This window comes from Patagioenas fasciata, chromosome 16 (assembly GCF_037038585.1).
Source record: "Patagioenas fasciata isolate bPatFas1 chromosome 16, bPatFas1.hap1, whole genome shotgun sequence".
NCBI classification, from domain to species: Eukaryota; Metazoa; Chordata; class Aves; order Columbiformes; family Columbidae; genus Patagioenas; species Patagioenas fasciata.
The window spans coordinates 2,952,492-3,094,882 of NC_092535.1; the positions used below are offsets into that span (position 1 = coordinate 2,952,492).

Here is a 142,391-nt window from a genome sequence, read left to right on the forward strand (position 1 = left end):
TGGCACCAGCTGCCAGCCTGGATGCCAGGGCCAGGAGCTATTAGTGCACAGACCATTAGCTTTAAAAGGCATTTGGAACTTCTGAACGTATTAGGGTTTGTGTGACTGACGTACACTACAGCCATATGTGGCTTGCTGTCCTTTCTGTCAATCGTTTTTTCTCCAAAATTGTGTTGGTTTATTGGAGCTATCTTGTGGAGCATCCCATGAAAGCATCTTACCAAGAGGTTTCAGTAACTTTGTTTGGTTAAATAGTTGTTACCTGCTTTAACTAACTTCCTTGGTATCTTTCCTCTCAGTTTGGAGTGGCAATGGGTTGCATGAAAAGTTGGATATCTGGACTCTATTTTTAGCCCTGTCATTTGCCCAGTTAATGGTTCCAGGGAAGTCATTTCATTTCTTTATGCTTCAGCAACCCCATCTGTAAGATGGTAATGATGAGTCTGTACCACAGGGCTTTGGGATCTATGCTTGTAAAAAATATAATAAAACTTAGAACTACCACTACTGCCTAAAGCAAGGGTGGAAAGGAAACCTTAGGGGCCTTCGCATATTTTTCAGCTGTACCTGCATGGGGTTTTTTGTTGCAAAATCCTGTCCTGATGTGGCATCAGACCTGGATACCCCCTGCTGACCTTGGCAGTCACTGTTCCATGCTTGGAGGGGACGAGACTCACTGGGGGCTGCTGTTGTCACAGAGTCCCCAGGAGTGGTGGTACCAAGCAAGCCATACAGGTCACTTCCCAAGAAGATGATAGGAGATGATGACAGAGAGTGCTTCCATGATGCACTTGTGGGTGATCATCAACACAACAAGAGGGATCAAACCATTGACTTCTTTTCCCCTCACACTGCCTTCATTTCCCCAGTCACAATCACAGCTCAGTGCAGGGTAACTCATGAGTTACTCACCGCTCTTTCCATCGATACTTGGTCAGCCGGCACATCTCAACTCCCCCACTTCTCTGCCTTGTCTCAGCCAGCATCCAGGAGGTATTCCGACATGCAGGACCTGCTTTTTGTGAAAATTAAGAGAGTTGGACTGGAGTTTATCTGAGCATACTGGTAGCACACCAGTTACAAGTTATTTTAAGCCAGTGTGAGTGCCAGGAAGCAGAGCCAGAACACCGGGCTGTTTGCTACTCATCTTGTGGCAGTGGGTCCCAGACAAACATAGACGGAAAATTGTCCATTAGGAGACCACCTGGCTACCCAACCACTAACCCTGACCTGCAGGGACAAGCCAGGTGGCAAACCAGAGCCTTGACTCTTAAAAATGAGTTAAAAGCCAGGTTGTCTCACCAGCCTGTCTGAGCCCATTGCAATCTGACCGCAGGGAGATTTCCTATTTCTTTCCCAGCTTTTTGTTTAAAGCAGGGCCGTCATGGAATTTGGAGTTCACATACAAGATTTCTTCAAAAGTCTCTAAAAGGGACTTTATAACGTGAAGTTCTGATGAAATTTCCAGCCTTCCTCCTTCATATAGCTGGCAAATACCAGCAAACTCTTTTATCACTTTGAAAAATATTTTAATATTATGCCCCTTAGCTCAATTCCTGACATGCAAACATTAAATCAGTGTCATTCCAATCTGGTCTTTTTATCTCAGGCTCAGGACAGTTCTTCTGTCATTTGAAAGGACTCTTCCCTCAGTAAGATACACACACACATCCAGATGGTCTCCTCCTCCAAGCTAGAATAATGTGTTTAAATTTATCCAATGGCTTTCGTGACTCAGATTTCCCATAACTAAATGGTTTCTAACCGTCCTCTGCTTCACCTGTTCAGACACTAATGCAACCATCTCATGGGCTCACAACCTGCAACACTGCAGTTCATTGGTGCAGTTCATTGCTATTGGGCCAGGGAGAGGGATTTAGGTGGTTTTAGTGTATCCTACAGCAGTTCTAGAGCAGCTTCACATTCACATAACCCATGGTCTACAGCTTGGTTCAGGGCAGTCCTAGAAAGAAACCATGGCTTTCAGAAACCGCTTCAAAGGGTTTTTTCTTCCCGGGAGGGAGAGTTTTTCCTACAAGCAGCCATTTCGATCTCCTGATCAGACACATGGAAAACCACACTTTCACTCCACCCCAAATCTATATCCCATGAATATTTCTCATCAAACTGCATATCCAATCCAACAGAAAACTCATTCAGCAGCTGCCAAAACAGCAACTTCACTGTCTACATAAACAGGTAATTTTCTGGTTTGATCTACAAGACAGAAGTGCAAATCCTTGCATACCAATGTTTCATCATCTGCCTGGATTGCTTCAAGACAACAGGCAGTGATTTTAAATGGCATATAAGTGATCATGAGAGCCCTGATTACTGGTATTCATTGAGGCCCGAGATCCTACACTACACAAGCTCCTTTGAAAATGCCACTGTTGCCTTCCAACTCACGGGAGTCCTTCTGGAGCAAACACATTTTTCAAGAAAAGTATGCTAAACAACACTGACATTCAAGAAATCCTTTGAAATTGCTGGCAAGCAGAAGTGGTTGCTCGTCATTGCCTGGAGCAGCTGAAAGTCAGATGCAGGAAAAGCAGGTGAGGAAGGATGATCAAGCGAGATGAACAAGCTCAGGGAGGAGGTGGGGTAAGAAACAGGGGCAAGAGACTGGATATTGGGGTCGAAGAGGTTTCAAAGCTGCTCGGGTAAGCTATTAGATTGGTTTTAAAATGTAGGCTGGAAGGAGCTGAACTACAGGATTTGTCCTGCCATCATCTTCCATAGCCTATTCCCAGCTACCATGGAAATCGTCATTTGAAGCCCTTACTCTGCCCCAATCTAGATCCCATAGGGCATCAAATGCACAAAATTCAGGCAAGAACTTGACTCCAGAGAAGAACAAGTGATGACCAACAAAGTCTTGCTTCAGTAGCCCAGTAATACTGGTGATATGGGACAGTTTACTGCAGCCAGGGTGGGTTGTATCAGTAACCTTCCTAAACGCAGACAAGACATTAATGTCCAGAAACAGAAACCCAAAAGTATGAGAGATGCTGCGTATTAGAAAACTAGCCCTTTGCCGTAAAAGACGAAATAGGTAGGGAAGATTAGTAAGGGCAAACAGGCAAGCAAGTAATTACAAAGCATATTAACTCTCCACCCATGTACACAATCAGACAAGAAACATTATAAGCATAACCCAGCAGTTTCAAGTAGCAAAATATTGATGAAATTCGCATATCCCCTGACACAAGTAGCAGAGTTCTGCTTGAATATGTCAAAACGGAGCTGTCAGTGAGCACCATTGTCACCAAACCCCTCGTGTCAGGGCTCTGACGGGAAGACAACGCCACCCATAGAACCCTGGTGTCTAACCCTGGAGCTTCTGTCCTCACTTCATAGGATCATAGAATAGTTTGGGTTGGAAGGACCTTCAAAGCTCATCTAGTGCAACCCCCCCTGCAATGAGTAGGGACATCTTCAACCAGATAAGGTTGCTCAGAGCCCCGTCCAGCCTGACCTGGGATGTCTCCAGGTCTTGAACCAAGTCAGGTGCCAGGGGATGACAACCTACCTGATGAGTAAAGGACAATAAACACATTGCACTAGCACCAAAACCACAACGAAGGTGAAGTGAGGTAGGATGCACCCAGGAAAGCCCCTGAGGATATAATGAGATGATGGGAACCATGCCCTGCAGCCCGCTGATGCACTCTGGGAGGATGGGTTGTTTTTCCACAGCAGCAGTAGTGGCAAAAGAAAACAAAACCAAAACAGCTAAAATCAGGTTTTATTAGCTGAGAGCAAATGCTCTCTCCCCTGTTGCTTCAGCAGCCTAAGGAAAAGCACACAGCTTTTGTCAATATGCCCGAGGAACATTTAAGGCTTTCAACAACAATGTGTCATTTCCCAGAACAGCCCATCACCAGGGCAAGTCCTACAAACAAGCCTTCACGACCATAATAGATGTTTCAGCGCATTTTGCTGTCTCCGACACAGCTCCCCAGGCTGCCTGCTCAGGCTCCAGGCTGCTGTCTGGAGACTGTGAACGAGCAGTGGCTGGAACCATCTCAGCAATGGCAATCCCAAGGCTGCTGCTAATAAGACAAGTCCATGCACGTCACCATCAGCGCTACATTCCCCAGGCTGCCACGTTCACTTAAATCACTTTAAACCAAAGGGTGGTGGGTCAGGGTGGTCCACACTGCCATGCAGGTGACCTGGCCAGAGGGTGCTGCGAGCAGCTGGACCTGCTTTGTGGACACCAGGGGACAAGGACCTGCATGCTTATGGGTAAGGAGTTAAGGGGCACTGACGAATATGAAGCCCTGGGGCTTAAAAACTTAGCATTTGGCACTGCCAACTGTTCCTTTTTAGCAGGTCTTTATGTCAGTTTTATAAAGTATTTTTTTACCTGAATTCTGCCTTAAGCCACAGTCACACACCTTCCTGAGAAACTGTAACTGGACTTTGACCAAGCCACCACAGAGAAAATAGTATCTGGTGTCTGAAATACAGGCAGTTCCCCAAATAATCCAAATATTGCTGTATTTTTGCATTGGACCGAAAGGTTTTTATCATTCTGTGGATTTTGCTGGGTTTAATGCTGACATTGTAAGGTCAGATTTGGTTCAGGCTCCCACACCAGTACTTTGCGGTTTCTTTGAGAATCAGCACGGTTTGAATTATGAGACAAGTGCACAGGGGTGACGATGCTACCACAGTGTGTTGCTCTAACTGATTTTGGGAGCAGCAGAGCAAGGGTCACTGCAGTCTCGTGGAACTTGGTGGTCCTGAGTGACCTTGGGGATGAAGCCACCATGTGACAGACCAAATCCTGGTCTCAGCCGGGCCAAGCAAACCAACTTCGTCAAACCTACACCTGCTCCAGCCCTACCTGAATTTGGCCTGGAATGTTTCATTATCCAGCTGACAGCTTTGCTTTGAAACCAGGGGCAGCATACTGGAAATATGTGACTTCTCTATAATGAGTTTGGCAAACAAGGTAATTGCATGCCGGTCCTGCAGGTTCCATCGGTCTGTCTCTGTCCAGAGCAGGCTGATCCTGCTCTGTCCTCTGAGGTGGCTGCACGCCAGCACCATTCATCTCCCGCCGTCCTCTTGGCTGCAGAGTCCAGTTTTTAATGGCCATGGCCAGAGCAGATTCACTGGGTGCCCGGTGGTGGGAGCAGATCTGCATCTCTGAGCACCCTGAAGGATGCCTGAGCATTAGGCAATGCCATTAATTATTGTCTTTCTAAGATCAAAGAATGGAGAGGCATGATATCACTATGACAGTTTGAGAGATATCATTAATATGGATGCATTTAATTCCAAAATATTCTCCACATCTTAAGATAAGCGGCATGGAAGGAAGTCCCTGCTACCCTGAAAGAAGATATTGGGAGGGTTTGGGCATCTTCAGGGTGACAGCGTGTCTGTTCAGGCCAGAGTGGCAGAGTGACGGAGGTGGCCATAACGCACAATTCTTCATTAAATTGTGAGGAGTTACTGAGTTACTGGGGCTGTCCCTGCAGATCAGGCTGGAAATGCTATTTGGACAGGCAAGGACAAAGTTCTTGCATTTATATTTCTTTTTTGTTTGCATCTGGGATTTGTGATCCAAGTATTATTCTCATAAAAAGTTTCTATAGCTTTAAAACGCTTTCCCATCTATTCTCCCTAATTTCGACTCATATAATGAAGACTCAGTATACACGCTAAACAAAGCTTTGGTGAACATCAAGATTTCAGAAACTTCCTGTGGGGAAAAAAAAAACAAACAAACAAACAAAAGAAAATGACAGAAAAAAAAAAATAAATAAAGGGCAAGAAATCGACTTTAAAGAAAATAAAAACAAAAACAAAGCCAGAAGATGAAAGAAGAAGAATACAGGTGGTAGGGATCAATGTGATTTCATCTGAACCTTCCCCAAACGGAGAATATCCTTCAAAAGTCAAACGCAGAGCCCTATTGCATATTCTCTGCGGTAACCTTTACAGTTCAAAATGCTCATCTGTTCATCCCTCCACGTCCCCTCGCAGTGGCGTTTGCAAATGACACAAACATCTGACTGCGATCTGTGCTCTCCCTAATGCAGCCCAGCCTGCCTGTGCCTTGTAACAATTTTCTCTGGAGCAAGTTCAAGCACAATTTGCTCCTGCTGGTGTCTATCTGTCATCGGATGTGTCAGCCGAACCGCTCTCAGCTCGGGTGGGGAGGAAGGAGACAAAAGGTCACCTTCTACACACGGTATGTTCTCCAGGAGAAAAGAAGGAAGAACACTAAGTTTTTACCTACCTGACGAGAATCGAATGCTTTATTCCCCTTTCACATTTCACTCCCCACACTTGTAGCGTGGCTCAGCACCTCTGGTAGCAGGTGGATGCGCTCAGGACAGATGGAAATGAACCAGATTCATCTGAAAGCTGGGAGACCTGGTGCTGCAGAACACTATCTCTGAAGGTTTCGATGCCTTTCCTTTGAATGCTGATGGTGCCTTAACTCCTCAAGGCTGCAGCTGAGGTGCTTTCAGGAGCCAGCAGGCTTCTGACAGTACCCCAGGTGAAGTCACATCTCATTGCTTGGGAGTTCATCTTCCCATGGGAGATATAAGCAAGAAAGGTGGCTCTAAGTGCAGTTCTGCACTGAAAAGGGGTTAATGAAGAACCAACACCTTCTTACTCCTTGTGTGTACTCATAACAACATCCAATTACTGACTGCACACAAGAACATGGAGCATCATGACCCTGGCTGATCACCATCATGACCACCACAAGCTGGCATGGCTCCTACAGAGTGTACCAGCAGGAGACCTGCTCATGGGGAAGAAGGAGGACTTGACAACCTGAGCTTTAATCTGCATTAGACTCTTAGCTTAGGTACAGGCAGTCACCTTCAGCAACTCAACAATTAGGAACATAGGCTCTATGAAACAGCAAACTTGAGTACATCGATTGGGTGAATAAAGCAGATCACGTTAGTATGCTTAGGCCATGGGATGTCTGGATGCTGCTGCAGGGGAGATGTGATTTAGAAACCACTGCAAAACTCCAACCCCACCAAGGACCAATGCTTCTCCTGATATTGGACAAGGGCTTGCCGTGCTCCAAGAAAACCATGGTCCAAGGCATAGCCTGGAACACGAAACAGAAGTTAGTCAAATCCACTTGATACGCATAGAATCACAGAATAGTTTGGGTTGGAAGGACCTTCAAAGCTCATCCAGTGCCCCCCCTGCCATGAGCAGGGACATCTTCACCAGCTCAGGTTGCTCAGAGCCCTGTCCAGCCTGGCCTGGGATGTCTCCAGGGATGGTTCATCCGCCACCTCTCTGGCCAACCTGGGCCAGGCTCTCACCACCCTCAGTGTAGAAAATTCCTTCCTCATGTCCAGCCTGAGAGGTTTGAAGTAGAAAACACAGCAGAAGGAAACACAGCATGTGATGAGATGTGACCAGTGCCCACAAGAGCACAGCTGCTCTGTCTCAGGAGGGGGACAGAAAAGCAGCTGGAGCGGGGAGAGAAGTCAGAGTGTCCATCTCTGTTGAAAGTGGATCTTATCTTTACTGCAAATAGAACCACAAGGATTCTTTCTTATCCTTTAGGTTTATTTTGTTAGTGTTTCTCTATCTGACACCAGTCAAAAGGGATTCTGGGAAAGAAATATAAATGGTACTTTTAGTGTTTTATAAAAGGAGACGTACGATCTCAGTCATTCAGTGAGAGCAGAAGACTTAAGGGATGGTAAGGAATAGAAAAGAGCTTGGAGATTTATTTCCCATTACGGTGTGGCAGCTGGGGAGGAAGGGGGCACAGACAAAACCGAATGATTTGATGTGAAACCAGAGCCAAAAATGTAGAAAAGGCAAAAATCCAGTCAAGACAGGCTGGAAGTTTTCCAGTGAAATGTTTCCCTCCCCCCAAGAAAAGAGGTATTTTCTACACAAGGACATGTTCAGGGACAACCCTCCGTTTTCATGAGATTGTTATTATTTTTCAGTTTGCATTGAGTAACCAACCCAAAAAGGATTAGCACCACCAGAAAAAGAAGTTAGGTTGCAGCAGACTTATTTCCATTGAAAATGTAGGTGAAAGCAAAGGCTTATGTGCAATTCTTCCATCAATAAAATCTAATTTTCCAACCATTTTTAAGGCTGAAGTGAAAAAAAGACTTAAGGAAAAACATTCTCAGGGAAAACAAGCTAGATACTATTGACATTAAACCTACAGAAACTTTTACCAATCTGGTGGCTGTTGTCACCCGTCCGTCTCCCAGAGCTGCCACGTGAAGATGTCCTGGAGGACAGCCTGCTGCTTACAGCATGGATGGGCTTCTACACCCCCTGGCCGTATCTCTCAATGTAATAAAAGGTTTTACCTCCCTCCACAAACCTTTTTCACTACAACACTTAACCCTCACTTAGCTACACACATCCCAAATAACCAAACCTATTTCAGAGAACGGGAGAAGACTGTGACATATTGAGGCAGGGCAGTCAGTCTTGCAGAGAAATGCATCTTAGCTGGGTCAGAAAAGAGACATTTCTGCCCTGCCTGCCAGGAGGACAGGCCAGCAGGGACCCAGCCCTCAATCCCACTCCACATCCAGGTTTATTTTGCTGTGCCCCTAATCATGCTTCCCAAGCATCTCATCTCTATTGCATCCCTGATGCTTCCTGTTGCCCTGTGAAATGTTTTCAAAGTCACCAAAACAGGAAAACACAGACAAACACCCACACAATACAAATTTAGCAACGTGAATTGGAGAAGAAATACTATTTTTAATGTGCCGGCTGTTACCAGCACACAGCATCTATTGGTGCAAACTGTACATTTTGTGGTGTATGTCAGCGTGCAGAGACCCAGACACACATTGTTAGCAGCAGCAGTCGCTGTGATGAAGCTGGTTTGTGACCACCAGCACCAAGTAATGAAGCAATGACAACACCAAACCATTTTACTATGCAGCCAAACTAAATGCCTTCTGATTCTTCATGCATGAGTCTTATAAGTGTAAACTTTTCACACTAAAAGAAATAAAATCATCCTTGGACTTTAGCAATAAGAATGATTCAGATAGCCCCAGGCAGCAATGATCTCAGTTGATAAAAAACAACAACGTTTGGCTGCCTTTGGAAAAGTACTTGCTAATTTTTTTCTCATGTGCAACATTGCTTTAAGCTACAAAAGACACAGAGGTTAATGGCAGGTCACTGGGAAGTTTTTATTGTGTTATTTATTTTCAACATGCCTTCCTCCCCTTTTCCAGAGGTGTAGGGCTAAATAGGAGATGGACAAGCAGTGAAAGCCTTGATCCCCACTCTCTACGCAGAGTTCAGCCCAGCTCTGGGTCTGAGCTTTGGGACTAGAACCTTCTTTATTATTCTGAGAATGAAACGCAGCATCACTTTTGTAGAGACAGTTCCAATGCAGTTTTCATAGGCAGATGCACACAGAAATAAAAGCCAAACATCTGTCAGCTCCACGTGACTAACTCAGAAAAGCAGCACATATGTTGAAATCTAGTAAAGAAAGGGCAGGGGAACAAATACCTGAATAGTGGGAACTCTCAAGGTATCTCAGCACTTCCCATCTCTGAACTAAACCTCTCTGATGGGCAGAGTACATTGGAGGAGTCCCTACCTGCTCTGCACCTGAGAGCAGCAAACCTAAGGGGAAAATAGTGCATGGAGGAAACAGTCAGCAAAAACAGGTGGAACAGACAGTGAACACCAGAAAAGTAAGTGAGGAGCCATAGGGTGAAATCCTGGCTTTTTTAAGTCAATGGCAAAAAAACTCCCACTGGCTTCCATAGGTTCACATAAATTCTCCTCTCATCAGTAAAACATCTAAACAAGCCCAGAAAGTTTTATCAGGAAGGGTTATGTTCACACTGCCCATCGTTCCTTCTGCAGTTCCAACACCAGGGTAAGAGATCAGGTAAGGTCCCTCACCCTGCCAACAGCGCTGCTCTGAGGTGGAAGAGGCTATGGCCTTTTGACCGCCCCTACTGGCTATAAGGTAAGCTGTAGGGCCTCTTCATCTCTTTACTTAAACAGGATTTCTAGCATTTCTTTCAGAACGAGAGTAGCATAAAAACCTCTTGTCTCATCAACATGGTGTTTTTTAATGAATGTTTCCTGACTAACTGATGAGAAGGGATGGAGAGAATGATCTAGGGAGCAAACCTCATCCACAACCATCACCCAGCAGTTGGAGGGTGAAATGAGATAAACTGACCTTCCGCTTAGCAATGGCAGACGACTTCCCCAGAGCTTTCTTCCAGCTCTGTAAATCACTCATCCAAGCAGAGATTGGCTGGTGGTGCCTCAGCCCTTCCAGGACTCACAGACCTGCCCTCCTCTTCCAAAGTCATTTATTTGGAAAGGGCAAAGAGAGGTCCCAGCAAAGCTGTGACTAATGCCGAGCTAATTCCCAGAGGAGAAGGCAAACCAGCCCCCAAGGAAACCAAGTCTTATGTTTTCCTGACCCAGGCTGTGACAGTTTAAGAGAGAACTTGCTCTTACCAGTGAAAATAAATGCGTTCCTCATCAGAGATTACAGAGGGCAGCTCTCCCATCCATGTCACATCTGCAGGGCTGCGGTGCGAGGGCAGATGTCAAGATACTGATTACACCGCAGACTTGCAGCACTGCAGCGCAGGGATCAACCTAGGTGCAGTTCAGAGGAAAAAATGAGCCTGACTTCGGTCTTAAACCTTTTTAGGTGTTAAACACTGAAGTCACTGGTTGGTTTTCATTGTCACCACCAGGTAAAACTTAACCTTCACTTTCCCTGAGCGGTGGTTTCCTACTTTGGGTGTGAACACCCAAACCTGTGGAGTCCTTACTGCCACGTTCACAGGTGTGAAAAAGCCCTTCAATGGAAACTCCTCTTCAGCTTAGAAAGCAAGTTCAGAGAGTAGCAAACAAGCAGCAGAGAAGACATTGCTTAAAAAATGCAAAATACAGTACGCAACCTATTTGCAACACAAAGCAATGCTCAATGAAGGTGAGGAAATGGCTATTAAAATGAAAAATACTTCACATTACAACTTTTTTCCTCCTCAAATATGTGTGTTTTAATTAAATATTTTTAGTGCTTTCTGCTTCCTACATTACCAGCTAATTTGTAAATTCCAGCATCTTTACATGCTTTTTAAGCTACATTTGTTCTTCTACTGACAATTAACACTTGATTCGATTAATATTTTTACATTCACCAAAGAGGTATAAAACCTTTAATCTCTGTAAAAAAAATATGATTTTAATGATTTCCAATGTTCTGCTGCAGGCAATATTTTGTGGGTATACATGGGAAATGGGAAACCGTTACCCAGAGCTGGAACTACCAACGCTCCTTCTCCCTTTGGAGGAAAGGAGGATTCCAGCACTTAACCTGCAGTAACTCATCTTTACGATGGAAAATGCTGCACTGAAATAACCACGGTTAGTGAGTATTGTGTATTTTGGCCATATGAGCTTAGATAAATTGTCTCTTTGTAAGGAAATACCAAATCTCTTGTTCCACCAGGTCACTCTGCCAGTGTGCAGGAAGGAACACTGAAGGACCTGCCTCCAGCACCTTGTCCTAGAGAAGCTGATGCATCCAAATAACTTGCTGTGACAGGCAGTGCTGCTGCAAAAAAGGAATATGGAATCCAACGTGAACCTCGCTCTTTCCATGCATGTTTCACCCTTCTGCAAGGGTTGATTTTCAAGGAGTTCCACACTTGAGGGTGTGAGCAGTGTGTTTTGTGGCGTAGCTTTGCAAAGCAGAACTGCAAAAGCTCACTGGGTCTGAGCTGCAGAAGGAATTCAGGTTTGAGCACGTCAGCAAGGAGCAGGAGTATCCGAGAGCATGAACTAGGCAATAAACAACTCATGCCTTTCTGTACACCAAAGGGGAACGTCATGGGGTAAAACGTCACAAGGAAAGAAATCATTTTGACCATATAAATGGCAAGCATATTTTACAGAAAATGATTTCTAGTTTAGCAGAAGTAGTTTTGACCTAGGCATACTTTGCCATTATAGAGGGAACACAGTGTCCAACTTTGCTTTCATGGTGATATGCCAACACAGCCCAGTATGCAAGAGAGGGCTTTGAATTCTTATTTAAGAGATCAAGGAGTTTCATGTTGAAATGCAGATTTAATGTGGCTTTGACTGTCATGGCTCAGTGCCAATCAGCAGCTTTCACAGAGGTTTCTGAGCAAGGTTCTTCAACCTTCCTTTGCTTCAATCTCATTCAGGGAAGGAGGGTAAAGCAATGAGCCTGAGGGGTTTTCATAAAGGAAAACATTACAGGGTCTCGCCGTGGAATGGCTGTAACTAGCAAATCAAGATACCCATGGCAGACAGTGTCGCTGCTGCTTTTTGCGGCAAAATCTTTCGTTCATCTTAATTTCATGGCTAGATCCGTGTAAGAATGAGGACAATGATTTTGATAAGCACCATCACCACAAATGTGTTTCTTTATTTTGTTGCATTTTTTTCTTAAGGCTTAAAACTTGACATATTCAATCAATTCTACTGCTCCCTTTACATTGCAGATTGGTTAATTGCAGAAGCAAAAAAAAAAAGAGTGCATGATTTATTATGTATGGAGCTTTGGAAAACTACAAAAAGCAGAAACGTAGACAAGTCATCCAACCTCTCACTAATGGCCTTCAGCAGTGAGGAAATGAGAGTAAGTGTAGTAAAAATGCAAATAAAAATCAACTTATGAATTCAAGCGTCTGTCTCCATTACAGAATCAATAAGAAATACATTAATTCAGGAAGCCAAAAGTTTAAAGCCAAAAAAAGGGGAGTGAACTCCAATCTTTCACATCTGTAGCCCTGGCAGAAAGGAAGTCTTGTCAAATTCCAATCCACTTCTTTGGAAATTTATACATCCCATCACCCCACATGGGCTGTAGTAATGTCAACTGTTCAGAGAACAAGTCTCCAGAAGAGAAAGGCCAATCTGGGGACAGGAGGAGCCTCTCTCAAATTCTCTTCCATGATAGTGAAATTGTCAAGAAACTGAACTTGCACAAAATTTAAACTGGAATTTCTGGCCAGTCCAAAAATTCTCCCCACTCCTTCTTCCCAGATGTTCCTCCCGCAGGCACGATGCCCGTCCTGCGGTGGGAAGGACTCAAGCTCGTGGCAACACCTGCTCTAAGGGCTTTTCAGTCACACAAAGGAGCAAGACTGATCAGCAGCTGCACGAGAAATCCTCTTCAAGGATAAGTTTCAGACACCCAATCTATTCCGGATAAAACACAAGAACTTGAAAAATTCAACTGTGATACCAGCTGCTTCTGAGAAATCCATTACACAGCCATCAGCTCATGACAGCTCTTGGCTTTTAAAGACTGAACTACCGACATGGAGGAGAGAGATCTACATGCAGCTACATAACCTCAAAGCCCCTTCGTGGCGAAGCATCTGATAAAGCAGTAAGCCCATGCAAACTGAATTTAGTGCTGAGAAAATGGAGCTCGAGCGTGTTCAGGGCTTTCACTTGCTGCGTGCATGTGTAGGAATCAAATTTCTACACTGCTCTTTGCCAATTAATATCTCCAGATAAAACACACCAGGGAGAGACTTACAATTTCAAAGATTTTGTGTGCTCTCCTGCCCTGATAGACATCGCAGCACTTTACTACTGTTTTACATGTCCAAATATTTGCCTGGATAAATAGATTTAGAATGGTTTGAATAAGCTGCACTTTCGCTTAGGAAGCTGGATGAGTCACATAGAAAAAAAAGATTCTGGAAAAGATCTACAGCACAACTGCAGACAGGAAAATGAAAGGAGAAGTTGGCACTAAAAGGTGCATCAAGGACAGAAACATCCAGACTATGTGAAATGTGCGCGGCCTATAGATTTAAACAAAATTTGCCAAAGGAGGTATTTCCCAAGCTCAATCTATATGAAAACTGTTTCATAAAACAATCAATTGGATATATACCTTTTTACAAACACTATATGTATTTTTTTTTCTTTTTTTAACATGAAATTCACAGACAATTAAGCTCGTCAGGAGCAGAACTCCTCAAGGTTGTTGTATACACAGCTGGACTAACTGCACTGTTTTAGGACTGGACACAGCCTGTGAGCTCAATGGGAAAGACTTGCCAAACCATGGTTAGAACTAGAGGTTTTATTCCCAGCAAGAGTCTCAGAAACCCCAAGGAGTCACTTGTTAAAGCTGTTTGCTTGGCTGGATCGCCCTGGTGCTCCAGGTCCTGGGTCCCTGCTATGAAAGTCCATGCAGCAAGGTGGCCTTGGCCCTGCACCCAGAACTTGTCACGCATAGGAAAGTAAATTGAAAGGGGTTTGAGGGACAACCTGCCCTGCATGCTGGAAATATCCCTGGAAATAGGACACAAACATCTGAGATGCAACAAAACCTTTGTTAATCTGCTTGTACCACAAGGAAGCAAAGGACCAAAATAAGACCTGCGCTGTAAGACAAGGGCTCGAGTTATACTTTTGTGTCTCTCAGGACTCAGCAGGAACCCTCACACGCTCCAGAAATCCAAGTGGAGATCTAACAGGTAATGTAGATCAATTGCAGGCATAAAATCAGGGAAGCAAAAAGTGATATTCCCACCATTAAATATAGATGGGAGCCTTAATAAGGCACAAAGTGAGGGAAATGAGTGGCTTTTAAATTGAAGTTATTATGCACTGCAACAACTGCCAGAAATTATATGCTAATGTCATTCTCTTGCTTTTATTCCTCTCCAGTTCAGCAACAACCTGCTCCCCTCAGTCTCTTCTGGCATCTGCAACTCTTCCCGTCTCACAGCTTTGATCCCCCTCTCTTTTTAGCCAGTGAACCCTCCCCCGTCGAAATGAAACCTCTTCCCCTAAAACACCCCAAATCCCACAACTTCACCATGGATCCAGCAACTTCTTTCCCCAAAGCCCCCGTGCAGCGTTAGGTGCCCCAGGACTCCTCCATGACTGTGCCACAGGCTGGACCGTAATCTGAGATCCTACTCATTTCTGTCCTACCAGCAGTAAATCTGCTGCTAGGAGGATCCACCTTAGGCATTCAAGCTTTCTCAGCCTTGCCTTTTACTTCTGTGTACAGGAAATACTAGGAAGAAAACCAAATCAATTAGGACTACTGCGTTTTCCCTCCTTCCTGATTTGCTTCATTTAAAAGTAAGAAACAGTCCAAGGTTGGCCACCTGGAAACTTGCACCGTGGCAACTTCCACCGCTTTCCTGCCTCCAGGAACACAGAGGAATAAACCCAAACCTTCCTTCTTCCTCATCTGCAGCTCCTGGCTCTGCATTACATGCGTATTGTGCAGTCAACCTACTTTGTGTTCTGTGCACTCATACCCCTAATCAAACAGAAGATAATTTCAGCCTGTAGCTGGCTCCTTCTACATGGGGACTCCAAGCCTACGTTATTCCTCCTGCTCCATCCCACCTGCAGTTTGACACATCACCAAGGGCTGGAGGATGGTGTGGGCAGCACATGATCCTCCAGCAACACTGGTCCTGTCTGGCAGCCCCTGTGTCACCCCCAGACAACTCAGTAGCATCTCAGAGATGTTGCTTACCGTACAACAGAGGGTGTCCAGGTATCACACAACAGAAACTGGAACTGCAACCAAAGTGAAGGGTTGTCTGGGGAGATGGCGTAGAAACCAGCCCTGTGGGGCTGTTAGCACCTAGAAGCTGTTCAGAACTAGAAATGAATCCTATAAAGGTGTCCTGCAGCACACGTATGAGTGCACTGTGCTCTCCTCAGCCACAGGTAATGGTCCTGAATCTCCTCTGCAACCACAGGTGACTTTGCTCTTCTTACTTATGGCTGATGTTCCTCGGTCACCACTGGCACCCAACATCAGACCATGGCAGAGGTTCAATCACATCAGTAGCTAAAAGCATGAAAATGGTGTTTATATGAAGCCTGTGGAGAGAAAAGAGATGAAGAAAAAAAAACCCCAAAACAACACACACCAAACAAACCAAACAGAACACACACACACAAAACAAACCAAGCAAATGGAAACCTACAAAATCCATTTAGAGGGGGACAAAAGACAAAGGTGAAAAATCAGAAAGCCACACGATCGCAGGCAATTATGGGTGACTTTCTTGGCAATCACTACTTGCAAATCAAGTCCACCTCCTGCCCTGGTGGCTGATTGCCAGGAACAAGTTAATTAACCATCGCTAACAAATGCACATCTAGTCTAGACTTTAACAACTCTACTAATGCTGGGTCCACCTCCTCTTGGCAGCTTCTCCCGACTGACCTCCTGTGATTGCCCACGGGCCAAATTCATCCTTGGGGAAAGTCTCTTTCAGTTCAGCTTGCACCAGGTATTAATTTAGCCCAGAAAGTACGCCCTGGCATTTTCCCCATCACCTTCCCTCAACATTGCTGATCTTCCCTGTCTTCTTCCAATCACCTTCATGCCAAAGGCTTACAGCCAGCTGCTCTTCTCTTTTAGCTGCTATTTGCAAGAATTTATTTCATTTTACATGTTGCTCATTGAACTTTTTTCCAGTTCATGTGTCTTATTTTAAAACTACAATTCGCAAAATAGCCTAATTCTCCAAACGGTGCTGAACTGAGTGGAATAATTACCTTACTTGTTTTAGGCCCCTGCTGGAGTCCAGAATTATACACTTGGAAAATTATGATTGTTTTAGGTTCCTTTTTTTTAAATTTCACAAGACATGTGAAAGACAGGTTTTTATAAAAGACATGAAACCAGCCCAAACTAGAATTACCACAGACGGAAAAGAATTCAGAGAAAAAATGATTTTATGATTAAGGCATTGGAGTAGAAACTCAGAAATTTTGATTCTTTTTGTGGATCTGCCAAAACCTTTTTCTATAACCTTTGCTGAGTGAGTTTATCCCTCAGTGCCTCAAATAAAATACTCTGGCGCTTCCTTGTTTTACGATAGCTGCTGCAAAAGCACATCCATTCACATTTGTGAGATGTTCAAATACACCAATAATCAGAGAACCACAACGACTGGGACGGTTACAGTCATCTGGCTGTATTTAATCATCTGTTGTCAAAAGCGCATGCATCTTTAATCACAAGCACATGGGATACAGCAGCATCGCTCTTGAGAAACAAGCACTGTACTGAAAAAAAGGCACAAAATTCCATATTCCTAACAGAAAATGTTTGGCAGAGCAGGGCAGCAAATGTCTAAGTGTACACCTGAAGCTCAGCATCTCCCCATTCCTGTTCCCCCAAAACAGGGACAGGCTCAGGTCTCTTGTTAAAAAAACCTTGACCAAAACGTCAATTCATATTCCACTGGAAATGTGTGAAGCCAAGAGCAATTACAGCGACTCCCAGACTTCCATCTTGATTCCAAGGAAAAGTACACAGAAGAAATGCTACTAGAGGAATACACATAGCTTTTAAAATAACCTTAGAAACAGGATGCCAGAGTAGTCAGGGGGATCAGTTGTATACGCTTCCAGGACATGATGAGGACACTGAACTTTCAGAGTGAATTCCGTTTAAAAAACTCTGAGATTGAGCAACAACTGAAATGAGAAAGCAGGAAAGTCAAGTCTCTGCAAGCTAAAGCAACCCAGCAAGTGAGGGTCACCCAGCACTTGGGGTTTTTGCTGGCAGCTTTGAGCACAAAATAAGGCAGATCCAGAAGGTCTTTTAGCTGGTGCTGCCGCTATGAACGGCGTTTGCATCACGTGCTTGTACAGAAACTGCTGCCACCACGCTTTTTAGCAGGGCATGTTGCGATGGGACGAGGAGTGATGGTTTTAAAGTAAAGGAGAGGAGATTCAGGCTGGACATGAGGAAGGAATATTTGCCCCTGAGGGTGGTGAGAGCCTGGCCCAGGTTGGGCAGAGAGGTGGTGGATGAACCATCCCTGGAGACATCCCAGGCCAGGCTGGACAGGGCTCTGAGCAACCTGAGCTGGTGAAGATGTCCCTGTCATGGCAGGGGGGAACTGGGGGAGCTGGGAAGGTCCCTGCAACACAAACTGTTCTATGGTTCTGTGCTCTGCCCACCCCAGCACCCTGAGGAAGAGGAAAGCTCACAGGTGTCCCCTTCCTCCTCCCTTCCGAAACACACAGGACTATGTCAACCGATCCCCCCCCTTCCTTTTTCATTGCTTTAATAAATTAAGCTGAGCAACAATAGAGATGAGAGAAAGCAGGACAATGTGGCAAATGTAGCAGAAAGAAATTTGAATTGTAATGAGGAGAGCTAATCAGGAAAAGAATGGACTATAGAAAAAGCGCTAATGAGTTTCTAAATAAATTCGAAAGGTTAATATTGTTCTATCTAACAAATATGAGAAGAATCATAATGTGAAATTAAAGGCCTCACTCCAATGCCCTTGTGGCCATATGTTACAGCCATAGCCACCCACCTGCTCTATTTACCTGTCCGGCCACTGCTGCCTGTTAAACGGGATCAGATCCTCAGATCAGCCGCTGGTCGCAATCTCGTTTGTTTCCCTACATCAAATGTCTGAGCCAAAGTCCAGTAAGGGAACAGAAAGACCCTCTTCGACTTACAGATTTTGTTTGCAGCAAGATTTTTGTGCTTGCATTAACAACCAATAATCAAAATGTTGTTTTAAGACCGTGAGGGATGACCGTGAAGTGCTGGACAATGCGGTTTTCCAGCACACTTATAGTCACTGTTACGACCCTGCACATTGCCAAGGTGAGTAAAATCCAATGCAGGTTCACCGAGGAAAGAGCAAGCGAACAATTGAAGTTCTACAAAAATAAAAAGCTGGAGGGTTTTTGTTTGTTTGTTTTAATTTGTGTGATGCCACTAGTTCCAAATATAAAGTTAAGACTTTCTATATACAATCAAAAGGAAAGTATTCAGAGACCTAGTACTAAACATTGTAAAAATTGTATTACAGCCAAAAAATGTTTTGGTTTTTGCCTTTTTTTTTTTTTTTTAGGTAAGAAAAGCAGCCCCTTTCAAGAGAAAAAAAATTAAAAATATCCAATTTTCAGCAAAGTAATAAACTCACAGGCTTTTCATACGAATAGAAGATCTGCTCAACTATTTTCTTGCTTGAAGGAAGGAAATGGTGCCATTATAATATTTTACCCTGAACATAAAAAAAACCCTAGAATGACATCATTCTTTGGGGAGAAGTCTGAGTGTATTTGTGTACATGGCTGCCCATCTGTCTTCTGAACCACAAACAAAATCCAGAGGGAAGAGACAAGGGCAGCCGCGCATTTATCTCCCCCCGGGTCCCATGATGCCAGAGATGAGTTAGGCGCAGTCCCAGAGCTGTGTAACCTCATTACGATCCAGCTTTACCCACACTAATAAATCTCTTTGCATACACCACCGTGGGCGCAGTCACACGCTGCCGGCACAGCCGGGGGACACACGGTGACTCAGATGCCACCAGATCTGGACCGGGCAGAGCTGGGGTGTCTGTGTGCTGATGCCCGAGGCCGCAGCCGGGGTTAAACCCAACGATGGGCAGAGCTGCAACCATTCAAGCTCAACCACCAAATGAACCTTTCACTCCTATCGCTAATGGAAAATGAACAAAATTAAGATGTGCACCTTTTTTCTTCCAGGCATACGAATTATTCTACAGCTGGAGTAATACTCCCGTGCCAAGACTGACCATCCTATATATTATTCACGGAAACCTTGCAAAATGCTGCTCAGCCACTCACCTGACAGGAATAATTTTGTTTGACAGGCAGGTTAAAGACTTTAGCTTTCTAATCCTCCTTCTCGCAGGGAGGGCGGGCGTTCGTGCACTGCACTGAGAGGCGTCACGGTGAGGATGTTTAATAGCGGCTTCGGTGGAGATCGACCCTGGGAGGCAAAGACTGGGGAAAAAAGAAAAAGCCATGAACCTAAGAGAGAGGAGGAGTGTGAAATGCAGGGAGACAGAGACTTGATGGTCAGGACATGTAAACTCTTTGCGATTAACCCTTTGAATGCCAGTGGGAGACAAGCGCTTACCCTCCCGTCACTGATGGAGAGCTCAGCAGAGCTCCGCAATGTTTCCAGCCCAACGTACCGGGGAAACAGGATGGAAACCAGTGGAGCAGCTTGTGCTCCTGGGCCCAAGGTGGAAATCTCACCGGCTGAACGTTTCTGACAATACGTTGTCTGCGAAAGCTGAAATGCAAACATCTTTCTGAGACAAAGGGCACTGCGATGAAATTGCTAACTGTGAATAAACAAGACAGTTGCAGAGCTCATCATAACCCTAATGATCCTCGCTAAATCATGCAGGCCCATCACCTCGATCTATTGCCCGCATTAGCAGACTGCTGAGTGCAGGAAATACGGGAGGATCATTTTTCAAGGGTTTTGCATGCCACACTCATTGGGAACCCTTTGAGATGGAGTCTAAAGCAGATGGTAAAATGGGAAAATTGTTCTCATTAATTCTTTAGCAGCCCAAAATAGATTAAAAAATAATAATAAATGCCTCATTCAGTCACACTTCTGCTTTTGCAACCGTTACAAAAGCACCAACAGGAAGAACTCAACGCTGCTGCATTCTGCAGCACGGACCTGCTGCTCATTAATCAGTTCAAAGACACAGAACAGTCCTATCCTGTAAAAAAAATACAAGGTCTTCCCCCTTCATTAGCTATTGTTCAATGGCCCGATAAAAGAACAAACAAGCTGAAACAGCAGATAAACTTCACTGTACGTAGTGTTGAATGCTGAAACCGTTTCAATTTTCCTTCATACGTGTTTTCTGCATAACAGCATTTTTTGCTTCAAGCTTGTCATCCACTCTGCAGACTCTTACAATAAGATATATCAGTACTAGTCCCTCATTCTATAGACAGTGAAACTGAGGCACTGATTTCATTCAGAAGTGGAACAACAAAGTCAGGACTAGACCCTACGTCTAATCCAATACCAAGACTGAGCTTTTCTGCTCATTTTGCAGGAGGACCAGCTCAAGTGACCTGTCTATCAAAGCATCAGGGTCTCCTAAGCTGAACAAACTGTGGCCCCACCACAGCAGCTCCAGCACTTGTAACCTCTGAAGTTTTCCCTCACCCAGAGGACCTGAGGAATGTGCCACAGAGGAACCCCCTCCACAGCAGCGGGGTGTATGGAACTTTACCTACTATCCTAGATACAAGAAACAACTAAAAAGCATTACAGAATTCATAAGACATTTCTGTGTGAGAGCAGTGAAAAGCTCTGTGGAACTGCCGAAAGCAAACGAGGGAGAATGTAAATGCTTCATAATAAAAATGCTGAAGTTCACTTTTAAAACCACTAACACCAAACTGACCTAATATTAAAGTATAATATTTGCTAAATGGAAATCTCTGACTTCTTCACAGCCCTGTTGCTTTCTGGCTATCTTATTTCTTATTAATTTTTGGATGATGAGTAAAACCTACCAAGGCTTACAACTGCTTGTAGCTCTAATCTGCGTTCCTCTAAGCCTCTGACCGTTACCCTGATGCTATTTTAATTTTATCCTCTTCTCTCTAATGCACTAAGGTGTGCAAAATGAGTTCGGCTCACACAGTGAGAGATGCCATCAGCACAGAGCTGTTTCATTAGCGTTTTTCCCACCAGGTTAGTGCTGGGATAAGCAGCCAGCTGCTTCAGTGAATAAACACGGGTGGACCTACGTCACCTGGACAGGCTGCCCGGCCTCATTTCCCAGCATCCAGCAACTGCGAGACAAAAACTGACACAACTCCAGCACCGTCCACTGCCTGCATGGATAAACCTCTAAACCCCAGGCTTTGGGACAAGCCCCTGCTGCTTCTGCAGTTTAGAAAATCCTTTTCAGTTTGGAACATCCCCTAGGCTGAGGTTTTCCTGCCCTGCTCCCTAAATGAAGACTGCTACTGGATCAAAGGAGATGGGAGAAAAGCTTCTCTGTGCTCCTCTTGTCTCTTCCCCAGCATCAGCTGAAAGCTCTGAGCTCTGGAAAAAGCACGGCTTGGTAAAGGTCATGATCTGAATGCAGATTATTCACGGACATGAATTTATTTGATGAATTAATCTAAACATAATTCAGCTGGTTCTACTGAGCATGTATAGGATGCACCTCCACAGCTACTTTAAATACAAAGCGGGGCATTAAATAAGGACAGCCACTTGCTTGAAAGCATAATATTTTATTTGCCACAAATATGCTAATTCTTTAATTTTACCCCTCTGTGGTAACTAGAAATACAACCTGAGCAAGATATGTTTTCTTGTAGCTGATTATTGGGTAGCATATCACAGCTGATATCCTACATTTTAGACCCTGATTCAGTGCTTCCTTAGACTTTTACCTAATTTTGATCACACCGTGATGGATTTTGAGTTGCTTACAAACATGTAGGGCTATAATCTGTCAGCTCATTATTGGTGCCTACCAAGTAAACCTATTGACAGGTTTGCTGGAAAACTAAGCATGTTTTCTAAATAAATACTAAGAGACAATGAAGAACCAGCTATTTCAGTATCTCCCCCAACCTCCTGATGATCCTCCTGGTTTCTAGACTCCAGTAAACAGACAATAAAAGCAAAACCAGAGGCCCCTTATCATTTAACACTTTTAAGCTTCACTACTCCTGCTGTTAATACTATTATATACAACTCTTCATTTTAGAAAGGCGATTTTCTGTCCCTGCGATCTCTGCTGAGCACGAGCTCCCATGCGGAGGGACCACAGGCATCATATTTTCAACAGGATCTGTGGAGGTTAGAAACAATTTATTCTGCCTGATGTAGGTAGGTCTAGTTAGAGCTCATCTAATTACCCAGGAATTACAGGAATTGTCTCCAAGGAGGAAGACACCAGGCCTCAGTCCAAGACGAATAAACTACAATTCACCAAAGAAAGAAGGCTCAGAGATACCAACCTGGGCCTGCAGTGTGTAATTCCTGTTTGCACATGGTTAATTACACTGACTTTAGGTGCTTTGCCCGATCTAGTAAACGGAAGCACGCGTTTTAAGCTGAGCTTTAGTGCTTTTAGGAGCTGGGACAATATGAATATTTCAGCTTGGGCCCATCTCTGAAATCAGCAGCTCGGTGGAGTCATCGCTTTCTTGGCAAACTGGAAAACCATCTCCCAAGGCTTTGAGTCACGTGTGATGTTTCTAACTCCTGTGGCATTTTGCTGTGACAAAAGAAGGACAAGAACATTTGCCATCATGAAATTTTAAAGAGAAATGTACTATCACCCCATGGCATTTGGGACTATTCATTGTTTTAGTGCTTGAGTCCAACATCAGCATAGAGAATTTTAAGAGATGAAGAAAACAAAGATTATTTTAAAAACAAGCACAACTCTTTGAACCTCCTGAACAGCTCAGGTGCATTGTTGGTTCAAGGCAAATATTCCATTTAATTCTTATCTTATCCAAACTCCAAATCTCTTTTGTCATCAGCTATCCAAGGCACCAAACAAGAGAGCTATGAACTTGCATTTAAGACACAGAAACACCACCAAGTGTTTCTGCTTCATCCCCCAGAGCTTAGCCCAGCCAAGCTCCCGACAACATCTGGACCTCGGGGAAATTCAAATCTAGAACAAGCCAGAATGAAATCCCAAAACTATGGAAATAATGGCAGTATACAAACATTACAAGTAATTTCGCAGGGTACATCAGGGAAGATCAAACTCCAGGAGCAGTCACACTAATGGGATGTAATTCTGTTGGACAAGGTTGAAAGCTTTCTTTAAATCTTCGTCAAAAAAAAGAAAATCAGGCAAAAGGGACTGTTTTTCTGACATGTTCTCTTCACCATCTCATCCTGTCACCTATAAAATTACTTCTCTACCTATTTCATAAATGGGAGAAACCAAAACAAGTGGGAGCTAAGCCAAGTGTTTTTCTCGGCCATGTCCAATCCACATTGCTCATTAGAAAACTTTGATGTAATCACCCCTTTGAAAAATACCCATCTATTAAATGGAAGATGATCAGAAGAGTCACTTTCATATATTTTATTGATTTTTTTAAAAAAAAAGATCAGAAAGATATTTTTAAATTGCAGGAGAACATTAATTCTGTTAAAGTAAACAAAATTCTGGTTAGCAAAAATGCCCAGATTCTATTGAAGTCTCACACACTCTTCTAGGAAAAGAAAACGATTTCTCATACTATGTTATCATACCAGATAATGCCATCATACTTCCAGTTCTTTTCTTTGTAGTTACTTCTTGAGAGCAATTTTCCCGTTCTTAGGTAAATAATTTGGGGGGGTTTTCCCCCCACAAAAGTACCTGGCACAGACATAGGTCACTAACGTGAGGTCAGTGTTGGCTGAGTGTCATTTCCACACCAGCAAGCAAAAAGTCCTGCAAGGTCTCACCTTCTCCTGGGCGATGCTGGCAAATCCCGTCCCAGCAGCGTTGTCCCTTGGGACAGCAGGAACAGATGGGACACGTTCCCTTTCCACTCACACTCGGGTGGTGACCACAAGTGGACCTTGGTACGACTGACAGGGCTTTGCGGATCCTCAGGATGTTCTCCACCTGATCTGTGCTTTCTGTAAGAAAGGATCATAGAACCTTACAATTGTATTGGTTGGAAAAGACCTTTAAGATCATTGAGTCCAGCCGTTATACCTAGCACTGTCGGTCCGCCTCTAGACCATGTCACTAAGAACCTCATCTATAAGTCTTTTAAACCCCTCCAGGGATGGTGACTCCACCACTGCCCTGGGCAGCCTGTTCCAATGCCCGACAACCCTTTCCAGGAAGAAATTTTTTCCCTATATCCAATCTAAACCTCCCGTGGCACAACTTAAGGCCATTTTCTTTTGTCTTGTTACTTGGGAGCTGAGACCAACCCCCTCCATGCTCCAAGCTCCTTTCAGGCAGTTCAGAGATCAGAAGGTCTCCCCTCAGCTCCTGTTCTCCAGCTGAACCCCCCAGGTCCCTCAGCCGCTCCCATCACACTTGTGCTCCAGCCCCTCACCAACTCCGTCCCCTTCTCTCAACTCGCTCCAGCACCTCAAGGGCTTTCTTGCAGTGAGGAGCCCAAAACTGACCCCAGGATTCAAGGTGCAGCCTCACTAGCACTCTACGCTTGTCTCGACAGTGAGCAAGATGCGCTTTTACACTGAGAAAAGTAGCCTGGGCTGAGTTGAAGTACCCACACAAAGTCAAAAATCACCTGGGTCTTGTTGCCACAAGGTGAGATTTAGACATGCAATCATCACACTTACAAGACAGGCATTCCCTGTGGTCAAAGCTCCAGCAGCTACAGTAGCATTCAGTGCAAGATAGGCAGAGCATCCCCAAACCTCTTGGGATACTGTGGAAAGCTTCAGCGCAATCAAGTTGCTTCCCCTGTACGAAATACAATGGCCTGGGGCTTCCTACTCTAGATCTTAATTTTAAACTTATCTCCTCCATAGCCCAAAGATAAAATGGGTCTAGTAGACTTCAAGAAGGAAAACAAGAGAAAGAAAAGCATAACCCCTTCCACCTTTATTGCCCCCAGACCTACTCAACGCAATCATTTCCACAGTGGGTCCTTCAAAATGCAGGAGACATTGTGCTTACACACATGCCAAGAACAAATAAGGCCCCTTTGACACTCCAGAAGCCACCTGGGTCTTTGTGAGCACAAATTTAACCCTCCAGCTTTCCACATGGGCCTTCGAGGGGCTGTGCAGAGGAAGGACAAGCCCAACAGATAATGATTATATATGGGACTTGGACTAAAATATCAGCTATTGAAGTGAAGGTAAGTCCAAAAGCATTGACAGGTTTAATTCTCAGCAGAACACTTTATACTACAGAGTATATGTGTGGTAAATAAAAGATCAACTGAAAAGATGAAACTGCTTCGGACAGCATCTTTATCCAAGCAGCAGAAATTCCGCTGCGCAGCAATAGGTTTTGTTGGCTACTTTATCTGTGAGAGCCGGCCAGTCTGAACCTGGGAGTTCTATTAAAAATACTCTGAGCAGGACACAAGCACAGGTGCCTTCAGCACAAGCACTGTCGGCTTTGCTGTCTCATGGGGAAAGGGAAGCAGGAAGGAAACCAATGCAATAGGAAGGAGCAGAGCAGCCGAATGAGACAACAGCATGGGTGACAGTAAACACTTTATAACTTACTTGAAAGCCTTTTCCAAGTCATCTGTTCTGCAGCTCAAACAGCAGCGGAGGTTTGTTCAACTATATTACACACAGACACATAGCCCACATACATTCAAAGTTGTTTGTAACCATCTCTTTCATCCTGAGCTGTGGGATTGTTTCGACAAGCTACATCTGCGCTGATTTGTTTTCACGCTCGGTGCTGAACAGACAAGGCGCTGAGACAATTCAGATTATCATGACCAGCCAAAAGGGGAAGATTTTCTAATTCCATGGAAACTTCTCTTACAATAAATAAATTAGTATGAGCTGAACTTCATGATTTTTTGTGCAATATGCTAAATAAAAGCACAAAATAGTGTCCCTAAGATACATTTGCACCACTGTTCTGTGCTAACTTGAGGAAGAGAGACTGGTGCTTCAGCTCAGTAAGCTCTGGAGCAGTGATACCTAATGCTCTCCTCCCTCAGGATCCCTGTATAAAGCCTACCATTTAAACATGGGATTTGTCAGCTTGAGCATCCCCTTGGATCTCATCAGCCATCATGGTTTGGGTGGGGACAAGGCTCTCAGAAGCCTTGTGAGACCCACCAACTGCACTTAGCATCCCTTAGCCTGTGTTTGGGGCTGGGTCACAATCTGCACCTGCAGACGCACGTGGTGCTTCTTCCTGCATCATCTGCAAAATTGTTTTACCTCATGGCAGTCCCTGCTACCGATCAGCGTTAAGAGCTATTTCCCACCCAGGTGACTGTTCACCAGCGGTGCTGAACCCATGGAGTAAATGAAAGCTGGGAGTTAAGGAGAAAAACTCAAAGAAAAAGTCTTCTCTCACAGTGTAGCTGCATGGGAACAACATGTTAAATTTACACCCACAAGACCTCATAATAATTACCCAGGCCTTCTGTTTGCACAGTAATTACAATGAAACCATTTAAGGAGGAGGATGAGAGCTTTGCATATGAGCACGGTTGGTTTTCTAGTCACCTCCTCCATCTTAAATTCCTCTTTGCGGCAAACAGACGCTCCGGCTCGTGACTTCGCCCCGTTGGGACCCTGGGGACCTGCTCCAGGTGTGGGGGATGTCACTGCTCCGGAGGAGCTGTGGGGAGCCCCACTGGTGCACGCCACCCCTGACACTGGGACCACACCAGTGGGTGCCACCATGCCAGCAAAGGTGCCACCAGCCATCCATAGAGCGCCAGGGGCAACAGTTCATGGCTGTCTCAAGAAAATTTAATGCATTCTTCAGATCCACCAGAGTAGACCCTCATTAGCTTTCCAGTCCCTTCTGTCTGCACAAGAGAAAACTCCTTGATTCCCTAAATTAATGGACATCTGCTGCGTCGGTTCAGCTGGGACCGAGCACGTAACTGCACCTACAGAGGTGGGACTGTCCCCTGCTGTCCTCAGTGACAGACAAGGAGCTTCAGAGCCTGGGGGTGACCACACCAGGGCTGCTAACATGCTCCACTTCAAACACCAATACAAACTCCCAGCTTGAGGCATTAAAATTTAATTACCAGGGACAGCTGGGTCTGGGCAATGGTCTGACACCGAGGATCCGGAGAAAGAACAACCCGACCCCATTCAGCAGCAAGCTGTCCAGGACTGAGGAAATGGGCTCAAACCAAATATTATTTGTGTCTTAAGGTCTCACAGATTTTGCTCCATCAGGCTCAGGCAGCCAAGCAGCCAAATGCAGGCTTGCAGCCTGCAACACAGACCCTCAGGGACAGCCCAGGATCTCAGTTCAAGGGACCTATTTTCCCATCTCCATGCTTTTTGGGGAAGGAAACGAGTCATCCCACATGGTGACCTGCATTTTAGGGGTCACCCGTGGCAGTGGGACAGGAGGACACAGACACCTGCACACCCAGACTGACCCAGGGCTGGCTGCTATTGCTGGTACCCACCAGCAGGGCTGCTGGAGCATCTCCAGCCCATGACCAGCTGACAGCAAGAGTGCAGGTGACAGATTTCATATTTTCTGTTGGAAATGAAATTCAATCTCACACAAATAATTGTGTTTGTTTTCCCTACAGGTTCCAATCAGGCATAGCTAGTTATTGAAAACGCCAGATACTCATCAAATTTGCTTCTTGTTTTATTTTCAATGCTACAGGTTGCAAATTTTTCTCCTGGAGGGAGAAACTTTACTTAAATACTTGGGTATGAGCAATGTTCCAGTTTTCAGCCGATCAGATCAAAAGTGGGGGGAGCAGGTACCTTTATACAAACAAACAGTAATTTTTAAACAGCATTTTTGTTGCAATGAAAGACAAGAAGAACTGAGCCATTCCGAAACCCAGTTTGTGATACGAGCTCAATCTTCTACATTATCCCCAGCAAATCTACAGCTGTTTTAAGGGCTGGAGTTGAATAATTGTTATTATTTTTTTTAAAGCACACGCATCTTTTCCAGACTAAAGGGATATTGGTGAAATGCAATAGCAAAGGGAGACTGGGCTGGTGCCTGCGGCACTGCGGCTTGGGGCACCCAGGGGTGCAACTGGGGACCCACCACCCCAAAACTCACCTCCCCAGCCTGACTAGCTCTTGGAGGGAGTTTTGCCATGGTGGAAGGATTGTGACCCCACGCTTGTCGTGTGTGGGGCTCTGTCCCCCTCTGGTGACAACTCCGGGAAGTACAGAGCAGAACGAGCAGCCTGAAAGCCGCGGCTCGGGCTCGAACTGGGGCCACGGTCTGCCTGGGCTGGGCTTAGTCTGCAAGAGCAAGACAGGGAGAGACGTGATCACAGCAGGGTTAAAAGGAAAACAACTCAAATACGCTCGGTTAAGGCATTCATAGGCAGGTATATTTGTGCATATGGGATTTTCTTTTTCAAAACCAAATTCCAAACCGTTTTAAAAAGTGTTTTAGAGATAAGTTGAGCATTTTCCGAGATGCCTTTCCATTCCTTGAAATCCCTGGCATTTGGGGATTTAGCTACATCAATATAGAGAATAATGCAGGGAATTCAAAGGCCAAACAGAAAACCCTGTTACAACTGAAGCCATCAATGGAGCCTTGCCACCGCCTTCAGCAGAGCTGAGATTTCATGTGATTTACATCATTTTTGTGGGATTAAGAGGCCTTTAAGTGAGCCTCAGCACTCCCTGCTCCTCTGACACCTGCAGCACTGGACCAAGGTGAAAAACACATGGAAGAGGAAACCTTTTCACTTGGGTTTCATGGGGTTTTGCATTTAGGATTGCAGAGCCTTGTGAAACAAAGAACTTGCTGCTCTGAAGACTTGATTTACAGTCAAGAGCCCAAGTACAAAGCCTTATAGTCTAATTCTTCTGCAGGACGCTTCTCTATGTTCTAATACTGTCACCTCCCAGCCCTAATTGTTGACGTAATTATCCTGACTTTAAACCTGCAATCTGAAATTTCTCTAAACCTTTCATAGCTATTGAAACCACTTCTTTTAAGGGGAACATACAAGAGAGAGGTCCACTTTCTACTTCCATCATCTTTCTCATTAGTTTCAGAAGATCAAGAGCTTTTTTTCCTGCATCCTGTCCCTGGTAAGCTCTCTGAGGAACAGGGGACTGGTGCAACCTTCATTTATGAACTTAAAGGTTATAGCAAAATTCAGTCCATCCTAACATTAAGTAAATTTTATGAAAGGTAACAAACAGTAGCATGATGCAATATTTTTGAAGTGATAGCTTTCTATAAATATAGAAAAAAAAAATCAGGAATAGCCAGTAGAACTATTAATTAAAATGTGAAAGAAGATAAATAATGAATAGCAGTGTCATGTATTCATTAAGATTCTACAAATGAAAAATAACTCTCCCGGTTATTCCTTTGATGAATCTAGCCCAAATATACTTGAACTGCAACATAAAAAATTCAGATGCTCGTATTTCATTCTGTATCAGCCATTCTCAGATCCCCAGATCTCAAAGCCAAGAATTGCAAATGTCTAATCACATCAATACCGACCTCTGTCTCTAGCCTTAAACAAGTCATTTAACCTGCCATGCTGCTAAAACAAGAATGTCTCTAATAAACCCTTATGAAGTTGTGCCATAATCTTGTGAGGCTGAGAGACCCTTGCAAGGAGAGCAGTTACCTACTGTGGGGTCCAGGGCTGTGGATGAAAATATCAGCGTTTGGTTCAAGGACCCCTGAGAGCTGAGGCTGTGTCTTGTTTATGCATCTTAGAAGGCCAAGAAGGTCCCACATCTGCTGCTTGCTCTGGATATTTGCTTTGTGGATATCCCAAGGACTCGTAACTGAAAACTGGCAGAAAGAATGGGTCTACCTGCTGTATTATTTAAATATATTTAAAATAAATCTGCAGAGGTGAACATGTATAGAAGACTAACGTGGCTTCTTTGTTAAAATGTTTTCTAAAAGAACCTGAGCCCGTTTTGAAGAACCAGAACTCAACGTGGCACTGAAATCCAAGGGCAGCCATTGACCCTAGGTCACCTCAACATAAATGGTTCTTCTCTCAGCCCATCAGTGGGTTCAAGGAGCTGTGAAGCTCCTGCCACAGCCAGTGGATGTCTCAGCCCAGCAATTCTTTTTGCTCACACAGAAAACGTTTTCACTAAACATTAAAATAAGGTTCCTGAAGTGTACCGGCAGTTGTTAATAAAAGACATGCTTTCCCCTGGGGTTTGTCAGCTCTGCACTTCAAAGCTCATTTTACACACAGGCCGACACTGTATTTTAAAAAGTGAATGTTAACATGAGCTCTTTAGTCAGTTAAATAAGAGTATCATGAGCCCCTTTCTTTTTTCCCCCTCCCATCAAATTTAAAAAAAAATCCAACCCCTTAGCAGCCTCTGATGAATTTAACATTACAATCGTTTTTCTGATACATCTCCACTCCTCTGGTTTGTCCCCTGGACTTGTGGTGCCCCACAAACATCCCCCCCGTGCTCTCTCAGCTGCAAATTCCCTCGTGAAGGCTCATCCCTCGGCTCCCAGTTGGGTTTGTGTTGGAGGTGTCCCAGGTAGGACCCACCTGCAGCTCTTATCACTATCCAAGTACTCTTCTTTCCAATTCAAAGGCAAGTTAAAGGAACTTTAAATGGAGGTTCTACTAGCATTCTGGCTCCTAAATAAAGTCATGGGCAGAAGTTGGGAGGGGGAGGCAGGAACACACCCATTGCAGGGTGAACAAAAATCCTGAACTCTATGAATGGGATTTTCTTCCAAAACAAGACCAGGTGACATAAAGCAAGGAGTGATAGTTAATAACCAGTGGGCTCAAAGGGTGTTTGACTACCTGACTTCTTTTCCTATTAAACAAAAGTTGATACTGATACAGCCCAGACAGGTGAAGGGCTGGAGATGGGGCTCATGTGCATTTATCTCGTACCTCTGGTCCATGTTGTTCTGCAGAGGCCATCGTCTCACTCTCTTCTTCATCACCAGTCTCTCAAGTTACTCCTGTTCATAGTGGGTACAGAAGGCAACATGGACCCACCACCCCAGAACCATCTCAAACCCACCGCTGTGGGGTTTCACATCTATGGGAGCTCCCAGGCAGCCTACATCCAGCAGCACCTCCTAGAAAGGAACTGCCTTCTCCTCTCATTTTCACCTTCTCTTTTTAACAACACTTGTCTTCAGACAAAGCCCAAGACCCACAAACATTGGCTTTCAGCCAAAACCTGACATTAGCACTATGCTGTGCTATCCAGCACAGGTAACATCAGCTTAAGGCTTACTTACCAGGCCCTTTTGAAGGCTGTCTCACACACTCCCACCAAGATCATCAGCACCTTCATGGAGGTTGTCGCCTGCAAGAAGGTGCTGGCCCCATTATTTATGAAGAGGACTCAGCTCTCAACTTCCACATCACTGATGCTTCAGTCTCCATGAGCCACAGCTGGGGTGAAGGTGCCTGATTTAAGGGCTGCAGTACTGCCGGCAGCAGGACAATTCCAGCCAAACCGGCTCACTATGCACATGGAGAGAGCCAGGATGCTTTTACGACCAGAGGAGAAACCTCTCCCACCATTAATTCAGAGCAGATAAATTAGGTGCTGTCTACGGGCAGGGATAAACTGCGGGAGAGATGTAGGGTCCCAAGCAAAGGACAGTTCTTGAATCTATGAAATCAAAAGGGAATTAAAAGAAAAATATATTATTTCTAGTTATTTGGACAGTTAATTACAATGATATATATGTATATTAAACTTATATTTATTGTAATTACTGAATAATTTATATCACCATGCAGTTGACAGAAATTGGATGAAGAACTGAGAATGATTTTAAATTATTTTAAGTGCTCTGAATGTGTGAGAAACATTTTTTAAGATATATTGAAATATTCTAAATATAATTATACCAGTAAGTTACGGAAAGCTCTGTTTGGGCTAATGTTTTTTCCTAGCAATTAAAGAGTGGTTGATGATACAATTACACTCTCATGTATAGAGTCTTTGCAACCAAGATAATTTTTTATTGAAAAATAATTAGAAAACATTATATGTTGACAAGTAGTTATATGCAATTTTTTGTATCATTTTCTCCAGACGTATTTTATAGCTCCACTGCAGGTCTGTGCACAACAGAAAAGGCAGGGTGAAGTGGGAAAAAGAGAAGGAAAAGAGTCAAGGCAAGCAATTAATGCACGTAACTCTCCTCGGAAAGGATTATCCCACCCTCCATCAGAGGAGCGCTCAGTTAAGGTTAATTTCAAATGGAAGAATAATCTCACACATAAGAGTAAGAAGATTAAAAGGCAAAAGGCAGAATAAAAATTCTTCATGACATTTTGTTTGTTTTCTAAATCTCATGATCTAAAGATTATGATTCAATGGGTTGGGGGGGTTTTATTATATTTTTCTCTTTTTTTCCCTTCGACTTCCCGAGCTGGTAGCACTGCAGCTTTGGAGCAGCAACCAAAACCACTTTGGAAAAACAGTCTTTAGACAAAGGCCAGGGCCAAGTTCCCTCACTCAAATCTCCAAGAACCTGTCCTGGTTCAACCTTGCGTCTTGTGGGAATCGAGGTGTCCCCAGCCAGGGCAGGTAACCCCAGCAGATCAGAACAAGGAAAGCAAAGGCAGCATTTGTGTCAAGGTCCAAAGCAAGCCGGTATATTCCTTCCAAGAGCTGACAGGCTGCATCCCTCCTGCCTTCCCCTCTTATTTTTTTTGCCTTTCTGCTTGGATCAGACTTGCAGCAGATCTGGTGGGCCAGGCTGACAGCCTGCCCAAATGCCAGTCATCTTTGAAAAGGATCATTTAGATAATTAAGAACAGCTAGAATTTGAATAGTTTCGATTTATCAGTGGATTAGGAAGTGGCAGATGAAAAATCAAAGACCACGCTATCACTCACCAATAATAAATGTTTTTCTCTAGAAAATGAAATTCCTATGCAAAGAAGCGTTCATTACCATCCATCACAGGAGCTTCTGCAGAGTCAGTCTTTACTGTTTCCTGGAATGGCATGATCCCAGAGACGAAGCATTCTATCACTTGGTTTGAAATGGGCAAATTCTCCTTAAATCTCTATCCCACACTGACTTCCCTTGTTGATTTATAGCGCCTGCATCTCCACTGCATTCCGTAACATTACCACTGTTGAATTCCACCAGTGGGAAAGAGCTTCAGGGCTGCATAGCCAAAGGCTGGGATCTGCAAGGGACTCTGAAGGTCTCACGTCTATTTTACTAAAAGATGCAGAGAAGTACAATAAAATACCTGAGCAGCCATTTAAAGACTGAAGCTTGGGGGATGCCATCAGCTTCAGTGATGAAGACTGGAAACCATCAGGCTCCTCTTCAGAACTGCCTTTGGGTTTGTAACCACGAGGATCTCTTGGGCATTACCACACTGCAGGTGCAGGCAGCACCTCCTTGAACAACCAGCACCGGAGGGCTGCAGATCCTCTCTGGCAGGTCTGGTCATGCAGATATCACACGATACCTGCATGATCCATCAGAGCATCCTGGGCAGGTCCAGACTGCGAAATAATAGGACTGCTCATCCAGGCAGATGTGATGCTGGGCAGATCTTGCATCTGCTGACACAGGTATTCCTGCTCTACTGCTCATGTGGAAGCAGTAGCAGTGGCTACCAATTCTGTTCACTTTTGTTTTCCTGTCACTCACAGGTTTAAATATTTATTTTATTGATGGGTTATTGTGGTTCCAGAATAGTAGTGCTCAAGGACAAAACATATTGATCCACCAGAATAAAAACCTCAACTTTTAAATATCTAGTTCTTAATCAGTATATCAGACTCCCGTGTCTTCCCATGATACACTCCGCTTTAGAAACAGGCAGATATTATTACCATGGTCAATGGCCAATATTCAGGTTGTTAAAGCTGGGTAGAAGACGACCAGCTAAGCACACTGACCCCTGTGCCTTGCAGCAACCATCTCTTTTCCCTTCATGCTCAGAGGTATGACCAGCTAAGAGAAGACACACGAAATTCATGTGTTGAGTAAATCAACGGGGTAACTAGATGGAAGCATCGACAAAATTTTCAGAAATTGTGCTGGCAGAAGTGCCTGGAGGCATAAGGCAGGTACAGACCAGCTGGGGCAGATTGACAAGGAAACCTTGAACTGTGAGAAAAATACGGCAGAGGACAGCTAGCATGGGCATGGGGCCAAGGGGAAGGGTAACACAGGGCTTCAGGGGACAGCCTGCAAGCAAAGAGAGGAAGAAAAGTGGAGAGAATCAGAAGGAAGTGAGATGTGTGGAGCAAAATGTTCAGTGCAACGAAATTAAACAACCCAGCTGTGTTTTGGTACTGGGGTAAACAGAAAGCAGCTGTGCTGACACCAGTTCAGTTTGAAAGCGTGGAGCTGCTGTTGCTGAGATCAAACTCGGGATTTGTTTAGAGGAGGCACCAGAACCCTTGGATATATGGCCTCTATGTCAATGTAATGCAACTTAAATAATACCACCGATTAAATGCCAACAGTTTCACTTACTGACCCGGTGCATACCCAGAAACAGGCTGGACCAGAGGTTCAAGCTGCATCTTCCCTGATGGAACACGGGCTCACGAGTCTGCTCGGCACAGGGGGATGTTTGAAATTCTGGGATTTATATGGTGTGGCCTCCAAAAGCAACTGTGTTATTTACAGGTAGAAAATCAAAATCACAAGCAACGTTTCTGCTATTCATCTGCAAGGTACGTCAAGGGTTACCTGGCATCTTTCTACCTTCAGACACTTGCTGACATGTCCTGTTTCCTTATGCACATTTTTTTAGGGAATCCAATCAAAGACTTTTTCATTTTTCAAATACTACAAAACCCCAGAGGCTGTATAGAGAATGAGATGTTCCAATGAACTCTTGAAATTAAGTACGCGAGTGACCTAAACAGCAGCTGGAAGCGCTGGCAACCAGAAAGCGTGTGCAGGCAAAGGAGTGATGAGTCAGGCAGTTTAAATGACTCCAACCTTATCTGAATGAAGGTCTGAAGAAGAGTTAGAAGGACTTATTTTAACAAATTGGAACAGATTGCCAAGTGATGTAGTTGCTTTTCTATCACTTCATACCTTTCAAAGACGACTGAATTTTATATACACATACACACACTTTTATACCAGGTCAACCAGCAGTTATTGTGATGGGTACATCACTGAGTATGACTTGTTTCATACAATAAGTTAGCGTGGGTTAGAACATTAATCTCTCTGCTTCTCCTAAAAACCTACGGCTGAACTAATAACTTCACTTGGAATAGAAAAACAAAAATGCCTTCTTTTTAATTATAACATCCATTCAGCCTATGAACCTACGGAGATCCATAATGAAAGCAATAGTTTTATATAAATTAAAAATTACAACCACCGAAGTTTAAACAGTATTTGATCGCAACTGTAAATAAATTATAGTATGGAATATCATTTTTAAAGCCACACTATCTGATAAAGAACATGAGCCAAACAAGAATCTGAAAATTGCCAGATTCCTGAGACAATACAGAGATTTTTACAATTAGTTCCTGTGAAAAATAACATCTATTTTAAGTAGAGAAAAAAAATTAAGATTTTTCTGTAATGTTTGAGAGCATTTTCCTAACACAAACCTAGATAACAGTTCTAGAGACTCGAGAATTTCTGGAACACTTTTCGTATTTGCCCACTTTGAGGTTTTCACACAGGGATTTTGAAGTTTCCTGATCTTTTTCTATAAGTGTCTAGCAACCTTGGATGGCTCTGGTTTTGTTACTCAGCTCTACAGCTGTGCACAGCAGCTGGAGTTACACAGGGGTCACCACGAATCGTAAACAGTTTTACAGAGCATAAAATTTAACAGACCCAAGGAATATGTCAGCAGGAGCCATAAATATAAAAATTAACAACGGGAGCACTCCATCATTAAACAGGGATCAGGGAACAAGCTGAAAAGCTGGTGTTGGATCAGGAGGCTGTCACATTAATTGAGGTAATTAGTGAACTGTGGTGCTGATCGGTTCACTGGCTTATGTGAACATCCCTTATATGAGTTGGTGGGCCACGTTGCTTTTGGGTTGCACAGTCATTCTCTGCCTCGTGTCAACACTCATGTTTCTGTGAGCGCACAGCACTCAGGGGTCACAATTTATCTTTGCAGAAAAGCTCAGGCTGCCATGAAGATACCAGAGTACATCATCACATTTTAAACATCTGCACATATAAGCTTCCCCTATGCTCCCCATATGTGAAAACCCGTCTCTGAAGTCTGTCATCGGGGAGTTAATAGCTACGGCATGTTCAAGAAACTGGCGTTTCTTTTACTGCCTTATCAGCTGAAAATTCAAATTATTTGGAAAAATCTAGCCCCGTATTTAGTCAGTTATTATATTTAGTTAATAGATAACAAACACTCAGCTCTCAAGAACAACCACTCATCCCACAACACTGAGTGGGTTACAAAGAGCCAAAACCTTCATTGTCTGCAGCACTGGAAATGACCCATCTTGACCTGACCAGGAGCTGCACACAGCAACAGGACTGAGAATGAAAACATTAGGCTGGAGACAAAAGCCATAAAGTGGCTGATATGATACAAAAAATTGTGACTTGCCTGAAAACAGAGGGGTACCCGGGCTGAGATCCACAGGGCAGCAAATAATAGGAAACCATAAGGCAATAATGGGCGAACAGTATGACGCAGTGGTAAACAGGTGGATTTTAGCTTCTGTCTTGGGCAGATGAAGGATGTTTAGATGAGAACCCAGTCCTCTGATAGCGGGGAAATTTATGTATATCTCCTAGGAAAGCACAGTGGTTGTTTCCCACATGTTCAGCAAGTTGTGCAGCAGCCATGAGAAGCATTTTTGCCCTGCACTCTATTGGATTTCTCTTCTGCAGCAAACCTAAGAAAATAACACTCTTCCATAGTAAAGAAAAAAAAAGAAAATTAAATAGTAAATCAGGATCTTCGGTCAAAAAATTAAGTTTGGGAGTTCAAATGCTGAAGCTACAAACATCTTTTCATAGGAAATCAGGGGATCAAAAGTCTCAGAAAATCACAGCTGGCCCAAGAGACTCCTGTATCAAGAGCCAGTTTCCCAGGCTCCTGGCAAGGAGGTATTGCTAAGACTTTCTAACTCCTAGAACACGTAACAACAACAACTCCTACAACACATTCTTACCATCTACCATGCTAAAAATTGGCCTCTGAAGACAGCACGCTCTCTTGATGCATTAGCTTTTGTTCCTGAGATAACAATTCAACGTGCCATGCTTTTCATATAGTTTTGTTCTGTGAGCCGTATCTTTAAGGTGGAAATGGAGAGTCATCCTATGAAAAGCAACATCATATCAGTGGGATGCAGATGAAAGCAGAGGAGAAATCCTCACACTGCTGTCGTCTTCTGAAACCAAATAGTTTATCAGGATGAAGAAAAGCAATAACATCCCTAATAACATAAGGCATCTCTAACTCACAGTAAGACCTGACCGCCTCACAGCACCAAGATGAACGGTGCTGTTACCATACTCAGTTTGACAGGGGCCAAAATGACCAGGCTCACCCAGAAATCCCTGGGAGGAACACGAAAATCAACCCTGGCTCTTCCTACAAGGAACGGCGCTCCCATTCTCATTGGTACCACATGCTGCTCTCCACGCTGTAACAATATTCCCTCTGCCTCATGCTGCCTTCCCAACTGTATATGTATAAAACACTGCGCATACGATTTATAATACGTTCACTTTTTATATACTATATGCTGCACATCAGCACCTCGGACAGTGCCCAGGACAAGACACCGCAGGACCCTTCAGGGAAAGGCGTTTTCCCAAAGGCACGTTGAAATGGCAGCTGTCAATCCAACCAGAGATGCCAGCGAACTCACACCGGGCACGGGGTGATTACAGGACAAGTCACAGTGATGCTGCACTCGCCAGTGCTATAAACCTGCGGACAGAATTCACTCCAAAATAAATAAAAAAACAAGCACAAAACAAACACACACACACAAAAGAAAGCTGAATCTGTGGTGTGTTTTACAACACTCGGGGAAAAAGAAGAGAGATCATAAATCTGGAAGCTAGTAGCCACAGCAACAAATTGCATTTCTCCTCTGGACAGCTTTTCCCCCCCAATCAACAGCAATTACCAGCCACCTTGGGGTAATATAGCAAAGTTTGCTTTGCTTCTATGGCAAAGTTCTTTTCACAATACTAATTTATTCCACATCTGCAAGGTGCTGATTCATTACAGTGCATTACTGGGGGTCTGATCCCGGCAGACGGTGAAAACACAAAGAGAAAAGCCCTGGACAGAGCTCATTCTGCTTGGTTTTTGTTGTTGTTGTTTTCTGATACCAATTAAGAGCCCAGCACACTGAGTCTGGAAGAGAGATGCCTTCCCTGACTCTTAGGAGCAGGGGAAAGGCAGCAAAGATAAAAGCATTTGGGAGAAGCGATTGAGGGTGAAAGAAAACATAGGCTCGTACTTGACAACGTCAGTCTCAATAAAGGTGGTGGTTGAGAAACCACGTACGTGCTGCTTGAAAAAATAATAATGAAGGAATAGCTGTGCTTCCTTCTGCTGTTCAAAGGCTGCCTGCAAACCACTTCAAATTCTCTCTGTGTCACTGCAGCGCTATCAAGTCTAAGAAAGGCCTAGGAATCTGGTTTCCATTATTTTTACTCAAAGGAGCTCTGTGAAGAACCAAGGCTGATTTGCTTTCACCTACCTCCACACATTAAAAGGCGGGTTCGGCAGTGGACAAGCTGTAACACGTCTTGCTCTGTCCTAGGGCACGGTACGACCACTGAAGCATCTTGCCACACACTTTGCAAAGAGCTTGAAAGCAGAAACTCATGTAGAAGGACAGGGTGAGGACTAAACCACACATGGCAGGGTGGACCTTCCCCACACCAATGTGACCCAGCAGGTGCCATTGTCTGATTTTAACCACGTTTGCTTTTGCTGCCTTTTAAGCCCCCAAGGTTTTCTGTTTCCAAGGGAATGACCTTCAGGTGCTGAGCTCCCAGCTAGAACCGACAGCGTGACAGCACGCTGCACGCAGGTGCATTCATCTCGCCGGTGGGAAAAGCAGTGGGAAATCCTGCTGCCCAAAAAGGAGATTTATCGCCCCTGAAACAAAGTCCCTCCGAGACAGCGCAGGTTCCAGCACACTCAGCAGGCAGGGTCAGCTCGGCAGGCTGCAAGTCAGGCACTGCCTGTCCTAATGAGAAGGCAGAGGTGGTGGAAAGAGTCATCTCCACATGGCATTTAATTATTAAAGTTGACAGAAGGGATTTGGCTGGTTTTCTAAGTATTTTGCAGGGAAGCTGAGATCATCTCTGTATGAACCAGAAGATGATTTCCATGCAGGATGAAGAGCTTTGTGCTCACATTCAGCAGCAATTGTGTCCTATCTGTAACTACAGAAAGCACAAGACATGTGGTGGCTGGTTGACACACCAAAAGGATATCTAGCATCACCCATGACAGCTTGACATGCTACTTTACTTTCCTTAAACACACTCTTATCACTGCCTATGAATCCTATATAACAGTTCTCTCATCCTCTCACAATCTCAAAAGGTGTGGACACACCATTCATCCCCATCCAGATATCCCACTTGCTTGTCTAACCATGTGTGACCACATAGGACCAACTACCCGGAGGTACCTTGTCCCCATATTGGTGGTACACACAGGCTTCACCTAGTTTTCAAAAACCTCCTTCTTTAGCCAGCTCTAACAGAATGGACCTCTCATTTCTGCTGCCTTTTATTATAATGGCTTTTTTTCATGCTTTATTTGTCAAACGCTGTGATTACTCCAGAAAAAAAACCATAACACTGGCCTAGAACAGGGTCCTGGAAATATGCCCAACTTGCTATTACAAAGCGTAAGGGCAAGCACAGAATCCTCTTCCCTGTTTGAACAGTCTCTTTGCACTACATGCACCCAAGCAATATTTTTCTGCCAAAGTAGTTCACTACTTCTCTCTTCAAAAATTTTTAGACTCTTTTAATCCAGAGCCAAAGCACACTGCCCTGCTGCCGCTGAAATTAATAGATGCCTTGCCATTGCATTTAGTGAGATGAAAATGAGGCCTTAAGAAAGTCAGGCAATCACACTGTAGTCCATATTCATGTAGGGAATACTGCAAGCAGGATTTAAAAGGACCTTACATTTATCTTTGTACTGCCTGTGCTCCATCTGCATATAATTGCTTATGTCTACAGATGCTGTAACGCTCAAAGGCTGAGTTTTTACCCACACTAGGTCTCTCTTTCAACTGGCAGGAAATTCTCGTTGCTCTACAATCTATACACAGCCATTTAGCATTTAATAATTCAAATTGTAACACAATATTTGATGGAAAATAGTCATTATGGATTTACAACACAATGCAGGTAGCTGAAGTACACAAATTTCAGCATTTCAGGAAATGGGTACTATTTTCAAACAGAGCTAATCCTATAACAAAAAAAGAATCCACAATATTATCCATAATCTTTTCTTGCTGCATACATCTATGGGGTTTGGTTGATTTCTTCCCCCCTCTTTTTAGTGCTCAAACAACTGAGTTATAGCAGAACATTTTTCTACACTATGAAGCTTATTTACATACTGTAAATAACTGTGAATGCAATAAAATCGTGGTACAAATAACATGAAATAATGCCTCAATTTGCAGTTGTTTTACATCAGTGTGGTTTATAGCAGTGTTTACTGTAGACTGAGAAACAAACAAATAAATAAATAAAAAAGAGAAAGAAAGAAAAACAAAACCTCTTCCATCCCCTGCACCGCACAATGTGGCTTCTAACCTCTGACCAGCACTGAGGTTACTCACCGCTTAAATAACATTAAAAATCACAGACCACAAATGATACCAGACCCCAGCCTGGATAGCACAGGACAGGGAGAAGACGATGATGGGGTTTCCATCCCACATCATACACAACCTGAAGACCCAAAAGTCAATTATGAGAAAGGAGGACACTGCCTGGACTTGGATAGCCAGTGGATCCTTCCCCACATCCCAGACTGCATGTCTGATTTGGGACCAGTTCCTCCCTCTCTGTGCACCCTGCTTCCCCAGCCATGCAGGTGTTTCCACCTCTAACTTGTCCATTTGGATGGTCTCATTGAGGTGCCAACTGCAAAGCACAGGGTGCTTCAGATCCTGACCCCAGCTCTGGTTTCCATCTCCTTTTATAACACGCTCCGGGCAAACAATCCTGGTGACTAATTCTTACCCTCCGCTTCCTTAAATTGAGAGATCCTGGTGGTCACTGTCTGAATTACCTTATTTTTGTCATCCACCTCCTTGGAGCAGTGATATCCTGTAAGTCTGGTTGACACCTCATCACGTATACAAACAGGATCTAACATTCCCCTCCAATAACCCCACGCAAATTTGAGTTACTGATGACATCAAGAAAACCATCACTTTCCCGTCTGGAAGCTTAATGTTGGCTCATAATTTAGATTTCTCTGCCTGTTTGGGGTTTTGCTAAGACGACTTTCCACATTACCTACATGATAGTTTGATCCCCCTTTTATTAAAAACAAACGAACAAACCCCACACAACAAACAAAACCCCTTTTAACACAATAGAAGGGCTCATGGTATTATTTTGGGTTGCCAGCAGGTCTCAGCCAAGATAGGCTATGTTCAACAGCAAATCTCATATTCCACGAGCTATCACCCCCAGCAGTCAAACAAACGTGTCAAACTGGAACAACTGAAAAAAATGTGTCCCTGGAACAGATGGGTCAGGAGAAAGATTTCTCTAAATTCTTTTTTCCTCCTGGTATATCAGAGAGCCAGAACAGAGCCTTGAAACCATGGAGTGCAATTTTTTCCTTCCTTTAAGCATGCACTGAGATGTAAATAGTCACTTCCAAGAGCTTAAAACCCCAGGGAAGCAGATAATAAGCAATTACTCTAACCAGATAGCACTGATGTCTAAAAATTAATTTCTGTGCTAACATCCCACCCCTTAAGTTTTAAATTTCAAAGGAGAGCATCTTCTGAAAAAGATACACAGGTGTACAATTATGTTTCCTAGACACCTGTCTCCATCTACCCTGGTGGCACATGTCACCCCGGCTCCTCGGGGCACACGATCGCCATTCCTCCACATTCCCCGGGCACGTGTGCCTTTAGACAGGAGCTGCTGCTGAAGTACAAGGCACTACGCTGATCAAAACAAATTGATCTTCTCACTGCAGCATTCCTGACGTGCTTATCCCACTATAGATTTCCTTTGTTATCTCTGCCAGTATTTACAAATCAATTTCTTTCAGAGAAGGCTGTTGTTTTCCTGGAGATCTGCTCAAGCGCCAAGCCTGGCATCTTCAGAAATCACTGAAATGGGACAATAAAGCCATCAAAGCCAGGAGAAGTGGGAACACAACCCCAGGAACAGCAGGTCCTCTGTTCACAACATTTTGCTCCCAGGCAGCAGCGCTAAAGCTCACACTGGTGCTCTGGGGCTGCTGGTCCACGGGGAGATGTTCTTCATTGCTTCACACCACAGGAACATTCCTCTCCATTTCTCTGGATTCAGAGATGTCATCCTTAAGAATGGCATCAAGTCTTACAGGTAAATGCTACCTTCATCCGTTAATATTTGTCAGAAAACCAAGAGCAGTTACAGGGCTTTGTATACTATGAAATCACAGCATTATTTTTATTTCATCCTATATAACCATGAAGAATAACCAAAAGAAGTGAAGACAAAGAAGTCATCTTTAATGGCACTTCGGGTTTGCGGTACTGCTGGTTGGATGTTATTTATAATAAATGAGTTTATTATGGTCAGTCTATCTTGCATCCAGGGTCCTCTGAGACATCTACGAATGTGCCTAAATAATCATCCTGAGCACCCAGAGACGCTTTTTATCATTTATTTGCTGTCATTCTCTGAAGGCAAAACACTGAAAATAAATATTTGGTATCTACATATGGATGCAGTGCCTACCTTAATAAATGCTTGCATTTGGAAACTCACTGCACAACTACTGTGTTGTACTTAAAACAGAGGAAGGGAAAGCTAGCTTTGTAGGAATTCAGTGAATATTCATTGACAAACATCTATTAATTTACAATATTTTGGGAAAAAAAAACCAACTCAAACCCGGATCCTCTACCAAAGCCCACTCTGTTGTTCTAATCCCTGGTCCTTAACATTCACCACTGAATGGTATCTGGAAACTGTATGAGTAGTAAGTCTGAGCCCTGAGATCTCGTATTTTATATAATTTGTCAAGCATTCCCTTACATTTTTTTGCTGCAGCTCTGAATGTTCTCTGCCCTTCACTTCAATTAATGATGTCATAGATCAGTATATTCTCCCAACAGTCTATCCAATTAACTGCCACACTCTTCCTTCACTTTATTCACAGAAAGGAAGAAAAGATAATCACAGCAAACTGATGCACTTAACTCTTTATGATTTCAAATAAAAGCCAGAGAAATGATTAGAATGTTTTGCCAGTCCCAAGGTTTCGCCAAAAAGCACATTGTACATCTTAGTTATGTCATGTTTTATTCCTCAGCCTATGAAAATGCTGGAGAGCGATGCACTTAGGGTTAAAAAAAATTTAAAAACCTAACAACTTTGTCAGGTTTTTCTGATGCTTGACTCCTCCACAAATAACCTTATTCTTCTCTCTCCTTTCAAAACCAAAGACACAACAAAAGAAAATAAAAAACACCATATGAAGCTTTTATTTCCAAGTCTGTGGAAGTAGCAGTTTTTCATCTTTAGCTTTCCCAGTTGTAACCCCTGTCACGTCCTTTCCCGGCTGGCCGTGGGCAGCTGATTGACAAGGTGCTGTCTGCATTCGTGCCACATCGGAAAGCGGGTCCGAAACTGCCCCAGACAAACAGGTTGGAGGAAATTTCCCCTCAAGACCCTCCGTATGAAATATTTAGAGATACCTTTTTCATTATTAGCCCACCAAGAATAGACAAACGCCCACCAGTTGATTCAAACTTTCCATCACCTCTTTTCCAGCTACTCTTTCTCCTTCTTCCAAGCAATAGTCCCCACCTTTCTCCTTCTGCACCTTTTCCTTGTCCTCACTTTCCCAAGGCTTCCTACAGTATTCTCCCCAGCATCTCCTCCATCAAACATTCCATTCAGCATCATTCTTTCCACCTCCAACTCTGCCACATTTTGTTCATTTGTTTGGAAGGAAACTTTGGGCTTAAGCTAAAGAAAAAAACAAACACAGTAACAAAATATATGTCAACAACTAAACAGTCTCCTTGGAATACACAATGGTGAAGAATTTGTTGCAGTAAGAAATCCAAAGCATATCTACTGCAAATTTCAAGGGCAATCTTTGATGATGAGGAGCTGCATCCATTTGCTCTGCAGCTGGACTCAGCCTAAGGGGTGTCTCTGTTGCCCATGATGACAAACAGAAACCTGCTAAGTTCTTCTCCAAAGTCAGCAACCTCTGCACCCTCCCATGCTTTTCATCACCTTGCTTTGCGCACACAGGATTGTAGCCAAACCTCTCCCATCTACACATGCAATTTATTTAGAGACAAAACATTTTATTCAGTTCTGTCACAAAAGGATTTCAAGACTGTTAAGGAGCCCTCTGACCCATCTGCTTTAACAAGTAATGCACAAGGAGCTGTTAGATGCTCAGAGTTTGGGGCAATCTTTGTACAGTGGCTGTGGATGAAATTCAGAAACACTCCTTTGAGCTCTGCAAACAGACCTTAATAATAAAGTGCATAACCAGGACAATGCTGAGGACGTGAGAGAGAAAAAATGAGACAGATTGGGATTGAAGATAAAGAACAGAAATTATGTGAACTGCAAAATGATGCAGAGTAACATTGCTTCTGTGTATCTTGCATTAACCGCAGAGAGGGAAGAGGGGTTGTTCCTCTCCTGTGCACCTCCCCAGGCATTGCAGCAGCCAGGGCAGAGTCTCCACTCTGCTCCTAGGAGAAGATACATCCACATTCTATCTTTCCTCTGTACCACGTCCCTTTCCTCACGCCATAGTGTCCAGGAGCTATGGCACAATTTGGAAAAGGGAAGGAGAAATGTAGTGAAGGGATTCTCATCATATGTTCTCAGCTGAGTCCACCAACTCCAAGGACAAGCTTAATTCCCCAAGGGCTCCTCATAAACCCACCAGAGGAAAATTTGAGATGCAAGTCACACGTTCTCAGTAGCAGCACACACCTCAGCAATTCAATTTGCAGCACAGGCAAACCTCAAAGCAAAGGCAAGATCTGACCCCTTCTTCAGCACTTGGGCGAAGGGAACGGGATGCATAGGGTTAATTCCCCTAAAAATCTCAAGGAGCTCCAGGATATGGTCTTAGCAACTGCATCCTGGATGGGGAAGCAGACCAGCTGCAACATCACAGCAGTCCGCAAAGATTGCTGGCATAAGAGGGCCTGAATTCCCGAAATCAAATACACAGGGACCCGTGGGAGTTTGATTCTCTTCAGGGATTCAGATCCAGGGGAGAAAACCCAAAAGTTATATGGAGGTTAAGCTGAAGAGTTGAATCCAGGGATTAAAGGAATTTTAGTTTCTAGTACCAGAAGCTGCAGAGATTGGTTTTAACTATCATCCTCAAGGACTCCAAATACAGATGCAAAAATACGAATGCGTATGTCTAGAAGAACCTTACTCGACTTCACGAATGTAACAGGAGCCAATACCATAGGGTGACCACACTGCACACTCCCAGCACTGACCTGGGCTCCACTTTGTCCAAGGAAATTACCCACCATCATTAGGTTCATTTCAACTACAATGGCCTTTTGACTTTTTGTTTTTCTTCAAGGAAAAGCAGGTCCAAAATCTATCACACGTTCTTCATGGCTGTACACTCCTTATTAGTTCTCTTGCTTTTATGGGCCATAACTCACAAGTTGGGTTGTCCTCTGCACACTGAGAAATGGGCACCAAGGACCATGAACCACTCCAGGCACCGTTACCTCTCGCAGTGATTGAGTGATGGGACAGAAGTACAAGGAGACAAACTTCCCCGCAGACTGCACAGAGGAATTTGTTACTGCTTGGGTGTTGCCATCACTTTGGTCACCCACCAAAAAGGAACAGATGTAGCAGCATGGAACACATTCTTCCAATCAACATTTATAAATATCTCCAGGGTGGGTACCAAGAGGATGGGACCAGAGTCCATTCAGTGGTGCCCAACAACAGAATGTGGGGCAATGGGCACAGACTGAAGCACTGAAGCACAGGAGGTTCCATCTTTACTTTGAGGTGCCAGAGCCTGGAACAGGCTGCCCAGAGAGGCTGTGGAGTCTCCTCTGGAAACATTCAAGACCCACCTGGATACCTTCCTGTGTGATCTACTCTGGTGAACCTGCTTTAGCAGGTGGGTTGGGCTGGATGATCTCCAGAGGTCCCTTCCAACTCCAGCCATTCTGTGATTCTGTAATACTCCTGGTCACAACTACTGCAATGCAGAAGACACCTTTGATGCTCTCTCTCTTCTTCATTCCAGATGGTATCCAACCATAAGCACCACCTCCATGAAGTGGTACTGCTCAAGGAAGCTGTCACACCAGCTTCCAGTGAACAGTGGCAAATACTTTTCCCAGAGTTGACAGATTTGTGATGTGTTAAAAGATTTTTAATTACACTCCTTTCACAGTGGCACACAAGCCTCTCTTGCCCTCTCCTGGCTGGTTTGCCTGTTAACAGAAATACCAGGACCAGAAAGACCTCTCAGGTCGCAGAGGACTATCATTTTTTATTGCAGACAAACACTTTATATAAGCCCTTTAATAGATGTTATCAATACCACCTGTAAAACCTCGTTAGGTTAATGTGGTGCTATTTTTATTAAAGCTCAGAGAACTTGCATTTAACAGCAATTACACTGTTCAAACATGAAACAACTGTAAAATGATAGAAGCCAGAGTCTGGTGTCAACTGAAATTCACAGCCCTGAACCTCATCTCTCAGAGTCAGGCTGACTTCATGGTTCTGCAGTTACACCCTCAACTTTCTCAATGGTGACAGGGATGCCATGCTCTCAAAGGATTCAGATCCACTCCTAAGCGAAGGATGTGACTTCCAGTGCTCAGCTTGTTCTGCGTAGACCTCCCTGAAGCCCTACAACATTCAGATGGGAGGTGTTCCCACCACATTTCCATTCCAGCACTCCAAATGGAACAGCATTGTCCCCACGAGGGTCAAGTACTGAGGCATTTGACTCAGAGTAGCATGGTACCCAGCCTACAGCATGAGAAGAATAACAGCCCTACACCTTAAATCTGTCTCTTCGATGGGGTTTACAGACAAGCTGCAACTAAACTAATTTTTAAATAATGGAGCATCCTTCGTGGTAAAGTGTCTTTAGAGGCAGGGAATGTCCTTGCATGCACTTAAAGAATTTCATCTCTGTTTAAATGCTCTAAAAGGGGTCAATGGGGTGGAGATGAGACAGGAGCTTCAACCAGAAAGTCTGAATAAAACAAAGGGAGATCTTTTTTTCTTCCTGTGAGCACTTCATTACATAAACTGGTATGTACAATGAGTCGAACTGCAAGAAGAGAATTCAAAGACTCCATTCTGCTTTCCAACAACATAAAACCTCCAGCCCCTTAACATTTTCTATTATATGGCAGAGAGCGACCAACAATGCATGTATAAAACATCACGTATCTTCACTTCTTTTCTCTCTGGTACAGATATTCCTGTTCCTGCAGGGAGAGGACAGGACTCAAGAGTAAATTCAGGTTACGTATTCCATACTCCTCTTTCAAACATCAAGAGTCATCCTAGAAAGAAGACACCACCAGTCATCTCTCTGAACATCTGATAGGAAACAAAAAGAACCAGCATTATTCTGAACTCCAAAGGGCATTATTTTCTATAAGAATGTATATTTTCATCAGCACGGGTGACTTGTAAGGCTGTTTCCATGTTCTATTAATCCCAGGCTCAGCAGCCTGGCAATTGTCATACACATTGCACAACCAAGAAAACAAAAGGCCATAGTTTAAGTAAAGTTGGTACTGAGTCCTCATTAGTCAGGTGTTGGCAGGACTTTATTAATAGCACTAATTAGTAGAAAAAAAGTTGAGTGGTGGCAGTGGAAAATTCCACCACTTAAATATTCATTATTATCGACTCCTCCAGCTTCGCGGTGCAAACTATCGTATTAGCTTCCTTCGGGCCAGCCTCTCAGGTCAGCTCTGCTAGTATTGCTGGAGGTGAAAGGCTGGAAATGCTAAACTTCTTTCAAAAGGCAGCAGAATTATATGCTAAGAGAAACGACCACCCCTCAGTTCCTTGAGAATCCCCTTTGTTCTCCAGAGCATCAGGGAAATCTGAGTATCCTAACAAGCACTGCTCTTTACTTTGACCTTTTAATTCACAAGCAACAGTAAAGGAGTAAGGAAAAACCAAGAGGGAAATAAAGCACTGACTGTAGCAACAATGAACTACACCTAGAATGATCACAGAACCACGAAGTTCTCTGCAATTATCTAATGAGAATGATAATTAAAGATAAATGAGAAAAATCTGTAAAGTTTTGTAGCAAAGGCCCTCTAAACACCAAGTGGGAAAACTTTAAAAATCTAGGACAAAAGTCTCAGTGAATTCTGTCTCCATTTGTGGATGTTCAACTTTGAGACAGTTAGGTCTAGATTATTAGAGCAATCTAAATGCTTAAACATGCTGAAGTCCATGGGAAGCAGAGGCACAAGCTGGTGAATCAAGAACCTGATGTCTGTTTTCAAAACTATGCTCCCATGGAACTCCCTTTTTCCTTGACTCAGCTGTAGGAGATGAAGGCAGCTCAGAGTCACCACGGTTTGGTAAAATCCTTTGGTTTTCAGTTGACCAAGGGTCAAATGATCTTCAACAAAAGCAACTCTACATGAAATCCTTTGCAGTCAGTATCTCAGTTGGTCCACAGTCCAAGAGATGTCACACACATTAAATCCATGACCTCCAACACATTCGATATACAGGTACACCAGACACGTGCATTGACACTGAAATATCTGCTCTTGCTCCGCACACCTCAGGATTTCTGGCCACGTGCAGCTTCACCTTTGAAACAAACTTCCACTCAACTTCACGCAACCTCCAGAAGGCCAAGGACAAAGTCCACCAACGGCAGCATGAGGATATTTATCTCCTCTGGGTTTTTATTTTGAAAGAAAAGCCTGCAAATGCCTCAGCTGACAGTAATTCTTCTATCAGCATGGATTTAGGTGGATCTATGCCAAATTCTGTCAGCTGGAGGATCCTGGAGTCAAATTCTACTGGCCCATCTCCGAGATCAGACCTGTGATTCTCAAACACCAATCAGGTCCTCAGTGGCTTTGTCTCCTACCTATGAACCCAGAATAGTGCTTTCCTCTAGCCTAGTGGTGCTGTATATCATAATGCAATAGCTGTTAAGTGCTGGAAGAGCTTTAGGCTGGAGGGAGAAAGCATAAACCTTACAGAGAGTTTTATTGCTTAAAGTAAATGGTAGTCTTAGTGCGGCACTTGTAAAAAGAGGCTGAGCAGATCTGACCTTTCTACAGTCCTGTAACTTTTACTGTGAAGACTTTCCCAAACCCAGGCAGCAGTGAAGTAAAGGGAGCTCATGGTTCACCACCGCAGCAAGGCTCGAGAAAGATGGTGTTTATTAAAAAAGGCCAGTCTAGGGCTATTTATAAATAGCTGCGGAAATACAGTTCGTAGAGAAGGCGATGCTGCATTAAGAAGCCTTCATAAAAAACAAGGCAGCATTTGTTGAGATTATTCCAGTCCCGGAGTTGAAATATTTCCACAAATCTAGCTGATTCCACATTTTACCCTTGCAAGTCTCTCTATGTGGGAAATGATTTAAGACAAAACAAGTCCGTTTTCCATTGTATAGGATGTCCTGCGATATTTTTCTATTTGTTTTTCTATTTGCAATAGCTTTTCATCGCCACGGTGCATAATCCATTTCCATTTGTACCTCTGCCTTCATCTCCACTAAACATGGTCTGCCGTAATATTTTGACTTTTTGCTGGAAGGTTGGTTTAAGCAAAATGTAAAAACGGGAAAGCTTGGAAATCCGCATGGTTCTAGCAAATTAAAGAAGGAGCTTTCCTGTCGTCACCCGGGCTGGAACAACAGTGCGCCCTGCCTGGCATTAGGCATGCAGAGCACTGGCAGCAAAGCTCCCGAGACGCCATCTGTGCACATAATCAAGAGCGGTGGGATTTTTGTAACATAAATGATTGAATTTGCTTTCTGCTTCCCTTGCAGTGGGAGTATGCCAGGTATTAAGTGCCATAAGAACTTGCCAGACTGCCTTCGAATATAAAATTTATGTTCCCTGATTCATGCCCTCTCCCACCTCTGCAAGTAAAGCTGGTGCTGCTATAGGAAATATCAGAGTTACTTTGTTTAGGCAAAAGTAAGCCTACCTACCTGTCAAATCCACCTGAATTATGAATGTTGTGAACTACAGAAAGCCTGAACTGCTTTTGGGACTTGCCTTATACTTCACTGCAAGTGGGACCAACTTAGAGCGATCACTGGGTCTTAACACCTCTCACAAACCTCCTTAATTTCAGTACCACACCTGAGCCCAGCGAGAAGGCTGATATCAGAACCATCCAGCTTTGTCATGTTACAAGGTTCCGGCCCTTAGTTTATTCTGGCACTTGTCCATCACTTCTCAAGTAAGACGGGAACCCTGGTTCTCCAACATCGGCCTGTATTTTTCTTCTCTAATTAAATAAATCATATGTGTCAGCCACCATCAGAACCAGAAGCAGTCCCTGGTTAAAGTGCCCCTTATTAGACCTGTTTTCATTGGATTATCACAACAAATTTTCTACAAGGTCAGAATTTTATATCTTGAGTGCCTACATCAGGCTAAAGAGGTTTGAAACAGCTCAGCCAGATCAGTCAGCGACTTCAGAAAACAGGAGAAAAACAAACACACACAAGAATTCCTCTGTTACAAAGATGACCAAAGCAGCTAGAGATGCTTTACTGGGAGCATCAGAGCATCTCATCTTCCTGGCCAAGGACACAAAGCTTTTAAACATGAGCATGCAATTAAAGATGGTCATGACAAATGTGCACAAGGCAACTGTACAAACAAGTTTAACTCTGGCCTCTTCCTAACCCCGTTACACTTAACTTTTTGCTCTCCTAGTATCTCAAATGTGTCACTCCTGGGATTATATAAACAAAATGCCACCCAATTACACCCAGGCAAGTCTTCTAAATTGTATGGGACTGTGGGATGTACATGGTGGGAAAGCTTAGCCTGTGCAAATTGAACAACAAACAGAGGCAGCAGGAGGAGTGGCAGCAGCTCCGGGCAGAGGCAGCGCTCAGCGGTGCCGTATGGGGCAGCTCAGTCTCGCCGATCCCCAGGCTGCACACTTGGCAGCTTTATTCAGTTAAAGAACTCAGTAAGGGACACAGAAGATCAGAGCTTCATCTGGGGCTCAGAGGCAGTGGGACTCACCAAGCCTTGCCCAGCTAAACGCTGCCCTTGTTTCACAGCTCATCTGTCCAGCAAAGAGCTAAGAAATATCTTCTGTGCATGCTTTACCCAAAAACTGCTGCACTGTGGTCATAACTATGTACGCACCAACCAGTGTCCTTGCGGGGCCTTAGGAAAAGACCTTTTTTCTCCTGCTAAAACCAGGAGCTCTCCCCTCCCCTTGCCCACAGCAACCCCCACGCTTGGTAAATCCAGCTCTGCACAGGACCCAGCAGGCAAGCCTGGCTGCGCTGTAAATATTTAGATCCACAGTAAAAGGTTTCTAAAGTGCAAACAAAAAAGGCTGCTTCAGCTCCTGTTAAGCTATGTGAAGAGTATTAGCAGTCCTATACACACTGGCAAGTGCTTTGTTTCCTCGCAGTATCTGCTTGTCTCTCTTCTTCTGCCCTTCTCCTGCCCACTGGCAGCCCTGACTGACACTCTTTGTGTTAACTTCATTACTGCATCTCCAGAGAGACGGGGAGGGGTGAGAGGAAAGGAAGAATGAGAAAAGGGAAAAAATAATTACAAGGCGATTTCATCGACAAGCAGAAAAAAAGGAAGTGTCCCTCTGGGTTTGATCAATAATGCAGCACTTGTTATCTTGATCTTCTTAATAAACCACAAGCAACCCAGATATATTTCTATCTGTGAATCAATTCTTTGCAATGTTTCTATCACAATATAGCCAGTACATGCAACCACACAAAAATAAAATGAAATGGGCTGGTTTATTGATTGTCCAAATAAGAAACCTTGTAGTCTGCATAGATTATCAGCAGAGAAGTGCTGCCTGCTTTGCTTCTGTTTAATTACTTTTGCTCTGCTTCAGACTTTCTCTCTCCCCCACCATGGCCATATGCATTACTAGGCAACCCCCTACACCATATCAATGGCTAAATCCTTCCAGTTTAACCCCAAGGACATTTGCTAAACCTGCAGCAGGAACTGCTTCTGTGTCTATGTTCCCTGTCAGAGAACCACTCTTAGGCACTGCTTTTGCTTCTCTCAAGTCAGAAGTGTTGGAGGTGTTGTTGCATTCACAGGAGGCAGAACTGGCCCAGAGTTGCCTGCCCCACTGAGAGTTTAATTACACAGCTAATTATATAGCTGAGTTCGCCTCCTTTCACCTCTTTATGTTCCAGTCTTGAAGCCTGTCTGCAAAATTCATCCTCTCTGACCCATGGGTGTGCAGGCTAGGACCACCCACCCAAACCCCACCAAGCAGCAGTAACCGCTGAGCTGGGCTCAGGCTGTGAAGTCCTCCCAGCCCAACCTAGAAAGCAGCTCTGTGAAGCTGTGCTGACCCTCACAACAGGTAACCTGTGGATAAAATGCTCAAAGGTATTTTGAGTTTGGGTATTTTCAGCTCCCTGATGTACCCTCCAGGTCACGCCATGGCCATGCCTCCTGCTACAACGCCATGGATGTAGACAATGGCATTTGTAGGACCTGCCCTTGGGGATGGGCTCCCCAAACCCAACTGCCAAGTGATCTGCAGCAGAGCACCGTGTGGTTAACCCCATAGAGATAAGGACACCCACCTCACACATGTGTCCAGTGCCAGATTATACTCAGACATCATCCATATGTAACTGAAGAATCACCCTAGACCGAATTCCAATTGATTGTGTTTTGCTCTTTCAATATTCAGCAACACCTTGAGCCTTCCATGAAGAAAAATTTTCTTCTGTAAAGGGAATTCAAGAATAAACTAAGCCTTCAATATTTGACCAATAAAGCAGTTACTAATTTTCAGATTTTGTGACTGTCTGATGAAAAAAACAAGCACACAAGGAACAAGGTAACAACTCACTATCTATCAGTTTCATGACAGTGTTTCCTGTGGGTTTGGTGGATCCATGCCACATTGACCAAAAGAAGATCCTAAAGAAATTCCCCACATTTGTTAGGCGTTTACCATAGATATTACTAAATTTTGAGAAGACAGCCTTCCCTTCCTGCTGAGACAGCATAACATCCTTCAAGAAAAACATGTAATTAAGTTAGACTTGTGAATGATAATGAGTTTCTATTACACCCCACTGAGAGTAGCAGCAACATCTGAAAATTATTTTTCGCTGTCTACAACCAAGCAACAGCTCCTTTATTAGACACAGGGATGGAGCTGATAGCTTGGACTGTTGCGGTTCCAAACTTTAAGATCAAACACTTGTGAAAGATGATGCTGTGGATTAAAGCTCTATAACAACATACACGGACAGTGGAGCTTCACTCCAGCAGGACAGCGCTGGAAGTCTCAGAGGAGGATTTATCCAAACCCTTTCCTTTCTAGCATGGAACAGCCTTGGCAAGGCTCTGCTGTCTCCTGCAGCCACCACTGACCAGAGCCATGGGGACATGAGTAAGAGGACAAGCAGTGGGACATCCCTGGGACTGTCACTGGGTCTAAAAGAGGCAGTGAACCTCTCTTCCCAAATCAAGCCACTGCTGATTTCCTTGAGCTCTGTCATAATCTTCCCTCCACCTTTTCTTTCCCAGCTTGGACTCCATGGCCCTTTTGCTGTTGGGCCTCAGAGAAGCAGCTGCTCCATGGGACAGTAGTCACACCAAGGATCATCAGAGTGTATATACACACACTATGTATGTTTATATGTATGTAGACATACATAGTTAACATTCCCTCCTCCACGTGCATTCTTTATATTCAACTACGTTGAATGTCATCAGGTATGATATTACCACTCACTTGTATGAGGTCCTTATGCTCAGCCCTTGTTCACTTCAGGAATGTGGTTGGTTTGTTTATTGTTGGTTTTTTTCTGTTTGTTGTTGTTGCAAAGTCTTCTTTGTTTCATTTTAAACAAAGAGGAGAAAACCCAAACAATCTGTTGGTCTTTGCAATGCAGGACAGGAGGTTTGTTTCATACATAGAAGTAACAGTTTATCTAGGACCCCAAACAGACTAGAATGAAAACCTCTCGTGAATTTTATCCAAGAGAGTTCATTGCCTTAATCCTGGATAATCCATGTCTAATCCTTTTTATAATCTTACTCATCTACTTTCCTCAATAGTTTTCCACAGCAGGGAGTTTACATTTCATAAAAAGAATATTTTCCTCTTTTTTTGAAATGAGTTTGTCATCATAGAGGTTTCACTTCTGCAAGGGTTCTTCATCCAGATTGAAAACAAATTACCTCTTTGTGATTCCGTGCTTTATAAAGGACTGAAGGTCATTTTGTTTCCCAACAGGACTTATGCCACAGGTGGCTAGTGACTTCTACCAGGTATATTTTGGACCCAGGAATAGTCTAGACCCCTAAAATCCGCAAGTGTCAAGCACATACTGAGTATATACATATTCAATATTGAACAGAATAGATTTTATCGGAAGAAAAGCAGACCGGAGTATCCTATAATGATGCTAAAACACTATATTTCAGGTCTGGTCGTGGTAGGGAGAAACAAGAAATTTTCTAGATGGCGTCACATGGGATGACAACAGGTTCCAGCTGCCTTTTTCCAAAATGTGGTACAAAACAAGCACCCTGAAGGCTTTCTCCAGAATGCCAAGACTCAGGCTCTGCCAGGCAACCTGGACCGCCTGGTCAGGACCTTCACCAGTGAGATGCCCACAGTCTGGGACACTGCGGGAGGAGCGGGCAGGATGCGGGCAGGGGCAGAGCTGCCCTTCTGCTCACACACTGCGTGGTCCATAGGCAGAAAGCCAAGAGAAGTCACAAACGTGGGACATGAAAGATTTAGTTTTCCGGTCACAGCATTCACTAGTGTGGCAGACGTGTTGATTTCTGGCTTAAGAATCTGCTTGAATTATCTCTATTGTGCTTAAAGAAACAAGACAGATGTGCATTTTCCCTTTTTTTTTTGTATGTATGTGACTGATTAAAAAAAGACTACACAGAAAATGTAGCTGCTACATATCACTGCTTTCTCATCCTGACAGAAACAAATCAGCCAGCCTTCAAAGTTTTGTTAACCACTCAGGATGAAGGGGACATCGCATCTCCTCTGAAGTAAATAACGTGAATCTGGCAACTATTCAAGGCAGGTATAATACACACGATGCAAAACACAGCATTAAACTGAATAATCTATTAGCGATCAAAGACATGGAACCAAATCCACACTCTACAAATAACATGCCAAAAATAAATGCCAAACTGTATGCCAAGATGGATAATAACTAAGAGAAACAGGCTAATTTGTCACCAGGATGCGGGTGGTGCAGCTGTATTTTTTGCTCAGGGAACTTACGAATTGTAACCCTTAGTAATCACTAAAGAAATCCTACCTTTCATTAAGCGGAGCATCCTCACTTGAAATTCAAATGTCTGCTCTCAGCTGCCCAATTCCTCATTTCATCATGAATTTCAGAAAGACCTCCTTTGCCCCCAAGCCCTGCAGGCAATTTCCAAACCACAGGCCAATCACACAGCTAACGAACATGGTTGGCACCAGACTGTACAGTGATGCTGGCTTGTGCTCATGAAGATTCTGGTCTTCACTGTGGGTACTGGGGAGCAAGAAGATGAGTCCCCCCCTTCTCACCCAGTATATATAGTACCACTCTGAAAATCCCTCCAGTTTTTTCACCTTGGTGCAAATAAAAGCAGTTTCCTAGCAGTGCTAGATCTTTAATACAAGCAGATCACTTCCAGCTGCTCCTTATCTAATTTCCATTGTCATCTGACACTGTTCATTTACAGTATATCAATCTAGCTTGGGAATGTTTGAAATATTAATTACGCAACAGCCTCAGCTCGTTACCACAGATGCATTTAGCAGGATGCATGCCTGTTTACAGGTATCCAAACCGCTGGGCAGAACAAATAATCAGTGCTTTCTCCCTTAGGGTATGTCTGTGCACAGCTACTCAAACCCGCTTTAATTGAGCCAGCCTTGGGTGTGTACTGGTTCTACACCTCAGCCACAATAATGAGCTTTGGGTTAGACACAAGATATTTTAGGATCCACTGAGAAACCTGTACAGGCTGCACCACGCTGTGGTTTCTCTTACTTTTATTTGTGTCTGTCTGAACCTGCCCATGCTCAGCACCCACATGCGTAAGCACAGAGATGCTCTTGATAAACCCTCTACCCTGCTACGAGGTGAAGGAGCATCTCTTGTCCCCCCCACCCCACTATCTGAAACACAGCAGATGCTACTGGCACCACTGACAAGTCAGAATGGGTTGACTGGTCGGTCCTTGTCCAGATTTCCAGCAGGTTCTGCAGCCAGGACTGAGCTGCTCCAGCTCTGTGATTCGCAACACGTTTAACTCCAGCTCACCCACCCAGTCTGTGGTCCCTGCATGATGACCCTGCTCTCTTTGCCTTGCTCCTTTACAGTAAGGTTGAAGTATGTAAAATCATAGAATCATAGAAACATTTAGGTTGGAAGAGACCCTTAAGATTGAGTCCAACCATAACAACCTCTAGCACTAAACCATGTCCCTAAGAACCTCATCTACACACCTTTTAAACACCTCCAGGGATGGTGACTCCACCACTGCCCTGGACAGCTTGTTCCACTGTAAGAGAATGTAAAATGTAAGAGAAGGAAAGCACAGAAGGCTGCACTACATCTCAAAAAGACGGGGTAGCAAGAAATGACCCTTTCTGGAGGCGCCCAACAACAAGACATGGATGGCAACTTTGCCCCCATCCTGCTTCTTGCTGAGGCCAGTGGCTGTTATCACATAAATGAGAAAACAGATTTGCACAAGCCAAGGCACACAGCACAGCTCATGCAGCATCACACAAAGCTGCTTCTCTCTCAGGTACCTTCTTGATTGCACCTAGCCATGCCCCATATCAGGCTGGTATTTGCTTTTGCCTTTTGGGGCGAGGGGTATCAAGTTCTGGGAAGAGAAAAGGAGCCAGAGAGGCAAATCTCACTGTGCTGTTGCAACAACACCATAGCTCTGCCCAGATGCACCATGAAATACCGGCATGGTGAGACACAGGATTTAGCCCCTCCTGCACCCACATCTTTCCCTGATGAGGCAGAACTCAGGAGCCAGTCAATGAATACACGCAAAGATGAACACACACTAAAAGCTGTCATTTAAATGTCTGGAAAATAGCCTAATTTTTGCATACCCTGGCTGCCTGTTGCTGAGATGCTGGAAAAAGATGGGCCAGTGATTGACAAAGTGAGACATTAACTTCATCAAGCAGATGGAGAATGGCATAATTATGAAAATAATAACAGTGATTGGCCGAGATATGACAAAAAAAACCCTGTAGGAATTATTTACATTTAGGGTTGTTGGGACTTAATTTATTCTAGTGTTGGAACAGCAAGAGAAAACACAGAAATCGCAGTTCCCGAAACAGTCTGTGTTGACGCTCATAATAGGCAGTATAGACCAGAACGATGGCTTCTGGGGTGCTGGTTTTGGCTGGGATAGAGTTAATTTTCTTTATAGTAGCTAGTATGGGACTGGGAGGGGACACAGCTAGGACAGCTGACCCCAACTGACCAAAAGGATATTCCAGACCATATGACATCATGGTTAGTATATAAGGCAAGAAGAAGAAGGAAGGGGGTAGGATGTCTGAAGTGACTGGTTTTGTCTTCCCTGGTAACCATTATATATGATGGAGCCCAGCTTTCCCGGAGATGGCTGGACACCTTCCTGCACATGGGAAGTGCCGAGTGAATCCCTTGTTTGCATGTGGGGCTTTTACTTTACTTATTAAACAGTTTTTATCTCAACCCACAAGCTTCTTATCCTTCCAGTTCTCTCCTCCATCCCACCAGCAGTCAGTGAGCAAGTAGCTGAGTGGGGCTTAGTTGCTGGCTGGGGTTAAACCATGACAACCAGATAAAGTGGTTTAATTGCATCTCCCAGTGAATGAAATTAACTTTGATTTGGGGCTGATGTGCACATGTTATCCAACAGCTTTTCTCAAATGGCTCACGCTTGCTTCCATCACAGATAATGGTTTAAATGAGTTCACTGTGGTCTGGGGCGAGCTGAGCTCAGATGCACGAGGATGACAGATAAGAGGAATTAAGCTGTACTCAGAGGACCAGCTCTGGAGCAATAATGTCCCTCATCAACAAATAATTTGCAAGGAGATGGGGAAACACTGATAAAGGAGTTGGTTTTGAATAAAAAGAAACAGCATACTGTGATTCCTGTTTATGCCTCCATGTTTTAAGAGAGGCAAATCTCACCCCATATTCATGGTGGCTGGTTAGGAAGCTGGTGACCTTCCTAAATAAAACACCCTCACCTACGAACTGAAATATGACTGTGAAGATTGTCGGGTTGCCAGGAACACTTACATTTTTCACACTTAACCCTAAATCTTTTCACTTCTCTGAAGGTTTTCATCCATTTCCCTGCCACATTTGCTATTTGTCAGAGGTAGTTGGCCCCATCTCACCCTACTGCTGCCCTCCTGAAGGCAGCAGCATTACCCGGGGCGGGATCAGCTCTATACATGCAGAATTCTTCCCTCTTCTTGTCCTGCTGGGCTCTCTCCTCACTAATTGCTGGCCCATCCTCCCAGCCCCCTCACCTGGATGAAGGATATTTCAGACTTAATCACACTTTTTTTATCCACAGGACCCCTGCCTCATTTGCAGCTCAGGATGGACACTGCGTGGGCAATAGCAGAGTTAGTCAGTGCTTAAATTCATTTTCATTAGACAGGGAACTTCTGACTTATTTACTGCACCCCTCCGGCACCCACATTTGATTATTCCTGGTCTTTCCAGGGTGTTCATCACTCTGCCTCACAAACTCTAATCAGCCGCTCTCTGCCAGGGGAAGGCAGGAAACCGCTCTTGATCTTTTTGCAGGTGGGGAAGCCAAGGCACAGGGACACCCACCATGTGCAGAGGAAACCAACTGCAGAGCTGGAGATCAAGGATGTTCCCCACCTCCCTGGGGGTGCCAGCCACCCCCTGGGTGTGATGCAGGAGCATGCAGCTTCACCAGTGACCGGCCCAGCATCACCTGCCACTGCTGGCACTCCTGGTTTTCTATGTTCTGCCTCCCTTGTGATACAAATCAGTCATAAAGCAGTTCCTTTGCTGTTCAGTCTGGATTCCCTCCCTTGGCACCACCACTTTTACTCTGGGCAGGGTCATGGGAAGGAACAGCACAGAGCCAGTGACCACAGGATGAAGTGGAGAAGCTAAAATGCAGCTTTTCTGCATTTCCAGCCTCCACTCAGGCTCAGTTGCCACCGCACCTCAGCCAAGACGGGCTTCATTTCCACCTATTACCAGGTAACAAAATCCTATACTAAAAAAGAACAGGCAATCTGAGAAATGGAGTCATCCATGTGCTCTCCAGCTCAGAGCAGCTCTTGAATAAGTGTCCCCAGCCCTGTCCTGCACCCCAGACACGGTGCCCAGCCCTGGCAGTGGGAGAGAGGGGCTGTGCTCCTCCAAGGCTGGCTGCAGGTACCAGAGGAGCTCTAGACTCAATGTTTCAGGTCTTTCTGATGCATCAGCCTCAAATTCAACCTTGGTTGCAAAACTTTGAGGCTGATCAGATCCTGACACAAGGTGCTGGCTGCAGGGGCAGCAGCGTCTCTGCTCGGCTGCAATGCGTGGAAGGGGGGAAAAAGCAGGAAAAGTGAAAGAGACTGCTATAAAATGGTCTGTTATGAGCTTCTTGTTATGTGCAGACACAAGCCTTGATAAACTAAGTGGAGTCTTGCTGTAGAGGAAACCTGCAGCAACCTCACACAGAGCCCTGGCAAAGGCTGTTGCACCTTAACAGACGTGGGCAGTGCCCATAGTATTTATATACTAATTTAAATAATACACAATCACTTAATGAGGCAGCATGCGCATGCTGTGTCCAGTTCCTGGTTCTGTCACCCAAATAGTTTGGAGGCAGATCCAACGGAGGAAAGAAACTCCAGCAAAGTTACCTTTTAAAGACATATCACATCGCCTGCAAAACCCACAATGCCTTTGCTATCCTTGTACCTGCTCTGTGAACGAGGAGAGAGCCGCAGCCACCCAGGGCCGTCAGTCTGCTGCCTTTCAGAAGCACAGAATTCACCCATGACACCATTATAAAACCGTTCATTTTTCTACGAATTTTTTCCCAGTTAGGTGGTTGTATTTTGCTCTATTTTATTTAAGGCAGAGGATTTAAAAAAAAAAAAAAAAAGTATTAATTACATGCTGTCAAGATCCTTGGAGAAAAATTCAATATTATCTTTTACCACAAAGAAGAAATGAATCAAGGCTCCATTCCAAATCCAGCAGCAGCCCCGACTTTGACGTGCCGAGGAAAATAATAACTTTCAGCACATACTAATTGTCTTGTTAACATGGATTATGCAGCCAGCCAAATAAATGTCATTCACACTTTTATGAGGAAGAGCATAAATCTAAAAATCGGAAATGCATAATATTTTTTTAATCTTTTCTCCGCATTCTGCATTCATAGCCTAAATATATTTACATTTTTAATCCATGCAAACAAAAGCAAGACTCTGCTGGAGACTTTTGAAACCTCCCAGGGGTCCCAAGCTCAAGGTGATCAGATTTCAAAAATAACAAGCTTGGTTCCCATGAAGCCTTAAAACCAGTTTATACTTTCTTGGCACTGCAAAGCAGTTTCGAAATCAAGATAATTTACACTCGATTTAATTGACACTAAGTCTCCTCCGCAGTACAAACAAGCGCTGGGTCTGGCCTGTGCCGAATGCTCATTTGGTTCCTCCGCAGGGCAGGGATGGGACTGGGAGCCCAGGAGCAAAGCTGAGCCCCCCTGGGCAGCTGCCCCAGTTAGGCTGGGTTTAACCCATCTACCTCCAAACAATGCCACTTGGATGCTCAATAGTATATTTTCTCACTCAAAGCCCTCATCATACCATCGCCTTCACTTTACATCAGGAAAACAAGGGAGACAGAGGTGATGTGACTTGCAAAGCCACCCAGCCCACCCAGCTGAAAGACAAAGCTGTTACTTAACTGAAGGGAGGAATTGCCATTTAGATTTAGACTAACACAAGACACTGATAAACTTCACTTATTAATGTTGCCTCTGTGGTTATTATAATTCAGCATTTATCTCTCCCCCTGGAAAAGCTGCACCCACCAAAGGGCCCCACAGCACAGCCTGGTTTCTGACCACCCCAGCACAAACTGGATTGATCTCTCAACAGGAATTGTTCTTTATCTCACAGCAGCCTGGCAAACAGCACAGTTCTGGTGCAACGCTGGGATAAAATCCACGGTGCTGAGCCCTGGCTGCTCCTCAACAGCCCGTTCCTGTGCAGGATTATCCCATCCCCACAGCCACCCCAGCGCTAATCCAGTTTCTGACTCGGGTCTCTCTTCTAACAATGCTTTTGTAGCCCCAGTCTGCTGGGATCACTTCAATCACTAGTATTCCATTTTTCCTGATCTCTGCTGCTCTGACTGGCCGGTGTCAGCAGCGACAGCTGCTGTATTGAATTGTGCACCACACAATGACCCTTCTCCATCTCTGTACAGACACCATTGCCACTAACAGAGTCCAAACCCGCCACACAAAACTCTGTTCCTGACCCTCAAACTGGTTCTCGGCTCACGCATCTCAGCGCTGCGGCGTTCAGAGATGCTGCCTCCGCACTCAGAGGATGAACAGGCTCAGCGTGGCCCCGAATCCAGATTACCGAGCACCAAAAGCAGTGCCAAGGTGCTGTTCTCCTTCAGGGCAACGTGCAAGCCGGCTCGGTGTGAACACGCGATGGACGCTCTGCAGGCTGGAGACAGAACCCCCAGGTCCCAAGCAGCTGAGGTGGCAAGCGTGAAGGCAGCCCTGGCTCTCTGCAGGGAAGAGGCTGAGGGATTGATTTTTGTGCAGCTCTGAAGTCCTTGCTGCACTTCACAAAAGTAAATCTGCTGAAAAAACACTTCCTGACGCTGTAGCATCACCCAGCTCCGGAGCAGCGCTAGCAGAGTGGGGAAGCAACCTCGACAGAGCAATTCGAGCAAAAGCTTTCAGACAGACAATTAAAATAAGCACTATAGTTTCAATTAACTCTTCTCGCCAGCAGCACAGGCCTGGAAAGGACTTTTAATAGAACTCTTCCACCGCAGTGCACAAACTCTATTGCCATTGCTTCACCGATTATTGAAAGTTAGCAGAGTGAGGCAGCTCTCTCGCAACACCTTCAATAGTGATTTGAGGATCTGTCTGTTATTAGCTGGCCATTTCGTGTACAGAGGGGCTAAGCAGGGTATAGAGTGTAACCGTTTTTTCAGAGTTTATCTGCTCAGTCCCCTGTTTGCTGCCTTTGGGGGATGGATTTGCCATGGAGCAGCATCCCAGGCTCCAAGGAGCGAGTGGACCACGCTGCGTCTGTCTTGATTAAATCACAGGAGCACACAATTCCCCATCGCCTCGGGTTGATTGGGAACAAGGCTCAGAATAATCTCTGATAGATTTTTCTTTCTCAGACAGAGAGACATCCTGATGGTTTTAAGCTTTCTTTTTCAGCTTGCAAAATACTCTCCCAGGAGGGCAGGCTCCTGCCAGCCCCACCATGGGGCTTTCACGTGTCACCTCCTAACAGGGCAGGGAGTGCAGAGCAGATGTATTCAGCCAGGTGTGAAGGTCAGCCACCTGCATGTCTGGACATTTGGGAGCAATATTAAATTTATTTTCCACATTGTCAGCATGCAAAGGCTCTGGAAGAAATTCTGGCTTTAGCAGCCAGCAAAGAGCATCAAGGAAAGCAGAGCTGTGCCTTCATTCCCCATCTCAACACACTTTGCAGGAAGAAAAGGTTTGTTTTTAACAGAAATTATTAACCTTTGGAACAACTGACCTAGAGATGTCAGAGAGTCTCTAATTCTACAGTTTTGAAATCAATCCTGGCAGACTTTCTAAAAAAACTATTATAAAAATTGACAATACCACTCAAGTTTCCCCATGAGAAATGACAGTTACCAACAGCTTCTTCATTTTCTTTTCCTCTGGCTTCTCCTTGACTAAGAGAAAAATGAAATGTTCTGTGACTGAGGCTCAGAAACCACGTCTGGTCCTGGCACAGACTTTCCGCGCCCTGTGTACTTGTAAAAGAAGTGATGGAGATACCCACCAACTTTCCACAAATGTACCACAGCATCCTTGAATGGGAAGTATTATAGAACTGCAAGTTATTAATTTTACCCTGGAATTGCCTACTCCCGTTATTTCCATCTTATCCCACTGAACACGGTCTTGTCCCTTCTTGTTTCTTCTTCCTTCCACTTAAATTTAGGTTAATTCCAATGGTCCCCAAGAATGGGACACCATGAACATCCAACCCCCTCAGCTCCACCACTTTGTTTTAGCTGAAAAACCAAGGTCTCCACGCTAAATTCCTGTGTAACCAGGAGAAACATCAAGTCCTACTTTCCTATGGAAAGCACCAGAGCAATTTTTGTTTGTTTGTTTTTATATCCAAGATGCAAGTTCATGCTGTGGGTTTTCTCCCAGCTGAGCCTGTGGAAGAGCCTCTTCTTCACCTCTCCAGGTATTTTTACAGAGCTTTTCAGAAATCCATTACCTTCCAAGTTTCAAGCTTGTCAAACTGTGCTGAAATCGCCCAGTTCTTCAAAGGTTAACAAGAACAGCCTGACAGGCAGACTCTCATGCATTTGGGATTCCCACAGCCCTCGTTCTCTCCAGTAAAGCAGTGCAAAAAGCCCAACAAACATCTCTCCCACCTCTCCCAGTCTAATGAGATTGGTGCTTCTGGGATTAACAACCCCCAGGCCTGCACAGGCTGCCCTGGACCATGGGGAAAGGTACAGGTGGGGGCTGAGATCTGAAATCACCCCTTGCAGGGACGTACCCCAAATCAGAGAGAAGCACAGGAGGCAGACGGGGCGTTGAGATGTCCTCCCCCTCTTGGTCTGGATCTATATCTCATTTTTCTCTGAGGGTTTTGGAATACTGGGCAACACAAGTTGAAAATCCTGTCTTCTTTTTTTTCTAGCTTGAAAGAAATAATTTAGCCTAGATGGCTGCAGTGAACATGCTGCAATAACAAGCAAGCTTTTCTACAAGGGTAAATTACTTAGTGGTGGTACCAACTGGGAACAATGTTGGTTTATAACATCAGATGTAATCTTTCAGTAACAGGGGGGAAAAATGCTTTCAGAAAAATGCTTTTTGTCATTGGCCACTACGGTGGTGCATGTAATTATGTTGCTTTCGTTTCAGATCCAAGGGACACAGCTCAGAGGAGAAATCAACAGCCACAATAAGCGTGTGTGGCAGGGACCCAGCCAGCAGGAATAGGAGCTGGTGTGCACCCTGCTCCATCTGACAGGGCACAAAGTCTGTTCTATTTTCGCTCATATCCTTTTGGGCTACTTGGAGAAATCTCAAGGCTTTGCATAGCCTGAGGAGACGCCCACAAAGCTGGCAGGTTAAAGGGAAGGAGAAGCATCATGTCCTTCATTCAGAAAACTGGGTCAGCACATCAAATCCTGTCTGGAGCTGATGGAAATCTGACCTCAAGTTTCTAAGTCTGTTCTGAATCTCATATATATAAAAATTCAAAGGCCAAAATACCAATATTCATTTATTTATTATAAATCTTAAACTCTACATAGAGTCCCTCTGGCAAGAAGCTGATACAGCACACAGCAGTTGGGAGGACCCTGGACATTCTCCTGAGACCCATCATCTCCATTATGAACTACCTCATCAATTATTCCTCCTCTTCCTACTCCATTCTTCTCCCATATGCCAATAGTATCTGCTATCTTTTCTAACTGTCGTTCTCATTGATTTTCCCAGGCTTCTTCCCCTGCTCCAGACTCGCTGTTGGTGTGTAGGAATTGGGTTTGTCAGGTGCAAGAATCCCTTACTTGGCCACAGAGCCACTGCTGTTGCACACAGTGAGGTGCCAGTAAGTATCAGTCTGTCCCCAACCCTGGTGACACCAGCCTGGTGATATCATCTGCAATAGTTTTATCTCAGATGGAATATGCAGACTCTGATACCTGTATTAGCAGATATAAACCCCTCTCAGAAAGCGGCATCTGATCTGCTGCAGCAAATAAACCTTCCAGCTCACACCACATTCATGGGGCTCTGACTTGTGCAAACCAAATCTGAAATGGTGCTGTGTGGTCCCACAACGCAAAAATAGGTGTATGCTCTTGGGGACACGCTTGCATAACTTATAAATAAAAGAGAGCTGTGGGGAGCCTGTTCCTACCCATCTCTACACCTTACAGAGCTCCTGAGGAACCCAAGATGGAGATTTTGATGTTGAATTAGCTCCTGATTTAGGAAGCTCTTGCTTCTGTAGGTACATAATGGAGCAATTTGTGGGGGAAGTGGTTGCATAATATTCATTTCTTTCTTTTCTGCCAATTATTACGATACATTTGCAAAAGCATTTTTCCAATATTCAGCCAGCTTACCAGGTGACTGAATAATATTCACCAGCTACATCATTTGCAATATTTTCCTGTCAGTCATCAACTAACATATTCAGAGATGAATTCCCTTTCTCCTAGGCCAGCTTTAAGTCAAATTTAGTGACTGAAAACAACATTAGCCTTATTGACTCTTTTATCAGAATCACATTTGTTGATGGGGAAAGACATCACAGATTTTCATGAATAATAAGACTGATCATACTTTAAAATCACAAGAATCAAGGGGAGAGCAAGGCAGGGGCAGAGGCAGCAACTTCCATGGCCGGATTGAGCAACGAAAAGGTCCAAGCCCTTTCTCCCAGCAGCAGAATTGAGGTCTGGGTTTGAAATTTGCCACTAGTAGACAGAGGCTGGGCTCTGACAGTGACTCTCATTCTCTCCCACCATGGCCTCCAACCACCCAGTTGAGCCTTCAGGCCACAAAGAAAATCCCTGTTAAAATCCTTTTCGTAGCTATTGCACTCCGATTTCCTCATTCTGCATTTGCATGACTTTCCCTGCATTTAAAGTCAGAATAACAAATAAAGAACGAATACAAAACCCCAACTGTTTGCACCCCCAGAGTGCCACCAGCCATTGACGACTCCTCCAGCTGCCCCAGCACTGCCCAGGGCTTTGGACACTCAGCAAACACATGCAGGGGCAAGACAAGTACTCAGGTCTCCTCATTCACAACTACCAGCCCATACACCACCCTAATTTTCTCCTTCATAAGCAAGATTATCCAGCTCTGCTCTCTGAAGGGCAATACCTGCCTGCCCAGCAGTCACAGCTGAGGTTCTGCTCGATAAATTACAGCCACAGTACATTTATCTGCCTGTAGCACCTGTAATCATCTGCTTTCTGCGCACTGCACCCTTCCTTGGCAATGCAGATGCAAATCAACATACATAGAGCTCCGGAGAACAGAAACAAATCATTTACATTTGTTTCCTAACCAGTAGCATTTTCATTTGATTTCCTAGCTCCTTATTGTAATTACCCTCTACACAATTTCAATCAAATCGCATCCATCAGTCTGCCCAACCCAAAGCTTAACGATGGCAACACTCTCATGTGGGTTCCCAAATGTGGTATGTAATTGCAAATTGCAGCAGGCATCAGTTATCTGACCCATGCTCACTCTTCGTTGATAACCTCCTGATCCAGAGATGACTTGCACAGATATATCTCTGGTAAAGCCCTCTGATGTAGGTAAAGCTGTCACATAAATTCTCATATGCAAGTAAGCTGTAAAAGGAGAGAGTTCTCCACTTTCAAATATGGGCAGCTAGTGAGAGAAGTCGTATCTCCAATTGCACCTCTGTTTCTCCTTGTATACCTGGCTTAGCACTACCTCTTCACTTCAGAAACACGTGGATTTTACGTTTTGATAGATAATTTGCCAGACCATCTTCCCTGTGAAGACCAAGGCAGATCACTTTTACCCCAGCATTCTCTGGGCGGTTCCAGCTGGGGGTCAGGACAACCTCCGCTTTGCCTCCCCCAGGATACTACAATGCCTCACCTATCTTGAACCTTCTGCTTTATCCTAAACACAAGGTTTATGCAGCAGAGACATAGCCTGTGCTAACAGGTCTGTGGTACTCCATGCTCTCCATGTTTGTGCAACGTTCAAGACAGTGAAGACAAATTCATACCAATATCACTCGGATTAGTCGAACCAGAAGAAGTCTCATCCAGGATGCATTCCCTGGGAGAAAGAGAAGATCCACAGGGTGTGATTCGTACCCAAGTCTTAGCTCACTGAGCAACGTCGTGGAAAACGCCTTCACCCAGCACATGCCTGAGGATACCTATGCCCACTACAGCCAAGAGCGGATCTGTCCCCTACTAGGAGCAGAGACTGAGCTGCACTTGGAGCTGCTCTGACACATTTTTCTACCTTAGTTATACCCAGCTATGAGTGCTGGGGAAAGGAACAGGACAAATCAAGAGTCACACACCAGACTTAAGCACATAGTCGCCTTCTATATCATGACAATCTTATCCATGCTGGGTGAATTATACGACATGAATTACACTGAAAGCCGTTCAAGCAGTGCCATGTTTCAGCACAGACATGGCCCTGGGATGCCAGGATCCAGCCCAGAAGATTGCTGCTGTGCTTTGCCCTTCCAATGACCCTGCAGGCTTTGACAACCACCGACTGCAGAGGTGCAGAACAAACTGATCTGTACATGGATATATCCCTCTTCTTCTTCCAAGGCTGCAAGTCATCCCCAAAGCTGTCCTGCGAGGAGCAGCCACAGCACACGATGACCAGGGCCCACCACGTATGGACCCCAGAGCATCCTAACACAAAACTAGGGGTGACCAAACTACATCCCCTGGGCTCCTCAAGAACAGGTCTCTTCGGCATGGGGCCACCTACCGCCACCACTTTGCATCTCTGAGAAAGACCTGCCACAGCTTGCTAGCGCAGGAAACCTGGCCACCACTCTGCTGAAAAAAGCACTTCTCAAAATCAAGCCCAGCACTAGGAGAAAAATCGACTCACTGAGCAATTCTAATGGCTTCAGCTCTCGGTTGTGCCTGGACTCAGCGCAGTCCTTCCTCTTCCTCCTCCTCCCTCCACCGGTACGTTCGACACCAACATGGAGCAGATCTGGCTCCGCGGTAGCACAGCAACCTGCTGCTAGCAACGGGGTGTTATGCTGCATACAAGTAATGAGGTAACTGGGAATAGTGTGGAAGAGAAGAGATTATTAGGTAATAAATTATCGACACACCAAAAACTGCTCTGTACATATTTTTCCCCCTTACAGCTTTCCCTAATGTCCTGGGAAAGTGACAATTACACAATTTTAGGAGGTTACATTTATTAAAATCCTTTTTTTATTACTTTTCTTCTAGCATATGGTCAAGATAAAGCATCTGATTAGAGGAAGGTCACAAAATAAAATATTTAACACTCATGGAAAGAGCAATTCATCCTCCCCTCTGTGTGCAGAGGCAGGGCTCCCGGTGGCAGCGTGCTGCAGAGGCTGCTCCATGGAGACCGCGAGCGAGCGAGGAAGCGCTGCCAGCAGCCAGGCCCTGCTCTTCCACGTTGAAGAGCATCACGTCACCTTATGGCATCCTTTAGAAATGGTAAAACGGGGCCACGTGTGCACTGAAAGACACAGGCCGCTTCTTTAGAGGTTTTACATGGGGCTTACTGACACCTCCCTGTCCTCAACATCGCAAGAAAAGCTGCATTCAACAGCCTGGAGACCTGGTACCCACTCCAGCTCCACACAGACACTGCACCCAGCTTAAGACCAAGTGTTTAAAACCTCTTCTGTGCCCTGCAGTGCCCCAGCCCAGCATGTACTCACCCCTGGTGAGACTCCACGCTTCACTACACAAACTGCACATCACAGACACCTGAATTATGTGCTTTCTCTTGCCACAAGATTACAGTCTATGCCAATGCATTTGGGAACTATTCGCACAGTGAAGTTCATTTATTTTTCTCCAATTCAGGCATTTAGGGTACTGCAAATTGTTGCTCAGCAGCATATAACCCTTTATCATCGTTGCTCCTGAGAGGCAGGGAAAAGTTTAGCTCTTAAATCCAAACAGGAGCAGGCAAGGTCACACCGTGGGGCCAGGCAACAGTCTCACCTTCCTTTTCCATCAAGAAACAAAGTCACCCATGTTTCATAGAGGGTCCCGGTGTGCAGAGCCCAGGAGGGATGGACCCGATTTCCTACAGGAGGAAGGAAGGTCCCACTTGTCCACCCAGCACCCTCTTTTCCTTGGGGCAACCCCACCATTCCTCTCCACCAGCATCCACCTCCCTCCATCCCCTGCTCCCTCTCTCACTCAGCACAAACCCACACTCCAAATTAAACGCTTGTGACTCAGCTTGACCAAAAGGAGGAGACAACTGCTGTTTATATAGAGCATAAAGCACCGAAAGACACCAGCTCAGGTTTAGACAGGGATCTAGCTAGGGATGAAGCTCCACAGTGAACACGATGTGACAGAAGAGAACAGCAAAGTTCCTGCCAGGAGCAGCTGAGCCTCTAATTAGTTTTCTGCAAAACATCAATAAAATAACGACTAAAGGGAGGCCACGTAAAGCACTTTGGCCTTTTTAAAAACCTTTGTAAAAGTCTTCATAAGAAACTATTAATGGGAATAAGTAGACATGAGGCGAGAGGTACAGCCCTGCCACTGATTAGGAAGGGGCAGAGGATGGGTAGGATCAGCTGTAGTGACCATGGCGTGGGGGTGACAGCATGCTGCTCCACCACCCAGAGCAGAACACCAGGGAGGCCAAATCTGCAGGTGACACAGAATTGCTGGGAGATTAGAAAAGGTCTGAGAGTTTCAGATCCCCATTCAAGCTCAGCTGGGCAGGTGGGGTAGTAAAATTCACTTTTGCCAATGTGAAATAATGCATACGGAGAAGTGCATTTTCAACTGGTTATACCCACGCCTGGGCTCTGATTTAAATCTTACAGATTGGAAAAACATCCTTTTGTTCATCAGGAAAATGGCGTCACCTTCCACATTCTCTGCCGGGTGGGTGCTATGCACCCTGTGTACAACTCCAGCCAGATTCTGCAGGGAGCATCGTGGCAGCAGAACTGAAAAAGTCCCTTAGTCTTCACATCAATCCACAGCCCTTGGCACATACCTGCTGCATATTTAAAGCCCTGTCTAAAGTCTGATTTTTCATGAAGAAGCTATCCCAAGCACACTTCTTTTAAGCAAAAATAACAAATGAGCAGTTGATGAGCTGGATTTAGCACAACCTGACTCCCCTGGCTTCTGCAAGCCAGGCTTTCCTTGGACAGTTTCAAAACCCAAGAGCTTCACAGTGAAGATAGATGGTGGGTAACATGGACTTTTATGAGACTGAGTATTCTTGCATGTCCAGAGGTAAGAGGCCAGTGCCCTACACAATGGCTTTGTCAAGCCATCGGGATTAATTTAATTATAATGGTTTCCAAATGTTCCTGTGTGGCAAATAGCAACTCTTTTCTTATATACTATTTGCAACGTGCTGTGACCAAAGAAGAAAGGTATATGGATTTTTAACTACACCGTAGATGAGTAATAATAGCCCCAAGCTCTCGAAGCCACATACAAACACTAATTACTGCTTGTTAACAGTCCTATGAGCCAGGTACATACCTTTATTGCCAAAAGGCATTAAAAAAATTATATATATATATATATATATATATACACATATGTATCCCAGGGATCATTCGAAGTTAGGTCAGGACTCACCCTAAAATCCAGGCAGGGACTCTTCTGTCCCATGTGCAGCATCCAACCCCTTCAAGCACAGCAGGTGCCTGGATGGCAATCAGCGTGGCCAGTGTTCCCCAACCAGGAGAGTGATGCACTGAGAGATAAAGTGGTTTTTTGGGGCTTGAACTCCCCATTTCAGAACCAGGAGTCCTTGACCTGGCACTGCTGGGTCCTGTGCCCCCAGAAAGGGCTGTGGTTGTCCCAGCGCTGCTGGGAGCACTGGGGGAAACACCAGTTAAGAGACAACACTGCTGACCAGCTTCTCAAATGGTGAGATGAAATAAAGTTTCATTATTAGCGATAGACCCTGCTCGGTTCAGCTTGATAAAATTAGCAGACTGGAGATGGATGATGCTGTGAATCACTTCTGAGTTACAGACGTAACGCAACGACAGAAATGAATTGAGTTCTCATACTCGAAACACCGGGGCATGCGTTTTAATTCAGAAGGGCTGAAAGTAAAAAAAATCATCTCACTGCCATATTTCCAGGTCAGCATTTGACTTATTAACTCCTGCTTTAGGCACAGGTAAACGAACCGAGCCACGCTCCATGCAGCTGCCAGAGTTACATGGGGTGTCTCTTTTTCTTAACAGGATCATTAAGAGTTGCTCACATGTCTGGAATGGGCATCCAAAAAAAAGTATTTTCACTTAATAATCAGGCTTAATCTCTTCAAGTTTTGTTGAAGTCACTTTCCCAGGGTCTTAGGCAAAAATCAATCTTAAAAGCGTAGTGAAGCTGTACTGTGCTAGTTAGATAATTTATTATTCCATAACTGTGGGTCTTAATCTAATTAGAGATCATATCTAGGATTCACTTCAACATCTATTTATTTTTCTATTTTTACTTGTAAACATTCACAAAGAAATGACATTGTAAGCGGAAGAGAGGGGAGGTACGTTGTGTTCTTCCTGCTGCACTCCCCTATTTAACTCCACTTTTAGTTATCAGAGACCAAGAAACAACAGAAACAAGACCCAGACTAACAGAGCCACTTGTAGAACTTCAGAAACTACAGCAAAAGCCTCTCACGTGCAACCTCAAGACTAAAGAAAATATGTCCAAACACAAATTTCTCCTTCCCAGATAACTCCACCACCCCAGTCTTCTCTTCGCGCATCTGCGTGGTTTGCATTGCCATCAGGTGAATGCATTGGGTCTGACAGGTCATTTGCCCTGGCCAGCAGCGTGGGGACAGCACAGAAATCAATCACAGGGCTGTCACGGTCTGCCCAAGGACTTGGCACCGCTTGAAAATGGTACCTCACTTGTTCCATGCCCTGGGGAGGATCCTGCAGACAATACATGATTTATTTGTTTAAAAAAGAAACTTGGATGTACCACTCGGAGCCTGTCAGAAGCCACATAAACACTTGAGATGCAGTAAAGTGCAAACAGAAAGAAAAGGCAGTCTCACAGCATATATTAACATAAAATCGTTGGGGCAGCATGGAAATAATCTAAGCCCCTTACTTTGCTCCATAGCGAGCCCACAAACTTATTGTCGTCTTATGCAAGCAGAAATCATGGCTTGTTGTTTTGGAAAGATTTTGCACAAATGTTTGCAACATCAGCCCTTTCTATGAAAAAGTCTACAACTACAATTCTACAAGACGAATAGGGAAATAAGTACCTCAGCCTTTTTCTCATCCTCTGGCACCGTTTCTCCCCCCCCCACATGCAAGAAAGGATGGAGATTCTCCTTGGCCATGCTTTTGTTGCTAATATATTTACCGAAACATTTATTAATTTGTCTTTTACAGCAGCGTGTTTCTCCTGTAGCTCTTGCAAGGAGCTTTTAGGGTCCTTGGGAACGGGAGGTACTGAACCTTTGCTTTCACTCTACCTCCCTCTCCTCCACTTGCTCCATCAGGAAGCTTTGCAAACCTCCTGACTTCAACAGCTTCTGCAATTTCAGAATAGGAAAATGTTAATTCTGCAGCACGCTCCTTCTGGGCCTTACAAAGCACAACGTAGTCAGACCTGCATCCCTGGGTTTCCTCTCACACACCACCCCAAGCAAGAAGAACAAATAAGGCTCAGGAAGGAGCCCGTGGTAGCACTTTTCAGTGCTAATTTGCGCCTCCTTGGACACTAATTGCAAATTCTCTCTCATGCCTTGGTTCATACTGCAGTGCCCAGCAGCAGGAAGGTCTCCTGCTTCCCTGAGTTCGCCAGTATCTCCATCAGCTCATCCTTCCTCACTCCTTCCTCACTCTCCTGCTCAATCTCCATGGAGGAGGACACGTCTCATTTTCTATATTAACTGTCAGCGTGGTGCTGTCTACCTGAGTAACCATGAAAAATGAAGCAGTAGCTCATCTGCTTGTCTGTAAGGACCTTTTTGCCTCTTTTGCTCTCTACTGCTGAATTTAAATCTGCTGGGGCCGTGGGGCCCAGCATGGCACCAAGAAAATGAATTTTACTGCTAACAGAGTGTTGGTCCATTCTCCAGCATTAAGAGCCCAGGAGCTCTGGGTTACGATAGCCTGTCATCCTCCTGGCTTGCAAGAGGATACCAAGGCTGTACTCAAACTAACACTGCTTACAAATCAGCATAAATTTCAGCCAAATTAGAAACCGAAAGCAGAAATCTTTAAGAAAGGTTCCTGGGTCTGTTTTACCATCCTATTTGACCACGTGCCCTGTTTATCGCTACATGAACACTGCTATAAAGGTACTCATACATCTTACACAAATTTTTTTTAAAGGAATAGCTAAATCTGCACATTCACAGCTCAGAAGTGTCCTTCACAAATACATTTAAGCATCTATTCATAGCTGTTGATACTCAAGTGTGTACTTTAAACTAACCATATGCTTAACTGCTTTTCCCAGTGCACACCTTGGAGGACAATCAAATTAACAATGTTGAGAGACAAGTAAAGGAAGTTCATCCAAATCCCCTAATAGTCAGTTCTTTCTTTAAGTGTGAAAAATGAAGCTATCTTTTGAACGCATAGGAAGGTAGGAAATCTCTCAAGTTTAACTCTCATGCTGCTTTCAGGAAGGACTTAGCACCTCTGCTATGTCCCCTCCTCCATCTCAGGGTGTCCCTGGAGCCCTCAACCCTGCACCAGCCACTTCAGCTCACCTCTCCTGCCAAAACCAGGTTTATTCCTCCTGTTTTAATGAACTGAACTGGCTCCCAGAGGCATTCGAGGAGTCCCAGAGCTGGTGTGAGTTGTGGGAAGAGGTGGCAGGGAGCAAAAAGCATGTTTTCCCATTTCATCAGCAACAAGGTTCTCTGTGAAGCACTACTAGGAAAAACCCCAGTGAACTGGGACCCTGCTGCCCTGCCAGAGGTTATGGTTCACATGAAACAGCCAAAAGTGCAGGTGTCTCCGGTTCCTCATCTCTCAGACCTGCTCATAAGCCAATGCCAGTCCCCACCTGCCCCCAGGAGAAAGAAACAGAACACAAAATCAGCAAAAAAATCACTGACTGCCCATCAAAAGTTTGCAACAAGATTTCTGCAGCAAAGGTGGGCCCCATAGGTCTGTGCGAGAGCAACTTGGCTTAAGGAAGAAAAGAACAAAAAAAATAAGGTGGTGCAGACTGAAACAATCAGAAGTTGTCCCAAAACCTGCTGTGAGAGCTCAGCTGACTTACGACTAATCACTGCATTTCCCTTTGCCATGGGAGTTTCATTAATTATCACAAAATCAGAAAGGGCTTCATCCAGCTCTCCTCTGAGTCACTAGGAGAAAAATTAAAAGTTATTAGCTTCTATTTTCTTCGCTGGCTCTCTTCAAAAATCTCATAATGGCCAGAAACCCAGATCGAAAAATATGACACACTCCAATTTCCCTTGATTTAATTTCCTCAAGCTGACTAATTTAATTGCAATATTTGCTTGGTACCTCGAGTTCTGCTTTCACGCTCTCTTCCCTTTGCTGAAACCTGTTCCCCAGTCCTGCTCCCTGAGCTTAAATCTGCACAGATGTTTCCAAATGTGTGTTTGTTAGAGACTAATTACCCTCATTCCCCAATGGATCATTCCATAGGGATCAGATATTCGTTTGCGATCACAGAGGTGACACACACACATCGTGTGGTTATCTAAAAGAGGCTGGGTAATTAGGTACCTCAAGAAGGATAAACTGTTTAAAGTGAGACAGATTAAAGATGAAATCTGAATGATTTTTTAATCTCCTATGCGATACAAGCCTGAAAGGCATGGCTGGCTAGCAAAGCTACTGCAGCAAAATTAGAATTCAGATTAGCTACTAGAACTCAAACATCATCAAGGTGAGAAGACAGTCTGAAATCCATTAAAAGCTTTTTATACTGTGGACTTTTAAACTATCTTTCCTATTTGTAATACTTTTGAGTTTGAAAATAATTATATATATATATTATATATAGTGGAAGCAGTGAAACTGTAACTCAAAATGAGGTCATACTTTTAGATAGTCAAGACATGTTTTATTCTTTGTGGGTATCTACTCCCTCTCCCACTGGCTTAAGTCAGTTGAGTTCCCTTCAGCAAACCAAAGGCATTGGGAGGGGACATGATGGGACAATTCAGCAAGTTTGCTGGGGACAAATGAGGAAAGTGTAATATATTCTTGAGGTGGAGGTGAGGCCTCCTGTGTGCACAGATTTTCACATGCATATATATATTTCCTAGTTTGAGGGTTTAGCAGTAGACTTTCAAAGGTAAGAATTAGGGATCTTACATATCTTTGGAGATTTATAGTGAACAAAAAAAGCCTTCAGAGACAGGATCGTCTCTGATAATTACCGATCACCAAACATCCTGCAGCGTTTGTCTCAAGACTGAAAGGACTCCATCCCACACTGGCATGGCAGCAGAGAAAGGTATGAAGTGCAAATCCGCCTCCCGGCATTTCAGCACCCGCCACTTACACATCAAACGTGCCCAGACACGGTTTGTTCAGCAAACCGCGGCTCTGCCCCGCGGTCTCAGCTGCAGGCCCTGTCCTGATGTGTCCTGAGTGCCGCTGCTGCAGGGTGTTCTCATCTCCCCCATCACAAGGGAACACTTGGGAACACTTCTTTTGTTATATAAAAAAAGGATTTGTAGAGCTGTGTGCTCCAACAGGTGCTGCCACACAGGACCCAAGTGAGCCCCTGTCCTCTTTCCCCAGAAATTGTCCCAGATTTGCCCCATCTAGCAGGCCATTGCCACCCCTGTATGCCAAGAGCCCCATCCCTCTCAAAGCAGCAGCGCATTCAGGCTGGTTTGCTTTTTGTTTTTTAATGCACTTTCTTGCCAGCAAATTGCAGATAGATCCTGGCTGATGGACAGCACGACCATGAGATCCATCTCTTAATTAAGGGTGGCAGCTCTCCGTTGTGTCCTGCCTGCCATTTGCTCCCCCGTGCCCCACTCAGCACAAAGAAACCCCATTCAGAAGGACCCTCATTGCACCAGTAACACCACTATTAATAGGAGCCATCTGTCCATCCAAGGTGAGAGCAGAGAAGCGGAGAGAAATTGTTTAAATACTCTAACTGGAATAAGAAGGGAAAATTCTGTGCTATTTGCCCAATCCTCAACAGCACACCATTGCACCAAGTAAATTAGGACTCTTTAGTTGTTCATCTCTGCTTCTAACTATGAACTAGCTGGAAATTACTCAATTATATTCATTATTGTTTTGCTTACAGAGCCAGCCAACCTGCAAGCTTAGGCTGGGCCCTGTGTAGACCTACCAGCAGTAGGGCTTAGACCCAAACCTTCCAAATCCTGCATAACTTAAACACAGCACACGTCTAGCAGCTTGACGCTGGCTGTAGCAGTCACTTGCGAGACAAACGCTCCTGCACACACTCATTACTGTATCTCTATTCCCATGCAAACCCCTGAATACTTCCCTACGTACCCGGCCTTAAAAGCTGAAGACTTTTGCTCTATTTTAATGCTAGCGGCAGCACGACAGCGAGCTGTCAGCCCGCAGACCGAAGGTGGTTGTTTGAGATCTCAATAACAGCCGCCAGGTCACCGCAGCGCTGACTATCTTGATGCCTCTTCAAAATAAACATTCGACATCATTGGGTTCAGGCTTGGATGAAAAAGTGAAGGAAGGTTTTACAGAGCAAAATAAGACTTTTCTCCAGAGCTGCAGCTCTTTTGCTCTTGGTGGACACCTTGTGTAAGGCCCACCACAGAGAAACTCAGCCTTTTTTTTGTCCTCAGTGGAACTGCAGGTTTTTGGGGTTTTTTCCCCTCTTTTATTGAATTGCAAAATATCTTTCCAAATGAAAGAGAAAAAAATAAATCTCATCAACTGATCTATTTCTCTTCAGTATTGGCTCTTGATTCCTCCTCCCTCAACCTTTCCTGTATTTTGAAATAAAATGTGATTTCAAACTAAAAATATCAAAACCTGTCATTCAAAACCAGGCGATTTCCAAAATACTGCCTTTTCTTCCCCTGCAAAGTTAAGCTGTCAAATAAATATCATGCTGCACACATAGAACCACACGATTTCAAGGCACCGTCTTCCAATGTAAACCTGTTGCAAAGAGATATTTCAACGAGGTCCAAACACGTTGTATGGCACAAGCTACCAGGCTGGAGCAAAGATGGTACAACATAAGAACTGTGAAAGAGGTAAAGAATCAGTCTGTGGTACTTGTCTTTTTAATTAGTCTTGTAGAAATATGCTGACAGTACCAATTAATTACTGGATCATCACCCTTTATAGAACATAAGATTTTTGGTGGGTTTTTGACTATAGCATAATGCTAGAGCATGGGGCAGTTTTCTTTTCCTTTGGGGTATTACCTTCTAAAGGAAGATATTGCTGCAGGTGAGGAGACAGCTGGCTCTGCCATGCCTTGGGTTCACCAGCAAGGCTCCTACATAGAGAAAAGGGCTCTTCCCACAAGCATATAAAGCAAAAGACTGAATTATTCATGGGAAGAGGCATTTCCCAACACAAACCAATATTTAATACACGTAACCTCTCAGGCATCACGCTTGTCCATCTTACAGAGAAGGGAAGAGCCTTTTGCTTGCTTGTTTCTCATCCAAATGTCCTTCAGTTAAAATGATTCAATTTTATTGAGCTGAAGTTGTTTGAAAAATATTTCTGTCAGCTCCCATTAGGAAACTATAAAACCATACGACATCATCTTGTCTCAAGTTTTCCATTAAGAATTTAATTTCAGACTCGGGAAATTTTAGTTTCAGCTCTATCATACAGCATTAGTGGTGGGTCTATTTTGTTTGTTTTGGGTTGGTTTGGTTTTTCATTTTATGACAAATCCACTATAACTCATAACACACGTTACTATGACTGACAAGTTCTGCCATAATGGCATGTATGAGCTGAAACACTCAATTTTATTCACAAAATATCAGCAACAGATACCAAATACTTCCCCTCCAAAACAAAATATCTCCTGTTTGTTCCAAAGCAGCGAGTTGAAATGCACTGACACATAGATCAAAGTGTTGTCTACTCCAAAACTGTCAAACCATTCCATTGCAAACTAGGTAGGAAGCACTTTGAAACACAGGGAAAGATCTGATGTTCCATTCAGCAAGCAGATTCCAGCCACCCTTAGCACAAGTAAGAGAAACATCAGTGCGATTTGCTTAACAGGTTGTCATGGTATAGCATTATCAGCGAAACCTGTTCTTCACCATTCACATGGTGTCACGAAACGATGATAAAACACGACAAAGATAAAAGTAAATTTCAAGTGTCAGTTTTCCAAAGTGAAAATTCTTACGGTCTATTTTAAAGACAGCTTTTTGCCTGGAAAGTTAAGATATTTGAGAACATGTGCTGGCGTGGCCCTGTCACCAGGTATTGTGGCTGGTGGGACAACACAGGGTGCCCACCCCAGCCACCAGCTGCTGGAGCCAGCCAGGGCACATTAGGGAATCCCTACCATCGCCAGCATAAAGATTCTTACCCTCAGACCCATCTGCCTTCAAATCATAAGAAAACAATGCTAAAGACACCAAATAAACTATGGAAAAGTGGCTGGTGAGGAGCACATCCTGGACCACAGAGAGAAGAATGTAGGTTATAAAAACTGGTTCAAGTGGCTAAGGACAGTGTAAACGAGTAGGACATGTATTTAGGAATCAAAATAATAATAATAATTCAAGTTTTACACAGCTGTAGTGCTTGCAATGAACCTGAATAATAACAGAAAGAAAAAAGTTTAGGTCAAAATAGTAATAAGCCAGTGACCAGGAGAATAATTCCTGCGTTACTCAGCACAGCTCCGTTACCAACCGTCATTGCAGAGGGTAATGCTTCACTACTAAAAATGATGTATTCATTTGTATAGACATTTCAATTGCTACTTGTGCCAAAAAGGTAAGAATTCAGACTATAAGGGGGAAGTAATAGCCTGGAAGATATTTATATAAATTACATGTTTTCAAATCAGCTGGGTCTACCGAGATTCACTGCCAGGTACTTAGAAGTGGCAGAGGCAATCTGAGGGCTGTTAGCACTTATCTTTCAAAACTCAGGGACTGTGGCGAGTCCCAGAAGAGCAGAAAACAGCAAACATAGCCAAGAATTACAGACCAGTCAGCTTAACTTCAATTCCCAGAAAAAAATATTGCAACAAATCAAACACACACTTTCTAAGCACCTAAAAGATAACGAGGCAGCGAGGAACAGCCAACACGGATTTGTCAAGAACAAATATCAAGCCAATCTCCTATTTTTCTGTGTCAGGGCAGTAAGATTCACAGGGAAGGAGAGGTGGTCGCTGCTGTATCTGACACAACATCAGCAGGGCTTTGGCATCACTTTACATGACATGGTCTCAAGCAAGCTACACAAGTAGAATTAAGTGAAATGGTTAAGGTGTTGAACAAGACCAGTTCCTCTTAGAGTGAATTTTCCTTTCAGCCAAGTTCTTCTAAGTAGCTGCACTAAGTAACTACACAGGTGGTAAACATCCTCAGAAAGCAGTTTTCAATTACTTATTTTCAAACAGGAGGAACATACTCATATGTGTTGGCTGCGGATTTGTGCTGGGCCACTGCTATCACCATCTGACCTGGAAAAAACAGTAAGTTTGGAGACAATAACAGCTTGGGCAGCGCTGGAAGGAAATGAGACACAACAGGCACTTGGACCGGTCTTGACAAAGGATGGAAATGCGTCTCAGAAGAAGCAGGCTGTGGTCAGCGAGGACCTGCGCAGAGACTTACAGTTCAGTAGGAGAGACCCAACATGTGGCCATCTGCCCAGGACCATCCTGAGCCAAAATGGGGCCAGTGGGGAGGGCAAAGCCACGGGGCAGGGTGAGGTTTTTGGGCACCTGCAGCCTGTCCACAGGGGCACTGCCCTCCATGGATGGATGGATGGAGAAACTAAGAAGGGCCAACTGTGAGGAAAGATGAAGGAGGTGGGGTTTAGTTTAAAGAAGAGAATTTGTAGAGGGAAATGAGGACAAATCCTCATGTTAGAGTGATGCAGCCTCAGAGATGGAGACAAACAGATCACCTTATCTGCTATGGATAAAGGGATAACGAACATGTTTGAACTGCAGAAATGCATATTTAGGGTCAGCGTCAAAAGAAACAGTTGAATTTGAGAGTTAGCGAATCACTAGAACTGACTGCCCAGGAAGCATGACAAGCATCCATCACTGAGGTTTTGAGAAAAGGTCAAGCAAATAATTGTGGGAGATGTTATCACTTCAAATGACCCATTCGGAGGGTTGGATGGGCAGGTGGAACCATCCTGAGCTCCTCTTGCCTGCACCACTCACTGCACATCAGGAGGATGCTCTTTGTCTTAGTTTTTTGTTACTCTTTATTAGTTTTTATTTTTCTTCAAGGAAAATAAAAGCCTTAAGGAAGCACTACAGTCATCACTATTAGTGGCTCATGAAAATACCACCTCTGAGAACAGGACGATTAATTCTCCGTGATGTATTCTGCCATATGGAGAGATTCATTCTGGTGTCTAATGAATATGGTACTAAATGGAAAATAAAATACACTTCTATAACAGCCACTATAATCTCAGTCCATTTAAAAAGAAAAACAGAACACCAACATTTTCCAATAACACCACTAACTACCCCCCTAAAAAGTATCTTTGGGCCAATAATGAAGCACTTCTTTTCATGCAGAGCCAAAGCTACCAATTTTTGCTTCACATTGATTTTTCTACAATATCACCTGCAGATTGTGCCCTCAGAGGAATGAAGAGGATGTTGATACAACAGAGGAGCCAGGAGCACTTACACAGCTGGGTTAGCGAGGGGAGAGCGCGTGAACCGCCCCTCTACGGAAGATTAAAAGGAGCAGAGAAACTGGGATTCTCCTCCTTCGGACAACAGCAGGATCCAGCCAGCCCTGAACACACATGGATGCCCAGTCTCCCTAACGGCACAGTGCTGTAAATCCTCAGGATCAAAGGCATAAAACCATCACCCACTGGTGTCAGGCCAGGAACAAATTCCCCCCATGAGAACACATTAATCAGCTGGCCAGGTGCACTGAGTGCTGCGCTCAGACCCAGCCTCCAAAACCAGCACCGCCAGGAACAGCATGAATTAAATTGAATTAATGCTGCTTTTTGCTTTTTATGTTTTGACACCCCAGTCTGTAGGTTCTCACAAGATGCAATTCCCAGGATGGAGCATTTTGCCCGTATTCAGGGACTTAGTGATGGGTCACCTTTCCATTCCAGATCCCACACACTCTGTTTCCTTAAAATAAGATTGTTCTGCTAAGGCAGGACTCCCAGGGAGGTGCTGGTAAAGCAGAGATTATGCCCCCCCTGAGCTTGTAGGCAACCCTTAAATAAAAACTCAGGAAACTTTAACTACCTATTTATTTCATCTCCTTTGTCCCAAAACAAAGAGCCACAGCAGCAGGGAAGAGTCTGGAGCAAGCACAAAAATTTGATAAATTTATTTTGGCTCTGTGTATGAGCATGAAAAATAATGGGGCTCTGTCAACCCTTTGCCTTCTGCTGATGCCCCAGGAAACATGGGCCATATCTTTATATTGCATTGACTGAGGTCCCCAGATTTCTTATCTACATCGGCACAGCCTCCTTCATTCATGACCTTGGGACAAGTCTTGCCCTGAAAAGAAGGTGATAGCTGAGTAACTGCTAATGCAGAGAAAGTACTTGGGCTTTCTCCAGATTCCCACTGTCGGTGTGCTGCATCTGACCCAAAGTCTAACAGTAAATCTATAGTTTTGCCCAAAATCTCTTCTTTCTTGGCTTATACTTCTCCTCCCTGCCCTTCCATCCCAGCAGGCTCAGAACAACTCGGCTTCGCATTCAGTGAGTCACTGATTCCAGGCATGTGCAGTTGATTTTCTCTTCCCATGCTAAAACCCTCTGGTTTCTGCTGTCGGCCACCCCGTCACACACCTCAAACAACCGACCCAACTGTCCTGCTGTGACACCCAGGCTACAACAGCAGAGGGAAGGCTGCGATCTGGCTCTGCAAGTGCAACTGTAAAATGCAACTTCAAGGGCAAGGTAATGAAGAATTCAGATTGGCAGCATTTTATCCTCATTTAGCATGGGTGTAAATGGCTCCAAATGGACCCAGACTCAATCCCAGAGAAGGAGGTTACTCAACTGTTAAGGTTTAGCTCTATTTCCTCAGAGCTTACCAAGCTCCTCTTATAATGATAGCCTAGGGCTTGTGCTGGGTAGAATTTAGACTCCTGTTGGCTGCATCATGTATTAATAATTTAAACATATGAGACAATATATCAGATATATTTTAAATAGTACAATCTTGTCACAGTTTTTATGGTATTTTAAAATTGATGATCCCTTGTTTAAATACAAGGAAAATTTGAAATAGAGTTAACATCTACCATACTTTGCTGTTGGATCCATGTTTAATTATCAAGAACACCAGGCCAAGTTTACAATATTTTTAACAGAGTCTTACATGTTGTCACAAGTATCTAAATTACTGATGTGCAACACACTTTATTAAGCATAGCATTTCATAAGAACTGTGTTTTAGTGACACAATTTTACTAGAATTAAGCTGGCAAGGCAGAAGGAGAAGCCTCCAGAAGCAATTCCTGAAGAGGGAGCAAGGCAGGTGAGTACAAGACCAATTTTGCACTTCTCTTGCTGTTTTGGAGGTTGAAGATCAAAAGACCCCCAGGTCCTTTTCTGTAGGAAGGAGAGGAGATGGGAGGGCAGGAGGGCATACATAATCCTGGTTTTTAACCTCGATGCCAAAGAGAGGTTTCCAGAAGGGCTGTAGGTGCCTCTTCAATTGAGAAAGAGACCAGAGAAGGGATTTTCCTCCTTTAAGAGCTTCCATAGAGCATTACAAAGCCCAACACGTCCCCTCTCACCCTAAGCACCTTCAGCCTCCCAGACCTCCAGCAAGACTGATCAGTGCTATACCAAATTCAGACATGGGAAACCAAGCTAGACGGACACCAGCTGAGAAGCTTGAGGTGATGCAGGGAGCCAGAAGCAGAAGAATCAGCAAGGGCATCCCCAAACATGGGGATACAAGCACAACACAAAGTGCTGGAGCAGCTTTTGGCTCCTTCACCCCTACACAGAAAGGTCTGGCCAAACAGAACCTGAAGATCACAACAGACAGGGCAAGCACATGAAGAAGGAGCAAGGTAAAGATGCTGAGGCTCAAATCCAGCTGGACGGTCCATCTCAGCAAATCAGTGTCATTTCAGAGGATCATATAATTACTTTGGTTGGAAGAGACCCTATTCTTTAAAAAAATTCAGCACAACATCCTTGACAAAAGCTACAAGACATACCAATGCCACTCTTCCCTGTTGGTGTGGATTTTTGCTATCATTATTATTATTATTATTGAATGGACTGGCTCTGCTGGGCACAGTTTTATTTCCTCCACAGCTGAAGTTTGAACAAGTTGCCCTGGGGAGTAAATTTTGGAAGCAGCTGCAATGTTTGTTATCAGTGCAGGCAGGTTTTTACTCCTTTAGCAGCAATCTATCATGCCCTATTTGATTAGGTGCCATTTCTCACTGTTTGCCCTCAGAAGGGCTGGAAACCCTTTTTTTCTGTCCTGGAACTGGAGAAATTGTGGCGGTTTCAGCTCTCGATAGCAGGGACCACAGCAGTCCCCCCAGCTCCATCCCCCGCCAACCCACCGAGAGGCACTGGTGGTCTTTTAATTCCCTCCCTAGCAGGGATGGGTTGATTTACATCGAAGTTTTTGAAATCAGCAAGCATCACTGGTCTCCATCCTATTTCTGTTTGTACTTTTGAGTGACTCTTGAGCAGAAAGGTTCATCCTCATTGGTGGGAAATCATTAAAACATGAACTGCAATTAAATCTAGCTTTTACGTTCCATTTGCTGCTTCATCTGTATGCATTTAAGCAAATACAGATACCTGTCTTCATTTAGAGTCTGAATTTTTCCAATTTTTTGCCATGTTAAACAATGTTAAGTGATGCCTTTACTATTTACTAAATGATAGTTTATTTTTCACTTGTGTCAAATTGTATTTGGACGACTGGAACCGAATCAAAATGCACAAATCAGCATTTCAAATAGCTTTCTACCAATTACAAGCTCTTCCTGCGTGCTAGGTAACAAAAATATTGTTATTAAAACATGCTTTGCATTTAAATCTGATCTGCAATGCAAAAGAAAAGTGAATAAAATTGAACATTGTTACCAATAACTGAGGCCAAAACCTGCAGGATGTTAGAACTAGTAGATATTATCTTCTTGCACCTGATATTTTATTCAGAGGTTGCAGAAGGAAAAACACTTTCCTGGGTTGCATTTTGTTTGTTAGTTTGGTTTTGTTTCGTTTTTAACAAATTTGAATTAATTTTTGAGCTTTGCTATTGGGCAAAACTAGAATTAAACCATCTTATTTCTGTAACACCTGGATATACCTGCTTTTGAATTTCAGGCAGTTCTTTGGCAAGGCTCATTGCAGGTGTTTAGCCAGGTTACTTCTATCATCTCAGTGGTTTAATGCATCAGAAAACTTCAGCCATGAAAGTGTTACGTTGGCCTTTTCCTTTAATGTATGTTATTTACAGAATCACAGAATGGATTGGGTTGGAAAAGACCTCAGAGATCATCAAGTCCAACCCTTGGTCCAACTTCAGTCCATTGACCAGATCATGGCACTAAGTGCCATTAAATATATTAAGATCTTAATACAGATGGTCAGAATTTCACACTTCATTTTCTGGTCTAAAAAAAAAAAAAACTGATTACTTTAAAGTCATCTATTTTTACCTGTGACCTCTCCTATAAAGATTCCATCGAAGGCAGAAAATAAATCAGGGCTCCCAGAAAAAGAAAATGGAACACTCACAGCTGCACATAGTGAGTGTTCACCCACCATCATCTGGGGCAGCCGCACCCCAGCCAAGAGGTGCAAAAGCTCCTGAAACTTTAATATATGAGAATTAAAGATTCAGTTCCTCAGCCTTCAGAACACAACACTGCCCTGATCTCTGCACACCTTGTTTCTCCTGCATCCCACAGGGGTGAGAAGATGAGGGTGGGTGGATGCTGAGGGCACAAGGAGCAAGGACTTGGTTTTACTCCAAAAAAGTCAACAGTTGTTGGTGCATTATTTCAGCTTGGATCAGGAAGAATGACAAATCACTCATGTTTTCTGCAAAATCCCAAATTTTTCCTCCACAAATCTCCAGTCAGCTGAACCACTCACTAGAATCCAATTTTCCTGAGTGGTGGAAACCAATGGACAACCCATTCAAACAGCAAGCCCCCTTCTGCACCCCACTTTTGTTATCACACCAGTCTGTTGCTGCCAAAAATTGTATCTACATCAAGGTATTTCAGCTGCTACAGCATAGAAGCCAACAAGTTTCACTGAAGGAAGTCTTCCTTCAGACCTGGTTCCAGAAGTCACCAACAGCGTATGCATGTGCACAGTGTGAAGGGTGACTTCAGGAATCAATGTTGATATTGTCTCCAAAGAGAAAAAGAAGCAGACAGGACGGCAAATTGATTTGGACATGAGTAGTTACTGAACTTATTAGTGCCATTCCATGCAACGCCAGCTAAAGCAGAGGTGGCAGGGAGCTCGGGAAGAGCCTGCAAGCAGGATAACCACAGCCTACACATCCCAGGTCCTGAGCAGCCTAGAACCACCTGGACCCCCAAAGGACCCTTCTAACCTAAACTTGTTGGTGATCCTGTCTGTGCAAATCCCTCCTCGCAAGTGCAATCTGGTCCCTGAAATAGGCAGAAAGGCAATTTCTTCCAAAGGGCAAAATAGGTGATGTTGAAAAATAAGCATGAAAAATATGAGCTGCATAACAGAGGGGACAGTATTTGAGTCACAGTACAAGCAGATAGTGCAGGTATTAAGTGCCAAATACACGGCTGTGGGGGAGCAGTCTCCCAGTCAGTGCTCTTTTTCATGTGATTACATTTCTAGAAAGCCCATGTACCCACACATACCAACACACACCATTCTGCAGTTTCGGCAGCCCCTTGTGGTGATGCACCACTGCTAATACCGCCTAGCTTGGGGACTAGTTTTGCCTAGAGATAAAAATTAATTTGTAATAAATTTAGTGTTGCCTCCCCTACAGCTTATTCAGCCCCTATGCCCCACCAGCAAACAAACACCTTGGCCTTTGTGTCTAGGTAGGAAAAAGCTCCAGTTCTGCGGGCACAGCTCATACATTGTGCTCTTCTCACCAGAGCTCAGTAGTGCTGAATTACCTCCCGAAAAGCATGTTCCGCTGAACATCAGGGGACACCGGGGCTCTGCATCGCGGTGGCCACACTCCAGCTACATCATCTCGCTGGTGGCACAAAGACAGCACATCCATCCCCAGCACCACCTCAAAGGAACGTGACACGGTGCGGGGAGAACGAGAGATCACCCAAATCAATTCACACAGAAAAGAAACAACACAAAACCAACTCAAAACACAGGGCACATCTTCAAAGGATTGGCCACGAGGCATAGAAGTCATTTGGTGGGAAATGTAGGCCAGCCCCCACATGAGGGACATGCATTTTTCATGACCTTCCCCAGCCTTGATATTTCTAAACCTTCAAACCTATGTAGAGAGGGGTTTTCACCCTCTCTTCTCCCAGCAGCTGCAGCTTGGCCCTGCTGTACACAGGAGCAGCTCAGGGTGGGTGGAGGAGAGGAGTGACCAAGAAGCCCCTTAGAGGCCAAGCTTGACCCTAGAGAAAAAAATAAGTAGGAAGAATCTGAGTCCTCCTTGAGATGTAAATACCAGAAATAACATATCCCATGAAGCTACAAAGTGCTGTTTGAGAAAGAACTGGGGAGCAACAAGAGGAGGATTTTATCTTAAAAGATGCTCTTTTAGAATCTGTCAAATAGGGAACTCAACATCTGCCCCCAGCCTCAGAGACACCCTGTCTTGTGCAGACAATGCAGGAAACATCAGTAAGCGTGTGTTCCTAACTGACTGTTTTCTTCATCTCAAGTATTTACCACCCTCTTCTGTGCAGATGAGAGGCGAGATGTAGGGAACCTCAGGATCAAGGAATGACAATAGGGAAACCCCCAGTCCTGTTGGAAGAGCAGCAGAGTTCATCTTTTGAGCAGGATTACACCAAAGGAAGCAGGCCAGCAAACTAGTAACGTTTATACCAGCCTGTTAGATGTAGGAAGCGTTTCACTATTATCTCTACTCAGTTGGGGTTTCACAGCTGCCAACACCTCTTGTGCTTTAGCCACATTAGCACTCACATCACTTGCTCAGTTTTAGAGAGCACACACGATAATGTGCACGAGCAGCCTTTAACTCCTCTCGCAGAAACAGAGAGGCATGTTGGCCTCCTCTAGATGGTCCACGTGCAAATAACCCACAGGTGCCCAAGGCAGCTGCAGCAGCATTTTGGTCCCTGGTCCTATTCACACAGCAATGGTCAGTGTAGGGCAGCTCTCCTGGAAATGCGATAAGGAACAGATCTGGGACCCCTGCAGCACAAAAAGGAAGAAATTTCAATCGGTTCAGCTTGAGATCAAAGGCAAAAGGTTAATGTTTCTGTACCGTGCTTCCAGCTGGGGGCTAAAGCCCCAATTTTGATGTTGAAGCTCCCTCAGTATGAGAGTTCTGAGTTAAAACTGAGCTCTGAGCCCCTGGGGTTGGGGACAACCTAGGCACAACTATCCCCATCCTGAGCCACAACCCACCCTCCCCAGGGGCTTTTCTGTTTGGGTTTTGTTTGTTTGAGGTTTTATTTGTTTTGTTTTATTTGTTTGGTTTGGTTTGTTTGTTTTAGAAACCACAAAAGCCAAGCGAGTGGCAGGGTGCAGGTGATACAGAAAAGGTTAAGTCAGTAACGCCAACAAATGCTTCACACCAGCCAACCTGCTGAGGGACAAGAGCCCTTTGGCACATCCCCATGTCGCGATCGCCAGCTGCTCTGCGCCAGCAGCCTTCACCCTTTTCTCAGGAGGCTCACGAGTTGGTATTTAAGGCACTAAAGGAAATTCACTGTGAGAAATCTGCAAGAAACCCAGGACTGGAAACCACGCCAGGGTCACGACAGCCACAGAAATAGCATCCGTAGAAGATACAGAGCCAGAATACCAATTCCCTGAGCACCCTGCTCAATGGAGCTTTCACCAGGCTACAGAGCATTATACAAGAAAAATATTACTCTGATTTGCTATATAAACACATTGCAGTTGTGTTCATTACACAGACTTGCATTTCTATTCAGCCGTAGCGCATTAAATGCAAATAAAAGAGGGCTAAGCTAAGCTGCAGTTGCCTGCACAACACGCTGCAGGGAAGCCTGTGCTGATTAGGGGCTCGCAGGAGCGTTTCCCAGGAAAGGAGCCGAAGCTCCCAAACAGCCCTCGCTGCAAACTGCTGCTGCAAAGTTCACAGGGCTTTTCCTTCTTGCCCTTTGTTTTTGGAGCTGTGAACAGAAGTCATGTGAATAATCCCTTTCTTCATTAGCCACAGAGTCAGAGTTGTTCATTGCAGTGGTTTTGCTGTCGTCGTTTTGTTGGTGTGTATGGGGCGGGGGTGTTTTGGCGTTTGTTTTTTTCCTTATTTACAGCTGACAAATTAAACAAGGAATACAGAATATTAGCTATTGGCATGAGCCCTTTACAACATGCTGAACAAAGCTGTTTTGCAGCATTTCCAGGAGCAGCAAAACATAAGATACAACAACCTGAGAAGCTATTGTAGCAGAGTAATACCCAGAAGCATGAATGCCCATGGTGCAGCAGACCTGGAGGAACAGGGTCTGAGATATGGATGGACCTCTACCCGAATGGCACAAAAGCTTATAAACTGGTGCTGGGGCACCCACAGCAAGTGAGCACAAACCCAGTGGTCCTCAACTGCTTTTAACAGTAAAGAATAAAGCTGGGCAGGCTGAGGCTTTTCTGGCCTTTGCCGCTACCCACACCAGGTCTCACTAAGGCTGGGAAATACTTTTAGGTTGATAATGGAGGTGGAGGATGGACACCAAAGATGTTCCAAACATGACTGCCACAGCGAGCTTCCCTACCCACACAGGAGGGCATCCTCCCATCCACGACACCCATGCGATGGTACCAGCTCCAGATAACACCCTCAGCTGCCCAACCATTTCCAGCTCAGCAGTATTTGAAAACAGAACACAAGACTTGCAAACACATCTGCATCTTTTCTCTGTATTCATCGCAAAAATAATTTCCGAGACATTTATGGCTGCACACTGCCGTGATTACCCAGGCTGGGCTTTGCTGCAGAGCGGCAGCAGCTGGACATGGAGCTGATCAGAGCTGCTCTGCCCAGCTCCATCCAGGGGTCAGACACTCACTACCCCGAGCTGCTCCGACTCCTTTTAATTCCAATTATTCAAAGGAAACTCTTGGCTTTGCAACAAATCTCACTGTGGCACAGAGGCAGCAAGAGGATCCGGCAGCAGAAGCAAAGGGTGCACATGATTCCTTGTTATTTCGTTTGTAGTTCAAGGATATGCATATTTGTCAGAAGCCTTTTCCCCCTGACCAATTCTCCTGCCAGCTCTTATCACCAGCCTGTAACCCCTCGTGCTGGTGCAAAGCCGATCTGGGCAGGGAACCCATCCCCAAGGCCGGCGGTGTCAGGGTCCCGTGGCTTGTTCAAAGCCACACTGGCAGATGTCACCTCCCCACGCATCAAGGCAGACCCCACGATTCACCAATACATCCCCATGAAATAAGAATGGAAAATCCCCCACAGTTTTCTATCAGGGCACCCAGCCCAGGGTCGGACCCGCCGAGCTGCTCTGTGGGGACAGGGGGGACACGGCCCCCACTTGCCCCCCATGGCTGGGTTGGCTCTGATTGAGAACAGAGCAAGAACTGGGATAAAAAATTCAGAGTATCAGGACTTTTAAACTCAGCAGCACTCTCCACGTTTGGACTTCAACTTCTCAACTCTGACAGAACAAGAATACTGCAGTGCTCCATAATTATTTTAATTTTCCAGATTAATATAGAAACCGGGAGATTTGCTTTCAAATGCTAATTTTAGGGTGTTTTTTTTCTTAAAGTACAATCCTCTGAGCTGGCTGGCTCTGTTTGAAGGCTTTGTTTTAAAATTAACTTCCCTTCCTATAGCTTTCAATAGCTACAGTATTTCCACGGCTTAGGTGAGCCAGGAGCAAAGATGACCCCAAGGACCTGCAGCAAACTAGGCTGGGTTTTGCTTTGTGCACCTGAAGAGACAAGAAATAGCCTGGAACTAAGCTCAGGGAATGGGAGCCAGGACAGTGTGTCTGGCAGTGCTAAAACATTCAAATGCACCCAGGAGGGCACCTCCTGTACAACTCATCTGCCTCCGAGCATCAGCTCCGCAAGCAGAGCTGCGCCAAGCTGGGGCCAGCAGTGAAGTCAATGTGCATAGTGGCCAAAAACAAGTGTAGCTGGGGCAAAAAGCAAGGATTTGAGGTCTCAGGCATCCCAGATTGTTTTTCTATTTTACCTAACAAAGGAATAACTTGGAAGGGTGACCAAGGTCCTTTCTACGTGACAGCACTCTCCACACACAATCCGCACATCCAACAGTATTCTTGGGTTTAAATTTTGCCTCGGGCTGTTGAAAGCCTTGCAGAGGCACTTTTTGGTGCTGTGGCACCATCTGCTCTATCCCAAGATATAGGGTGAGAAAATAAAACTGCACAAGCTGCTATAGATGGATGGTGGTCCATGTGGTGGAACTGGGCCCAGCTGTTTGATTTGCTACAGATTGCCTGTGCAACCTTCACCAAATAATTCAATTTTAATTTGCTCCCTTACACTGTCTGTTAAGTGTAGATAATTACACATTCCTGCTTACTATGGATTTTTTGAGTGATTACACAAAGCCAGGGAGGAAATCACATATTCCAGAATTCAGAGGTGACCGCGGAGGCACAGACCCCACTAAACAGCTTCCAAAGAGTCAAGCTGTGCCGAGACCTCTCATCAGGAAAAGAATGGGCTCAGCAACGATCAGCCCCAACTCCCAGGAAAACACACAGACATGTTGTGCTCTGCACTCGAAAATACTGATAGCAGCGGTCAGTGAGCTACTAAAAAACCCAGTGTTAACAGTCGTTTTCATATTGTTTCTGCAAAGACAAACAAACGGCTTACAGAACAAGCTGTATAAAGCCAATAGCAAACACTTCTCCCCTTTTTTTGGTAAGTGGTATTCGTCATAAAACTAGTTATGCTCAAAAAGCTTTGTCTCTTCGCATGTTCAATCCAGATACATTTTACTGCACAGCAAAGTGTATTGAGCCCTTTTTTCCTTGGTTTGCAGTCAATGGACAACCAGAAAAAAACCAAAAACTTATTTATGTGTTTAATACTGCCAGTAATTACAAGGAACTGGTGGTATTTGCAGGGAAATCCCACATTACATCTGTCTTTCTGTAAAGAACCAAGTGCATTCCAGTGACGCTTGCCCCATTACATGAAATAATGCACGTACGTTCACACACCCCCTCGCTTTATACAACCCTGCACGGAGCCCAAAGCCAGCACTACAGTCAATTCAGAGATCAAGGATCACTTCTAATGGAGACTACATAACAGAATTCATTTAATATTCTCCTCAGATTCGAAATAATAATATTGTCAACTAAATAAAAGGCAAGCATTCATTTGTATGTAAAACAGTTGGTTATATCAGGCCTATTTATGTCTGCTCTGCCTTCCAGCTACAAAGATTTATGACTAAACACCCAAGGGACCTTTATATATCTATCCAAATTCATGCATTTTTTTCATTAACCTGTGTACTGGCATCTTGTACAACATCGCATGAAACAATAATACATTTTTTTTTTGTTCTTGCTATTCAGACAAAGGAAGAAAATATTTATTATTGCTATTATTGGCAGAAATTAACTCTCTCTGAGCTGGTTTGTCATATAGATCTGGTTTATATGTAAATACATGGGTATGTAAATGTATGCATATAGACACGTTATGAACATGTGTCTCTACACACACACAGAGGGGGCTTCTTATCCTCCCCTCTGCCTGTTTGTTCCATCTCCCATTTCAATTCTCCCCAGCCTTCTTGCGATGCCAGTCTTGTTCTTCTTTCTGTATCTCCCTAGTGACAGGACAGAAACAGCTGCAATAAATTACTCTGTATGCTTTTTCCATTAAATGTATTTTAAAAAGTGAAAGTTTGAAAGACAGAAGTGTATTTGTATAGAGTAAGAACAACTGTCTTTATAACCCCAGGAAAAATCACAGCTGGATAAAGAGGTGGAAACCTGGAAGATGTGGAGCAAAACCCAGCTGCTGTTAAGACTAACTGTATCAAAAACTTCCTCAGCTTGACCACTTGTCTGTTTTCACTAAATCTTCTCAGGCTGACTGCATTACATGCCCTGGTTTGATTTTAGCCCAGCAAAGCTGCGTCCCCCAAAGAGACTTCAAACCTGAAGTCCTTGGCTACCAGGGCCATGCCTTGAGCAGCAGAATGGGTCCCAACTCCATTTCATACTTGGGGACGCCAGGTACTGTTTGGGCAGAGCATCACTTGTGCCTCTCGGGCAGAGGAAGTGAAAGGGAGGAAGCAGGAACAGTCCAGCCCTGGGTGATGGGGGGCAGCAGCCAGGCATGTCAAGAAAACCCCCACTGCATTCCCCAAAATGAAGCACCCACCAGCATCAGAAACCCAGGGTCCCCACTGTGCACTGGGGCTAAGAAACCCACTAGGATACCCCCAAGTCACCACAATTCTACCTCCAGAAAATGCCACTTTTGTGGCCAAACACTGATTTGAGGTGCCAGGAGAGCAGCTGATAAGACTGGAGCAGCAAAAGCCTCCCCAAACCCCACCGCTCTCCTGCTTCACCCCAAACCCATCAGGAGCAACCACTGCCACCCCAGAAATCCCCCCTTCCTGCTGGCACCCCACAGGCTGCCAGGGGCATTTCTGCCTCTGTGTGGGATTATTTTGTGATGGAATAAGAGAGCACTGCCTTCCCGTGCAGGCTGCTGCAGAACTGAGAACAGCTTTGAGGCAGCAAGGAGCATGTTAGATCCAGGAGACATCCATAACTCAGAACCTTTTGAGTTGCATTAAAATTCAACTTTTCTATTTAAAAAAAAAATAACACACACAAAAACTCCCCAAGAGAGTCTTATTTTTCCTTTCTTTTCCGCTAAGAGCTGCTCATGTTTGTACTTTGAGGTTTAACAGGGAGGCAGGCAGGAGGTTGAGGTCTTTTTAGAACAGCAGAGCATCCAAGTAGCAGGAGCGTTTGTATCCCAGCCATCCTCAGACCCAGGCTTTCATCTGTCCCGCATGCATGAAGAGGACTACTGCTCAAAACACATTGCCCAATTACTGCCGTCTAAAACAGTCCCTCCCCATCAGCATTACACCTCACTGCAGCACTGCGCCTTGTCATTTAGGTGACAGGATTCTTCCCCACCCCCTGCCTCCCGCCTCTTCCAAGACATAATTGAGCCCCTTAAGTAAGCAGTAAAACAAATACAGAAGCTGGGTGGAAAAGCTCAAGCATAAATCTTTGAGGTTTTTATACTAGAGTTTATTCCCTTGCATCCTTGTATTTTTTTGTGTTTCATAACACAGGCTGAGGCAGAGTAATCAATCTTAAGTGAAAAGACCAGCCTTTTCAGGAGTAGCTGTATCTGCATAGGACTTGTTCTCATGCCTGAATATCTCAGAGCATCCTGAATTTTTTCCTAGAAGCAGCTCATGGGTGTACAAATTTCAGCTGGGCTTCATCCCACACTCCTGCTACAGAGGTGCAAGCTGACACTACAACATCCGTCCACGACCTGGTGCCTGCAGGGGACTAAAGATGGGAACCAGAAGCTGAATTTGAGAGTACAGAGTCAGACAATGATGATGGGTCACTCAGCAAAAGGTCCTCTCCTCCCAGCCCCATCGAGTCTCCTAGGAGACTCAGCAATCTGAATCAGGCCCTGACCTGCCACCTGTGCCTATGAGAAGTCTTCCTAGCACCCATAGCCATCATCAGTTGCTTGCAAGCACTCAATAAGTTGGGTATTTTTGATGGGTCCAAGCAGCTTTCACAGAGGTAGCCCCAGGTTCAAGAGCCACGAGAAGGAATCTCACCCTTACGCTGCCATCAGCCAACGCTCCTGTGGAGGAGGTTTTGGTCAAGAACTCACCCCATAAACCATCTCAGGAATGATCAGCAAGACACAGCACTGCCTTTTGAGACATGCTTATGTATCTTGAGCTAATGAGACTATTGCCTAGAAGGTCTAGTAACCCATTTAAGTTGTTAAAATTAAGCACCACATCCTCCCTTGATAGACTTCCTTGCTCTGCAGGCTGTCATAACTCTATTCCACACCGATCGTGAAATACGATATTTTGTACACTAACTCCTGGAGACTAAATTGGACCTCCAGGGGACACATCTTCCTCAAATTTAATTATTCATTACACAGCAAACCTGCACCTAGGCTTCCTTGGGCTAGGCGGGTGATGTGGCTGACTCAGAGGACACTTCCTGCTCTGGAAAATACTACCTTGTCACTAGGACAGATGGTGAAAAGCCAAAGTTGGAGTCCCTCCAACAGCCACTTACCCCTGCATGGTGCAAAGTAGGCAGCGGTTAAGGATGACAACACACCATCCCTGGAGGGAGCTTTGTTGCCTGTCTCAGAATGGCTCCTGACTTGATGGATCCCTCTCTGCCCAGCCTTGCCACCCAGATGATAGGGCTGTAACTGGGGAGCCTTTGGTTTCATTCCCCTGCCTCTCTGGTCCTCAGAGCACAGAAAGAAATGAAACAAAACAAACAAACAAATAAAAAACACACATACAATACATATCATCTCTATTTCCTGCACTTTGTGCAGTCACTCTGATTACAAGCTATTAAAATCAGAGGTCCTCCCTCCCTCTGTAGACAGCCGGACACAAGGGACCCGGCTTGTTTGTCACCCTGGCAGGTTGTTGCTGAGCTTTGCTGTGACAGTCATTCCCTGGTAGGCTACACCTGACGAAGTATTAAGCATAGGGAGCTTTCGCTCCTGTGAGATTTAGTGAGTTGGGAATGCAGTTAGCAGCCAGCAAACCTTTTCTCACCAGGCATTCATCAGAAAAATGATGCCAAGGGGAGCACAATTTCCTACCCATTAAGAGAAGCAAGTTCTGCCACCTAGAAGACAATCACTGATGGTGATAGGAAAGAGCCAGCACACAAGGCACACGAGAAAGTGTCCACCTCCAACAAAACACAAGGTTGGTGTTTAACAAGTCACATTTGCAGCCTTCTCAGCTGCTCCTCATGTACAACACACCTTTGAGACTTGATAATAAATGTGCTGCACTGTTCTCTGGCGCAGCTTTCCAGGTACACTGAAAACAGTGATTTTCATGACTAAATGGATGGAAGAGTTGCAGAACATGATGTCAGCTTGCTAAGTGTCTCATCTCAGAGCTACACATACAATTATTCTCTCTACAAAAATCAAAGGCAATCCATCAATTACTGTCTTTTTACCATACCTGCTTTTCTATTATTTTGTACTCTTAAAATGTTGTATGTATTAACTGTACAGAATTTACAGCACACACATCGATTTTCCATTAATCTTGCTTTAGCTGAGCCTCAAAAAAAAAGAGCAAAGCCACTTTTTTCTGCCACAAGTCAAGCACATGCAGTCGCCAGCAGCATAACTGAGCTCTTTGTGACCACTTGCCGGCCACCAATGGCTAACAAGCATATAAGCAAGAGAGGCTTTTGATATTACATGAGTGAATCTGTAGAAAACTCTGTAAAGATACATTAGAGACCAGATTTTCAAATGCATATGCATAAGCACTGTCAACCATATATGCCCTTCCAAGGGAAAACAACACTTTGGGTGGGGAGCAAGAGTAAATATTCAAAGCCAGGGATTAACAAGGAAGAGCCTGGGTTTCTCTTGAGCTGTGCAAAGAGATCTCCTTGCAATCCAAGGCCAGGTTGTTGCACACAGAGATGAAGGCAGGTTCATCCAGCCACAGGGAAACAGGCCGTGGCCATCCCAACAGCCGCTCACACGGTGTAGGAACAGGGACCTGCATCCCACAGGGATGCTCCGCACCGTCACAGCAATGCGTCTCCTCCCCTCACCAATTGCTTTGAGGTTTCTAGATAAAAAGCTGTTAATGTAGGTTAATGCATAATTAAACATGTGATTTGCACACACAAGCAACTTGACATCTCTCCCACTGATACATAAATATTTTTAAATGGCCAGAGACCAATGAGACAGAAGTAATGCAAAAAAAAAACTTGCTGCTCGTGGAGTTTTCCACCAAAGTTAATGCTGCTGCATTCCCAGAGCTGCTGTGCAGCCTGAGACACGACTGTACCACTGCAGACAGGACGTGCCACAATTCAGGGACATAATGTGGCAGCAGGACTGACCTGGGAGCAGAGGCTGGGGCCAGGATGACCACGTACCAAGTGACCACCCAAGCACTGAGTGTGCCAGAAGACGGACAGTGAGCCAGGCTGGAAAAAGGCATCAGCCCTCAAACCCTTTGCATTTTTTAATTATGATTATTCTGTTTTTTTGTTTCCTGGTGCACAATATTCTTGCCCAGCCAGAACACGGTTGACCAGGACGTTGAGCTCTTTGATGGTCCCTCACCAAGTGCCACCTGAGGAAGCCCAGCAGGGAAAGGTCCAAGGTGGCACTGGAGCTTCCCCAACAACACAGCAGTGACATTTGCTGCAGCCTGAGCAAGCCAGGGATGCTGCTTGCAGGTGTCAACCAACCCTGCTCATCCTGATAAGTCTGATAGCAGCAGGTACAGTGATTATCCTGCCACACAGAGAGCTGCAAGAACACATTTATAATTACACACGTGGATATTAAATGCTCTTTCTCACAGTCCTATCATTCCACGCCATCATTAGGACGAATGGGGACTGGGAGAAAGTCAGGGAAGGTTGTGTCTTTCTGCTCCCCTGTGTGCTGAAGATTAATTTAGAGCATATTAATTACATTTGCATATGCCCAATAGCTAGCAGAGGAGTGAGCAAGTGTCCTGAAGGTAACCAAGTACTACAGCAAGGAAGTTATTTTAGTATTCTTTTCTTTACAGGGTGGGGTAAAGTAGGGGATGGGCACAGTTTGGAGCATCCCTCCTGGACACCGCAGCACTGGGAGCACTCCAGGCTCATTCCCATGGGATTCAGCCACTGCCAAGGGACTCGTCCAACCCACAGCAGCAATCTGCATCCTGAGGGGCTGACAGGGGACACCTGCACATGTGCTGAGAAGGACATTCATCCTCAGGTGCCCTCTGCCGAAACAGACATGTCCCTCATACAGCTGGGCTCCTTATTTCATTGCTACTGCTTTACTTTTGAAGGATCCCAAGATCAAAATAACCTGGTGAAAAACCTTCCCCAAACCCAGCTGAGGCTACAAGCCGATGCCCCATTTCAAAGCAGTTCACTTTTCCATACACCTCTACCTATATTATCAGCCCCTAATATAAACCCAGCTCTAAAATACTTCCCATGAAGCAGAAACATGACACAAGAATAACCTAGATTTTGCAGCTCTATTCACCAGGTGGGGCTTTTGTGTGCATCTGTTTGTGGGTTTTTCCCACATCTTCAGCAGTCATCTCATGAGCCTGGTGCACCCTGAAAACCCCTTTTGCTGCTCTGTGGAGGTGGGGACCACACCAGCCTCTTAACTCTGCTATAAATTCAGCCCTTCTCCCAGCAGCTCTCCTGCTAAGCAGCATCCAAGACAGACTCAAGTGCCTCTCTGCCCTGGGTATACACTCCTTAGTACTTCTCCTAGTTAACTCCGGGTATTTCAAACACTCTGCAGCAAACTGCTGACACCTGCCATACACTCCAAGTAATAGTACGTTGAAAAAAGATACCTAGTTCTATTCTAGAGAGCTTTTTTTTTTTTAAGTGCAGGTTAAATTATAACTTCTATAGCAGCTATAATAAGCAACATAACACTCCTGCATACTGGGAAGTCTGCTGTTCTTCCTTAATCATTGAGTAGCTGCTCAGATTGAGTCTGGTTCTGCACCCAAAAGTCCAACTCAGTCAGTTTGTCCTGGAGTGATTTCAGCCCCTGATCTCTGGAGAAGAGTCAGGAGCACACAAATCGACTTCTTAAGCTTCAAAAGATATCTGTTGTGACAAATACACAACCCATAATGTCTTATTACAGGTATCAAGTAGTTAATTGTATTAATAATTTAGGAGAATTAAGTTGGACTAGCTAAGATCCATCTAGCAGCATCTCTCCTGTGCCCGAGGACTAAGTGTCCTGCCCAGTTTGTACACACTTGTTGAGCAAGCCCAAGATACATTTTGCAGGAGGAACTGATGTCAGATATGTGACAGATATGACCCCAGGCTGGAGAAGAGAGAGCTGGCTGCTTGCAGGTGGTCAACATCTCATTTTTTTAACTCTGCAAATTAAGCTGTTGCTGGTACAAACTAATGCCTTGGCTGCCTGGAAGAAAAGGGTCAAAGATTTCCGCAGCTCCCTTTTGCAGAGGGGGTTTTGCTCCTCAAACACGGGCTGTGCTCCCTTCTCCTGGCCCCAAACTTTGAGCACAACCTCTTGGGACACCCAGCTCCTCTGTTCAGAGCTCCAGCGGAAGAAATGGAAACCAGGATGCGAAAGCTGAGGAGAACTCCCAGCTTTGTTATGAACAAACTGATCCAGCCAAAATAAAAGTCTGAAAAATATTGAAATCTCCGCTGTCACCTCCTGCCAAGAGTCAACAGCCCTGGAGCTCTAGTCCTGTCAATTCTCAATGAAATGCCCCAAAACCTCAGCTCTCCCATTACTCAATTTAGCGAGGTGTCTGGAGCCCTTAATGAAGCCAACTCCCAGTGCTTTGTTATACCTTGTTATACAATCTCCACAAGTGAGGTGGAAACCTAAAGTTTAGGTAAGATTTTATATAAAAGTTCCAACAAAGTAGGGAATATTTTGGAAGTAAATCCAAATTAACTCCTCCCTGCCCACCAAGCAAGGAGCCTGTTCCTCAGGCAGAAACAAGCTTAGCGCTCAGTAGCTACTTAGTCCTTTCCTGAGCTGCTCCAGCTTTCTGAAGTTCTCTTGAATTTTGTACAAAAGTGCAAACTCTCCCCCATATTTTGACCTACATTCATTTATCAAATTGCAACTAAAAATAGAGCAAACTTTGCAGAAATGTTTTGAACAGCTTTTGCACTTCTTCTCTTTTACCATCTATTTTATTTAACTCCATATCATCTCCTCCCACACCCTGCAGATTTCTTGAACTCATCATGATGGAAACACCTTTTCCAGTGTAGAAACCAGCGTAACACAAACTTTTCCCCACACTTAATAAACTTATGGGTGAAGCCCTTAGGACCATTTGTCTGGACTTTAGATGAAGGAGGAAGTGCCTGCCCAGCTCTTGGAGGCCAACCCACAGCACATTTGCAACCTATGAACAGTGCAGTTTGCCAACCACCTTTTAACAGCAGAAACCTTAATTATTTCCAAATTAGCACTTTAGGAAAAGCAGAAACCAGAGGATTGTCACATAACCTTGCTCAGGGAAGCAAAACAAGCAAGTATTTGGCCACAAAGGCTAGAGGAAAACTATTGAAAAAGCAGGTTAAAAACAAGCACTTTGCATGGGAAGAATTACAGACAGTTGCACTTTTGAGCAAGTCAGCTGCCAAGCTGAAGCAGAGAAGCCCTGGTTAGTCCATAACTCACCTCCCAGCTCCTCTCACCCCTTATTCTGCAGTTGGTTTTGCAGCTGGTGGTGGAGCACAGGAGAGGAATATCAGCTGCAACAGGGCCTAGAGGAGCAATAAAGTCTGGAATGATCTTACACTTGTACTGCAGCAAAGTGCTCCTGTTATTACAGCTGCGCGGCCGGGACTTTTAACCTTTTCCTTTGGTTTCAATCACCTGGCCACTATTCCAGCTCTTCATCTTCCTCAAGAGCTCTTGGCTGCTCTAGAAGAGCAGAGGGAAATTGCCAACCTGCCACTTCTGCGGGAAGGGATTTACCCTGCCATCAAGCACAGCTGCTTCAGCCCGTCTCAAGGCTGGTTACAAACACTGGTCAGCACCTTGACGCAGCCATAAAAACCACAACCAGTTCCACAAAAAGGCAAGTCAGCATCCCACTTAAAAACACCAGCATCTCACCTAAAGGTCTGAACATGTGTTACGGAGTGGTATTAGACTTGTTGCACATTTATCCCCATTGGGTTTGGTCACAAAGACCCACAAGCACAGCCCTGCACATCAAACGTTCACTTCCCTCCTTCTCTCCAAGTCCAGACCCTCTCCAGGTTGGCAAGATCAGGCTCCCCAGCTCTCCTGGGTGCAGAAAGCAGCCACAGCAGCAGCCAGATTCAGTAACTGATCATCAGGCCAGTGTGAGAGGGAATTAAAGCGTATTTCAGAGGAAGCTTTAAGCTGATAAAAGCATCCGCGGGTATCATTCAAGGCAACATGCATCTGAGACAGGCGCTGGAGGGATGACCATCCCTTTGACCAGGAGCGAGGGGCTCACAGAGCTGCAGCAGCACAAATACCTGGCAAGAGATATGTCTAAGAAGGCTGCCCAAACCTTCCCCCTTTAAGCCACAGCTTTTCTTCAGGAAAGCAAGCAGGACCAGTGCTCCCAGACACCCCCACGCAGCCCAAGCCCCCTGCCTTGGAGTGCAGCTGGTCACAGAAAACAGCCCCAGCATGTGTGAAAACAGCAGGTTCAATAAAGCACTGTCAGGTGAAACAGGGAGAGCTGGGGGAATTGTCAGAGCAGTCTCTCATGCATTATTGTAATACTTATTTAAAGAAACCAACCCTTTCAGCTAGCAGCAGGCAACATCTCATTAAATGTGTTGGGTTACCGGGTGCACTGAGCAGCTGCTGAAGTGTTAGCTTCTTGTCACCTTATTACAATCCTCCACCAGCTGCTTCCAGTTATCCTTCCTTCCTTCCCTTGGTTCATCTTTGTTTTCATACTCTCTGCTTCCTCAGCTCTTTCTCCTTGTTGTACCCATCCCACCATGCTCCTATCAGTAGTTGTGCCGGTGTTTTAAAACTCTGGTAGCAGCTGGAAGCAGAGGCTGTGATCTCGCTCTGAGCCCTTAAAAATCATCTCCTAAATCCTGCAGCAGCCTGTCACAGCCAACCCCCAGCCTTCAGAGGTTGGGAACAGCAGGAAGAAAACATGGGGGGAAAGCTGAGTAAAAGCACTTTGTTACTCTGGGCAACTTGCACCTCCTGCGGAGCGGGGTCTGCGCAGCATCAGCAAGCGTTGCTCACCTGGAAATGGTCCTGAGGGCACCTGCAGCTGTAGAGTTGTGGTAGTGACACATGGATCTCGCAAAAACTCCTTCCCCCTGCACAATCCCCCACGCTTTCCCCCTTCCCAAGGTCTGCGCTGACGTTTTCACTGCTGGGGGGCGGTTGCTCATCTTTCTAAGCAGCAGATGAGACAGTTTCAGAGAGAAACTGCACCACATCTTGATAGCAGTTCTTCCATTAATAAAAAGCATTAACAAAAAATAAAACAAAGGCTGACATACCTAGGGATAAAGTGCCAAGAAACAGCAAGAGGAGGCTGCTCTGCAAAGGAAGACGAGCCAGGAGCCACAGGAGACAGCAATCTCACCAACAAGGGCCTCAGTACCAGAGCAAGGAGAGCCAGTTTTGGGGCAGCAATTGTCACCAAGCAGGTCCACAGCAATAGAGAAGGTCCAAGGGTAACTCTGAGGCCAGAACCACGGAGCACCCACACAGCCAAGCCAAAAGAAGGAAGCAGACCAAGACCCTGAGCTTAAATGCAGCCCTGGCTAACACTGCAGGTCAATGGGCAGCTGGGAATGGGTCCCAGGTGAGGCTGGTCAGGGTGATTAGAGGCTGGAGATGAATGCAGACCTCCAGGAGAGCTTTCCTTCATGGTCCTACCCCATTAGGGCTTCACTACTGTGGTCTCAGAGCAGCACGAGGCACCCACCATGCAGTGTAGAACCTCACCTGTCCCATCTTTGATCCTCTCCATTAAACACATTTAGAGGTGATATTACAGAGGTCTCCCACAGATACACAGACACCCATACCTTCTCCCAGGGGCCAGGGTACCACAGCCACCATCCTGGAAGGCTCCAGGAGACCATCAAGCTACTCTTAGACTTCGAGAGTTTGTGTGCTTGATCCCTCTGGGTAATTACAACCTACTTACCCCAATTACATCCCCAAATTCCAGATTTGGGAGCTGAGTAATGATCAGTGCACTCCCTGCATAAACTGTACCCAGAGTCCTGCCCAGACAGGAGCACGTGGCTCTGCAGCTCCCCAGTCACTCCTGTCACCCAGGGCCACCAGCGTTTCCCAACCAGGAGCCATGGACAAGCGCTGCTTTTTAATTCAACACCCCACGAACAGAGGGGTTGGTCCCCAGGAACCTTTTTAATCCCTGTCACGGAGGCACCCCAAAAGTCAATTTAGGCAGACAACAAGCTCCAAACAGACCTTATTCTAACCAGAATTGTTTAGTACAGAAATGAACTAGAAACGAGGTTCATCCAAAACTATTCAGCGTTCCAACAATATTACAAAACACAGGTTTGGATGCCAGTTGAGGATGTTATTACTGTACGACCACACAAGGATAATGAGGATCCACAGCCCGCATGCACCACTCACAGAAAGAAGAGACCTCTTTCACTCCAGGGCACCCAGCAGAAATAATCACTTGCCCGGGGGGGTGCAAGGGCTCACTCGAGGATAGATCCAGGAGAAAATCACTCACCAAAGAGAAGGTGAGGGCTCAGTCCTGGGAAGTCTTCGCAGACGGGTCCCTGATCTCTGGGGGGACTCCGATCACAGTCCCACTGCTCCCAGAAGGCCACTCCAAGCGAGGCTTCAGCGGGGACCCCATTTTACAGCCAGGTCGGATCTGGCTGTGGTTATAACGAGCGTGGTCCACAAGAGCTTCTCTGGGCACCTCCTTTGCTGGGGACCCTGTCTGTTGAGCGGGGGTCCCGCTCCTCCTGCACTCCCAGGCTGGGGGAGCTGAATGTGAGGACACCGTGCTCTGGTTTGGGGGGGATGTGACTGTGAGGAACAGGCACAAGGGAGAACAAAAGGTGCTAAAGAGCCATCAACTGCCCAGTTGAAAGCTCCGAATCTCAGGGGGGTGTGGAGGATGTGCAGCTGTCCCGGGCTCTCCCTCTGCCGCCCTTTGGAGCTGGAGCAGCCGCTCCCCCCGCCCACGCACGGGCAAATGCGAAGCCAAACTTGTCCCAGATCCAGTTGTCCCAGCCCCATGGATGGTGTGAGAGGGATAAGCAGAGCATCCCCGAGCTGATTCTTTCCATTTCTGCCAAACTTCCCTTCTTCACATTTCTTCACTCCTTCGCTTTCTGGGTCCTGTGAAACTCAGCCATAATCAGCAGCTGTTGTTTTCCAGGATGCACATTTGAAATAAACTCAGTCCAAACGCTCCTTCCCCCTCTAACAGAAAATAACTAAATAGAAGGAAACAAAACCCTCCAAGCACAGAACAAAAAAGCTTTAATGAAACCGCAGGTTTCAGGTGGATCTAAAGAAACCACCCCAGTTTCTCTGGGTCAGGAAAGGGTTAAGACTGGGGTCCTCACACATGCACCAGCCACCCTCCAAACGATCCTGCAGCTCTTAATGACAGTTACCATAACGTGAGGCTTGGTGTTTAGAGATTTCTTTCTTTTAAAACACTTCAGGCACTTTTTAATGGCTCTAATTCATTAACCTTTCCTTGGCTGAGACCAGCAAATGGATATCCAGAAATACAAAAAGCAATCAGACAAATTCACAGGGAACAAAATATATATAAAAAAATCCATCGACTTTATTAAACACAGCCTCTCAGGAAAGTGCCTGAGCTGCAGGTGGGGAGAGCTGCTGTGGGCTGGGGAAGTGCAGCCGCTGTTTTCCTTTAATTCAACCCATTTCATGGGCTGCTTTTGGAGGTGAGGGTGCTGAGGTAGCTCAACCTTTGCTCTCCAAGTAACCACCACCCCCAAATTAATCTCTTATTGATGGAAAAGCTCAGGGATGGCTGACCTTCCAGAGCCCTCACTCTATAAAGAAAACATCAAAATTTCCTTATAGCCACAAGACAGCTCTCAGCGAAGGAGACCTGCTGGAGAAGGTCACTTTTGGGTGGCCGGTCCAGCTCCGGCAGCAGCTCTGCAAACCGTAGCCTGCACATGGGCATTGTATGTGGGCAGCGCTGCCTTCTGAGCTCATTTAGACATAACCATGACAAACATCTTCAGCTGGGCCTCTGTCTTCCTCAATAGCGGAGAAATTGATGTCCATAAGGACACAGCACCACATGAGCGGTGCGAGCTTGAAGCTCTGGGATGACGCAGGTAATGGTGACAGCACTAATCCTATCTGAATGCACAGCTCCTCTCCAAGGAGACCGGCTGAAAAGCAATTCATTCAGGGAAATGGGAACAAATGAGCAATGCTGAACATGAACATGAGCCCTCAGCCCGGACCCAGGGGATGAGACAGCACCAGGTTTGTGTGAATTCTCTTTCTAGGAAAAAATAAACCACCTGCAAATGCACAACCTGCTCTGCTGTCCATCACTCAACTGTGATGGACCTGGGGTGTGTGAAGAGGAGGGGGAATGAAAATTAGGGTTTCTAGGGTCTTTTATGAGCCTTTTCTGACACTCATCTAGCTGTGGTGGTCTCCAGGGAGACCAAGTTATTATTAAATCAGAACGTGGCCTCCTTCTTCTAGGATGACCACACTGGTTTCAGCTGTTTTTGCAATGCTGCATAAACTCAGGCTCTGGACACCATAACACATCTGGCAGGGAAATGTTCCCTAAATCTGAAAAACCCACTGGCCCCCAGACAGGGACAAACTGGAGGAAAAAGGAAACACAAGGTAGAAGGAGGAACAGCTATCAGAAGTCTTTAACAAATAAAATGACTTATGGCTTCAGTGAACTGTGTTTTCTGGGTTTAATGTTCTGGATACCCAGACGCTGTGCTGTGAACTGTCTCTGCTCACAGATAGTGAAATGTGGAGGGCATGAACATGGCAATCAATAGAACGGGAGCCATGAAACCTCCATCTTTAACCAGTGAGAAATGGCGATCCCAGTGAAGGTTTCAGGGGTGGCACCAAATTTGTCATTCTCTTGCCAGCCAGGGGTACTCAATCCAGCCTCCCAAGAGGGGCAGCCAGATCCTTCCTGAGACCTCCTTCACATTTCTCTACTCACTATTTCATTTGCATTGCTCTCTAGATTTTGCGTGGCAATATGAGACATTCATCTGCTTCAGCCAGCTCTTTACCCAGCTGGTGAAGGCGCTTAATGGATGTGAGTGGGAAACTGCATCCCTGGCTATCCCTAGAGGCTGTTTTGGGGGTTGTTAAAAGCTGGTCAAGAGTTGTGGATCTCTGCCAAAGGCTTTCTGGAGCAAACACAACAATTAATAGCCAGCTGGGAAAGAACTGACCAGGTCCTTCAGATGAGTTACATCCCTGTAATGCCCTAAGGAGACGCGTGTGATCATAGCAGGGAGGCTGATGGCCACCAAGGCTGGGGCTGCAGGAGATATCTTCTGATTGTATGTGAAAGGGACTAAAATTGGAGAAGCACAGACGATCTGTGGATTCAGGGGGTGAAGGCTGTAAGGAGCTGTTCCCGGGAATATACAGATGCAGATTGGTGGAGCAGTGGGAATGGGGAGAGATGTAAGGAGCTCCAGTTGCTCCATGGGGTACGTGGCAGATGTGTCCCCAGGAGCCACAGCTGGACAGAGGCAGCTCTGCACCCCAGATGGGTGCTATACCCCAGCTGCCCAGCCTCGCTGGAGCACAGGGAGGGAGATGTACACCTTCTCCTGGCTGCTGCTGCCACCTGAGCAGGGTTTGCAGGGACCAAGAAGAGGAGGAGGGCTGATTATGGTCAAAAACAAGTGCTAGAAGGGCATTTTCTGTAAACGCTCGTGTCATTATTTAGCAGGCACAGAAGAAATGAAATCGATCAGACTGAAAGTTCAAATCAAAACACTTTGTTGCCGAAATGAATTTTTTGCGGTTGTTATCAAAAAGGCACTTTGGGAAGGGGTACACAGCAGCGACAGCCTCTGCTGTCCCTTCCCCTCATCAGGCCCCGTCCCCCCAGCAGCAGTCCCGCTGTCACCCCTGCCAGGCTTAGGGACACAGGGGACAGGGTCCCAGTGCTACCTACCAGCTGCACAGTGCTCCAGCTTTGCTCAGAGCTCACTGTTGAAGTGTTTCACGTTGTCGCTCAGCTCTGCTGCATCTTCATTATTGTTTTTCCCTCTTCCTTCCCCATTCCCCACTTTACATCTCCCCACTTCATATCATTCTTGCCCCTATTTCTTATAAAAAATGCATGAGTTTAATTTCCCTCAAAACACTCCCTTTGTGTCACTTTGAAATTTCTAATTAGGCATTTGGCATCACGTGTATCTCAGTGCCTCTCCAGAGCTGCCCTCCCTTGGCGTTCTCAGCAGCTGCTTTGTCTAGATACCTTTTTCCAAGTCGATGCACATGCACACATACTGGGAGGGCTGGTCTTCCGGTTGTTGGGGTTTTTTTATCATAGTTTATAAAACATCTGCTGTTTATAAATTATTTCTTTTGAATGTCATAATCCTTTCAGTTGTGTGAGCCAACGAGCACCTCTGAGCAGCAGAACGGCGCTGCTGGCGCTTGGGATTGGCTTCTATTGCAAACGCTGCGCTTGGACAAGATGCACAGACCCCCGTCCACATGCACACCCTTTCTCCTCAGCCACCTCCAATCCACAAGAAGCCCCCAGAGACAACCACATGGGCACCAGCTCCAGTCTACAGCAATCCTGACACCCAAGCCCAGCACAGACACACACAGTGAGCTAACGCACAAACACATATTGTGGGAACTCGCCAAAACAGAGCCAAGACCTTATCAGACAGACTCATCCTAAAGACCCCCAAAGTGGATCCCCAAAAGCCTCTGACACAAGCGCCAAGCCAAGAAACAAAACCAGCCATACCCAGCCCAGCTCTTGCTCCTCCGTGCAGGGCTGGAAATGCTGTTGGACTGGTGAGGAGCCATGGCCTGGTATGGAATCCTGCCTGTGAAAAGTTAGGAAAGTGAGTACAGGAAAATTATAAGGAAAAGGACCAAAACAAGTAATTGAGGCATTTGAACATCAAAGCACTCTCAGCCAGCTCTACCCCATTATTTATGGTTTACTCGTGGGTCTAATTTTTCTGCTTTGTTTCTAGTTTATTTGTCGTCGTTATTTCCTTGAGAGAAAGAGAGGAACAAGAGAACCCTCAGGGGGATCAGAAGATTTTCTCATTCTGCTCAGTGAAAATTCTCAAATGATTGTAAAAACAAGGCAAAATCAATAGAGGGTTATTATCTGCAGTGATTCAGCCACTCTCTGCTTGAGTGACAGTGGCAGCTTTGCTGGTCTGTCCCCCTGACATTGGCTCCTAGCTCTGGTACCAGAGCCGAGAGGGAAGAGCAATTACTCCTTTTTCACCAAGGAAGGCATATTTTAACTCACTTTTAACTCAGGGGTATTTCAAATCAAAATTTAGACCAGCTCCCTGCACATCACTGCAGATGAAGGGCGTAAAAGCCAGCTGGAGCTTACACCAGATGGCTAGAGTTAACTGGAGCTAACTGGTTGGAGTTTACACCAGCTAGTAAGCCCAAGGCATGAGTATATCGCAGAGGACTCAGCAATTTGGCTACATCTTTAAAAGAGCCTCTAAATCCCTCTGCAAAGGCAACTGGCATAGGGGAACTAGAATCCACCCCTACATTTTCAAACATATCCGTTCACAGTCACAAAAGACTCTGCTGTGGGTGATTTCCTTTTGGTTTTGCGTTTGCTTTTTTTGCAGTGGTGCCGGTTTGTGTCCGGTGAACAAAGACCAAGGTGCTGCCGCACAACCGCTTCTCCCACGCAGGAGCAGATGCTGCAAATACGGGTGGATTCTTCAGCAGAAAGGACAAAAACAATCAGTTCAACACCTGCTGAAGGAGAAAAATCACATTTATGCCCTAACCCTAAGACTCCTGTCGCAGAGCAGCTTGTCTAGAGACACATCCCTTTTGCAGTGTTATATTGGTTCGGAAGCCTATCAGGCAAGGCGAACACAAGAACAAAAAGGGATTAGAGGCCTTTCATGTAGGTGGGGGGAGGGATGACGCACGGTAAGGGCCAAACCTCCTGGTCCTTGTTCTCACGGAGGCTCAGGAGAGCTTTGTGTCAGCAAGGGCTCTTCAGAAAATAAATGAATGGGAAAGAAAAAAGTCACTTGAATGTCTTCAAATAAAAGAGGCTAAAGATATTTTACAAATAAAACAGTCAAACTATGAATAAGGAGCAGGAGGAGAGGCCATATAATGAATTAATAGCCTTACAGTACCTAAAGGGAACCTACAAGAAAGATGAAGAGGGACTTTTTACAAGGGCATGTAGTGATAGGAGAAGGGGTCATGGCTTTAAATGGAAACAGGGGAGATTCAGATTAGACATAAGGAGGAAATTCTTCCCTGTGAGGGTGGTGAGGCCCTGGCACAGGTTGCCCACAGAAGCTGTAGATGCCGCATCCCTGGGAATGCTCAACGCCAGGTTGGGTGAGGCTTTGAGCAACCTGGTCTAGTGGAAGGTGAACGTGCCCATGGCAGGGGGCTGGAACGAGATGATTTTTAAGGTCCTTTCCAACCCAAAGCATTCTATTTTATGAATTATGCTAAATGTCAGAAAATTAACTAAATCCCAGGTAGGCAGCAGTTGAGGACTGATGAACTGTCATGGCCCAGGAGGTACAGTGTGGGAGACAAGACCTGCTTCAGATTTTGCACCATGAGCTGGAAATGCACTGGGAAAAGTACAACCCAGGATCTTCTCCTCCCTTCTTCCCTCCTGGGACCTGGGTGCCCCTTGGGGTCCTGCCAGGGCTCAGGCCTCCTGTACCAGAGGGACGACGGACGGGACGATGCTGCAGGAGGTCACCAAACACCTCCAGAGCCAACAGGAGCAGGAGCAGAGAGTAGGACATGAGCAGTCACGCAGCTTAAACAAATACTCCATGCTGCTGGGCTGAACTTAGCTTTAGTTGAGCTCAGTGGAAGTTACAGGACCAGAAAGTGTGTGCCTGGTAGGGATGAGGCAACGCTTCCCATGGACTAACAGCCGGGAAAAACAGTGGGAGCACCGTCTTGCCAACAGGCGTTATTTCTATCTCCTCAAGATTAAGATGAAATGTTATTATTGTATTTATTTTGCATCAATGGAGATATATTATGGACATAATAAAAGTGGAGGCTGGCATTCAGATATGAATTCCCCATGTCAGATCTGTGTTGCATTCTTGTTTATCAGCTTCTTATATGACATGATTAAGTCACATTATTTTAGTCTTTTACCCTGAACACCCTCTCTGAGATGGATTCTTTGAGCTCTTGTGATTCTTTTCCAGTTAATTTCTGAGGGTCAGCACCAGGGGCACAAGGAACAGGCTGCCCAAGTCAGTAGGAAATCTGGCAGATGGCTCTTTTTCTCCATTAGACTGATCATTAACTCACTTATTAAGGTCCCAGCCCACCCAGCTAGTCATTTTAGATAAAGAAAGACACAGCCAAGTGTCTAGATGAATTCCTGCTAGATCTGGCAGGCACTCCTCTGCTCCCAGGTGGAGGTACCAAAGCACACAGGGAAGCAGAAAAACCCACAATACAAGCACCAGGATGAGTTTCTCTGTCCCTCCAGGCAGCCAACAGCTGCCAGTCCATGCAGCTCCTCGTTAAATTGCTCATTAATGCACCAGGTCTGTGCGCTGCTTTGACTCCTACCGCTCTTGCAGCCCTGGATCCTGTTCCAGACAGACCTATCGACATCACACACCCAGACAGCGACTTTTAACGATTTTTAACTTACCCCTCACTGTTTTTCCCAGCAGATGGAGTGGAATCGCAGCTCCTGGTGGTGGTTCTGCTTTGCTGTAGCTCTCAGCACACTCACCTGTCTCCAGGCCAGAGCACGGGCTCAAAGGTGGGTCCCCAGAGTTGTGGTGATGGTTTGCTGTGGCGGCGATGCCGGGTGCCACTGTGCCACCACCGTGTTGGCAGACACAGCTAAAATGTTCACCAAGGCTGGCCATGCAGCTGCAGCAGACAAAACCCCAGCCTGGAGAGAGGTGCTCGTTGCAAACCCGTCCTCTGCAGGAGCTGCCCAAGCTCAGCTCATCACTAACACAGAGAAGAAAGGACTAGTATTTCTTCGGCCCATCACAAGGCTGAGAATTCAAGTCTGATATTAGCTACAGAAAACAGAAGTAAATTGGCTGTTTGAAGGGGAGGAAGGGGTACGGCCCGGCACACATTTGCTCATTGCACCTGCTTTGGGTGTGCAATGCCTGGCCGTGGGCACGAGCATCCCAGAGCAAGCTTTTGTGTGTGACGCAATGATAATGGTTTGAGAGATAATGAACACATTACTTTCAGGACATGGATTCCTACATATTTGATAACAATGTTGTAACACTGACTATTTTCCATTTTTCCCTCTCTCCCATTTGAATAACTTCCCTTGCACAGCTGCCGAAAGTCTGTCTCGGAAATCTCCAGACAGCATATCAAGAGTGTGATAGAAATGTGTTTGAGCTAACACCTGACAAAGAAACCAAACCCATCTCGATGTCAATGGGGTAAGTCTCATATTTACATTCCTTTGCATAACGTTACCCAGAATGCCATGCACAGGACCGCGATGCTGTTACCCCACAAACACACAAGCAGCCAGCTGAAGCACATCCTGCTCCAGATCAGCAAGTGGGAGGCCAAAAAGTCTCCCCGTGCCTCCACGGCTGGGTCATACGCCCATGAAAACAGCTCTGGTGTCTGCCGATGGGTGCAGAGCTGATGCAGGGAGGGTTTTCACAGATTCATGCAGCTTTGCCAAGGAGCCAGGAAGGAAGGACGCTAGGGTGGGAGAAGGATCTGGGATTTTGACACGGTCACTGATGCAAAAAGACCAGTTTAGCAGTGTGACTTTCACTGTAGGCAGCTCTTCCACTTTGCATTCAAGTCCTGAAACAGTCTTTGCTGAGCTTTTCTGCCTCAAACCACATCCAGGCTTGCAACACAAGCAAGGCACCCCCAGGCCCTCAGCTGGACCCTGGGACCCCCAAACTCACCTGTGTGCGGTCTCAGCTTGACAACAGACAGTACAGCCCTAGGAGGGGAAAATCAGCTTGTTCTTCAAATATGCAAAGACGCCAACACGCTCTTCCCAGCAGCAGTGCCACCAGCTGTACTACTTGGGGCCATTACAGATAGCAGTTTGATTAAGAATTTATACATGTGTTTTACCTTGTTTCTATTGCTGCTGGCAGTAGCAGCCCTCAGCTGAGAGCTAAAACCTCACAGCAGAGAAAATGCGGGTTTTAGCTAAAGGTAGACTCGCTTTGGTTGGAAATCCCTCCAGGATGAAGTTTCTGGATCGTCTTTTCAAGGAGAAGTGGACACTCCGGGCTCCCACGTTGGTGTAGGGACAGCAAAGCCTCTCACAGGGGACTTGCTTTGGTGTCCCGGGGGACAGCAGAGGTGGGATGGCCCTCTGCAGGGATCACTGGGGACCCCAAAGCCTCACTGTCTCACTCCCCACCTCCCCTTGGCAGGGGAAAACTTGGCCCTAACCTGTGTCTGGATGCAGCAAGGATGTGACTGGAGAACCAAGAAGCCAAACAGGTGGTTTGACAGTGTGCTTTGTCTTCCTGAGTTCAAAAAAAAAAAAAAATAGAATCCAAACACAGACACTGACAAAAAAATTCAATATTATTTTTTTTCTAATGAACACCAGTGGGCTTGCTTTTATTTGGTACTTTAGGCATTTACATATAAATTGCTCTATAATGACTCTGCCCTCCTTCTCCTCAGCATCTGTTGTTAATGAGCTGTGCAAAAGGTCACGGGGCTGAGCTGAATCCTGTCCATGGAGCTGATCTGTGGGTCCCTCCTTTCCCTCCTCAGTGGTTTGCCGGGCATCCAAAAAAGCAAATAGTCATCTCAAAGATGCAAGACAAGTCCTGTCCCAGTAGTGGTGAATTTTGCATCCCATTCCCAGGGAGATTTGGTCCCATCACATAGATGACTGCGTTATAGCGACAGAGCTGGTAAAGGGGCTTTGGCTCTGCTGGCATGAGGGGCACAGGGATTAGTTCAGTTTCTAACAAGACTCCTCCATCCCGGTGTGCTCATCACTGCCAGCTTGACAAGCCCGCTGGCAGCATCATCACCCTGAACAGAGACATTTGCCCCAGGACATCTCAGGGCACCCTGAGATAAAAGGGAAAGAGCTGCAGCGCTGGAGGATGCGGGAGGCAGCAAGGGGAGGGTGATGGGTTGAGGACAGGCTGGGATGGGCAGGAGAGCTGGGGGCACCCCAGGAACCTCCAAGCAGAGCCTTGCCCTGCGGGGGACCCGAAGGCAGGAGTGGGGGGAGACAGCCCCGTCCGCCCGATGTCGAGTGCCGCAGAGCTGACCCAATTTCTGCCATCTCCCCGGGATGCGCTTGTCTCTGGGACCGGATAAGGCTGCCTTTGATCAAAGGAGACTTGTGCTAAACTCAGCTTTTGTCCATAAAGAATTAAGGCAGTGGGTGCAGGTGGGCGGGAACGGGTTGGAGAGAAATGCCATTAAGGGCAGCAGGGCTTTGAAGTGACACCAGGAATGCTCATGACACTCCCCGAATGCAGAAATGCCTCCAACAAGGCAAAAAAGTATAAAAGTGAAATAAAAAAAAAAAAAAAAGCAAGAGTAGCTTCATTCTGGACTCATAGCTGGAAATCGCCTTGGATGGGGTTGGCTACATCTGTGGAAATGGGTTCCCCTCTTCACCAGCATCTCCTCATCGAAGACAAACTGGTACCTACAGCACATGGAGCCCCGATGCCTGTCCCCTCATCATCCAAAGGCTGACGGCAAAACCCCTTTTCTGCGCTGTTCCCATGTGCTGAAAAAGAGGCAACAATTGGCCAGTAGACTGGAGAGGAAGGAAGGTGTTTAGGTTTGATGGGACAGGACAGGGCAAAGCTGTGTTGTTACCCAGTGGCTCCAGGACCCTGGGGCATTGGTGCTTGTCCCACCCTAGGTCTTGCAAATGACCTCTAACTTGAAAAGAAGGCAAGACATAGCAATAGGAAAACCCAAGGTTTTGGAATTATCCTAAAACTCCAGCCAATTCTACCTCTTTGCCACCCAACCACAGCTGCATGCTTGACACGATCAGCAGAGTCCACCACTCGCCCCGATCCCTGCCCAGCCCTGGGAGGACCATGAAACACAGACAAACCAGAAAACAATCCTCCTGTCATCAGAAGGGGTTGCTCTGGTCCCTCCAGGATGGCTCAGCTGAGCATCCCCAAAAGCACTCTGCTGCAGGAGGATCTGTAAACAGTAAATAGCTACTGTATGAAGTGAGAAATATTACATAAATTACCACCAATTTAGTATAATTTAGAGGACAACCTTGTCCAAGGAGACAATTAATCATTTCTCAGAACAAAATGGGAGGTAAACAGCCTGAACAATAGATTCCCAAAGCTGGCGAGAGTATCAGTACTACCATAGTATTGCAATTAAAATAGTTGCCTGAAGGAAGGAAAGGGAAATTTTAAGCCAGCTGGTTGGATGATGCCACCACAGATCTAGCAGGACACGGAGTCTCACTGGAAACCCAGACCGTCAAAAAGGCACCGCAGGACCCAAGGGATGGTGATTTTCATGGTGACCACAGACACCCTGGCCAAGGCAGTGATAGAGAACCCCAGGAGAAGCAGCCTGGGGTGGCCATGGACATCTCAGCCCTTCCTGACCACAGACAGACAGGGACCAACTGGGGACCCACCAGTATGAACCACAGCATGAATTCCCAATGCAAAGGGGGGTGCTTTGGGTGACCAAGGGGATGCTGATTACAGGCTGGTCAGGGGTGTTCACATCCCACTCATTGCCTGTCTCCCAAACCCTCCCATCTCTCAGCTGAGGAGCAGAAAGCTCCTTAGAGAGGATCAGGGCTTCTCCCTCCCCCTGCACCCTCGCAGGAAGCGAACCCTCTTTGCTATAATTGATGGACACAGTTCACTGCAATTAGTATTTCAGCAGCAGGTAGTTAACCCTCAGGGCAGAGCACACAGTCTCTATTTAGCTTGCTCTGCCTGGCCCTGAATTTAGAGCAAGCTCTTTCGATTCGGGTTTGCTTGCTGAGCCATCAGAGCGGGCAGCCCTCGCTGCTCCTCTGTCCCAAGAAAGCTCCCTGGTCAGGGCAGCAAAATGCTCCCTCGATCCCCCTCGGCTGCAGACGCCAGCCCAGTAAAAACCCTGGGCCAGGACTGCCAGACTGCTCCAGTAACAAGGCTGAGGTTCCTTCCCTGCTAAAAAGAACTGATATAGGTCATAGATGCAGGCACTAATGTGATACACCTTAATGGCCTCAGCAATCAAATACAAAGGTAAAGCTTGTGCCAAATACAAGGTAAAGCTTGTTGACTTCAGGGAAAGCAACTTAGGCCAACACTTTGTCTTTTGCAGCTGGGTCAGTCTAGGAACCACAGCCCAGCACCATGAGTGGCAGCTCATTGAGCTGCTGTTATCCAAGCCACGTTTAATCATGTTCATACCTTTCCTGTTCTAATAAGAGCTTGGTTTTCTTTTCCCTCCTCTCAGAAAAGTCTTTACCAGCTTAACTCTGTCCTAGAAAACTTTTTACCCAGGAATAATAATTTATGTCCACAGATTGTTTTTAGCAATATCGCAACACGCCTCAACAGCTGTCTTAAACCCTCTGTGTCCTGGATATGCTAACCATGCAGCTGAAAGGCAGCCTGGCCAGGGGATGTAAAACTCGAGTGGAAGAGAAGCACCAGGTTAATCATTAGTAACAAAATTATGACCCTGGACAAAAGCCATGGAGCAAAAATAAACCATCACTTGCCTAAATAAATGAAAAAAAGTGCTAGAATACAAATGTTGGGGATTACCTTCACCAATTGCTTCAGCTGGCACGGTGAAGCACCAAATACCAGGGCCAGCCTGCTCAGGGGGGTCAGAGGTGGTGTCCCCCCTCAGCTCAGGTATCCTTGTGCCACCATTGCGATGTCAGCCGGGGTCTATGGAGCTGACTTTTAAAGTGCAATTTGTTATTCCGTTACGGTCATTTTCTGTATTAACTTTATGCGGCATCAAAAGCCCTTTCATATGTTAAACTCTAATTCATATGCTAATAGCCAATTTATGGCAAGGTAATTATTTTTTGTCAAATTTAGCAGTCGGTGTTTGTTGAGGAAGGAAGGGGCGGACAGAGGGTGAGTTTTGGCACTGTGGATGGGCAGGACTGAGCCAGGTAACATACTCCTGCTTCCCCAGTGCAAACTGGAGTGGGCACACCACCATCGTCCTGCTGAAACCCACTCCGGCTTGATACAGGCATCCCAGTGCCATCTATTTATTTCCTTTCTTGTGGCATCTCTGGCAGAGAGCTTGAAAATGTCTGCTCCAAAGTTTGGAAACAGCACTGCTCAGCCCACCCAAGCTGCCCCACAAGAGCTTGGGCTAAGGGCCTGGGGAGCAGGGACGGGAGATTTACTGAGAATGGGATTTTCAAAAGAGAAAGTGAGGAGTAACAGAGTGATCCAGGCACAACTCAGAAATGAAACAGGCAGAACTCAGAAATGAAACAGGCACTCCCCTCTGCTCACAACAGGCACAGTTTTGCCCCGTGCTGCTCTGTACAGTAACTGGAGTAGCGGCTGCAGCTTCCCCTGAACAACCGGCTCCCAGCTGCCCGTGACATCCCTGTCACCATCCCTGAAGGGGTTTAAAAGATGCATAGATGAGGTTCTTAGACACATGGCTTAGTGTCAGATTTAGGTTAATGGTTGGACTCGATATTGAGAGTCTCTTCTAAACAAAATGATTCTGTGATTCTATTACAGGCAGGAGGGACAGGGACAGCCAAGGGTGTCCCTGTCCTGACCTGAGCCCACAGCCCACATGCAGCACATTGCTTTACTTTCTCTCCCGCCCAAGGAAGAGTTTTGTACATCAGCAAGAGCACCCACACTTCCACTATGAGCCTATGATCAAAGCCACCTTAATCCAGACACATGGGACAGAGCTCCCTTTACAGCTTGGACCCATGTCACATCTGCCCTGGTCACAGCATCCACCCCAGCACCGCTCTGAGGGGCTCATCAGAGCTGAGAGAGGAAATGCGCAGAGCAGGGGTAGGGAGCATATGCTAAACATATAGAAAACAGTAGCAGTTTAGCGTTCACCCATTTTTTTTATCAGTCTATTTTCTGCTTGAGGAAGCAGGTGCATTTCCCATCCTTGCAGCATCAACAGCCGACAGGCTGTCGGAGGTGTGATGGCTCCAGGACAGTTACACTGCCTCGGATTTCACATTCCTGACACATCCCATAATTATGCCAAATGAGCTCACCTCGTCTTCAGCCTTCTGAGCTGCACATATTAAATTAAGTGAAAGCCGTTAGCAAAGTCGAGAAAGGCAGGAGGGGAGGGAGACTGACCCGCTGCGCAGCGGGGATGGGACGAGGCTCACGGGGTCCCCACCACAACTGCCGTGGCAGATGAGCCACCTGAAAGAGTGAGGACCAAGCTTCTCCTGCCCCCAGCTCCAACCACCACCCAAAATGCCCCAGGCTGCCCATGGGACACACGGTGCCAGCAGCGAGAGGCTCCGCGCTGCCCCCTCCCCTTCCCCAGCAGCGCCTTCTCCCCATCTCTCTTTTCAATTAACCCTTTTTCTCAAATCCCGCAATTAATACCCCACCCCATCCAGGGGATTTTGCGCATTTATATTTTTGGTTCTCCGTCTTACATTTTTAGCATAAAAAACCCCTACGATTTGTTCCAATGATACGAACGAGCTCTACTAGGCAAAATGAAGCTGTAACTCCCTCAAGCTAAACTCCAAATTCATTTCATAATCCTTAGATAAAAGCTCAGAAGCCAGAATATTCATTACCAACCCGGGCTCCACGAGCAGCTGGGGTAGTAATGGAACGGAGCAGACTTGACACAGGGGATGTTGCTACAGAAATTAGCCTGTCATAAGATTACAGGGACTAAGTGTTATTGGGTGATAAGGTGTGATGTATTAATATTAAATTATCTCATCAGTTAAAATAAAAAAGAAGACATTAATGAAACTCACATTTATTAAAAGCCCTGAATATGATATTAAAAGATCTCAGATAAGCCAGTTTATTTCTGTGCTGGAGATCAAATTGAAAACATTCTCCAGGAGGGATTCTCTGAATGGAGCATTACAACAATAAAACAAAAAAAGAGCCTTTAATAAATGTTGTGGGACTAAAAATTCCAGACTAATCTCTCCGGGGAGGGTTCATTAACCCCTCATTCCCTTTCTTGTTGCATCAAAACAGGGATTAACTAGAGAGTGTTTCCATACAAAATAAGGCTCTGTACATCCCAAATTCTCTCTCTATAGCAGGAGGAGATTAACTCTGTTGCTCTGTGTGACACAAGGCTGGGATAGGATGGTAACAAAGGTTTCTGGTCGAAAAAATATATATATAAACCGCAAGCACAAAGCTTAAGTGATTTGTCCAAGTCACAGGGACGAGTGAGATAACACCAGGGCCATATAGTATCTAACGTTTGCTTAAGAATTTGATTTGTTGCTGTCAGACAGTAACAAATAACGCTGACACCCAACGCACATTTGTTCTGAAGCCACGTGGTTACATCCATCACGCACTATCCGTAGTCATACGCTTGCTGGTTTAAGCCATCGCTGTGAAGCCGCGGTGAAAGTGCCGAGCTAAAGTGCAGCAGAATTAATGGGGAGACTGGGAACGGGAGGGATTTATGGAGCAGGCATGGGCAGAGGGGCTGTGGCAAGGGATGGTGGCAGCCTGGATGGGGCTCCAGGGAGAACAGCCTTGGTGGCAGGTTTTAACCCAGATTATATATATATATATGGTATATATACATATGTATATGTGTGTATATATGTGTATATATATGGTATATATACATATGTATATGTGTGTATATATGTATATATATATGGTATATATACATATGTATATGTGTGTATATATGTGTATATATATGGTATATATACGTATGTATATGCGTGTATATATGTGTATATATATGGTATATATACATATGTACATGTGTGTATATATGTGTATATATATGGTGTATATATATATATGTATATATACATATACATATACACACACACACACTGCACCCTGCCCTGCAGATCACCCAGGGAGCTCCCATGGGCATTGGGGGTAGCCAGGCTTGACTTGCCACAGGGATTCAGCTGGAGTTACATCAAGGTCGGGAATCAGAAGAGGGTCTCTAACCTCCTGAAGCAGTAGAGCAAGAAATATAATTAACTTTAAAAGCCGCTAAGTTCATTAAAATGAAGCACGAGCCAGTTCGCTCAAGTAGGAGAGATGGAAGCTGCACTGGTGAGGTCCCCAGCCCCAGGTCTCTGGTCCCCACAGCTGCTTCCCTCTCCCTCCTGCTGACAACAAGTCGATGTCCTCCAGGGCATGCGAGGGACCCCTGGGAAGGGGCTATAAAGGGGCCCTATAGTCCCAGACACCCTAGATCCCCAAAGGGACATCTAGGAAGGGGTCTATAAAGTCCAAAACAACCACTTGCAGTGTTTTCTCAAATCCCAGCTGCGCTGCTTCTTCCCCTTGAAAATGCTTGAGGAGGGAGGTGATGGTGCTCAGCACAGCAAAGGTCATGCCCATGATGATCACCCTGGACAAACGAGGGCAGGGATGGGCAGACAGATCGCAGCTCCTTCCCTGCCCACCAGAACCTGTTCCCACCAATGCAGGGTATCCAGAGGAAACTGGTTTTCAGACAGGGGTCCAAATTTTTGCACCCACTTCAATTCCCGAACCTGTAAGTATTTTGTCCTGCTGTCACCATCACCTGATCTCTTCATCCCATCATGTTGCCTGCTCTTCTCATTTAATTCCTTACCATTGTAGAGTCGAACTGAAGGCACAGACCCCTCTCTCCTGAGAGCTACAACCACCTCCGTGGCCCCTCTGCCCCCACAAGCTGAGGACGTGTGCCAGCACCCCCCTGTGCAGGTAAAGGAAAGTCAAGGAAAGCCAAGGACCTTCCCCCACCTTCTGCCCTGGGATGACTCGCAACCCTCAGACACCAACACAACTTCAGAGGTACCACAAGTAGCATGTTCTGCCCATGACCCAGCCGGCTAAACTATTCAAATCTTTTTAAAATCCGGCTGCATCACATCTTCCTTCTCTTTGCTCTGATGCGCTCAGAACTCTGGCTTCAAAAGAACTTGCACTACTCCTGTACCGACTTCTGACCCGCAGATTATGCCATCCTGAGCTGGCTGAGAGCTGTCCTGAAATGAAACCGCTAGGAAAAAGAGGAGAATTTTTCTCAGTGGTTACAGCAAATTTTACAGCAGTGGGATGTTTCTGTTCTTTCTGTACAAAGGATTAAGCTTTTTAAAAAAAAATATTCTTTTTGTAAAATCTTTTGTGACCTACGAGCAGTATCAAAATGCAACTCAGGGACACCAAACGAGGCTATATATCCATTGGGGGATTTAGAAGCGAACACAGTGTTGGCACTTAACAAATAATAAATAACCATCATTAATTATTGATCACAACCCCAGCTAATCAAGTTTCACCCCTGTGGTTACCACGATATCAACAGACCCCTTTGATACAGCCTGCGAACGGCCTTGCAGCTCGCATTGGCGTGCACATCTCCTCCCCTCCGCCAACCGGCTGCCCAGCGGGGATTTGGGAGGGGGTGAGAGCTGGTGCCCCCCCCCACACGGCCTGTCCGCCCTGGGATGCCGGAGAATGTCTGCACATCCAGAGCATGTGGAGTTTCCAGGGAAGCGGAGCTGTCTGCAGTAGCATCCCGGGGCACAGCAGGGCTGTAATGGGGTGGGAAAGTCTGGAATTACAGTGGATGGTCTGCACTGCTGGGCTAAGCGCCGAGCCAGCGCCAGCTTGGGCTGTGCAGCCTGGGAATGGGTCTGAGAGCATCCCCCCAAGAGCATCCCCACAACCTCAAGGATGCACAGCCCAGCCTTGCCAAGCCTCTACTTCAAAAGCCAGACACCATCGCAGAGCCCCAGCCCCAGCGACCACACTGCTTTTGGGTCAGGACAACTGGCTGCAATGGGGCCAGACAGGGATTTGGGTCCCGTTGCCCATCATAGCCTGACAAAGTCACCGCTTGCTCTCTGCACATCCGCAGCAGTAGGTCCTGCCGCCGCCTGACCTTATTTCACAAGCAATTTGTGAAAGTGTAATACAAGAAAACTCTATCTCGCAGTTCTGACAACAGATGACTGCCTGCTCCCTTTACAGGGTCGTTAAATCCTGTTATTAAATGCAAGCCATTATCAGGATGTCACTGGCATCTCTTGATGAAGCTATATACCTGCGTAGACAGCTAGCCCATGTCTGCTTATTTACTATTCATTATAAATGCTCTCGATTGATTTTCCTCATTTTCATCTCTCTGTAGCTTGAGAATTCCTTTTCTCTGCACAAGTGCAGGGCATTTGCTCCTTCCTCCCCAGGGCATGTGTAGGAACACAAAGCTCTGCCGTTGTTATACTGCCTCAAAACCTGCCCAATATTTGGGCAGGCTGGTGAACCCACTGCTCCTGCTGTTCTACTGATCCCTTGGCTGTGCAGAATTATGAGCAAACCATAGATCACTGGCGGCTTTCAACAAATATTTAAGGGCACTTTGCACACCTTGCCTTGCAAGTAACTGAACAGCTGCCACCTTGTCAGGGGAATGCTGAGACCACCCAGAAGACACCCACCATTTACCATGATGAGAAACAAACAAACAAACACCCCCACCACCCTTTTCTTTTCCCTCCTGGAGCCTCATGTCCATGTGTTTTTCTCCAAAAAGGAGAAAAACCTTGAAAAAGAGTTCAAAGCTGCAAGTCAGGAGAGCAAATAGTGTCCTGCTAGGCCAACAACAGGGACCTGAACTCCGTATTCCTGCAACAGGACATGCAGCAAGCCCATCAACTATTTAACAAGTAAGAATAAAAGCCAGAAACATTTGCTGAAAGGAGAGTTAAATACATACTGTAAGTCCTAAAAGCAACATTTCTGGAAGCTTTGATAACTCTGCAAATAGAAGATGAAGTTTTTTACCCACATTCATATTTCCCAGTAGATGTACCCATCCCCCAGAGAATTTTATGAGCCCTCATCCAAACCAAACATCCATCTTTCTTTCAAAGGCATTATAGCTGTTCCCAAAAATCTCCTTGAAAACGTGCATTTCAGTGATTCTTGCTGGAAACGATAATGTTAATTCCAGGAGCTAAGAATCTATTGACCAGACCTTCCCCAAAGTGTGTGGGATGGGGCTCACACTGGGGAGCCCTCCTGACACAACACCCACCACAGCGTGGCCACAGGTTTAAATCTGCTTTATCCCAAGTGTGCTGGGGAAGGTGCTTCAGGAGCACATCCCAGCGAGGGATCCAGATGCGGTGACACATCCATCTCTGAGAAATCAGGACAGTAGGGACAGCAGACCCTGGGAGAAGAGCTGCCTCCTGCATTATACAAGTTTCCCAAAAAATTGTATTCCCTCCTGCTCAGGCAACATGCACTTGCTAATTGGTGCTGCAAAGGAGGAAATTAAGTATTCCCCTCTCTTGCTGCATGGGGAATAGCCCCAATTTCCCAGAAATCTCCTCTGACTTGTCCTTTAAATAAAGCTTAAATAATGCTACACTGTCCTTTTGGCAGCTTATTAAGCAATATGAACAAATATATACTCACATACAAATATATATACAATACCCTCCTTCAAGCTGCCCAATAAGTATAGCAGGCAACCACACCGGTCTTCAAATACCTATAAATGAGTTTTGGGGGACAGGCCATGAACCCTTCTTGACTCCCACGGGATCTCTCCACAGCAGGCTAAGCAGGAACAGAAACTTTCCCTCTCCTTCTTTGGTCCGTGGTGCATCCCCAAGCTCCACAGATTTCATGTTGCTCCAAGGTTTAAGGCAGACGCTTGCTGCTTGACTCAAGGGATGTGAAAATCAGCATAAAATGGGATTTAGAGAGCAAAGCTGTTACCAGGGATAACTGAGAGCAGAACAGGGGATGCGTCTCGAAGCTGAGGACCCTGCTCAGGTGCACAACGTGCTGCTGCCTTCCTATGCAGGGGGATTTCACGTCAGTGCAACAAGGACATGGGGAAGGAAGAAGACATCCAGGAGAGTATTTCCTACAGCCCAGGGGCCAGCACCCTCCTGCCCGGTGTCCCAGCCATGGGATGGGCACCCACCAAACCCCGGCTCCCTCGGGAGGAGAGCGGGGAAGAGCCCGGTGTGAACAGGTTCGTTTCTCTCAATGGCATTGATTATTTCTGTAATCAGCACCTCGCCGCCAAAACTGAACATCCATTATTACAGGATTGCAAAACAAAAATAACCCAAGGAAAGGGGAAAAAAGAGAGAATTCAGAAGCTGTCCTGCTCCCAAACCATGCGTGTTGGGTCAGTGCCATCTAGAGGTAGCAGACCAGCCAAAAGCACCCAAAGCACCCACAACCCAGGGTTCAGTGCCCGGAGGATGTGTGGCCAAAACACATCTGGTGGGAGACCCGGGAGGGGATGCTGCATCCCAGTGATGCAGAGCCAGCAGTGGCACTGTCCCAGGGGATGGGCGGGCAGGGACCCACACCACAGCCTGGCAGCCCTGAGAGCAGGCAGGACCACATCCTGCATCCCACACCCCTGCCCAGCATAGCAGTGGGGGTGGCCATGGTCCCAGGACCCAGGTGTAGCTGAACGTGCCACTTGTTTGCCAGCAGCCCAGCTATTAATATGCATGGTGCTATATTAACAGAGCTGGCTAACCACCGCCTCGGGCCAGAGGAATATTTCAGCGTTTCGTTTTCATCTCAAATTAGATTGAAACAGCTAAACAGGAACAAGTTGGGGGTTTTTTTCACTGATGGAAAGTTCAGGAAAAATAGCAAATGAGAAGATGAGCTATGAGAAAATACCATATCTTTGTGATGGTGGTGCCCAGGCTGGGGCTGGATCTGTCTGTGCCATCCTGCTCCATGGGCACCATCAGCTCCTGCCTTGTGCTCATATACCTGTGCTGCTGGTGCCATTGTTTCAATGTGACACGTCTGCCCATGGGACCGAGCTGACTCCCCCAGGAGCCTGCAGCCACCCCAGGGTTCATAGTTTGCCTGCACATAAAGCTGGGACAAAGCTCACACCAAACCCAGCTCCACCAGGGAGGGTGACACCAGCTCCAAAGCTGGGACCAAACCCTCTGCCAGCACCAAGCCCTGTGGTCCCCACCTCTGTCCCCCCAGGAGCAGTGAGGGTCACCAAAAGCATCTCCCTGGTACAAACCTTTCAATTCACTTTTGTTCACCTCTTTTTTCAAAAAATACAAATTTCTCTTCAATACACTTTAAAGCGAGGAGCCCGCATAATGAAAGCACAAAATTGCTTTCTATCCCTGGAAACCTTGTCCTATTTTGCAATGATTAACTAACTGTATTTGCATACTGTCCATTCCTAGTTAAAGACTCAAGGGAACCATTTCCAAACACTTTCTCATCTTGCACAGAGCCTGCACGCAGTGTTGTCATTTCCTGACAACCCCCAGTGTGGTTGCATCAGGCAAGCCCCACTTTTCCTTTATTTTATATTTCCGTCACCGGCTTGCCCACAGCCATGGCCCTGCCGTGCTGGGTGCTGGAGTAATGAGAAGGATGATGCCTACCTCACCGTGCAACATTCCTACATAAATCAAATAGTGTTTGCATGAGCAGCAGGCTGCTCGGACCAATGCCCACACAGGCACACGAGACCATCAGGTTTTTTGCTGAGGTTTTATGTCCGTGCTCCCAGCTGGGGTATCAAGGTCACTGGGAATTGCTGCTGCTTTTCTCCCCCTGGGGTTTTTAGGGGAAGGTTTCCCAACACAGGGTCTCAGAGATGCCAACGGGCTCTTCAAACCACCCAGGCATCTCAAGATGGTGCCTATCTACAGGTACTTATCGATGAAGCAGCAATGGGTCAGCCCGTACAGCTCCAAATTACGCAATATAAACCCTACACTGTCCCTCAAGGGAAAGGGAGAAACTCTGGTGACTTTGGGGCTGGGAATGCAATCAGAAATCAAAAGGTTTGGGGACTCAGTAATCACCATAGCAGGGTTTTATTAAGTAAATTATTACTGAGCAAGTAGATAAAGAGGCAGGAATCAAAGCGGCAATCGATAGCACAGTTCGATCCGGGGCAGCCTGGGCATGGCCCCACGTGTGATCCCACCGCTCTGCGGCCACGCCGAGGGGGGACGCTCCACGGCATGGGGGCTCCAGTGGGAACCGAGTGGAGATCGAAACAGTGAACACTCCAAAAAGCAGCTAGATGAGCACAGGCTGGGATAGGAGGGGCAGAGGGGTGTTCGATTTCTTTTATATCCCCTGTTATACGCTGGTCGCATCGCTGCCTTTCCTGCGACGCAGCCCTCTCGTCGCAGCGGTAACACTGGGCGCACGTGTACACTGCAAGCCCTTTTTTGGCTCCCAAAAGCCCCAGCAGCAGAGATTACCTGTCCCCTGCTGCAGCCCCCTCAGCACAGGGCCATTCCCAGCAGCAAGGGAAGGAGCCGCACTGCAATCCGCACCACTCGTCATCTCCCACAAAGGCTCACGTGTAGCACTTTTCCCCCCATGCAGGCACAGCAGCCAGCACAGAGCATTGAGATAGCTTTCTGTGCATTGAGGAATGCACCCCACGGGCAGCCGAGGGAAAAATTTCTCATCTCCGCACCCAGCCGTGGCCAAACTGGACCACAGCATCCTTCCATGGCCAGACCGCAGCGTGGGGTCAGGCATGGGGCTTTGCTTCCCTGTGTGAATGGCAAAAGCATCCCACGGTCAGCCCCAGCGGCCTCAGGGATGACCCAAATCCATCCAAAGAGGAAAACACCAATGCAACTCCCGTTTGCATTTATTCAAGGGACTGAACGCAACCAAATCCCCAATATTTGTTAATAAAGCATGACAGAAGTGAGAGACACCTCTCTGCCCCATTGGGGATACATCACCGCTCCCTCTGACATGTGGAATTTGTGTGCGTTATTTGCACAGGCTGCATTACTCATCAGGGACAACATAAAAGCCCGGCCAAGTCCAAGGACATAAATCTGCACGCTCGGGAAGGCTGCATGGGACCGACCTGCACCCGCGGGAGCAGCCCTGGGTGGGGACTTGTCACGGCCAGACAACGTGAGCGCTGTGAACCCTCACAGCCACGTACTCACCAGCAGCCCAGCGAATGGATGAGGTGCTTTCCACCTCCTTTTTTTCCCCCATCTCTTTTTTTCCCCCCACCTCCTTCAGCAAAGGAGACCAGCAGCTGTGATCTCAAAGGGAAAGGGTCACTATTTGTCCCCCCTCTGAGCAAACACAGAGGAGAACCCTCCTGGTCTCCACCACACACAGATGGCCCCACACTGCTTGATGCTGCTGGAAAGTGTTGGTGTCCAATATGTCCCGAATTTCCTGCTGCACCAGCCCAGCAGTAATCAGCTTTGGATTACCATAGTCTTATAAAGTACCAGACTCTGATAACATCCCTTCTGTTACCAACTCTCTAAATCTCACTAGTCACACAGATGGTTTCCCCCTAGCAACCCAGCACGAATTACCAGGAAGTGAAAAGAACCCCAAAATAGAAAAAATAAAAGTTAATAATCAGGTGAAAGCCAGATGCTGTTGCAATAAGCAGCTGGTGGCTGGTTTTTTGCAGCAGCAGCAGAACTACAAGAAGATACAGAGAAAAATCAGACAGCGGTGAATTTAAAACTGACCACTTGCCCATAACGCATCATTAACCTCTGGAAGATGCTGCCACAAATTGTGTCTGAGGTTTCGGTGGTGCAGGTCTTGAGCTGATCAGACATTCAGATCAGTGGTGAGCAGAGCCACGGTCACTGTAGCACAAAAGAAAAAGCTGTGTGCATTGCAGAGGTTTATCCTTCAGGATGCAGTCTGAGCGCTGTTTGGCACATGAAGAATTTCCCTCTTCCCCACAGTCACCATTTTTTCCCCTCTTTCCCTCAAAGCTGCTGCCACATGTGGCAGCAAGAACAGCAAGAACAGCTTCTGCAGTGGCTGGTCCTGCCCCCAACAAGTCCCCAGAAGCTCCTCACCTCAGCTCCTCCTTCTACATCAGGATGTCCCTTTGGCTCCAGCTTTCCAGAAGGTGACATTTTCTAAGGTGGGACACGCTTTGGTGGGGAGCTGCACCTACACCAGCACAGCTCACACAGGGTCACAGCACGGCAGGGTCAGCTCTTCTCCCCATCACATATTGCAAAGTGCAGATCCTAGAAATCAGAACGCCACTTTTCAACAGTTCTCTTTATTCCACTTACTTTGGGGTCTGAACACCCTGGCAGAAGGGTTTTCATCAATCCAGTTGCCATGAGGTGTAAAACTTGGGTCACGTGGGAAAGAGATGGGGTCCAAAAGTAACTGCAACAGAGAGAAAACAGAAATAGGTTAATGCACTTCTTTTGTTTTCCTGCCAGCACAGTGCCCGGGCTGCATCCCACCCCACGGCCAGGGGACATGGGCAGCTCTGCACTGCGGGGCAAACAGCCTTGGGATGGAGCACAGCCTGACATCTCACACCAACCCAGGACAAGAGCAGCGACAACTGTCCCCAGTGACCATGTTTTGCAGCACTAACTGGTATTTAAAAGCTCCCAAGTGCCTGAATCCTATTGCAATGGGCTTGAGACCAGATCCTCAAGATGCCATTGTGGCTCCTTGTCTCCATAGCAGAATCCAGTTACATGGGGACATTGTGGTACCTGATGTTGTAGAAAAGCTTCACCTCCCGGGTCACATTGTGCTGGCTCACAGTGAGCACCGCAGGCTCTGGGGAGGGACGCGTGGCACGGCCTCTGCTAACAACGCACGGCACGTCCCAGGAAGGCTCCTCCGGTGACCCCGCGCTGCCCATTTCGCATCCTCGCTGAGCACCGAGGGCAGAGGGCAGCCAGGAACAAAGAGGATTTCACAGCCCAGCCAAGCGCAAAAGAAATAAGCAAAACAAAAGAGCTGACAGAATGTGGAGAGAAAAACTTTACAGGTTCGTTCTTTCATCCCTTTCCTCTTGCTGTACAGTGAATGGGAAGGGACAAAGAGAAAAGCCCAGTGCAGGCGCTCTCGCCGTGACACGCAGGCATCGGCATTGCCACCATCCATCGTTTTCTTCAGGATAAGTCAGCCAGTGGTTTTAAACTCTTCAACATTTTCAAAAGAACAATAAGGTAAATCCTCCAGGCCCCGAGCAAGGCTCCCACTGGACCCCACAGGAGTTTTGCCTGAATACTGCAGGGTTATTATAACCAAAATGTTTCTGTAGATTCAAATCTGAGCCTTTTCATACACAGCCTGTAGCTGCAAGTTTTGTCAGTGAATGGCCCTGATAAAGCCTTCCTGATTTTACCCCCATTTAAATATAATTGGTATTTCTCTCCCTGTAATCCAGACAACTCCTTTTCTATGCCATTTCACACCAGTACTGAGATTTTACTTTTCCTCACAAAAGGGAAAAAAGAAAATCAGTTTTTTCACCCTGTGCCCCAAATGCTCTTTAAGGAGCTGCTCTGAAAGTGTCAAGATGGAACCAGGAACAACAAAGCTGAGATGAGGAGAGACCAGCAACCTGATTCCTGCTGCGTTGCACCCACCTGCCCAGCTCCCAATGGGCTGGCAACACAGTTTTGTAGAAACTATCCATGTGTTATGATAAATTGCTGCCCAACAGAGCCTGGTCATGTCAATGGAGGTGCAGGAGCAACCATGGATGCGTTTGTGGGGCTGGGGTGACCCCAGGAGCTGCAGCGTTGGGTGAAGCACCCCATCCCCAAGGCTCGGGGCCAGGGTGGTGACGAGCCTGGGAGGATGGCGCTGGGGACAGGGGGTCACCGCAGGCAGCGGTCACACTCTGCCCCAGCTGCTGTGGGTTTTCCAGGCAGCAGAATTAAGTCTATCCATTCAGCTTAGTGCCTTGAGCTGCTCAGTATCCTCTCCAGTTCCTGCTGCAGGGCAAGGGGTGAGGACCATCAGCATTAGTGATGTCCTGAGACACGCCATCATCCAGCAAAGATGAGAAGCTTGGAAGTTTCCTTAAAAAAAATTGTTATCCCCTCCAAATCCTTGCTTTCTCCGTGTCTGCTTGCAAGGTGATGCGATGGAGAGGTTGCAGTGGGTGTTCTCTGTCTCCTACAGATCACCACAGTGGAAAATTGAGCCTGGAAGGAGGAAAATAAGTTTCTTTGCTGGGACAGTGCTGTGCTCTGTGAACGAGTTTCACCGTGACGGTGTGACCCCGGCCTGGGGATGGCCACGCTGGAGCTGTGCTGAGCTACCCCGTTCCCTTCCCGGGTAAACAAGGGACCCACTCCTGCCGATACAGCCAGCAGAGCCCCACAGCAAACAGAAAGCAAGAGGAGTGAGACTGCAAACCCCAGGTAAACCTCTAAATCAATAGCACAGCAGCTCAACAGGGTTTCCCTACAAATCCAGCGAGCCGTGTTTACAAATGCCTCCAATTTAAAGGCACATTTCTCATCAGCTCAGCAGCCACCGCTCCTCAAGGCACAGGCTCGTACCGAATGGCCTGTGCCTGCCTGGTCTGGGAGACAAACAGCAGCTGTGGCTGCGGAGATGGAGTCTCAGTGGTCCCCAAATGCTACCCCAGTATAGAGCCGGAGGCAACCCTAATGTTCCTGCTGATCTGTATTTTTGTGCTGGACCCTCCCTGGTGCCTCTCAACCAGAAACTACTTCTGCCCACATTGCGCAGCACCACATAGGGACTGCCAGCATTATTCCCAGGGAAAACAACAACAACAAAACACCATCCATAGAGGAAATTGTAGTTTTTCTACTCTGCTCATCAAGGTGTATCAGCCCAGACTTGTTGGGATGCACAGCTTCTGATCCCCAAACTTGGTGTGAATCATAGAATCATTTTGCTTAGAAGAGACCCTCAGGATCATCGAATCCAACTATAACCTAACCTAACTCTAGCGATAAACCATCTCCCTAAGAACCTCATCTAGATGCCTTTTCGTGCCTTCCTAGCTCATTTTGCCATTGGTTCCTTCAAAGCAAACCAGGAAGCCAAAATCATTTCCTTTAATGCACTTGATAGGAGTTTGCTGCGAGGGGTGGGCTCTTTCATCTGCTGCTTCTTCAAAAAAAAAAAGGATGTAGATAAAAAGATGAAAGAAAAAGGAAACCTCACGTACATAAGTATTACACTGAGAGACTTGCCCGCTCTGCATTTTCTCCTTTAGCACAGCCCATGTGGTCATGCATCAGGATTTCACCTTGCTGCTCTGAACCGGAGGAGGCAGCATCCTGGTGGCTTTTGCCTGTGGGACAGGGCTCCTCCATCACAGCCACCTGGGACATGAGAGGCACGGCCAGTGCAGGGACAGCACCAGCCACCAACAGGTCCCCAGGTAGCTCTGAGCTGCAGCCCTCGTTAATACAGCAGAGCTACACGGGGCTCTTGGGCACCGCGGTCCCACCCCGAGCCAGCTCAGACACTTCCACAGCACCTCTGCTCACTCTGCCCGTGCCTTGCTCCCCCAGGGAGCACGACTCAACAGCCAGGCAGGGACCCCCTGGTCCCTCACCCCCCGATCCCTCCCAGCAGCCTCTCAGGGACTCATTTGCAGTTTTTCCACACTTTTTCCTTGAAGTCTCAAGGGTCAGCCTTACTGGCAGGAGAGAGTAGCTGGGGGATGAAAAAAGGCTCTTTCACACCCCTTCCCACTAAGAAGCCAAGCAAGTAGGACCAAACAGCAGGAGGAGATGGGTCACAGAACTGTAGAAACATTTTGGTTGGAAGAGACCCTCAAGATCATTGAGTCCAACTGTTAACCTAAGTCTGGCACTAAACCACATCCCTAAGAACCTTTCTAAATACATTTTAAACCGCTCCAGGAATGGTGACTCCACCACTGCTCTGAGCAGCCTGCTCCAGTGCCTGACGACCCTTTCCAGGAAGAATTTTTTCCTAATATCCAGTCTATACCTCCCCTGGTGCAACTTGAGGCCGTTTCCCCTGGTCCTGGCGCTTCTTCCTGGGGAGCAGAGCCCGACCCCCCTGGCTCCAAGCTCCTTTCAGGCAGTTCAGAGATCAGAAGGTCTCCCCTCAGCTCCTGTTCTCCAGCTGAATCCCCCAGGTCCCTCAGCCACTTCCATCACACTTGTGCTCCAGCCCCTCACCAGCTCCGTTCCCTTCTCTCAACTCAACCCAGCACCTCAAAGCACCATCCCTGCCCCAAAGACTTCTCTGGTGCTGCTTGTGGCCGTGGGAACTCAAAGCACCCTCCTGTGCCTGCCCACATGCCCGGGGGCACCTTCCCCCCCATCACCACCATGCACAACCCATGCACCACCCAGGATTTCAAGCGTGCACACCCCAAATTCATCCTTGCCGCGGTTCTCAGCCAACACCCTTTCAAGCAGAGGGCTGCCACCCTTCCTGCTGAGCTGGTGGGCACCCCCATCCTGCAAAGAGAGCATCAGCCAGGGCCAGGGATGTGCATCTCCCACCCCGGAACAGAAGGGAGGGAGAGAAGCAAATAGGAGGAGAGAATACAGGAGAGCTGAGAGCGCTCTCATCTATCACCGCAGGTCTTAGACTCAGCGCTCATTAAAGCCCTGGGTCTTCAATCCATGCGAATTAGAAATGGTGAAAAAAAAAAAAAGAACATCCCAAAACAAGCTCTTATGAAATGGTTTCTTGTAGAACAAAGAAATGGCACTTCTGTTGAAAAGTGAAAAGAATACCTGTTTTGACTTGAAAATCTGCTATTGTAAGTGAAGTGGAGTGGTAAATACATTTCATTTAGGTTTTATCGCTACAATTCATTCTGACATGTACATTGTATTAAACTTTTAATAATAATACTGTGCTGCTATGTAATATTTAATTAAAATTATGTATGTGTATTTAAGTTAATATTTCATATGCTAAAATCCAAATGGCAAAATTCCTTTGCTCCATCAAAGATAAAAGCACCTGGCACTAACTAAAAGTTATCTGATGCTACTGAGGCTCAGGCCCAAACAAATCGCGATGATGCCAGTAACGTTTGCAAGAGCATCTGGAGGGCTCTTTACTGACCCGTACTGATGTGGGGACCGGGTAGAAAATTACTTTTCTTGCTCTTCACACCTTTGTTCACCACACACTGTGAAAGCAGAGCAGGAGCAGCACTGTGAGGAACATGTGGAGAAGAGGGATGAGGAGGGATGGTCAATGGTATTTTGCAGGAAAAACATGAGCTGTGTAAGCAAATCACCCCCAGTCAAGGCTTGGCAGCTCTGGGATATCCATGCCAGAGGGTCAGGGCTCCAGAGAAGGGAGTGCTGCCTTGGGACACTGGGTTTGGAGCAGACACCAATGCTGTCCCCATCATCTACCCCAGGCCATCACTGAGAAGTATTTCTTAACCATGCCCACGAATAATGGAAACAGCCATGGAGTCCACACAAGTGCGCAATTTTACAGTAAAACCATTACCAGGCCCTACAGTGGCCCATCTGCCCATCATGGCCAGTAGAAAAGGGAGGCTGGTGCTGAGAGTGGAGGTCTCAAACACCCAAACCACAAACCCCAAGTCAAAACACATACGGCTCTTTGAATCCAAGAAGACAGGTGAGTACCCACATTTACTGGTGATCCACAGCTTGCTGGACACCCAAACACTTGGGGTTATCCAGGACTTACACAACCATCCCACGTACGGCACAGCCCTTCGTCCTACCCAGGTCCAAGGCGTTCAGATGTCACAGCCCATTAATATGTCTCTGAAAGCCAGAGAAAACTGAGGGGAACAGGGTGTACCCTTTTATTCCCTCAATTTCTCAAGCCCCTTCCCTGGGGTATTTACACATCCCTCTTACCTCCCTGGACAGGGCAGCCCAGCTCAAGCCACACCACAGGGTTAGGCACCCGGTTCTGCCCCATGGTCACTCCTCTGCCATCGTTCACCGCCTGCTGGGTATTCCTGAAGAATTAATTTGCCACGTTTTATTTGCAGTCGAACCAAGCTCTGGCACTGCCCTAAGATTTATGCTCCACACAAGCCTTATTGACAGACAGTGGGGTTGGGAGGTTAGAGAAGCAATATTTCCAGAATTTGCATAAAGCAAGGGCATTTCATAATTTAGCTGATGCAGATTTGGATAAGATGAAATTGTTGGCCATTTTATAATTAGATGGCTAATCATAAAATAACCTTTGTGAGTCATCAAAAACCATTATTATACAAATGAATTCCTGCTCGGTACTAAACTTACTTTTACCCTTGTCCTTGAGGATTGGAGACAGTAAAAGAAGATCTTTTTGGTGGAATTCATTCTGCAGCAAGCCCCACGTTGTTACTATGTTTTATGGATCACAAATGCTTAATCAATAATGCAGCGCTTTTGGGAATAATGTTCTTTCTCATGTCTTTCTGTGGTTGGAATTGTTTGCCTGGATGCTCACAAATCTTTTGACACAGATTCATTGTTTTGGAGATGTCCTTCTCTGCATCTCAGGGCAGATTCATCAGCTGAGCTAGGAGGAGGGGGAAAGTTTATTGGGGTAAAAAGAGCTGTCCTGGCAAGCTTAGAATCATGGCTCTGGGTTTGCTGGTCGACTTGTCAGGTTAATGAATAGTCCTAGGAAACTATTAAGTATGCAGCGGCTGGAAGATGCCTCCTTCAGCAAATAAAAACAAAACCAAAGTGCCTCTTCCCACATGCTGGTGCTGCTTTTCTCTGAAAGCTGGGCTAGAAAAGGCAATTTCTGCAATGCCCGCTGAGCCCAGCACCCCTGTGCATCCCTCACTCCCGCCTGGCCCACAGCTGACGCTGCTCCCCCTGCAGAGACGTCCCTGCCCACCCCAGAAATTCAAGTTTGCCTTCACAAGGTTTTCCCTACACCTGATTTTCTCTGGAAAATAGAGAGCCACCTAATTCTTGCCCTCCCTGATTTCCCATGCTCATTACAAGAGGAATTATCTATGGTAGTTCACCTTTAATTTGTGTGCCTGTTTAACAGGTGTCCCGACCATGTTTGGCTTTGCCACCTGAGTAAATGTTGAATCTGCTCTGACCTCACGGGTGGGCAAGAACGAGAGAAAAGGAATTGGGGTCTGGCTCGTTATACAAAGCATCCAAGGCTACATTTTTCCTTCCATGGTGTCAAAGCACTTTGGCAAACAGCAATTAAACTGAAGCTCCCCCACACCTCCTGTACACTAGTGGGGGTGAGCAAACATCCAGCCGACAGCAGGTTCTGCAGGACAGGAGACACCAAGGAGCAGGAGGGGCTGAAGCTCCCTGGTCACCTTCTTGCCCCCCCTAACTCACACCCCGGAGCAGCTGGGTCATCCTGCTCCCCTCCATAAACATCCCAGCCAGCACCGTCAGACACCATTTCAATATAAACTGAACCAAGAGCTTGTCCCTCGCTCTGCTGCAAGGGCTGAAGCTGCTGGGATGAACCCAGGCACCAGCAGAACTTCTTTCTGAGGACCAGCAGGTCAGGGGCAGCACAACTACCGTGGGTTTCCATACATGCACAGCAGAGTTACTGTGGAGCATTAACTGTCCCTCATCAGCTATGCAAACAGTGCATTGCAAGGTCCATTGCACAAGCACCTTCTCACTGCAGTATACTTATATTTTAATTAGCAGCGTATGCGCTGATTACCCTGTTGGTATCCAGCACGCTGTGCAATGTGGCTGGCTCGCTCCCAGCAGGCAGGCAGCCTGGGCTCACTGCCGGGCCATGGCTGCAGGGTGCTAACTGCCCTCCTCACCCAGCATCACCCATTGCTCTGGGGGCTTCTTCCTTGAGGGTCTCCTTCCTACGAGACAGGCCAACAGTTGCTGCGGGAGGAGCTTTCTTGGAGGGGCTGAGCTGCAGTTTGAAGCATCATCCCTCTGCTGCTGAGGCTAACAGCGTTCAGAGGAAAAGAGAAAAGCTGTTGGTAAGGATAGGAGAAAGGAAGAGGTGATGAAGATGACTTGGAAATGAAGGGGGTAGGAAGAGTCACCATGGCAAAGACTCCATGATACACTAGGCAGAGAGGGAGGCAGGGTCTTGCCATCTGTTATACCAAGCAGCTTGAAGTGCAGTGGGGCCAGGGGACTCCTTGCCTTCCATCCACAGCCCAAGGGAGCAGTGGATGAAGCCACCAGGACATCATGGGTTTCCTGAATGACAGCTCACATGCTGAGTTCCACTGATTTGAGAGTCTCAGCAACTCTTTGTTGGCCTTTTGGGACATCAGATGCCAACAGCACCTCAGCTGCCAATTCACCCCTGCAACACATCAATGGGGTAATTCATAAAGTAATGTGAAGTTTAGGGGGCTGAGCCACCTCACCCAAAAGCCACCATTTACCTGATGAAACAAAAGTCCTTGTTTTGTCCTAAATAAGAGGGATTGAGACAGGTGGGGAAGAAGAGGATTAAGTCTATAACCTTTAAAAAAAAGACACACTTTAAAATATGGGTCACATATCATTTACTGCAACCTCTCCACCCACATCTGTGCACTGCAGCTCAGACATGCGTGTGATCCTCCTCTAAACCTGGTGCTAATCCTAAAAGCCTAAAAACTGTTGACCCATCAGTATCAATTAGCTCGATGGTACCAAAATACACAAGAAAGATGATTGCATTAGTAATTCCTATGCAACCTGCTGTGACACCACCTTGGGCAGGGGGAGACTGACAAAAGATTACTGAAGGATTTCCCTCCCACACCTCAGGAATCAGCTGCTCGCCCGGAGCAGAATTCCAGCTCATCCACAGGAGAGCGTGTCACCATAGCAAGTGTGGAATAGACGTCATTATAGAAGAAACCTGTGGTTATTCAGAAGCACATGTGGGCAGAAGCAAGCACTAAGTGATGTAAAAGCATTTCAGTAGCTGCAGCAGTGCTGTCAAAATCTCCCAGTTCCATATTTTATCAGAAGAAGAGGGGGGAGACATCAGCAGCGGATGTAACAGATCTTCCTCTTTAACCTCAATACTGTCACCAAAAGGTGGCACCAGGCAGGGTTTACTTGCACCTCTGGCTACAGATGGCTGTCCCAGTGTCACACTGTTGGTGGCACTCAGCTTTTACTTCTTTCCAAGAAAACGATGCACTGATTGCTTTCCCCTTTGTTTTGTCTCTCCCAACACCCAAGAGGGAAGCCCCAGTGTTGAGCAGGACATGCAGCCCCACGGGCAGATGTCACGGCAAAGCTCATCTGGGAGGTTTCTCCTGCCTGTGAGGACACTGGGGTCTGTCACACAGCCCTGGCCTTTGCCAGAAGCCACCTGGGCACCCCGGACCACTTTTTGGGCCATGGTCTGAGGCTGATGTTGGTTTTGATTCACATTATTTACGGCACGGGTGATACGAAGCGTTTCCACACATGCACTCCGTGACACCAACAGTTGATGTGCAACGCCTGGGGCATGTTTCCTAACAGAGCTATTATGGATTTAAGTGATAGCATTTTCCAAGCACTTGCACCAAGATGCTTTCAAAAGCCCTGTCTGTGTATTTAGGTCTCAGTTGAATGATCTCTTACAGAGATAGGGACACAGAAAGGAGGAATTTAGCTGATTCCTTATCAGTAACACTCAAAATGGCTTTTTTTTTGTCTTTTTTTTTTTTTTTAGGAGGACTTATCCTCAGAAAGAGCAGCTTTGCCTTTCTCCCCTTTGCTGGTTGATGCAGAACTGGAGCTCTTTGTCCTCACTGAGTTACTCTGCTGTGTCCTCACCAGCTTCCCACCCCGACGTGGCTCCTGGCCATCTCCAGCTCCCCAAGTCATTCTGATGTCCTGGCATCACCCTTGTCCGGGGACATGGCCCAGGGGCAGGAGGGAAAGCAGCCAGCCCAGAGCCAGATGGGCATTGGTAAAACCCCAACGAAAATCTTAAACAAGATAATGGAGAGAGATGGGGAAAGTTTTGTATTTCGTTGTGGGTTGTTCCTGATAACAAAGGACGCTTAGCAAGTCTCCAGCCAGCCACAGAATACTCCAAAACACACACAACAGACACTGTATGGCTTTCTATCAAGCGGAAAATGGGTTCATCTCCCTCCACTTTATCTTAAAAGACACCTCTTGTTGTCACTTACCCAGAAAAAAGGCAGCAGAAGGAATAACACAAACATTTTATGCTTAAGCATGGCTTTTCAAACATAAACACACACGCGAACCCCCTGCCTGATGCAAAATCAGGACAAATTGCTTGGGGACAAGTGGCGGAGAGCACCTGGAGAGCATCTCACTGGCCACTGCCCAACATCTCAAGGCAAACCAGACCCAGCACAAGGAGCCCTCTCCCTGGCACATTGTCATCCTCCCCGGGGTCACGGTCCCTGCTCGGGCAGACCCAGAGCCAGGCTTTTCTCCTTGGGATTTCACAGTCCTGCCTCCCATCGCTTGTGTGTGGGGAGGAGGAAGACAGGGAAGAAATAGGATCTTGCTGCCTTCTGTGCATCACACATAAGAAATTCAAGATGGATTGGTGACCTACTTCATCTGAGAGGCAGTAAATGACACGTAGTGCAACCGATTGCCTTTCAGACCCACCAGTCGTGTAACAGATAAATCTACCTGGGCAAAGCTTTCCCACATCACTGCTGGAGCACAACCCTGGCCTCATGAAGCCCAAGAAAGGACCCATGAGAAGTATATACCAGAGACAGGCAAAGCTGGAGTTTCTCAGTGGGTCTGGGGTCCATCCAGGGGAGCCAGGGAAGGGACAGCTGGGCTGGATGGAGAGATCTGCCCCCCAGGCACAGAACCAGTTCACGGGAAGCTCGGCTGGTCTGAGGCGCTGGTGTCAGGGCTGCTGTGCTTGTGCGTAGTTGCCTGACTTCTAAACAAGGTCTGTGAACACAGAAGAGCTTTTGGTAGAGGATGCAGGGTAGCAAGGTGTGACACAGCTCACACGGGATGCTCGGACTCAAAAGAAAAGCAGCTGCAACCAGCTGTCCCATCAACACCAGCAGCCCAGGGGCAGAACCCAGCGCAGGAACACAACCACTGCTGAGGTCTGCGGGTCACACAGGGCAGCAGAAATCATCACAGCCCTTTGTTTTACACCAACACCGACAGCACCAGAGTGCTTAAGGCAGCACGGGATTACGGCTCTTTCTCCCTCTTCCTCAGCTCATCTTCCCCAGGAGCTGGAGCTTTCTGCTGGTACCACCACTCACACCTGCCAGCTTTGAAATAACCCATGCAAGAGCTCGGCCGTCCAGTTTACACAGGGGAAAAGCACCATGAAAGTGTTTCACGAAGAGCCGGCAGATTTTCTATCTGTCGTATTCTCCTGCCCTCGGGCTCTGCTCCCATTTACCCGCCTGCAAGATGGATACGGCAGCTCCTTTCTGCGCAGATTGCACGGCGTGGTGGGAAGAGCTCTCGATTTCACGGACAAGTATTTATAAGATGTTTGTGCTGAAGCCTGTGCTTCACCTACCTGTTTTATTTTTAATCTTCATTTCATAGAGCTCAGACAATTCTTTCAAGGTTCCTGTGAATGATCTTTATCCCTTTTGCAGCTCATTCCAATTCTGTGAATAAAATCCCTGGGTGGCCCTGGAAGAAGAAGAGAAAAAGGATGATGTTTGAAATGAAATAACAAACTGAAAACAGAATATATTTTTAAAGCAAACTCACAACTCTAACCCCAGTAAGCTGTAAACAAGAGTGTTTGGCATCTGCGGATCCAACTAGCCTGTGAAGGGAGAGATGAAAAAATAGATGAGTGGGGTTATCTGCATTTCAAAGGCAAAAGGACTGGGGCCCTAGTGAGGGAAAGAGTTGAAGTAAATATAAATAACTATTGTATCTCACAGGGCAGGGGAATAACCGTGAGGTCAACTTGAGCACGTAAGTTATGACATGAGCATCAGACCATGGGACAGTGCCCAAAAGCAGAGATCCTGAGCTGCCCTATCCTAACAAGTCACTAAGCACCATTTTTTCCTCTTTTCTCCAGGCTGGGAGGTACCAGCTCCCCAGCCATGGAGCATTTCTTCTCTCCTTGATCCACTTGTTTCTGTAGCAGGAAAGCCCATTTCACCAGCCTGCCAGGTATTGACCCCCCAGCCTGCATCCTCATCATGCTCTTCACCAGCATCTCTCCTCCTTGGGCCTCAAAGGGCTTTGTGGGCCAACCAGTCTCTCTTGCTCCATGTCGTCCAACCCATCTGGTTGAAAGGGAAGGGTGATACTTGCCCTTATTGTCCCAGAAATGCAGGTCACTCGCTGCTTTGCTATCAAACAAGAGGGAGTTTGCCCTCCCCTGGGTGATGCTGTGGCGGGTCCTTCACTCCTGTCTCTGCCACCGAGGAAGCAGTGGCTGCGAGGATGGAGGGGACAGATGCCTGGGTCTGTCCCCATCCCACGGCAGCTCTGCGGTGTGACAACACCCCCCCTTAGTGGCAGGAGCCGAGAATAAGCCTTCAGATCAGAAATAACTCCAATAAGGGATAAAATTATCCCCCGGCTCAACACGGGTCCAAGAGTGTAAATCCAGATGTTAACCCCGCTGCATTTCCACAGCGTGGGACTTGTCACAGCCTTCTGAAAAATGCTGCCTGACAGCAAGAGAAGGGAAATAAGGGTTCTTTTCTTTGCAGAGGAAGGGTGCTGTGTGCTCCCCTGAAGGCAGAGCAGGGCTGGTTTGGCAGGACAGGTTTGAGCAGCAGCCCTGGTCCTGGGGGTAAGGCAGGAGCACCAGCCTGGAGAAAGCCATGGGGCAGCACAGCGATTATTAGGCAGAAATTAACCTGTAAAGAAAATGTAGCAACAGTTAGAGAAAAATACCAACACTGCGTTTGTCTGCTTCTGCAGGGCCTGGGAAACAGCAGATCCAAACATTAATTTATACAAACCTCAATTTATACAAACTCTGGCAATTCGCAGAACTGCACCTAAAATTATTACTTTTTTTTGCCCCCCTTATCTAGTCCCGTTGGGCAGACCTGACACCAACTTCGGCACTCGTTACCTGCTGCACAATTACAGATAACAGGCTTTATATTTTCACAGGGCTGCAGATCCCTATTCGATAGCGGAGTTTTCAGGCCGACGTTGTCACACAGACACACTTGGCAGCGCCGTCCCAGCCGCTCGTGCCAGCACCGCTGCTGTGGCAGCTTTGGAAACACAGGATGGTGAGAACACGCCTTTCTCCACCAAACTTTGCACCCCTCTGCTGTGCACAGGGACGGCTCTCCCCACGGCAAACAGCCCCCTGTGAGCAACCTGCTGTTTGCACAGCGCTTCAGCAGAATCAGCTGTGAAAACAAGATTAAAAGGCTGTAAAATCCCCCCAAGCAGCAGGAACAAACCCTTTGAGGGCACCCAGCGGCTCCTGCACCGCTGGCCATGGAGCAGCGGGAGCTCAGCACCGCTCTGCCCCGCCATTTCTGGATTCAAACAAAGCATCATCTGCTCTGTTGAGGAATGTAAAGTATCAAGACACTGGAAAAAGTACACTGGAACAGGCTGCCCAGGGGGGTTGTGGAGTCTCCTCTGCAGGCATTCAAACCTGCCTGGACCCCTTCCTGTGGAACCTCAGCTGGGTGTTCCTGCTCCATGGGGGGATTGCACTGGATGAGCTTTCCAGGTCCCATCCACCCCCTGACATTCTGGGATTCTGTGAAAAGGAAATCCAAAGTTTAAAAGAAAGCAGCAGCGCAGGGTTTGGGCAGCTTTCCAGCAAGCCGGGCCATGGGAGGGGATTCCTCTCCTGCACGGTGGAGGCACCGCAGCTCCGGGGACTCTGCCATCCCAGTCTTTCCTGTAAAGCTGAATTAAATTCACAGGTTTCTCTTTGTGATTAACGGCTGGGTTACTGCGGAGGCTTCAGTGGGACACCAGCCAGGGACACCGAGGGGACACAGAGCCCTGGACGGAGAGGAGCCACCATCTCCAGTCCGGGGATGCCACAGCCAGCAAGAAGTTCAACCTTTACAAGATTTTTACTGGAAATAAAGAAAAGCACCCAAACTACTAGAAAATAAAGCAAGTTGGGCCTTTTTCCCCCACCTGCAGAATGGTGCCTATTCCCAAGCCCCAGGACAGCCAAGCCAGGCTGGTACCATCCACACCAGAAGCACCTCCATTTTCTAATTAAAAGCTAATTGTCTCTTTACTCATTACGCATGCCAGGCCTTACTCATTTTTCTCAGTATTTTCCTGCAGGACACCCAAGGCTATCTGGATTTACAGCATTAGAGCAGCACTTAGTACTTCTCAGCCTCATCATCCTTCAATTTAGGGGCAGCTCCCGCACACCTGCGCTGGGCTCACGCACAGATTTATTCTCCAGCAGCCATCGACTCCTCAGGCCCCCCGGCTCACATCGACCTCAGGAAAGAAATGCAATTCCAGGCTTGGTTTTGTAGTCACCCAGCGCAGGAACAGCCCAGGCCGCTTAATCCCGAGCGGAGAGAGATGGTTTTTATGATGATTTCTCTTAAAATAACAACAGAATTGAAGCTGCAAAAGCCAGGCTTTCAGACAAGCAGTCCCAGCCGTCTTTCCAAAGCAAACATTGCGGCACTGAGAAACAGAAATAAAAATGACTTCATGGATTAACTTTGGCCCAGAGCTTGTAGAAATGAAAAATGAGCTGGGTTTCTAAAACTGCCTCGTTTCCCAGGATCCAAGGTTTTATTAACAGGTTTGTCAGGAAGGATATTTTGACTCTATTTCCAATGTCAGCCACAACCTGAAATGAGATTTAAGCAGCCTAGCTCTGTTTTTCCAGCCTGTAAAACGACTGGGGACAGTGACACAGGGATGAACAGACACCCTGGTCCCTGCATATTTGCTGGGCTGTGACCCCCACCCAGAGGCAGATCTGCCCCAATGGCTTTGGTGACTTACAGAGGCGGCACATCACAGCACAGCCTGGAACAGGGCTCACCCAAAGAGTTGTTCATGTGCTGGGCTGACTAGTAAGTTGCTCTTCAGTATTTCCAATCACAAAGTGTAATACACTGCTACCATCACTGCATTTCATCCTCGGCTACATTGCAACAACACACCCTATAACTGTTACTGCACTGAGACAGCCACAGGGACGCAGCTTTGGCCTCC

At 46.0% G+C, this 142,391-nt stretch overlaps 2 long non-coding RNA genes across 4 annotated transcripts; both read right to left on the minus strand.

Moving 5' to 3' along the window:
• Positions 1-919: 919 nt before the first annotated feature.
• On the minus strand, positions 920-104,046 carry LOC139829236 (uncharacterized). 2 transcript variants are annotated; one of them, XR_011741634.1, is made up of 5 exons: positions 103,827-104,046; positions 24,281-24,457; positions 22,822-23,081; positions 19,645-19,803; positions 920-1,012 (listed from the first exon to the last, which is right to left on the minus strand). It is a non-coding gene; the product is annotated as an uncharacterized lncRNA (long non-coding RNA). The 2 variants fall into 2 exon arrangements; XR_011741633.1 differs by lacking the exon at positions 920-1,012 and adding an exon at positions 15,548-15,888.
• Positions 104,047-126,652: 22,606 nt separating this feature from the next.
• LOC139829233 (uncharacterized) lies at positions 126,653-139,049 on the minus strand. 2 transcript variants are annotated; one of them, XR_011741628.1, is made up of 3 exons: positions 138,957-139,049; positions 138,757-138,875; positions 126,653-127,704 (listed from the first exon to the last, which is right to left on the minus strand). It is a non-coding gene; the product is annotated as an uncharacterized lncRNA (long non-coding RNA). The 2 variants fall into 2 exon arrangements; XR_011741627.1 differs by lacking the exon at positions 126,653-127,704 and adding an exon at positions 138,094-138,161.
• Between the last annotated feature and the right edge of the window lie 3,342 nt (positions 139,050-142,391).